We start from the raw sequence: 144,179 nt of genomic DNA on the forward strand, positions 1-144,179 counted from the left end.
AACAATCCAACAACAGTTTGGTGAAGAACAATGCATTTTCCAGCACGATGGAGCACCGTGCCATAAGGCAAAAGTGATAACTAAGTGGCTCGGGGACCAGAATGTTGAAATTTTGGGTCCATGGCCTGGAAACTCCCCAGATCTTAATCCCATTGAGAACTTGTGGTCAATCCTCAAGAGGCAGGTGGACAAACAAAAACCCACTAATTCTGACAAACTCCAAGAAGTCATTATGAAAGAATGGGTTGCTATCAGTCAGGATTTGGCCCAGAAGTTGATTGAGAGCATGCCCAGTCGAATTGCAGAGGTCCTGAAAAAGAAGGGCCAACACTGCAAATACTGACTCTTTGCATAAATGTCATTTAATTGTCGATAAAAGCCTTTGAAACGTATGAAGTGCTTGTAATTATATTTCAGTACATCACAGAAACAACTGAAACAAAGATCTAAAAGCAGTTTAGCAGCAAACTTTTTGAAAACTAATACTTAATGTAATTCTCAAAACTTTTGGCCACGACTGTATATATATATATATATATATATATATATATATATATTATACACACAGGTGCTGGTCATATAATTTGAATATCATCAAAAAGTTGATTTCAATAATTCCATTCAAAAAGTGAAACTTGTATATTATATTTATTCATTCATTACACACAGACTGATATATTTCAAATGTTTATTTCTTTTAATTTTGATGATTATAACAACTTAAGGAAAATCCCAAATTCAGTGTCTCAGAAAATTAGAATATTGTGAAAAGGTTCAATATTGAAGACACCTGGTGCCACACTCTAATCAGCTAATTAACTCAAAACACCTGCAAAGCCTTTAAATGGTCTCTCAGTCTAGTTCTGTAGGCTACACAATCATGGGAAAGACTGATGACCAAGCACATTAACAGAGAGGCGAAGGGAAGGAAAAGATGTGGTAGAAAAAAAGTGTACAAGCAATAGAGATAACCGCACCCTGGCGAGGATTTTGAAACAAAACCCATGCAAAAATGTGGGGGAGATTCACAAAGAGTGGACTGCAGCTAGAATAAGTGCTTCAAGAACCACTACGCACAGATGTATGCAAGACATGGGTTTCAGCTGTCGCATTTCTTGTGTCAAGCCACTCTTGAACAACAGACAGCGTCAGAAGCATCTTGCTTCTAAAAGGACTGAAGTGCTGCTGAGTGGTCCACAGTTATGTTCTCTGATGAAAGTGAATTTTGCATTTCATTTGGAAATCAGGGTCCCAGAGTCTGGAGGAAGAGAGGAGAGTCCATGTTGCTTGAGGTGTAAAGTTTCCACAGTCAGTGATGGTTTGGGGAGCCATGTCATCTGCTGGTGTTGGTCCACTGTGTTTTCTGAGGTCCAAGGTCACACAGCCGTATACCAGGAAGTTTTAAAGCACTTCATGCTTCATGCTGCTGACCAACTTTATGGAGATGCAGATTTCATTTTCCAACAGGACTTGGCCCCTGCACACAGTGCCAAAGCTACTAGTACCTGGTTTAAGGACCATGGTATCCCTGTTCTTAATTGGCCAGCAAACTCGCCTGACCTTAACCCCGTAGAAAATCTGTGGGGTATTGTGAAGAGGAAGATGTGATATGCCAGACCCAACAATGCAGAAGAGCTGAAGGCCACTATCAGAGCAACCTGGGCTCTCATAACAACTGAGCAGTGCCACAGACTGATCGACTCCATGCCACGCCGCATTGATGGAGTAATTCAGGCAAAAGGAGCCCCAACTAAGTATTGAGTGCTGTACATGCTCATACTTTTCATTTTTATACTTTTTAGTTGGCCAAGATTTCTAAAAATCCTTTCTTTGTATTGGTCTTAAGTAATATTCTAATTTTCTGAGATACTGAATTTGGGATTTTCCTTAGTTGTCATTTATAATCATCAAAATTAAAAGAAATAAACATTTGAAATATATCAGTCAGTGTGTAATGAATAAAGTTTCACTTTTTGAATGGAATTAGTGAAATGAATTCACTTTTTGATGATATTCTAATTATATGACCAGCACCTGTATATATATATATATATATATATATATATATATATATATATATACACACACACACACAGATATATGTCACAGATAGTTATTTTATTACATCCAGTTGTTTGTCTTGATTGTTAAAGTTTGTGATCAGATCTCAAAATGCATGGTCTCATGAACTGCTGCTCTGTTGCTTGTGTATTTTACTCCCTGATCCTCTGTCTTTGTCTTCAGGGAGCTCTTCGCCAGCAGCCGTTTGATTCTTCAGCAGAGAAGCCGCAGTTTCCCGGGGCCTCGGCGGAGTTTGTTGATCACCTGGAATTTATCCAGCCAAATGTGATCTCAGGAATCCCTGTGTATAGGGTGATGGACAGACAAGGCCAGATCATCAATCCGTCTGAAGATCCTAAGGTGTGGAGTCTTTTGTTTGTACCACATGTTAAAATTAATGTGTGGAAAATACTAGTAGCAGGTTACTAAATAGCATTCACAAAAAACATGACAATAATGATTTCTTAATCTGTTTGCATGTAACACAACATTACTTGTCTGTTGCAGCTTTCAAAAGAGATGGTTTTAAATTTCTATCAGAAGATGACATTACTCAACACAATGGATCGTATTCTTTATGAGTCTCAGAGGCAGGTGAGGGATGCAGTGCATTTTAGTGTAGTGCTTATTCCATCTAAAATGACGTCTGGGCATTTATAATGCTTCAATTTGGGGTGCTTTTATGTTCAAGGGCCGTATCTCTTTCTACATGACCAATTATGGCGAGGAGGGCACACACATTGGAAGCGCTGCGGCTCTTGAACCTACTGATTTGGTCTTTGGCCAATACCGAGAAGCTGGTGAGAATGCTTACAAGCTGGAGATACAATAGTGGCTCTACCTGTTTTGTTATTATACGTACATACACTCACTAGACACGTTAGCCTTGTAACTTGCTCAAGCGCAATCACCCCTCCTCCCCCACTCTCATTGCACTTTAAAATTCTGGGCCTGAACACGCTTACAGCATTACGATGAAATTGGTTTGAAGAAAACTGGAAGAAAAGATCTCTTACTTAGCACAATGGATTCATTTTGGGTGCAGGACACATGGTCCTCTCATGTGTGTAATATGCTGCCTAACATAGAACAGTTGCATTATCAGTGCCATGGGTTTCAAGTTCTGTGCCCCAGGCATGGTTGGCGCTCATACTATATGTGTTCCACACCTGTGCCCAAGCTCACCTCTTCAAATGGGCCTGGGTGCACTACAGAGCGTTCACACTAGTCAAACGAAATGGACTTTGGGGGTCAGATGTGTTCAGTTATGGTTCAGAACATTTACATTTAAATTTATGCATTTAGCACACGCTTTTGTCCAAAGCGACTTGCATTGCATTCAGGCTAACAATTTTCTCCTAACATGTGTTCCCTGAGAACACCTGGTGTGAGTTAATGCTGAGTCTAGCAATTGAGGTTTTCCCTATTCTTCTTCTACTTTGGTTGCAATGAAAATTTCTATTCATTATTTTCTTCAAAATGTTTGTTAAATAAATTTTGTATGATAGATAAAGATCTATGCTTTTATATTTGATTTAAAAGTGTTTTTATTGATTAATATTTGATCAGTTATAATTTAATTTTTTCTGAATTTCCTTAGGTGTATTGATGTACAGAGGCTTCCCTCTGGATCTGTTTATGGCACAGTGCTATGCAAACGCTGATGACCTTGGCAAGGGCAGACAAATGCCAGTGCACTATGGCTGCAAAGATCTCAATTTTGTAACAATCTCCTCACCACTTGCCACTCAGCTCCCCCAAGGTGAGAAGTGAACATGTCTGTTACACAGAACAGTCATCACAAATATTATACACTCTATTGTGCAAAAGTTTGGGTGCTGTTTTTTAGTTGTTGTTTTGGAAACTTCTTAAAGGGATAGTTAATCCAAAAATGAAAATGTTATGTTTATCTGCTTACCCCCAGGGTTTCCAAGATGTAGGCGACTTTCTTTCTTCAGTAGAACACAAACTGAGAATTTTAACTCAAATCATTGCAGTCTGTCAGTCTTATAATGTAAGTGGATGCGAATCACGGCTAAAACATTTAATAAAACCAAAAAAAAAACACATACACAAACAAAACCAAATTAAACCCTGAGGCTCGTGACGATGCATTGATGTGTAAAGACACAAAACGATCTGTCTTAAGAAACTGAACAGTATCTATATTGTTGTTGTTTTTTTTACCTCTGATTCATTTAATGTGCAAACTGTTCGCACTCTCTTTAGCACGTCCTCTTGAGTGCGTTCTCAAGCAGACGTGTGAGGAGGCTTCTTCTTTACAGAGGATGCATTGCCACCACCTATCTCTCAGGTGGACCATTGACACTCCTAATTGAGATTGTAGATAGAGTGTCAATGGTCCACTTGAGAGATAAGTGGCAGTAATGCACTTATAAGTCTGCGATCTCCTGTAAAGCAAGAAGAACCCGCTCAGGAGAGTTCTTACAGTTTGCACATTGCGTGAATCAGAGGTAAAAAACTATATAAATACTGTTCAGTTTCTTGCACAGTCCGATCGTTTTGTGTCTTTACACATCAATGTATCGCCACGAGCTGCAGGGTTTAATTTGGTTTTGTTTGTGTATGTTTTTTTTTATTTTTATTAAATGTTTTAGCTGTCATTCCCATGCACTTACATTCTAAGACTGACAGACGGCAATGGTTTGGGTTAAAAATATCAGTTTGTTTTCTACTGAAGAAACAAAGTCATCTACATCTTGGATGCCCTGGGGGTAAGCAGATAAACATAACATTTTCATTTTCGGTGTACTATATCTTTAATGCTCACCAAGACTGCCTTTGTTTAATCTAAAACCCAGTAATATGGTGAAATATTATTAGAATTAAAGTAACGGTTTTCTGTTGATTAGAATTTTCCGCAGCCATTGCGTCAGTCTTGAGTGTCACATCCTTCACAACAGATCCTTCAGAAATCATGATAATGACAATTTGGTGCTCTGGAAACATTTCTTTTTATTATTATCAATTGTGAACAGTTGTGCTGCTTAATCATTTTTATAAACCATGATGCATATTTACAGGATTCTCAGATGAATAGAAAGTAAAAGAACAGCATTTGTTTTAGATGGAAATTTGTCATTTTTGATGAATAAAAGTTTTAATTTCTTTGAAAAAAAAAAAAATCTTCTTTGATCTGTTCCACCTGCTGTAGCGGCCGGAGCGGCGTACGCAGTGAAGAGGGAGAACTCAAACCGTGTGGTGGTCTGTTACTTTGGAGAGGGGGCCGCCAGTGAGGGAGACGCACATGCTGGATTTAATTTTTCCGCCACACTTGAGTGTCCTGTCATATTCTTCTGCCGCAACAATGGTTACGCTATCTCCACACCGACCAATGAGCAGTACAGAGGAGATGGTATTGGTAAGTATATATGTAACAGACTCTAATGTGAATTGCTGCGTTTCATTTGTCTGATGTGTTTTTTTTCTCCCTTTTTCGGCGATAGCTGCTCGAGGTCCAGGATATGGACTAATGTCGATACGTGTAGATGGAAATGATGTTTTTGCAGTGTACAATGCCACGAAGGAGGCACGACGTAGAGCGGTGGCTGAAAACCAGCCCTTCCTCATTGAAGCCATGACCTACAGGTAGTTTATCATCGCATAAACCAAATGAATTAAACTAGCTGAATTTTAGGAAGTTCAACTTCCACTGCATTCTATTAAATATAAGCAGCCCATTTGGCACAGTGTAGACTTTGAGGAGGCCACAAGGGTGCCGTTTGGGGTAGAGCCTGGTATTACTGTGTGTAGGGTGGCAAACTCAGCAGAAAACACTATTGAGATGCACTGTAAACCTATTTATCAACACAATGTTTTGCAGTGTAGGCTTTTATGAAACAGCATATAATGTTTGTGGGAGATCTACTTGGCTATTGCTTGAAAAAAAAAAAACGTGTGTTAGGTTTGATGCAAGTTTTATCACACAGAAACCGCATTTTCCATGCAGTGAATTTGGTTGAATCCAGGCAGTTTAAGCAGATTATAGTTTTCCCCTTGGGGTTTGGATTCTGTTTGTCCATTCATTAACAGTTGAATGTAAATTTGATCTTCCTCTTTATGTAGATTTGATTTCTTAAGTTCCTGAGAGGCCCACTTCTGATAACTGCTTTATAATTTATGGAATAGAGTAACCTAGAAATAATTTCAACAGTCCTTCAGAAATCATTCTGATATGCTGATTTGGTGGTTAAGAACGATTGTAATAATTATTATACATTTTGAAAACAGTTGTGGTGTTTAATGGTTTTCTGGAAATCATGTTACATTTTTTCTGAATTCTTTGATGAATCAAAAGAACAGTATTTATTTGTAAATAGAAATGTTTTGGAGCAATATAAAAGTCTTCACTGTCACTTTTGATCAATTCTGCAGCCTTGCTGAATGAAAGTATTAATTAATTTTTCTTTAATTAAAACAGTTCCTAACAAACAGTGTTGAGCCAAGAGGAACAAGACAAAAATGTAACGGATAATGCAGTCATACTGCTTAATACACAGTTTTTCACCAAATATATTGCTCACTGTGACTCTGATTGGAGGATACAGTTTTCACAATGAGTTCAGCTGTTTTAAAAATAAGTTTAAATGGTTTGAACAGATCGATTTAGCAAAAGCGTATACCATCAGTTAACAATCTCTAAGCTCACAGTAGACCTTTCTTTAAAGGTTTATGAGTTATCATTAAAAATCTGTTTCCCCATGTAGAAAATGATTGGACTTTTTATTGTCAGAGCCCACTGTAGCACTCTGTATTCACAGACCTTGGAATATTGTGACTGGCCAATCAAAATCAAGAATTTTGTAGAGCTGTGTAAAATATGTGAATATTTATAGATATTATTTTACTTCAGACTGAAGGGTCCATATCAAAGGACATACAAATAAATACACAATAAAGGCTGTAATTTAAAAGTATACAGTTCTTTGTTCTAATGTATTCCACAAAAAGAGGAATACCATTAGACCATGGATGCACAAACCTCTACACGTAGGTCTTCCCGGCTCTCTTTTGGCATGGGTGCAGACTCGGGCTGTTCTTTCACACACAATCGTTGATTCATATCTGCCATCACCACATGAAGATCTTAACAAATATTTGTCTATATGGACATAGCCCATTTCATAGAAGCAATATCTGTACTTAATTGCACAATTTTCCCAACCAGGCAGAAACCCAGGCGGTAGTTCATTTTAGTTCCACATAATGAGATACAAAGCAGGGGATGGTTCCACCAATTTCATTTAATAATTTAAAGCAACTTTGTGTTCTTTAACATTGTGTTTTTTTGCAATCCCTTATGTGCTACAAAGCATTGGAAAGAACTAGGGCAGAGATCAAAGGCAAATTCCTTAGAGTTCTCAATCCACTTTGACCCAAAGTCATTCAACAGTGTCATTCTGTCAGCCAGAGTAGCCTTTTCTGCTTTTTTTTTTTTTAATAAAATTTTATTGCACCCCTAGTGTTGTGAAATAAGCAAAGCCTTTATTTCCTCTTCCCCCTCCAGAATCGGTCATCACAGCACCAGTGACGACAGCTCTGCATACCGCTCAGTCGACGAGGTGAACTACTGGGACAAGCAGGACCACCCCATCTCTCGCCTGCGACACTACATGACCGCCCGAGACTGGTGGGGCGAGGACGAGGAGAAGGCCTGGAGGAAACAGTCCCGAAAACTCGTCATGGAGGCCTTCGAAAGAGCCGAGAGGCGTCTGAAACCCAATCCCGAGCTGCTGTTCACGGACGTCTATGATGAGATGATTCCTCCAATAGCCAAGCAGAGAGATGCCATGTGGCAGCATATCCAGCAGTATAAAGAGCATTACCCACTTGATCTCTATGAAAAATAATCCATGAGCCATGAGTGGACACAACTGGGAACCATCTTGCACGTGTCAGTTTGTCTGAATAGGTTTTTTTCTGCGTTTCTATGGTTTTGTTGCATTAAAAACACAAATAGTGAAAGATGTATTGTTATCCTCAACATTTGCCACTAGAGGCCTCTGTACTGTCATTTTGTGCCTTGGAAAACCAGGTAAAAAAAGGAATTTTCAGAAAAGAACAGCCCATGAATACAGTATCAGTACATTGGCATAATATAATCAATCCACTCAATAGGCTTTCTTCATTTAAAGCATGAAAATATTGAGTGATTACCATGATTTTTCTTATCTTATCAACATCAAGTGTTGTTCATTAAGTATCTTTAGAATATGGGTTTTCAAATCACTGTAAATGTTCAGCATTGGTTTCTTATTTCTTCACAAACCACACTAATATTTATTGATGGTGATGTTAGTGACACATGCTTTGTGAAACGGTCATTTTTTAAATATACAACATACAGTTACTGTAATGATCTGGTTTGTGTCCTGTTCATTTCTCCCCACAGATGATGATGATGCTGTTGCTAATGACATTGAGCTGCGATTCTTTTGTTAATAATGAACCGAACAAACTTACTGTGTGAGACTGACTCAACTGTTACATGACATGATGATTGTTGTGTTGTGCGAGATGTATTCCGATTGGCTTTAGAGGTTTGTAAATTGTATTTTAAACGATAAAAATCCTCACAAAAATGGAATCACTGATATAGTGAAGTGCTTACTGTACGTAGCCTATAACAGAATGTTTTATAGTCTTGAGGTTTTATGGAGAGCACGGTGGGTTTAAGTGGTGATTGAAGTTTTTTACACGGACTAATAATGTTCATTGTGTTGTGAAGAGTTCATTATGAATGAGGGCTGAACAAACTGGTAACTTTAGTGCAGAGGAATGATTTAAATGCAAAGGAAACTGGAGGTCAGTGAAAGCTTTTTTTTTTTTTTTTTGAAGACTTATTCTTTAAGTATTAAGCACCACTACTGTTTTCAACAATGATAAGAATTATTATTTTTTGAGCACCAAATCGGCATGTTAGTATGATTCCTGAAGGATCATGTGACACTGAAGACTTGAGTAATGAATACATTTTACCATCCCAGGATGATATAATAAATTATAACTTGATTTGAATCCTAATGTTTAAATTGCTATTTCACAAGATGCACCCATGTACACTTACCGGTCAAAGGTTTAGGATCAGTAAGACCTGTAATGTTTCTAAAGGAGGTCTCTTATGCTCATCAAGGCTGCATTTATTTGATCAAAAATAAATCTTGCAAAATGTTATTAAAATATAGTTTTATTTCTGTGATGTAAAGCTTCATTTCCTTCAGCCATTATTCCAGTGTATGTGTCACATGATCCTTCAGAAATCATTCTAATATGCTGATTTATTATTAGAATTATCAATGTTGGCAACAGTTGTGCTGCCAAATATTCTTTTGGAAAGTGCAATACTTTTTTTCAGGATTCTTTGATGAATAAATAGTTAAAAAGAACAGCATTTATTCAAAATATAAATCTTTTCTAACCATATAAATCTTTGCTATCACTTCTTATCAATTGAACACATCCTTGCTGATTAAAAGTTTAAATTTCTTTAAAAACAATAATTCTATCAAAATATAATTAAATTGTTAAGTGTTACTTCCCTAACATATCTACCAGTACATACACAAACGTTGATCACACTACAAACAATACAAAGCTATAATGCTATAAGAAACAGAAAATATGAATTCATTGTTTACCTGGATCTTCAGTCTATGATTAGCTCACCTCACCTCTTATCTGACAAATCTTCGGGTTTGAGTCATTCCTTCATCACGTGACAGCCCCATAAGATTTAACCACAAACTGTATAAAAGGCTTATTATAGAATATATAGATCCGTGGCTTTAACTTATCGTTCGTTCTTTTGTCAAGTGACTTGACGCATTGAATAGAAATTAATTTAAAAGCTAGTTGTTGATTGTGACATGTATATTAAAGTTTAGAATTAGACAGCCTTTGAAGAGTATAGGCACACAGGCTTGTGTTGGTAACTCATCAGTGGACTTTCCTTGTCAAAATAGGCTATATTTTTTATTATTTTTATATTAATTTTTTATTAATGCATCTTTGAAGGGAACCGACTGTCTTCAGAAAATTTTTGAGGCCATTTTCAATTTTTCGAATTAAAGTAGCGTTTATGAGCACAGAGCTACTTTGTTTACAGCCGTTACCAGGGAAACCGCTATATTTCTGAAGTTCCAAAAGCGCCTCCTGCTGGTTGAGAATGAGCATTTTCAATAATCCAGTCTGCAGTTTTTGATCAGACCAATGCAAAGAGCCACCCAAATAACCCTGTTTTAAATTAATACGATACTTTATACTTCTGATTCATACCCCTTCATTTAAAACATGGTTTAACAGCTCAGTTCTGAGGTTTATCATTTTATACATATATATTGTGTGAAAACCTGTATCTTAAATGTAAATCAATTGCTATTGTGTGGTATACAACATGAAAGAAAGTCATCATAACATGTACATGACAAAATGCAGAAACATTGGACACAACTCTGGGGCACCATTATGCAGCAGTAGCAGCAAGCATCACAACAAAAAAAATCATCCTCAAGCTTGATCTAGGTAAATGTGAGCAAAATTCGCCCCTGAATTTATCCCTAGATTTTTATATAAAAGATAACAACATATAATCTCAATCTAGTGTATATATTTGAAAATTGAGCTGAATTGACACCATGTCTTCACATAGTATCACCAGTTCACCACTAAATGAAATGTAGATTGTGCAGTATTTACATTTTATACCAGAAGTATTCCTGGCTGTCCTTAAGATTGCTTTTTGTTAACAAGTCCCTATAGTTTGAAGCTGTGAGTCTCTGATGCTCACATACTGGACCTTGTATAACCAACAGATACAACATATTAGATATAGTATTTCTATCATACTTGTTACTAACTTATACTTTCTTCTTAAAAATCATTCCTTCTTTTCCCAAATGAGGTATTCATCTTTTAAATTTACTTGGTTGGAGTAAATCCCTCTCATTCAAACTTAAACTACAATGTTGAATGAAATGTCATAGAATTTGGAATACAGATTAAATGGTCCAAGCACATAGAGACACCAATATAAGATCAGTATGTGCCATATCAATGGGTCTGATCAGCATAAATGATGAGTACAAACAGGAACATTATACCGGATTTGATGAGATCTGTCACAACAACAGCTTGGGTCTGACTGTTAAAAGACTGTGAGATGCCTGGTGTTGTGTGATGCAACAGATCTTGTAAATATTTTTGTGGGTTTCACATTTTCTGCGGTGTTCAGAAGCATGAGGTTTCACTGGCTCATTCATATAGACTGGTTTTCTTCAGCAATAACATACATTTAAATGTCTCTCACGTCACATGTTCCCCACTTACAATGATTGCCATGCCCCTGGTTCTATTTAATATGGAGCCCCTAAAGGGACATAGTGATGGTAAAAAAAAAATAGAAGGGAGAAAAAATATATATTTCAATGCTTTTTCATTTATTGTTGGAACACCAGTTTTCTTGAGGAAACAAAAATAGATGACCAAACAGCCTGGCATGATTCTGGATAATTATACAACAGGGCTAATGTGGCTCGGAATCAGATTGGAAATCAGGAGACATGTCCTTGATTACTGAAGGATTGTGCCGCAGGTCATAACCTACGTCGGTTTCATCAACAGCTTTTTAATGAGTAGCCTGTTTTGTTAGTCCATCAATCAAGTCCCAGTTCAGTAGCAATATGAGAAAACAACAATGGGTCTGTGCTGTTTGTGAGCTCAGCCAGTGTTTCATGAAATAAAGTTCAGCTTCATAAGAAAAGACGTTGTAATTAAATAAATATATCAATATAGAATAAATACATAAACCTCATACAACAGTTCTTTTTCTTCAACAATACATTAAGTGGGGAGTTTGTGGCAGCATCTGACAGAAAACCGATGCAGCTGCGAAAATGAAACAGGCTAGAAGGCAAGTTCTTGACGAATGAATTCACATGTTCATATGTCATCTTTATGGTTTGCTTGGCTTTGCCTCAGCTATCATGTTCTGGTTCTAAAGAAAACAATTTTATCTCAGCATCATCGTTTAAGCAACTAACAGGTGCCATGGTTATGGTCTTGCATTTAGTATACATGCACTCATGTGCACTTGAGGTGAATGTGGAAAGAAAGGATGGATGTGTTTTTAAGAACATGAAAGGAAAACAAACCTGGCAGAGAAGTCAACCCCTTTTGAACCACAGACTAATGAAATACTGGAAACACAGATGTTTATCAAATTAAAGCTACTGCAAGTATCTCCATAAAGATGGCTGCATTTCAGACAATGTCCTCGTTTTTCTACGGTTTTCATCTTTTAATGGACTGAGCTTGCTAATTGCCGAATAAAAGAGAATGTGAGTTGAAGGAGGAAAAAAAATCCGTCTTTCAGTTTAATGACAGTCCCCTGTCCTTCATTAGTCTGCATGTGTATTGTCTGGCCGTTTTGAAGGCCAGAAGAGGCTTTTGAAACTCAGTAGGATTGTGGTACTTTGTTAGCCACAGATAAGAGCGCAGAGCTGTGTGTTATTATGTGTGTGCTCACTGAAGACTTTGATTCGCACAAACTTCTGAAATAAGTCGCTTTTTTTTTTAAACGTCCTACAGCCATAATTCATCACATCCCAGAAGGAGTAGGTTTATGTCCTCAAAGTTTGAAGAGTTTTATCCCATTAAACATGTGCTGTGCACCCCAAGCCTCAAAACGGATTGATGAGCTCGTTATGGGTTGTTAAAGTGACAGTACAAGAATTACTAACCCTTTCAAATCTTTCACTGACACCCAAACTGAGAATGAACTGACAGAGGAAAACTTATGTTCCTTAATTAATGTTCTATGGTCAGACATATGAACTATTTGTGCTTTGTTTTTTTTTGTTTTTTTTAAAACACTGCTTACATGTAGCTACGAGTAACGCATCAAAACCCGACATCTACCCGTAAATGTGTTTTCCAGATGAAACAGCTGGAGGGCTCGCTTTCTTTCCTTTTTACTTTTGTGCTCAGGGTTAAGAAGTATATGTATTTTTCATGATACAAGTGTTTACAGTGAGTTGATTATAGGTGCTGCAGAGGGCTGCAATGTACTGCTGCTTCTTTTAAGCCAATTTAAAGCCCAAAGTATACTTTATTTTTGATGCAAACACTTTCAAAATATACTCCAAACATGCACACTAGAATGTTTCAATCCTTGTCTAGTGTCTGTGCCATTTCTTTCCAGAAGTTATGACTGACAAACACGTCTTTTCACACATTTAAACAAGAGTGCCGGGTATGTATTAATTAAAGTGCTTGTTAATTGTTTCTGTCTCTGGACTTATGCCCAAAGTATACTTTGGGTTTTGGCGCAAACACTTAGCGATGTTGATGATGATATTTACATCAAGCGCAGTGTACGCATATCCTAGCATAAGCATAAAAACCTGGAGCATACTTTGGGCTTAAAGCCACCTTTTCACTTGTCCCCTATTGGCAGTTGAAAATGCATTTGTTTGTGAAGCTACCATGTTTCTGTTCATGTCTCCAGTAAAGGAGCATCACAGCACAAGCATTCATCCTACGGTTAATGAATAGCTGAAAAAATGCAGTAAAAAGACTAATTTTGGAGAATAGAAACACAGTAAATAATTATGTTTATTTATTATTAACGCCTATTCTACAGAATCGATAGTTTACATTCATTCAACTTACGCAATTTTCAACCAGCTTGTTGTTAGTATATGTAAATGAACATGATTTGTACTACTTCTACATGTTACCCGCACTGAGATATCCCCAATTATTTGTCTGGAAATGTCTGTCAAATGGTGAAAAATATGTAATTTGATGATTAACCATTCCTATACTACTTCATTATAACATTGTAATAATGCAAACTTGGTTGAAAATTAGCAAAGTCATTTAATAAAAGGATAAAATTAATCTGTTTGCTATGCTTTATGTAGGCTATCTAAAACAGACTTCAAATTACATATAACATGATTTAGTAGTAATTGTAATCCGGTGCTAAAGAGAGTACCCATTAAAAGTTCTTTAAGCCAATGGTATCACTTAAGGTCCCAATGGAGAATCTAATTTTTCACAACGCTATTGTCCACAGAGGATCTGACCATTGCGAACAAATTTGGGTTTACAATCTGACGTAAGCAGTGAAAAGGCAGCTTAAAGAGATCCACAAATTTAGTCTAATGCTAATCACGCCAGATTTATGGTAATATTAGTAGTACAGGTTAAGATTTTTTGCACGTGCAATTTCATTGATGTGCCTTTAATATTCACATGCTCACAGTTTTATGCAAAGACATTCTGTTCACTCGAGATTCCCAGGTGTCTCAGTATTAGCTTCATTAGTACAGCAACATGTCTTCATGACAGATCCCCACTACAAAGCCCAAAGCTTCGGTTTGACATATAAATACATCTGAATATTTACTAAGGTGAGCTCTGTGCTGCTCTCGGAGGCTAGCCCAATTAATATTGAATACTAACAATGTGAAACCCGTTTTATCTCCAGTTTTATCTCCTTAGGTTTAAATACTGTGAACGTGTGAAGTTTTATGGAAGTTGTAATAGTAAACTATGGATTCTTACTTTAAACTGATACAGTAACAAATTCAGTAGTTACATTGTTTGTTCTGTTGAATGCTAGACCACTTTATTTTAAAGTCTCTGATTGTTCATCTTTAAATTATATTTACAACGCATGTCCTAACAGGAACAATGGACGCACAGGAACAAGTTTGACTGCTATTCATATTCATGAGATCCGTGTTACAACTTCGTAATCACTAAATCCAGTATAGCAGCTAGCCCTGGTATATGATAGAACTGGTTTAATACTGCAAAGTGACGCTGAGTTTGAACTAAGGCAAAATATCAGTAGTGCTGTGCTAGCAAGACAGTAATGTAAACAACAAAAACAAACTTAAAATACACATTATGTAAAAAGAAGACATTCCCTTCATGTTTAAGTATCAATCCGTTAGACATGAAGGAACATCAACGTTTAATAATGGATAACAGTTCGCTCTTGGTCAGTCTTTGAGACTGTTGTGACCATTTTTTGTGTCTCCTCTTCAGCCAGAGTTTATAAATCCATTGAAGTGAGGAGTTTTAGCAGTTCTCATGTTCCCTCATCAATATACATAACTTCCTTTCTGTCTAGTGCCCTCTGGTTTTGTTCTTGCAAAATACTGATGATATTGCCTTAAAAAAAGAGACTAATCTGTGCTTTAGAATAATAGGTCCATATTGTTGAGCTTGTTTAGGTGTGGTTTATAGGAATAAGCATCCAAACTGTTCAAAAATGTGGTATTGGGTAATATTTCCCTGCCATCCCCTTTTGGGTCCTTCTGGGGGCATCCCTGCAACACAAAGTAAGAAGAATGTTCAGCGTACAAAGCCACACTTCTGTCACTTAGAAGGGCAGATGCATTTTAAACACACGGTTCATGTCCTACAATGACCCCATATTTGCTCAGTGACACCCGAGATGATTAAGTCTGAACAGATAGCTTTTTTTTATTTATTTTATTATTACCGACACTGAAGCAGATGTCAGATCTCCACGTTTGGGTCTGTAAAGCCTTTCTTTCCTTCGTTCACCAGGACAGGTTTTTCTGTTCGTGTGTGCCACACAAGAATCTGTAATTTAAAAAACCACAAACATTATGTTTTTTATTAGTGGAGAGTGGAGATTTTGATTTTGTGATGATGGACAGTTTCTCTTAGCTGGGTAAATGACGTCTCGTAAATAAAAATAAAAATTAGTCTGGATCTATTTATGTTTATTTATTTTAAAATACATTAAAATTGCAATCCATACACCATCTATGATAAGCATGTTTTTCATTTCTGTATTAATTAAAACACAGTATACACTCACCGGCCTCTTAATTAAGTACACGTGGTCAACTGTTTGTTAATGCAATTATCTAATCAGCCAATCATATGACAAGAATTTATTGCATTTATGCATGTAGACATGGTCAAGACAATATGCTGTCAAAAGCATGGATTTAATACTCTTTGAATGTGGCATGGTTGTTGGGAGTATTTCACAAACTGCTGATCTACTGGGATTTTCACACACAACCATCTCTAGGGTTTACAGAGAATTGTAAAAAATTGTAAAAAAAGGAAAAATAAAATATCCAATGAGCGGCAGTTCTGGGAGCAAAAATGCCTGGTTGATTCCAGAAGCCAGAGGAAAATGGCCAGACTAGTTTGAGCTGATAGATAATGAACAGTAACTCAAATAATTACTTGTTACAATCAAGGTATGCAGAAGAGCATTGCTGAATGCACAACATGTCGAACCATGAAGCAGATGGGCTACAGAAGCAGATCACCACACTGGGTGCCATTTCTGTCAGCTAAGAACAGGAAACCGAGGCCACCATTTGTAAGGGGATCACCAAAATCGAACAATATAAAGGTTTTCTGGTCTGATGAGCCTCAATTTCTGCTGCGACATTCAGATGGTAGGGTCAGAATTTGGTGTAAACAACATGAAAGCACGGATCCATCCTGCCTTGTCTCAACGATTCAGGCTGGTGGAGGTGGTGTTATGGTGTGGGGGATTATTCTCTTGGCAAACTTTGGGCCCCTTAGTACCAACTGAGCATTGTTTAAATGCCGCAATATGGACCAACACCTTGTTAAATCTATGCTACAAAGAATTAAGGCAGTTCTGAAGACAAAAGGGGGTCCAGCCCAGTACTAGCAAGGTGTATCTAATACAGTGGCTAGAGTATACATGTATAATAATTCAAAACCATACTAAATATAAAAAAACTAAACATATAAAACTAAACTAAACATATAAAACCAACATAAATATTTTTAAGTAGTGCCAGTCTTTGTGCCTTCGTTTTATGTTCGGACATTTATGTTGCTTAGTTTCCTGTTCCCTGTGCTTGTTTTGTTGTTCTGTTCTTGAACACTTTTCTTTGTTATTGACTCAACTTTAAAGTTGTTCTTTTAGTTGAGTCTTGTTTTTAAAATAGTTTTTTTGCACAGTTTGTTCTATATATCTGTAAGCTCACTCCCTGTTCTATCATCTGCTGTTAGCCGCCTCCTACACGGTAGTGCTCACAAACACTCACAGATATAAAGTTTCTCCTCCGCAGCAGTGTACCATCCACAGTACATGCCAAATTTAGCATGGTGATCCATATGGAGTGTAGAACATCTCCATTACATCATTTCTATTGTGTGTGTGTTTGTTTAAATGTGTTTCTTGGTATGGCAGTGAGATAAAAGAGACAGTGTGCAATACATTTAACTCTACCTATTTATGCCATTAAGTAATCATCACAAAAAATGATCTGCCTCAGTACACATCCTGGAAATTGTTGTTAATGTCCAGATGTAGAAACCCTGTCTGATTCATCTTTTCTCTTTCATCTCCCTTGTTGCTGTTTTTCAGAAACCACTGTCATTCTGCTCATTGGCTAGTGAATAATTTCTAATAGTGTTGAGATGGGTCTGGAGTCCCTACTTTCACTTGGGCTGCTATTGGAGGTTAACAGTCACTTGAAATAATGATGCATCTGTTGGGTTGTTCCGGTGGAATGCAGTTCATGGAATCTCTTGTGCACATGTTCTATTCTTTGGGGTAAACAGACAGCGAGAAAAGGAATTGGTTCTCTCTAAATGGTTAAATCCTGATTTAGTCTTGTCTTAATGCATCCCTGAGCTCAGTAACATCAATTAAACCATCAATTAGCCAGTCCTTTCACAAATCACCAATTAAAACATCAAACAGCCAGTTCCTTTTTCTATGTGCATATACACACAGGTCTCATATGGACATACAAACTTGTGTGTCATTATATCGTGCATTTAAATTTTCTTTTCTTTTTTTATTCAAAATGATGAATGATGAATGCCACAACAGAAGTGATTCATCCTGGTGTGTCAGTAACATGAGAAGTGTTGCAGCAAATTATTCCAGAATAGCACAGAAAATATGAGCTAGTACAGAGAGAATGAGACTCTGTGATACAATTTTTTTTTTTTTTTTTTTTTTACAGTTTGGTGTTTTTTAGGAGGTGGGGAGAGACTTGGCTTCATGAATTAAATGAGTAGTTTAACTATACATTAAAAAAAAAAAAAAAAAACTATACATATTGTTCCAAAAGACTATTAGAAAAACATTTGGTCTCATTCAATAAAAAACAACTTTGTGTGTGTGTGTGTGTGTGCGCAAGATGGATAACTTCTCATGAAAACGTTCCAGCTACATTACAACTCATGCATTTGTTCTTAACCTTACTGTAATGGTAATGAATTTGGAATATTCTAAATGAGTCGACTGCATGCTCGAGGTAAGGCATTTGCATAAAACATGCCCAAGCCACCTTAATATAAGGGCTTTCCACAACCATTCCTGTACAGCCTTTCTTTACAAAGACAGGTTTTCTTACTCTTTCGTTGTATATGATAAAACATATTTAAGGTGAAATATCATATATAAAATTTATATCAGGTTTATGTTTTGTTTTGCTTTTATGAGTTCCCAGTTCCATTCTTACATCAGATTCAAGTGGTTGTTCTGTTCCTGTGTCTTGATCTCTCTATTGAGTGATTACTAATTTGAGTTATTGTTAATTACATTTTTTACTGCTGCAACTAGATTCTTCTCAGACTTATCCTTGGTGCAACCACTGTGACAACTGAATCTTAAAATCGGCATTAAACAGAAGTTGTGATGCTCTTTATTATTGTGACATATGTGACCTTGCCTGTGAATACCAAGCTAAAGTTGCATAATTTATAAGATAAAGTAGTCATAGACATAAAACTGTCAAAAAATAGGACATTTTTATTAATTGCTGTTAATATACAACATTCGAGGATTCAATAGGCAGTACTCAAATTTTCTTTTATAACATGATAAACACTGAAATTATAATATAATATACAGTACTAATATATATATATATATATATATATATATATATATATATATATATATATATATATATTATTGATAATACGTTTTATTAATTATTACATTTTATTAATGGCTGGGTTTGGATTTCTGTAGGGATTTTTTTCATGGCATCACCGAAATTTCAAGAATAACTATTTATTTTGTAACTCAACATCTGCCAAGCTTATTTTGAGGTTTGGGGAGATTTTATGTCCGTTATTTGTCCAAATAATTTGGTTTTGGATAGTGATCTTGATGCTGATGCTTACGGTTGATGAATTTCTATCTGTCATGAAGTGCAATGCTGTGAATAAGGCTGCTTCGATGCAAAAAACAAAACAAAAAACAAACAAACAAAAGAATAGGCAAGATGTTAAAAAAAAAGTGAAATAAACATATAATACATATTATTGCAATGTTTTATTGTAGGCTAAATAACTCTTATATACAGTATAAAAAAAGAAAAAGTGTTGTATGTCCTTCGGAAGCAAAGCACTTGCATCTGATGTTTCTTTTTTTATGAAAAGAACATGCATGAATGAGTAAATAAAGTGCAGGATGTGCTTGATGTTAAAAGTAGTAATAATTGTAATAAGCCATAAAAGAGATCTCAATGCGTTACTCGCACTGACTGACACACCAGAAGTACAGTGAAAGACTCACACAGTATTTTGAAATATCTGTCTTGGCGTGTATTCATGCAAACTTGAGTAAGACATGAGTTATGTCTTAAATGAAGGTTTGGGGAGCAGTTGGGGAAAAACATCTGATGTGTAACAATTAAGGGATGCGATGATTCCCCGATCCACTCGGTGCATCGGCATAAAAAGTTAAAGATGCGATGCACTCTTTTTAAACCGATGCATCGGCTACAAGTTGCCATTTATATTGCGATGCATTGCTTCTAACTTATTTGCATCTGTAAAAAATTATTCATTTTCATATAAAAACTAGTGTATGCACTATACTTTTGTTGTTTAGAAAGTGACCAATAATCTGTGGCGAATATTTTATATGTAGATTGATTTCTCCTCTCTTAACTGTTTTACAAGCACGTTCTCTCATCACTGCTGCTGTGTGATTGCATCACAAAACCACGAGACCCGAGGAAAAGTGGGGATTAAAGTCCAAAACCTGGCTTGAAATAACCTAACAAATCAATCGGGGTTAAAGCAGTTCCATAAATGACAAATTAAGTTCACACAATCTCACTAATTTGTGCTAGCTTATTCTTAAGCAGCCCTTAAATGTTGATCATGATCATCCACCATCGCAAACAGTAAATATATCTGTGCGGTTTAATGCATTTGAGACGTTGTGTTTTCTTCAGTGCAGTCACAGGTATATTTTTTCAGTTGTAAATGTCAAAAAGTCACGCAAACATATCCATTTTACTGGCAGGAGTGGGCAAGGCTGACACGAGTGAACGAGCGCTGCTGGGCGCATGCACACTAAACAGACAGAGCGCAATAGAATAGGAGCAAAATATACATTTTGCTTAAATATTTGTGGTTGGACATTAAATACATCTTTTGTACAATTTTAATCCTACATACATACATATACATACATATATATACACAAAAAAAAACATATATATATATGTGTATGTATGTGTCACGGCTTACGCTGCTGGAAGGAACACGGAGCCGAAGGATAAACGAAACAAGGCTTTATTAAATCAAACATAGGCAAGGTAAGTAGCAGATAACTGGTGGCAAGTGGCAAGTGGCAAGTTGCAAGTAACAAGTAACAAGTGACAAGTGACAAGTGACAAGTGACAAGTAACAAATGGACAAGTGGACAAGTAACTAGTAACGAGTAGACCCGACAAAACAGAACTGAAAGGACAAGGCTTTTATACAAAGGGATAATGGGGAAACACAGGTGGATGGCATGACTAAATTAACAGGGACATGGAACACATGCGGAAATGACTAGACACACCTGGGAACTAATCAAACCACACACGGAAGACAGAAACTGGGTCACAGGGGCAAAAACACACAAAATGAGTCCAGGTGTGTGACAGTACTCCCCCCTCCCGGTAGGTGCGTCCTCGCACCGTAGAAACAAAAAAGGGAGGCGTGGGTGGGAACTTGGGAGGAGGTTCCGGTGGAGGACAGCCTCCCAGGAGGGGGCCAGCAGACAGGGACCACAGAGGAAGGAGCCAGGGAGGAGATGACGGAGGGAGGAGCCAGGGAGGAGACAGGAAGGATCTGAAGCAGGAGGTACCCAGCAGGACCCAGGCCACAGCCATAACGGCCCAAGGTGGGGCCGACGGTGGAAGGAGCCATGGAGGAGGAATGGTCACCGACTCCAGGGACTCGACCCACGGCAACAGAGCAAGTGGAGGAGGAGCCCGAGGTGGAGACGGAGAGCCGAAGAGCCAGGGTGACGGGGAGGAGCCGGAGGTCCTAGGCGGAACTGATGGCTCTGGTGACTGACGCGGCGATGTGGATCCGGAAGGCCGCAGTGAGGCCAGAGTGACCGAGGACTGAGGTGTAGCCGAGGGGATGAAGGAGCCTGACGGAGCCGGAGGGATGAGGCGAAGCCGGAGGAGTGGAGTCCCGAGGCATAGGATGGACGACGCCAGACCAAGGCGGAGCCGGAGGGACGAGGGAGCCAGGCAGAGCATGTGGACTGCCGGGCCACGGCGGAGAGGAAGGAGCTAGGAGCCATGGTGGAGCCGACGGGTCAACGGGCCGAGGCGGAGTCCAGGCCTCAGAGGCTGGAGGCGGAGGTGAGGGAGACGCCGACCAAGGCGTCGCTGGAGGATGGCGGTCCCGCTGAGCTCGCACCACAATGATGGTAGGCTGAGGGCGAGCAGAGGGGCTGCCAGACGACAGCGGAGGAGGAGGCAGGAGTGGGTGGGAGGGTGGGAATTTCGGAGGAGCAAGCACTGGAGTGAGCTCTGGGGCTGGAGCCCGTCCTGGGCTTAACTGGGGTTCAGGAGCCCGTCCTGGGCTTAACGGAAGATCAGGAGCCCGTCCTGGGCTTAACGGAGAATCAGGAGCCCGTCCTGGGCTTAACGGGGAATCAGGAGCCCGTCCTGGGCTTAACGGAGGATCAGGAGCCCGTCCTGGGCTTAACGGAGGATCAGGAGCCCGTCCTGGGCTTAACGGAAGATCAGGAGCCCTTCCTGGGCTTAACAGAGGATCAGGAGCCCGTCCTGGGCTTACAGGAGGATCAGGAGCCCGTCCTGGGCTTAACGGGGGAACAGGGGCCCGTCCTGGGCTTAACGGAGGATCAGGAGCCCGTCCTGGGCTTAACGGAGGATCAGGAGCCCGTCCTGGGCTTAACGGAGGATCAGGAGCCCGTCCTGGGCTTAACGGAAGATCAGGAGCCCTTCCTGGGCTTAACAGAGGATCAGGAGCCCGTCCTGGGCTTACAGGAGGATCAGGAGCCCGTCCTGGGCTTAACGGGGGAACAGGAGCCCGTCCTGGGCTTAACGGAAGATCAGGAGCCCGTCCTGGGCTTAACGGAGGATCAGGAGCCCGTCCTGGGCTTAACTGAGAAACTGGCATAGGTGAATTGGATACCCCCTCATTTTGACCCATTTGGCGCTCCACATTTTGCTCCCTCGTGGTGGGCAGTGTCGCTGGCTCTCGCACCTGGTCTGACGGGTTGCTCTCTGGCTCTCGGTCATCGGTGGGCTCGGGCTTATGCCTCGTACCGTGGGGAGATTGTAGGCTGGGCTCTGGGTCCAGAGTGGACCTGGCGAGATCCTCCATTGGGCCGACCGTGAGAGGTGACCCATTTCTGACCAGATTCCACTCTATACAGGCGGCGAAATCCTCCCGAGGACCATCTTCGGGCGACAACGCTCTGCACCTGGAGTTCAGGCTGGCGTGATAAAAGGTGCAGAGCGCGTGGTCCGGGTAGCTGGTGGCATTAGCTAGCACGAGAAACCGTCTAGTATGGTCCTCGAGAGAAAGTCCCTCCTGCTCCAGCAGGAGGAGGAGGTATTCGGGGCGATAGAGGGGATCCATGACACACTACGGAAAGAAAAAGACTGAAAAAACGGAAAACAAAACGGAGAGAAAACACGCAGTTTTTAACTTTTCGGTCGGGTCTTCTGTCACGGCTTACGCTGCTGGAAGGAACACGGAGCCGAAGGATAAACGAAACAAGGCTTTATTAAATCAAACATAGGCAAGGTAAGTAGCAAATAACTGGTGGCAAGTGGCAAGTTGCAAGTAACAAGTAACAAGTGACAAGTGACAAGTGACAAGTGACAAGTGACAAGTGACAAGTGACAAATGGACAAGTGGACAAGTGGACAAGTAACTAGTAACGAGTAGACCCGACAAAACAGAACTGAAAGGACAAGGCTTTTATACAAAGGGATAATGGGGAAACACAGGTGGATGGCATGACTAAATTAACAGGGACATGGAACACATGCGGAAATGACTAGACACACCTGGGAACTAATCAAACCACACACGGAAGACAGAAACTGGGTCACAGGGGCAAAAACACACAAAATGAGTCCAGGTGTGTGACAGTATGTATGTATATATATATATATTAGTGGTGGGCATAAATTAATTTTTTTAATCTTGATTAATCTCACTGTGATCTTGAAATTAATCTAGATTAATCTAGATTAAAATGGCTCATTCGAATTCTGCCGAAGGCATTCAGAATATGTGTGTTACCCAAATAAAAAATGGAGTATGTGTGAAACAGGTGTGAGCAGGGCCGTAGCTGGGGTCAGCGGGGCCCCGGTGAAGGTTGTACCAGTGGGCCCTGTTTGAAATTGTTTAATTTGTATGTTCGTTTATTTTTATTTATTTGTAATATTTACACAATGTTTAAGTTTTTTTTCAAGTTTGTAGGTGTCAAGGTACAGAAACCAAATAATTAAATGTAAAATAGCACTGGATAGTCTTCAATGTAAAAATGAAATATACAATCAAACCTACATTTCATCAGACACCTTCAATATTTCTCACATTATTACAGTTTTGCTATATATATCAAAAATTATATCTGGTGTCTGAATAATTTTTGGTTTGACTGTTAAAACTACAAAGTAATTCAGTCAAGAGCAGTGAGTGACTTTCATTTTCATTTTCTTGGATTAACATTACAGCAGCCAGTAGCTAAATTAGGCGCGGTCACTTTAAGAGATGATGAACGCATCCAATAGGCTATAATACACATCCCATTTTTTTTCCTCAACTGTTTACTTTCACTTAAGAAATAACTGACAGTTTTTGTTCGAGCATAATTTCCAAGGTGGATATTTTGACATATTTTGTATCTATTTGTCGGCACAAGAGCAAAAAGAAGCAAATTCGATGTTCAAGCGTTTTGAGACGCCTTTCTCTGCGTGAGCCCAGAACACCGCGAGTACTGAATTGGGCTCTTTCACATCTTTTTGTTTGTTCAAACTGCGATTTGTATTTGTTCGTTCAGGTGCAGGAGGGACTTCTAGGAAAACTTCGCAGAAGAGAGCTTGGTTCAGTGTCGCTGTCCGTGATACGCGGCTCTCTCTCTCGTGCGCCCCGAACACAGCGCCCTAGTAACCAGCTACTCTGTTCAGCTTTTCTGCGTCTTGTGTTTGGATGCTTTAATGTATAAATCGACAAGCGGTAAGGCTTACAACACGTGAAAAAGATAAGCTTTCGTGACGATATGTAGCAGTGGCCCGTCAACTGTCCTGAGCATCTTTTTAAGCTGGCCTCAGCCAGTCGGTTATATAAAATATCAAGTTGAAAGTCATCATAGCTTGCTTAGTATAGACCCAGCTTCCAACCCAACTTTGAGAATAGATTAACGGCGATATTTTGTTTATCGCCCGATAAGAGTCTTGCCGATAACGGCCCACCACTAATATATATATATATATATATATATATATATATATATATATATATATATATATGATTGTATTTTTTAGATAGCAGTAACTGTAAATGGACTATTGTAACTGATAAATCAAATTTAAGCTAGTACAGTTCATATTACTAAGCTCAAATAAGTTAGTGTGATTTTCTTAGATTTTTTTCTTAGAAACATTTTCTTAGAGCAATTAAAATATAGCAATTTTCTTCATTATTTATTTTCATTTTTAATTAATTGATTTTAACTTTTAATATAGTTATTTTAAATGCTTTAAAGAGCAAATATATTTTTATATGTTCTAATGATCTGTTCCACAAACTAGGCCTATAAAAGGCACAGTTGTCATAAAACCAGAGAGAAAGGCTGTATTACAATGAAACAAATTTATTTAAATAGGCAGTATGTATATGTATATAGTGGTAATATCATCATTGGGTTCCTATTGGTCAGTGTTAGAGGAACTCCACTTTGTCTGATAGTTAACCTGGTTTTAGAGGTTAGTTTTCCAACATAAGTTGCCACAGTGACTTAGCTTGATCTAGGCCCATGTTAAATTTGCTTTATGGAACCAAATAATTTAACAACAATTTAACATGAGTCAAACTAACTGAAACAAGCCTGGCTTATTTGGTAAACTTTTTTTTATGAAACAGGCCTTAAAAGTGGTCATACTTTCTCCATTGCAACGTTTTACATCAAATCACATTGTGTTGAATCGAAATCAGATCACACTGCATCGTAACAGAAGAGAATCGTATCGCATCAGTAGCTGCTTAATATGTATCTTTAATGTATCATTGGCTATGCATCGAGATGCATATCTTACCGGCCTGAGTCATGAGATGCACATCCCTAGTAACAATATATTAGATCCGTGCATTATAAATCTGCTGTCTCTGTGCCATTAATATTAATCAAACAACTGCTCTTGACTGAATAATTTGTGTAGCTTTAACAATAATCAATTCATTTTATAATAAATATCTTTATATTTGATTATTAAATTATTTTTTTCACTTGATTTTTTTTGTCACCCTGAATTTAGCCTACTCCAGATGTTGCACAATAGCCCAGAAAGGCATGAATGAGATTTTATGTATTCATTTATATATTAATGACATCTTCTACTGATATTTCATTTTACTAATAAAGTTATACAAATCATTTCAATTTGATTGACAGGTGATCTGACTAATCATAATTCTGAATCTGCCATTTTGTCCAACAAATAATGCTCTTCAATCAAGCTCTTTTGGTTCCCCCGATTCGTTTCAATGCTTTTTGGACATGCATATCATAATAAATAGACCTGTTCTACAAAATTGTAAGCATTTTCCCATAAATGTGTTATATATCACTGAAATGGGAGAATTTCATCTTTGGCATGTAGTCAGGGTAATTATGGTTCAAATGTGTTGCGGACAGTATTGAAAATAAGCTTAATATTAAAGCTTATTTAATATAAGTCAATATTAATGATATCAAGGTTGACAATGGTGACAATGACATGATTATAAGGCCACCTGGAATATTTGATTTTTTCTGCGTGTGTGGTTTCAGTTTTTCCTACTTTTTTCATAAAATGTGGAAAAATTTCAAAATAAAAGTATAAAAATTATTCATAAAAGATGATTTGTGAAAAACTTTGTACACAAATCTCTTGCCTACAAATACCTAGTAAATGAGATCAATTGTGAAAAACTGCACATGGGTCGAAGGACATAAGGAGGAGTTATTAATGGCATAGTCAGAGCAATGTTTCCTCACCTTAGTGCAGTTGGCCGCTTTGGGTTCCAGGTCACTGAGAGTGACCAGCTCTCTGAGAAGGCTGCTCTCCTGATAGCCTCCCTTCACCCCTCGTAACTTGAAGTAGGCCTGAGGCTTAAACAGAATGAGTCGCAGGTTGATAGCAAACCCTGCCATGTCAATGGCAAAGGGCCGGTGAGGGTCGAATACTGTTTTCCACCCGTACACTTTTCCTGCTGCGTTGACCTTTGGAGACTCGTATCGTAAACCTCCAACAAATGCTACAGGCCACACTGATACTTTACGAGTTGATCGCATCTGCAGAAAAGAAAGAAGAGTATTTTTTAAGACCCAGATAAAATAGTAATTCTGCTACAGTAGGTGACACTAGTAGCACAGAAAAGTCATACCATACTTTAAAAAGGTGTTAAATGTGTTACCTGTCCTGGTAAAAAGTTTTTTTAAGGGTAATGAACCCCCTCCCATTTCATCCCTGGTTAGTGCTCACCACAGTTTTAAAAAATGTCTTAAAAGTGGTTGTGGTGTGCAGCAGAGCAGAGGAGGGGGAAGAGGGGAGACAGACAACACGCACGGCTTCGGTTTCATTTTGCATTACAAACTCAAATAAATGCACGGCCATTTGCACTCTGCATCAAAACATATATATTAACACGCTGTTGCACCTCTGAGAACTTTTAAAGCTTATTCTGTGGCATTTATATTTTGATGGGTTGTGTGACAGAGCTGTAAAAACGGTAATGCTCACCAAGTGAATGAATTGCATTTGTGCCGAACTCTTATTACAAAGCAAAAACAAACACTCTACTTCGATCCATGAACATCATCTCACAGTCTGAAACACATGCTGTTATGAATAATTAAGCAAGATGTCTTCTCATAGGATAAGAACATGCAGTTTCATGAATAATTTATTAAACACTGACACGTCATCAATGTACTATAGTCCATTGCCATGTCACAAATTGTGACTTCAACACAATGTAGATTTTAAACCCGTTAGATGAAAATAGCGCAAAAAAGCTTCAAATTAACCAGTTTTCTCCAAAAGTTAAAATTATCGAATGTTAACATTGTCTTCTATGATGTGCAACACAAACACCTCTGCTAAAACCTCACAAAGAAATGTAGTCTGGGGTTTCATGATCCTTTAAATTAATTAATTGATGTCATTAATCAAAAAATGCCACCATATTTAGGGACATAAGCACAGTTGTTCAGGAAAGTTGCTGTGGTGCATTTTGTTTCTTTTTTGTGTCTTGGAATGAAATAAAATCAAAAGGGCCTTGGCTTGGACCCAGAGGGTTTTAGCCCTGCTGTACAAACATGTCACAAATCTTCAATCATGCCATCATCATGTCCATATCAGTTCACCTTCTGTTTATAGTGTGCTTCCTCAAAGAGACAGCACAGGCCTGATTAGACACCTTAGGATCATGTTTTGGACAGTGTGGTGACTCAGACCTACAAACAAATAGATCTTAACTGGAGGATTCATCCTGAGCAGGTCACGGGAGGTGAATAGAAATCCGAAGCAAGACAGTGAAAGACAGAGAACATGTGAGAAAGAGAAAGAGAGACATATTCTCCTTTAATCTTCCTGCTTCAAACGCTCCCTACACTCCTCCAAATGCTTTGTGTGTGCCACCCAGCGCAAGTGGTCCACATCATAAAAGGAAACTGCCTAATGAATAGTGAAGGCTAGAGCGGGCGAGTGAAGCAGTTGTCTTTATACCCATAATGCATCGCCGACTGTATCCAAGGGAAGGTTTTACAAACAACACAAAAGGACTGTAAATGGAAAGGAACACTGTGCTTCTTTCTCATTTACAAAAACCACTCGCTCACTATGTGTTTGTAAAGATAAATAAATAAACTGATAAGCTGTTCAGCTTGTCCACACTGGTTGTCCACACTGATCCAAATCTAGCTCAAGTAATTGACTGTGAACCTTTCCCACCATATCAGGAATTAAGAGAACAGTCCTGGCCAAAATGTCACCCTCAATCTGATTATTTCCGCAGCGACTAATATTATATTGTGCCACTGCCATTTTTCATTAATGAAAGAGATAGACATTTTCTGTAACTGTTGGTGGAAACAAAACAAGAGGAATGGGAAAGTGTTAAAAACGATGCATGCTTGTTGCAGATTCAGGATGACATTAATCTTTTCACAACTAGCTGTCATTTGGGAGGGCTCCTGAAGCTAGGCTGCCCTAGTTTAGCATAATGAGCGGATGTTTTCTGCTTTTTGCCTCTCAATTAAAGTGCTTCACGCTGAATTCTGAATGGAAGAAAAGGATAGAACCTATTGATGGTGCTGTGAAGTGGACTTAACTTGAGAAGCAGTTCATTTAAAATTGTTTTTTTTTCTATCTGACATTTATGCAGTCCCCGGGTTATGGAACAACATTTACATTTTACTTTCAACAAGCAAACTAGATTATAATATTATGTTTATATTAGCACAGGTGTTTTCAAGTGTTAGGGACAAGGGGGTGCTACATTATCTGAAGAGTACATTTTGTTTATGGCTGTCAGCAGCATTAACTTAATGTAAATTCAAAGCATTTTTTATATTATATATTAATATTTTATATTGTAAAAAGCACTATACCAGTAAATATACATTTATTGATTGAAAATATTTATCTTTAGGTGTATACATCTAACATTACTTTTTATTCTATTTTTTTTCTAAAAATGCCACTGTTAACAGATAAAATGTTTAAATGATCTATATCGACATCAATACAGTAACAGCATAGAAGCCAATTATTTATGTGTCAAAATAAAATCGGCGTTTATAATATTTTACTTTGTCGCGCACTAGAAATGAGTCTTTATAAAATTATATTCTAGCAAAGAGTCCAATGCATGGGCAATTCATTCAAATTAATGTCATTTAGATTAGGGTTTGCATTGTGTGCCCAAGAGTGACTGATGTCCGAGTGGTCACTTGGTTAGTTTGTAATTAATTCAGTCTTTCCAACAGTTTGACCGACTCAGGTGATTTGTGAACCATTTGGAAGCATCACAGCGATGTAGTGGCATTGTCTTTTATAATGTAACATTTAGCTGGGTTTTAATCAGTCACCCATCACTATGCTTTTTATTACTGCATTGTATGTTCTGCTTTATTTTTGTACAGTTGATTTTTTCTCATCCACATTTTTGGGAGGAGGCCTGACCTAGACGTACATACAGATGACTGATTATTTAGAATAGACGTTGAAGTGATTCTGTCAAGCCGAAGTAGTCACAGAGAAGAGGGGAAAGTGGCCTGTGTCCCTTGAGGTCAGAGCACTTACTGCAGAGTCAATAATGGAAAAGTAAGCCAGGAGAAAAACATATATACAGCATCTGTAAATAAACCCTGTCATTCAGAGTGCCTGTCTAAGCATTTTTAATAAGAGCTTAATAATTAATTCACCCTGGCAGGCATGGTTTTTTTAAACAAAGACAAATGCATAATTCAGGAACTGTTCTATATCTTCATTTCAAGAAGTAAAAGGTATTATGATATCTTCTGTGTGAGGTTTTCTCATTGTGGGTCACTGATTTTAGCCAACACACCGCTATGGCTCTTCTAAGTTAGAAGGGAAAATGAAAGCCCAGAGTTGGGTTGAAACTAGTTTATCTTGGGAAGATTGCTACTATATATACATAAAATAAAAACTTTTTTCCATTCAAAAGAATTTCTATTAAAATATTTCATATTTATAGAATGTTTTATCAACAAAGTTCACAGACCATAGGTGATCTGCGTTGGTACTGTGAGGGTCTGCTAATTATAGCTTGATCACAAACTAATTTGTTTAAAAATATAAATATGCAATAAAAAAAAAGATACAATAACTTCAATGAAAGCTTGAGTTAGGAAGCTAGAGTTTCATAGTGTTTACCACATTAAAATCAATAAGATAATTAAAATGTAATGAAACATATGACTCCATAGATCAACAGTGATAAATCTAAACAAATGTTATACATTAACATTGTACTATATGCATATTATTTGAACAAAAAATGTAGGGGATTTGAAAGTTGTTTCAAGTGATGAAAGTCCTGACAGGTATTTATGTACCTGTAGCATTATAAGATCCAAGTAATAGTTACAAAAATGTAAAAACTATGTTATTATTTACAAACTTGTTTGACTTTCTTGTTTTATTATGTTGTTCCAAACCTGTATGACTTTCTAAGCCTGGTCAAACCTGCATGATTTTCTTTCTTCTGTGAAACATACAATATTTTGAAGAATGCTTCAGCTTTTTGTCTATATGAGGAATGTCAGCGCATTGATCAATGTTTTGATTTAATTAAATATCAATCTGTAAATAGAACTGCACATTTTGCTTCAAAAGACTAGGAATACCAGTAGAGTCGTTTGGATTATTTTCATGCTACATTTAATGTCTTTTTTGGGGCTTGAAAGTTTGAGTCCCATTGATACTGTATTTATCATATGGACAAAAACTGCTGACACATTCTTCATGAAATCTTCTTGTATTCTCCACAGAAAAACAGAGTGAGTAAACGGTGACTAAATAGTGACTGAAGTCACATGATCATGCAGTTGAAGCGCTCAAACATAGCTTATTACTTCATCAATGAAGTTAAACTCTTTACAAGTGCAGTCACTTACCATCACCCATTAATTAATGTTACAGTACACAATTTATGTATCATTTCAGATGGAGATGATTGTTATGCCTCAAGTCTTAACTCACCTCCTCAAACAGCTCCAAGCTGTATGTATTATCGTCATCAGCAAAGTAGACGATTCCTGCCTGGCTGCTGTTGGATTTGAAGGTCTCCCGTAGCCATCTCAGAGCCAGGTTTCTTTGCATGGTGCCACGTGGAATCCTGGGATCTCTCGTGTCCCCTCGCAGCTTGTAGTTCCGTGGGGTCTCCACATTGAGGTGTGTGTAATTCAGCCCCGTTTCCCTCAGAAGCCTCGTGACCAGAGGAGTTCTCCTCTGAGAGTCCTCGACCAGAATCCAGTGCAGGTTGGGCACATGGAGGAAGGTGTTAGCCAATCGTGTTAGCTCGGCCTTCTGCACGGGGCGGCTGTATGTCGGAGTGATGACATGGATGGTGGGCAATACATCGGACCAGGGAGGAGGTCTTGTGTACACGTATTCTGTACGGACCACCTCCACTATGTCCTTGTCCTGTGAGCAATATTCCTTTGAGTCTGTGGCTGGTCCAGTGTCGTGCCTAGTCTCTGTCCCGTCATCTGCCAGACAGAAAAAGAGAATTAAGACATTAGCGGACCCCTGGGCTGCTCTCTTTATGTCTGACACATGCCACAAACCTTAGATGAGTACCTGCTAGCCGTTGCCGGTGGATGGTTAGACGCTCTGGTATGATTAAGATCTCTTTTACTAGATGGTGACAGACTGGAGAGGGTGAGAGCAGGAACCGTGAGATCATAATACGGTTACTCCACAAGGGTAAAAGGCACGGATTTAAACCGATAAAGCACATGTTCTGCATGATCTGCTCTTGAATTCTTAATGGGATAGTTCAGACAAAAAGAAACATTCTCATGGATTTCTAAAACTGTATGACTTTCTTACTTGAGGCAGAAAAGGAGACATTTTGGAGAATATTCTGGCATATTTATAAAAAAAGTATCAAAACACACCAAACAAGTTAATAATGCTAATAATAGCACCAGTAATGTCAATATGACTCACAGTATTCTTGGAAATAGTACTTAGCATCTAAGCTGCAGTAATGTTTCATGACTGTTCTTGTGATTTGAGCATTTTGTTGGGTGGGAATACTGATCAGATTTATCACAAATAAGGCATTCACTTGGCCTTGGAAGACTTGAAATGAGGCCCGATTGGTTTGATATACTTACAATAATGCTTTTTCAATAATAATAATAATAATAAATATATATATATTGGCCTTGTATGTCTTTATTGGACAAGACAGAAAAGAGGAGAGCCTATTATCTGAGCCAGGACATCTTTTCTCTGTGTATTGCCTACAAAGCTATATATGACTGCCACATATATTGCTTTTTAAAATAAATTATCAAGATTGTACTTAAATATGCTAGTTAAAATGTTTATATTCATACCTGAAAACTCTACACCGAAAGAAAAAAGTGACCAGGGGATGGGTGTGGGAAAGTGGGACATCAACTATAATAATACTCATTAATACTCGTTAAATGAATCTAATAAAAAAACAAAAAACAAATGTAATCAGTTGAAACTGTTTCAGAAAAATCTGATTTTAGAACAGAGCTAAGGTTTAGGCAGCAATGTGCCTTTGAAACAATTATAATGTCTATGGCAGAGGTCTCCAATGAGGTCCAAAGACCTGCAGAATTTAATTCCAGTATTAAACATCAGCTAATCAAGGTCTTTGCAACTTCTTGAAACACCCAGGCAGGTGTACTGGAGAAATCTGGTGCTAAACTGCAGGTCTGTGAACCTCCATTTACATGGATTAAAGAGCCGTGGTCTATGGCAACATACTGAACTTTGATTTTTTATAAAATGAAACATATGGTGTTATGGATAAAGAGACATACAGAGGTTACCTCAGTCATCCCATACATGAAGCAGTGCTGCAATTATAAACACTAATTATAGGCATTATACAGAGGTAAGATGAAAATTAAAATGCAATTAAACTTTTCTAAAGACAGTCAGTCAGTTCTCTTCAAAGATATAGCAAATTCATTAAAAGACACCCCCACACACAAAATTTGCAGGAATAGATATTATTGAGAAGTGGTTAAATGTAGGCCGTTGTGTAAAAACCTACTCCTGGAGGGCCAACATCCTGCAGAGTTTAGCTCCAATCTGCTCTAACACATCTGCCTCAAAGTTTCTAGTAATTCATTCAAAGATTTTCAATTACTGGTTGAGGTGTGTTTAATTGGGGTTGGAGCTAATTCCCATACCTTTCATGTCAGTTTATTGACTGCAATTGTTTCTCAGTGAAAGTAATGAGCTTTTATGGAAGAGTGAAAGCGCACAGCTGGAAAGGGGTGGAATGGTTGCAAAATAATCATTTTATCTTGATTATTATTTTTTCATAATCGGTGGAAGCTGAAATTGAAACTTTTTATTTTGATTAATCACATAGCTCTAGTGTTACCAAATGTATTATTTTTTTCCCCAGAATATTTTCACAAAATGATGGTGTGGGCAATTCAAGCATATTCCTGCTGATAGGAATCATGGTGGCACCTCACATATCAGATCTTTATCACTGTTCAATTAGTGCCCTGCTCTCACTTCAGACATATTAGCACAATTAGAATATCACACTCCATTTAAAGTCCAGATGTTCACTGCCTCCTAGGCATCATACAAACTCACATTAATTGCTTCATGATAACTTCTATGAATACATTCTCCATAAGCTGACGGTATCGACATGTACATATGGATGTATAGATCTTCGAATGCTGGGGATTGTATTTCCCTGTAGTTTGATCTAGAGGTGGTCAGTGACTAATGGATTGTCATGAAGCCATTAGATTGACCCCAAAAATAACAGTTTACAGCTTGTGTACAGTATGTGATTCATCCATTTACATACATTTTTTTAATGTAAGTGCTAAAATAGCTGATAGCTGAAAACAAGTAATTTTAAGTTAAACCCAACAGAAATGCTCCTCAGAGTGTGATTTTATTGGAGAAATCATCTGCAGCTGAATAAACGAGAAGCTGTTGGGTAATTTCATTGGAGTCAGAGGACTCTTAAAGTGAGGCACATTAACTGAAACTTATCTGATGTGTTACAAACTGGGATTTGTGTTAATCTACATGTCTATATCTATAGTTATTAAATCTATTGTTATTTTTTATGTCACATGAAATGAAAGCACACTGTGCTGAAAGACGAAGTATATTTAGTTAATTCACTGTTTTGTGGTTGCTTAGAAAGGAAACAAGTGGTAAGAAGATACATCTTGTTTAGCCCCACACTTTTAAAGATCATTTTGCAGTGAGAATAATATTATGCTATATATTCTTTTTCTAACGTGACTATGAGCTCAAATTAATAGACTTGCTGAGTTTATCAGAGTGTATTAGGCTTTGTGCAGAAATTTTTAATTTTGATTGATAACAGAATTGGCACTGAAAACATGTTAAATGTGTAAGAGAGACTGGTACCCTTTCGGATGGCAAACAGGGGGGCAATTGCACTTTGGTGCCACACAGTGATGAGGAGGGTCCATGGTAACACAATCAACACGATGGCAAGAATATCTCTTCTCTTCGGCATCTCCAGGATTGGTTCTATGTCTGGTCATTACCTAAGAGAGGGAAATGAAGAATCAGACACTAGAGACTATATAAATGGAAAGATATGTGGGAACCTCATAAGTGTCAGGGAATTCAAATCTGATCAAAATTACTATCATCACTTTTTTATTTCAGATCCATGTGGTCAAGTAAAATGATAAACCACTATACTGTCAGTCTCAGATCTCTGGTTACATTGTTTAGTGACCAAAGAAGGACATTAGGTCTCTTTTTCATGGTTTCCTCAAAATATAACCACACCAAACATTACAGAAACATCATAGATAAAGTAATTCAAAGCCCTGACATAAAACAAATTATAGGTGAAAAGATTCTGTATGATGGGCATCTTGTACAAAAGACAGAATTAAAGGAATTAAACTGGAATTTATTGTAAAGTAAATGTCTTTTTGTTTAGGACATTTCACATTTGAATGACAGCAACAAGTTTTACCTCGTCCTGGTTTAGGTCTGATGATAACAACTTCTTGTTTATGAATCATTTTCTAAGACAAATTAACTGAAAGACCACCAGGAAAGCAAGTTGATTAATTCACAATATGCACACATTCAAGTTTATTGTAATGCATGGTTACTACAGAGCCCCGCAGATGACATACAGACAAAAAATTATATATTTCTTGTTGCTACAAATTAAGAATTTATTCCTTCATTCTATTAATCAGTTGTCTTGTTTTAGTAAATGTGGTCACATTATAAAAATTAGTTTCCTCGTCAGGTTGCCCATGCTGACCCCTGTCCACCACCGAAAGTGCCAACAGTGGGCAAGTGAGCATCAGAACTGGACCACTGAGCAATGGAACGTGGAGCCTGGTCTGATGAATCACATTTTCCTTTACATCACATAGATGGCTAGATGCGTGTTTGTCCATTAGCTGGGAAACACATGGCACCAGGATGCACTATTGGAAGAAGGCAAGCGGGCGAAGGCAGTGTGATGCTTTGGGCAATGTTCTGCTGGGAAACCTAGGGTCCTGCCATCCATGTGGCTGTTACTTTGACACGTACCACCTACCTAAACATTGTTGCAGACCATGCACACCGTTTCATGGAAATGGTATTCTCAGGTGTCTGTGGCCTCTTTCAGCAGGATAATGTGCCCTGCCATAAAGCAAAAATGGCTCAGGAATAGTTTAAGAACCACAATGTGTTTAAGGTGTTAACTTGGCCTCCAAATTCCCCAGATCTCTATCCAATTGTGCATCTGTGATGTGCTGAACAAAGCAAGTCAGATCCGTGGAGGCCCCACCTCACAACTTACAGGACTGAAAGGATCTGCTGTTAACATCTTGGTGCCAGATACCACAGCACACCTATCTGTGCCTCATCAACTTAGGGCTGTTTTTGCAGCAAATGGGGGACCAACACAATATTACGAACTTGGAATATTAGGAAGGTGGTTATACTGTTATGCATGATCATTGTGTATGTGTGCATATATATATATATATATATATATATATATATATATATATATATATATATTATTAAAATAAAATATATTTTAAATCATTCAAATCTACTTACCACTAGATAATTTTGCCTAGTCTTCTGCGAAAATAGAGATTTTTGCTTTTTGAATGCATATGATGCCTGACATCCAAAATAATTTCTTTAAGGGTGGGACGTCACGTGAAAACTATAATAATAGGTTTGCAATCACGTGATTCTGATGACGCGCAAAATTCAGATGGCGGGCAGGAATTGAAACGCAGAATGGATGAGATGGAGGAAAGTCCGTGCTCTACTAGTTTAAGCACTATTACAAGAGGAAGGTACAACAGAAAATCACAACATATGTTGGACGTGATTCTAATGTTATGAAGAGGAGCGATATTTCAACTAAATGTAAATACTTGCCTGCCATCGAGGCGGATATAGGCTAAGCAACTAATTTAACTGATTGTAAACAAACCATTTTGAAATTGAAATAATATGAGGGATGCGGGATATGTCACTCCTGAAATTTTGCTGCATGTACAGGGCATGTGGCCGTTGGTCCTGTTAGCAGCAAATAAAACAAAACTTTTATTCAAATTCTTAATTGACTGATTATAGCCTAGAAAGTGAACTAATAACATGTCCATATAATCACTAAAAAGCATTCATTCACTTCAATTCATCGCAATCTTACAATGTAACGAACATAATCAATAAAGCACTAAACTGCACATAAAATATCTTATTTACAAGGTCTAACGTTACGTGCAGCGTTTGGCATTGCATGCATTCTGACTGTCTCGTGCTGAATGCGTGAGAGTTGGCAGCCCTGTATCTTTTTTATATATTTCTTTATTAATACCTTAATATATTATAATCTTGTATTAACCATTTACACGCATGAGCATTATCCGACTTGGCTCCTCCCGAAAGCAGACGCAGTTTACGAGCAACTTTTCCTGTCAAATTCTTGCCTTCTTTACCCCCCTTTTCCGTACACGAGAAAAGCTCCTAGTGGTTTCTAGGTTTGACTGATTTCAGCACCAATAAACAACGCAAAACATTAGCATTTTGAGTGTCTGCAAGCGATTCATACATACATACACACATACACACACACATATATATACACACACACACACACACACATATATATATATATATTTATATATAATTAACCTCCAGCTGTATTTGCGCCACAACAATGACGTCATGTGCAAACCAGTCTCCACTCCAATCCACGATGAAGACGAGGGAACGAATTCTTTTCAAAGCCATGATTAAATGAAAACTAGAGAACAAAATGAGTCGTGGGAAGAAATTATTAATTTGAGGCCAGATATATACTTTCTGTCATGTCTCGTAAATTATAGTACATATTTTGGAATGTTAAAAACCACAGAAAAAATTATAAAAGTGTAGGAGTTTGCTCCACTGATTGTTGCTGTCAGTCATTTAAAATTTATATCGTTAAACGTTTAGCTACGGAACCTACATCTTACCTTCACCGTGGCAAACGGAGCGTGACAGGAATTCAAACAGTAAAGCCCGCCTTTCTTTGATTTGATTGGCCACCTCAATCACTCAATGAGCGCTCAAAATGTCATAAAGAGCTGTGCGTAATGGACCACAGGACAGCATTAAGAAAATCAAATTAGTCCCTATTTGGCCATATTTTATTATTGCTCGGCTAGGAAACCACATCTCCCAAATAACTGTCAAGACACAGGAGGACCAAACGGAAAATATCCAACAAGAGCATAAAACACGCTCGAATAAGGCTGACCAGAGAATCGCTAGACCAGCAGTTTTGATGGATGGCGATTGTAATCAAGGTAAAGACAATTGTTTTTACCGTTAAACTTTTTATAAAACATAAATGTAAAAAAAAATAAAATATATTTAAATTCGAAGAGACAATAGTCACATCGTTTGGGATGCTTTTTAATCAGACCCAAAACTATGTGAACATAGAGAACTGAACACTCATGCCGTCTGTTTCACTCGTCGTTAGTAGAGGCCGGAGGGCGCGCTCGCGCAGAAAGTCATAGTAATAACTTTTGACGTGTCAGGAAAGCGTCCAGCTATCGCTTAGCTGAATAAAAAGCAGAAACGTTCTGACGTTTCAGTGATAATAGTGAGTTAGTGCAAGCTAGTAGTAAAGAAAACACATTGAAAACGATATTGACAATTGTATGTGTGTTTTTTAAGTCATCCCCAGGTAATAAATAAAGTATATAAATGATAACATCCTAATTGACATATCATTTATTACAGTACAAAAACTATAAAATATATTTTCTTCATTATTCTGTTATAAAAAAACAAAGTTAAAATCATTAAATTGTCATTAGTTTTATGTCATTCAAAATATCTAGAATATAATTTATTGGTTAATGTCCAGCAGTGAATTTGATTTTGATTTGATTGCCAATTAAAAGAGAGAATACATTTTTAATAGTTGTTGTTGTTGTTATTATCATGTTCAATTAGATAAAAAAGAAGTATTATTACATTTGTCACCTCTGTCCACTTCACATCTGAAATGATGGCTACACCTCTGGATGTAGAAAAGTTGAACATGTTTGTTTATAATGTAGTTTTTGTTGTTTTATTTGGCATGTGAAGCATATTATTATTATTATTATTATTATTATTATTATTATTATTATTATTATTACTCATACGTTTAATATTATATTTAAAGCTTCACATACAGATTTTTTTATCATAAATAAAGTTATTATTATTCATTATTATTATTGTTAACATTATTATTGTTAACTTCTCACCCTTAGTTACAAAAGACGGATAGCCACGAGCGTGAGGTCCAGCTGTGACGGCCGCATGCTGGAGGTCATCCACCATGCTGCTGGCTCCCAGAGCATCTCATGCTGGGGTCCAAAGTTCCTGAAACACACAAAAGACAGACATCTTTGATGCACAAACTGCAGCTTCTGTCTGTTAATTTCAGGGAAGACAACCACAAGGTATAGTTGATGAGACCATTATTTGTCTGTCTTCCACCTCCTGTCCAACTGTTACAGTGATGAATGTTTCTTGGTCCCAAAGCACAATATAATACCTAGTAGAGCAATCCAATGCTGATAAATGAATCCATTTGCATTTGGAGTGGCATTTGTTTGCTCTCACTCTCCTTTAATCTCAGTGGTAATATTTGCAATACAGGAACAGATGAATTAGCTGTCTGGTGCCCTTTGTGCCAAACCTCTTCCTAAGAGAATAATAATTCTGTTATGAAACTATTATCACTGAAACCCCTCCAGACACATATGAAAGCTGGGTATGATGATGCTGTGCCTTGAATCAAGCCTGTCTGTGTGTGTGTGTAGGCTGTAGCACAAATGCTGGTTGACTGCAGTATAGCGACAGTGTATTTTTAGCTTCTCTGGAGGCAGAAAAATTGAAGAGAAGAGAGAGAGTTAATTTTTTTTTGAGAGCAGCATGGCCCCTGTGTGTGTGTGTGTGTGTGTGTGTGTGTGTGTGTGTGTGTGGGGTTTCTGATATTAAGCAGAAATACATGGTTAGAAATGCATGTGGTTGAATAACAACAGTATATCTACAAAAATGAAAGGCTGACTGTACATAATCCCACTTATTACATGACTACTTGGCAAATAATTAAATAAATGGACATTTGTGAGAAGGAGACTATGGAGTGATATGAGATATTATAAGAGGGTAGCTGCCAAGGAAGACAATCTGTTTAGCATCATTATGCAAAAATAATGATTAGGGCTGCACGATTAATCGCATGCGATTGTCATGCGTGTCTCTTTAGTAAAGCTGGTTCTGTGATCAGTAGGGAAATGCCGGTATCAAATTTTCCTGTTGCGGTTAATTGATAATGCTTTTATCACGGTACACTGTATTATCACGGTATTGATATTTTGTTTTAAAAAGTGGTCATAATACAGGATAACAGGTTAAATAACTTTTTTTCTTATAACAAAAATAACTAAACATTTAAAACAATAAAGCAATACAGAAAAATATATAAAAGTTAAATGTTTTACACATTAAAGTGCAAAAGAACTATAAAAACCAATAGGTATCACTTTACAATAAGACCTCATTAGTTAACCTTAGTTAATGCATTAACATTCAAGGCAAGGCAAGTTTATTTATATAGCACATTTCGTACACAATGGTAATTCAAAAAGAAAGTAAAAAAAAAAAGTAATGAAGAAAAATAATCACAAAAATAAAACAAGCAATTTAAGAACTTGAAAATGATTTAAAAATTGACTTAAAATGAATTTAAGACAGTTTAAAAATAGAAAATGATTTTACATAAAATACAGTGCAATACATAAAATATAGTGTAATCAGTTCGGACATCGCATAGTGCTCATTCAATAAATGCATAGCTAAAAAATGAGCAATAGCTACATTTGATATAGATGTTATTAATCTTTGTTAAAAAATCTTAAAAGTCTTAGTTCATGTTAGCCCATTAAATAACACAGTTGCAACTTCCAATTTTAACAATGTGTTATTAAATATTGAAATACCTAAGATTAATGAATGTTCAGAATAATTTTTTCATTGGCAGTTTGTTAACTAATGAAGCCATAATGTAAAGTGTGAATGAACAATTAAAGATCAAAACACTTTCAAACAATATCTAGGGCATTTGTAGTCCAGATTAAAAAAAAATGAATGTTTGAAGATAAATAGCTATTAAGTCTAAATATTTCAGTAGTTGGCACTGTAATAAACACCATAGGGAAAACACGAATCTGAATTGTTAATTCAGATTATTTTTGTTTACAGGGTAAGGGCTGCATTTAGCGCCATGTGCTATCAGAGTGTGAATGTGCTCTCGCGTGTTCCTCCATGTGCTTCTCATGCGCAAGAGCGCATGCACTCTTTCAAGCAGCATACAGCATGTTGTGCATTTTAAGCAGCTGATGGGAATAATATTCTTAAAATACATTCCAAATTCTGAATAATTTGTAATGTATATTTATTCACGGTATTTAGAAGTGCCCACGATAACAATATCGTGCATATTAATCACCGCAATATATCGCATTACCGAATACCGGCACAAGTCTAGTGATTAGTACTAAATATCCATCACCTGCTTTCAAGTGGGGCGGCACTTACTACATAGAGCCGTAGTTGCTGACAAGCAACGCAATATCGCATTCATAATCACAGATGAATCGCAGGTTTGAAAAAGCAGGTGATGGATATTTAGTACTAATCACAGAACCAGGTTTACTAAAGAGACACGCATATGACAATAGCATGCGATTAATCGTGCAGCCCTAATAATGATAGAAGAATACCACTGTTGACCAATTAGACAAACAGACATCATTTGTCTGTTATTATGTAGTTCTTCGCTGTGACTGTCAGGCAATATATGTTTAATGAGTTGATCTTTGCTTATTATCGTACTAACGGCACATCTGCCAGTTCACCTCACTGTGGTCCACCCTTTGCTGACAGATAGAATCATCAAGTCTAGATATTCAATATTAAACTCTCAAAATGCAAGATGCTTCATCTCTCAGGCGGCTGTGCGGCACAAGAGCCTTAAATGAAGTAATAAGCCTATTTTACCAAAATAATGCAGCTCCCTGGAAATCACAGTCAGTCTCTACACGCACAGACCAGGCACACTCTGTGTGTATATGCTGAATTTTTAATTCAGGGTTAGTGACCCAAGAAGACACAAGGACAAGGACAAGCGGACACGCCATCCACTGAATGGCTATGTACTGATCAAAGGAAGTTAAGCAAAAGGCACCATGAATAGGGAACCAATTAGGGTATATAAAAAAAGAAGTTTTTAGTTAAAGAGGTGCTTAAAAAGAAAGTCTACAAATGAAAATTTCAAATAACAGGTTACAAAATAAAATAGTTTTGTTATCATTTACTCGCCATGATGAAATATTTTGACATCTCTCTCTCTCTCTCTCAGTTCAATTCAATTCAATATGTGCTTTATTGTCATGACAATTGTTACAATGTATTGCCAAAGCATAATAATAATAATATTAATAATAATTTATTACATTTAAATAGCGCTTTTCTAGGCACTCAAAGCGCTTACATTGTCAGGGGTATGTCCTCATCCACCACCAGTGTGCAGCATTCACCTGGATGATGCAACGGCAGCCATAGTGCGCCAGAACGCCCACCACACACCAGCTTACTGGTGGAGAGGAGACAGAGTGATGAAGGCAATCAGCAGATATGGGGATTGTTAGGAGGCCATGATGGTCAGAGGCCAATGGGCGAATTTAGCCAGGATGCCGAGGTCACACCTCCACTCTTTTCGAAAGACTTCCATGACTTAATGACCACAGAGAGTCAGGACCTCGGTTTAACGTCTCATCCGAAGGACGGTGCTTGTTGACAGTATAGTGTCCCCAGCACTACACTGGGGCGCTAGGACCCACACAGACCACAGGGTGAGCACCCCATACTGGCCTCACTAGCACCTCTTAGTGTGTGTTTACATATATATGCAACAAAACATGCATGTATATACATTTAAAAAGTAGAACAAATAACATTTTAAAATTCTACAATTTATAAATCATTGTGGTGTGTGTGTGTTTGTGAATTTGTGTGTGTGTGTGTGTAGGCGCATCACTGATTTGTTGACTCCTCCCTATTTTTGTGACAGGAATCAATGTATCTTACTGCTAGTCTTTTTTTTACCTAATAAATATTGAAGTTATGTTTTCTTGTTTAACATTTTGAAGTCAGGGTATAAGTATTTAAAATTTGGGATAACATTTCTTTCTAATTTCTTCATAGTTAGAGCAGCTGGTGAGGAAGTGTTGCTCTGTCTCCACTTCCCCATGATCAGAGTATGGGCAGATAACGGCTCTCTTTGGGCAGCCAGTGCTGTTAATATCTACCTGTCTCCATAGTCAGAGTATGATTGCTCAGTCTGTACCTCGTCATCTGTCTTCTCTTTACAGTCTTTTACTGTACTCCGATATTCTGCAGTTGTGTAGTCTCTATTTAGGGACAAATAACATTCAAGTTTAATTTGTTTTTCTGTTGTTTCAGTCCAATAAGTTAGATAATTTTCTTTCTGTGCTTTTATAATTTGGTAGGGCCAAATTTTGTGGATGGATATTTCAGTGTCCTGATGCTGGCTGTTGTTAGTCGTGTTAGTTTGTTTTTGGAGCTTCAGGACCATCTGAATCGGGGGACTTTTTTCATGGTTCACTTCATTGTTTTTAAGGGCTTTAAAATGGTAAGAGTTGGAGTCGCTCGTTTTTAGGGGTTTCCAAAATTTGAGGGCTCGTTTCTCAATGCGCATTAGAAGAGGGTATCGGCCTAATTCTGCCCTGAATGTGTTGTTCGTAGTGTCCCTTTGGACTCTGATGATACTCTTACAGAACTCCACATGCAGGGCTTCCATCAGATTTTTGTCCCATTTTTCAAATTTGTGATTCGGGAGAGGACCCCACACTTCCCTGCCATATAATGCAATAGGTTCTATGACTGATTGGAATATTTTGAGCCAGAGTCGAATTGGTATTTCAATTTGGATAGATTTTTTGATGGCATAAAAGGCCCTTGTCGCCTTCAGTTCATTCACAGCCAAATTTAGTTAGCAAATACCAGTTGCATTTATTTTCAGCCCGAGTTATGTGTAAGTTTGTTGCATTTTCAATTTTGGTCATACCAAGGGTGAAGTTGTCTCTTTCCCTGAACTCTGGGTCTTTTTTGGAATGTTAGTACTTTAGTTTTGTTAGGAATAATGGTCAGGGCCCAGTTCTGACAGAACATGTGCACAGAGGTGGAAAGTAACGAATTACATTTACTCGCGTTACTGTAATTGAGTAGCTTTTTTGTGTACTAATACTTTTTAAAGTAATTTTTTAAATCTGTAATTTTACTTTTACTTAAGTATATTTTGTTTGAAGTATTGTACTTCGCTACATTTTAAAACACATTAATTACTGAGTAAAAAAAAAAAAAAAAAATCGCTCCCTGGAAACTACGGCAGTAAATAATGGGCAGGAGGGCAAACTGGCGCTAAAATCACAAGAAAGATGCAGACGGACAAAACAGGCGTTAGTGGTGCAGACACCGCTGAAAACGAAACCCCGTCATATTCTGAAGTTGAACTCGAAGGAAATGAAGTGAACCCCTGGCCATATGTATGCTCTATTATGCAGTGTAAGCTGTACTTGCCTAGGAAGACCAAACTAGCATCTTATAAAATCTCGACAAGACATCAACCCTTCGCAAGAATGTAGAGGTAAGCTAAATAATTGCATCGTTGCATTGGTGGTTAAAATGAAGCTTTGACATTTTAGCAAGAGGTTTTGCACAAATTAGCCAAAAAGACAGTGGTGAGGAGTGTGCTATTTTTGTTTTAATGATGTGCGCGCGCATTTATAGTGCGTTCTTTCACTGTGTGATTCAGTCTCCTAAAATCCATTTAGAATGATCACAAAATTGAAGATATAGGGGCAGAAAATTCACACATTTATATAATTTCATATATTATATCAAAATCACACAAAGAATGCTGTCTTTTCCACCAAAAATCATCATGAATATATACATACATATATATAACAGTTCAGTAAACAAGTTAACTAAGAGACTTGCGTTTTAGACACCATATTGCCTTTTTTAGCTCTATTTCTACAACAGAAAATAATTCCAAACACAGCCACCAAAGCACAGTTTTGCGTCTCTGAGCAACGTGACATGTTTCGTTCCTGAATGAATCAACCGTTTAAATGAGTCGGTTCAGTCGCAATGACTCACTTATTAACAGTGACTTGCTGACACATACTGGCCATTTTGATTTCACATTTAAAGTATCTTTTGATTTTTTTAAATAATTAATTTCTTATCATTTCAAATGAGTATTCAACATTTTATGTCTTGTATATCAAAACATTATTCATGCATTTGTAACTGCAGGTTAAATGCATTCTTGTCCTGCACTAAACAGTGTAATACATCTAAATGCCAGTTCCAATGAATCTTCTGCATTTCCTCTGCATTAAAAGATGAGTTTGTTGATACTGATTTGCCTGGTAACAGCCCAAATGTTTTATTATTCTAAATAACTGATTCCTTTAATTAAAAACAACTAGTTTGAGATTAATAGACCTATCCCAAGGGTGTCAAACTCAGTTCCTGGAGGGCCGTAGCCCTGCAGAGTTTAGTTCTAACCCTGCTCCAGTACATATATCATTTAGTTTTCAAATAAACGTAAATGATTCGATTAGCTGGATCAGGTGTGTTTAATTAGGGTTATATCTTAACTGTGCAGGACTGTGGCCCTCCAGGAACTGAGTTTGACACCCTTGGCCTGTCCCATTTTGACTCCCTCCCACTGTTAAATTGTAACTAAGTAATTTTTACTCTGAGTAAATTTTAAATGAGCTACTTTTTACTTTTACTTGAGTAGATTTTTAGACTGGTACTTTTACTTGTACTTAAGTAAAATTTCATTAATGTAATGGTACTTTTACTTGAGTAGAATATTTTTGTACTCTTTCCACCTCTGCATGTGTAGGATATCTAGATTCTGCTGTAGACCCTCTTCTGTTGGAGACAGCACAACCAGATCATCTGCAAACAGCAAGAGCTTTATGTTGGAGTCATGTAGTGTAAGGCCAGGTGCTGCTGATTGTTCTAGGAATTTCGCTAATTCATTAATGGAGATATTGAAGAGGGTCGGTGATAGTGGACAGCCCTGCCTCACAACCAGCCCTTGAGTGAAGAATTCTGTTCGTTTATTTCCATTGATTCTATTTCTATTTCGCATTGATTCTTTGAATACATTGTTTTGATAATATTGTATGTTTTACCCCTAATATCTGATTCTAGAAGTTTTGACAGCAGACCTTCATGCTAAATTGAATCAAAGGCCTTCTGGAAATCTACAAAGCAAGCAAATATTTTGGTTTTGGTTTGGTTAATTTATTTGTTGATCAGGGTGTGTAGGGTGAAGATGTGTTCTGATGTTCTATAATTTGGTAAGAATCCAATCTGACTTTTGCTAAGGGGCATTGTGCTCGGTGAAGAAGTGTACAAGTCTTGTATTGATGATATTGCAGAACACCTTCCCCAGATTACACTCACAAAGATGCCTCTGTAATTCTTTGGGACTGATTTGTCTCCACTCTTGAATATGGGCGTTATGAGTCCTTGATTCTAGACTTCAGGGAAATGACCAACACTCAGAACCAAGTTAAACAGAGCAAAAATTAAGATTTGCCCTACTAAACCTGTGTTCTTGATCATTTCATTGAGGATGCCATCTGGTCCACTTGCTTTTTTGTTTTTTAGGACGTGGATTTGATCAATCAGTTTGTTTTCTGTAATGGGGTAGTCTAATGGGTTTTGATATTTACCAATTGTATGTTCCATTTGAATAATTTTTTCACATTTTTGGGTTTGTTCTGGGTTCATTGTAATTTCACTATAAAGTTGTTCAACGTGATTTTTCCAGGTGTCTCCGTTTTGTATGGCTGCTTGTTCATGATGTTTTTTATGCAAGTTATTCCAGTTGTTCCAGAAATTGAACTCACACTCACTCACTCACTCACTCACTCACTCGATCTGTACAATGGTACAAAAGTGAAGTACCCCTTTGACCAGTAAAATATGGAGTGCCACAAGGATCTGTCCTATGTCCTCTGCTATTTGCAATATACATGTTGCCCCTTGGTAATATTAATAAATATAATGGGATTAGGTAATATAATGTTTTGCTGATGCTACTCAACTGTGTGTTGAGTGTGTTAAAAACGTAAAAGATTGTAAGACCAATAATTTTCTCCTGTTAAATTCGGATAAGACAGAGACATTACTTATTGGAGCAAAAAACAGTAAACAGAATCTCATAGATTACAGTTTGCAACTAGACGGATGTACTGTTACTTTCTCTACAGTCAAAAATCTGGGTGCTATATTAGACAGCAACTTGTCTTTTGAAAACCATATTTCCCAAACAGCATTCTTCCATCTTAGAAACATTGCCAAGCTATGAAACATGTTACCTGTTTCTGATGCAGAAAAGCTAGTTCATGCATACCTGACCTCTGCAGATGCTAGAGTCCTTACCAGGTCAAGAAAATATGATCACATTACCCCAATTCTACAGTCTCTGCACTGGCTACCTATTAGGGCTGTCACTTTTGTGAAAAAATCATTTTAGATTTTTAAGACATAAGTGCTCATTGAATCGATTGCAAAATCGATTTTCCATGTCTAAAAAAAAAAAAAAGACGTTTCCATTTTCAACACCAAATAACAGATTAATGTATAAAGAGCGTATTTATTGGCATGAAGTTTCGTCCAGAATAACAAACAGCAACAGGAGTGCAACATTCTCAAAACAAATATATGCAGAGTAGACTGCTGCCATAACATAAATGAAAAACATTAGTGCAGGCTTCAACCTGGCTGCATTTATGATTTAGGCAATTCAAAAATCTCCACATTTATTTTAAATAATGATTCAAACCATTTCAAACAGCTGTTCAAAAATGAAGACGCGCTCCGACCGCACTCAGGTACTTCATTGCCAGCTGCGCAAAGTGCCGTTGTCCTTCATTTTCTTTAAAAACAATAGATGCAGCGATTGAAACCGTGAAACTATGGGCGCGTATTGCTGGGTATTTTCTGTCTAGCTTTCGCAACGCCTACTGCACTTTCGGAATTTTTTATTTAATTTTTCTGCTTGTTTGTGAGTTTTATTACATCTATAATTTGTTTAATTCTTTTAAAATTAATAGTGTACATATTTGGTTAAAGTCGATTCCCTATTTTCGTTTTCAAAACTTTTTTGGTTGGTCCGATCGATTATGCAATCGATTTTCGAACGAAAAGTGACAGCCCTACTACCTATCAATTTAATTTTAATTTATGCATTTAGCAGACACTTTTATCCAAAGCGACTTACAGTGCATTAAGGCTATAAATTTTTACCTATCATGTGATCCCGGGGAATCGAACCCCCAACCTTGTGCATAAGGCAATGCTCTACCAATTGAGCTACAGGAACACTATTAGGAACCTATTAAGTTCTGTATCAGTAACAAAATATTATTACCTATAAGGCCGTAAATGGTTTAGCTCCTGCGTACCTAACTAGCCTTCTACCACACTACAATCCATCACAAAACGCTGGATTTTTGGTAGTATCTAGGATAGCAAAGTCCACTAAAGGAGGTAGAGCTTTATCGCATTTGGCTCCCAAATTCTGGAATAGCCTTTCTGATAATGTTCGGGGTTCAGACACACTCTCTCTGTTTAAATCTAGATTAAAGTTAGATTGCATCATATAATAATTGCTGTGAATAGTGTTCATCGTCTGTTTGACTACATCTATAATAAATTTTTCTGAAAATTTCAGCCATATGTACATAAACCGACAGTCACCACGGATAAGCTACTACTTAATATTGTAGAAACTTAAAGTTGCTTTGCAATGATTTGTATTGTAAAAAGCGCTATACAAATAAACTTGAATTTAATTGACCTTATAAAGCCATTTTCTAAAAGTGTGGATCATCTTTTGAGTCAAATTCTTACATTTAATCAGTCGGTTAGGCAAATCAGTATCATCAAAATGTATCTTTACAATGCAGAGGATACACAGAAGCTGCATCTGAAGTGGCATTTAGATTTATTTACACACATACATATGTATGCATTGTTGTTGGGCATAAAAATTCCCCATAAAATAAAAATCCTGGAATCCTTGGAGATACATTTGGCATTTCAGAAAGTTAAGAAAAAAAAAACTGTTCACTAAATCTTTGCAGTACCCTATTTAAAACATATTCAATTGTAACAATTCAGTGCTTGCCGAGCACAAGTTATTTCCTTTTTTTTACTTTTAATGAAAAAAACCGATGCCTTTATGGTATTTGCCAACTCTGTTATGGACAAATTAGACAATGTTTAGAAATAACAAGAAGTTATAACAAGAAAAATCCTTATCGTTTCAGTAGACAAACGGTCCTTTTATTCCAACACTTGAAAGTGAGATACATTTCAGCTATGCATTCCTTAAAAATAAAAGTAAAAATACTTCTGGCTTCACAGAACTGTCCACTTGGAGCAAATATTTTTCCTCTGAAAATGTAATATCCAGTAAAAAAAATAAAAAATAATAGTAATATTGAAATATTATAAGGGTGCAAAAATATCTCAATAATGTTTGAGATTTTTAAACAACAATTTTATTGTTTTTATGTGGAAATAGTTCACAAACCAAGTTGAACCTTTAAGTAACAGAACTGAAAAGTAACAGAATTGACAGAATTATCAGGTGAATTGTAAATTATGTTACAAAATTGTCAGCATTGTTACTCTACCTTGGTAACAGAGTTTGACGGTAACAGAATGTACAATTTTATTGTATTTTTGACAAAAACTACAACTTACTAGCAGAAATGTTAAGAGCACGGCACTCATGAAATCATGATTAAAAGACCTTTAAATAACCTAGTGTGTGATCAGTAATAAAGTATATTTTCCTCTCTATATTGTGGTAAAAGTGTTGACGTTCTACGAACTAACTGTTGGTCAAAGAACTTTTTAGATTCAAATATTTTCTCAAAGAGAGCACACATACTTTTCAGTTTTTCAGATCTTATCAGTGAGTAAAAGTGACATTATTTCCTGTATCATATATAGTTGTGGGAGATAATACCACCAATTTAAAGGCGAAGTATGGTACGGTAACAGAGTTGACGCAAAATTTATGGACACACAGTTATAAGAAAAAAGTGCATTCCACGCACTGTAAACAGTAACAACCAATCACAGCACACCATTCCACACACTCTACAGTCATGGCCAGAAGTGTTGAGAATTACATAAATATTAGTTTTCAAAACGTTTGCAGCAAAGTATTTGCAGTGTTGGCCCTTCTTTTTCAGGACCTCTGCAATTCGACTGGGCATGCTTTCAATCAACTTCTGGGCCAAAACATGACTGATAGCAACCCATTCTTTCATAATCACTTTTTGGAGTTTGTCAGAATTAGTGGGTTTTTGTTTGTCCACCCGCCTCTTGAAGATTGACCACAAGTTCTCAATGGGATTAAGATCTGGGGAGTTTCCAGGCCATGGACCCAAAATTTCAACATTCTGGTCCCCGAGCCACTTAGTTATCCCTTTTGCCTTATGGCACGGTGCTCCATCGTGCTGGAAAATGCATTGTTCTTCACCAAACTGTTGTTGGATTGTTGGAAGAAGTTGCTGTTGGAGGGTGTTTTGGTACCATTCTTTATTCATGGCTGTGTTTTTGGGCAGAATTGTGAGTGAGCCCACTCCCTTGGATGAGAAGCAACCCCACACATGAATGGTGTCAGGATACTTTACTGTTGTCATGACACAGGACTGATGGTAGCGCTCACCTTTTCTTCTCCGGACAAGCCTTTTTCCAGATGCCCCAAACAATCAGAAAGGGGCTTCATCGGAGAATATGACTTTGCCCCAGCCCTCAGCAGTCCATTCACTATACTTTCTGCAGAAGATCAATCTGTCCCTGATGTTTTTTTTTTGGAGAGATGTGGCTTCTTTGCTGGCCTTCTTGATACCAGGCCATCTTCCAAAAGTCTTGGCCTCACTGTGCGTGCAGATGCGCTCACACCTGCCTGCTGCCATTCCTGAGCAAGCTCTGCACTGGTGGCACTCCGATCCCGCAGCTGAATCCTCTTTAGGAGACGATCCTGGTGCTTGCTGGACTTTCTTGGACGCCCTGAAGCCTTCTTTACAAGAATTGAACCTCTTTCCTTGAAGTTCTTGATGATCCTATAAATTGTTGATTTAGGTGCAATCTTAGTACCCACAATATCCTTGCCTGTGAAGCCATTTTTATGCAATGCAATGATGGCTGCACGTGTTTCTTTGCAGGTCACCATGGTTAACAATGGAAAAAAAATGAGTTCAAGCATCACCCTCCTTTTAACATGTCAAGTCTGCCATTCTAACCCAATCAGCCTGACATAATGATCTCCAGCCTTGTGCTCGTCAACATTCTCACCTGAGTTAACAAGACGATTACTGAAATGATCTCAGCAGGTCCTTTAATGACGGCAATGAAATGCAGTGGAAAGGTTTTTTTGTGATTAAGTTAATTTTCATGGCAAAGGAGGACTATGCAATTCATCTGATCACTCTTCATAACATTCTGGAGTATATGCAAATTGCTATTATAAAAACTTAAGCAGCAACTTTTCCAATTTCCATTATTTATGTAATTCTCAAAACTTTTGGCCACGACTGTACAGTAATGGCAGGGCTTTGAATACACCTGGCATCCTAGTTTTTCTCATCTACTTTGTACTTTGTGATCAACAAACAAGGGCTGCATCTTGTCCGTAAAGCCGGTTCTGTGATTAATAGTACCGGTAAATCTCCATCACGTGCTTTCAGATGGAAATTATTCAGATGCATTTAATACATGAGGCATAGATCAGTGACAAGCTGTGCTATATCGCGTTCATCAGATGAATCGCATTCGATTATGAAAGCAATATTTCGTAGCTGGTCAGTGTTAGTGTTTTTATTAATGCCATTTATATTTTTGTTAATACAGCACATAGCCCTAGTCAACTAAATGAATATAACATGGCAAAGAATGCACTTTTGGAAGTTGAATGTAGGGGAAATGTCATTTTAGAATTTCTGTGGTCTAATGTGTTATTGTTCATTATGAAATGTAATTTTATAGCTGTAGTTAATTTATAGTATTAACAAGATGACCCGTTGAATTCACGTTGGAAGCGATGACTGATGAATGTATTTTTAGTCCAGAGCCTGTATATAAGATTAGTATTGACCAAGTTCACAGGCTTTCACATGTGGATCAACTTACTATGTTGTGTATTTTCTTCAGTTTAAATATGAAAAATAACTTTGGCTCACATTTAACAAAAACCCACCAATTCACTCATCTCAACAAATTAGAATACTTCATAAGACCAATAAAAAAAAATAGCTGGAAGGAAAAAAAATGTTGGAAGGAATGTTCATTTACTGTACATGTACTCAATACTTGGTAGGGGCTCCTTTTGCTTTAATTACTGGCATGGCATGGAGGTGATCAGTTTGTGGCACTGCTGAGGTGGTATGGAAGCCCAGGTTTCTTTGACAGTGTCCTTCAGCTCATCTGCATTTATTGGTCTCTTGTTTTTCATTTTCCTCTTGACAATAGCCCATAGATTCTCCCTATGGGGTTCAGGTCTGGTGAGATTGCTGGCCAGTCAAGCACACCAACACCATGGTCAATTAAAACCAACTTTTGGTGCTTTTGGCAGTGTGGGCAGGTGCTAAATCCTTCTGGAAAATGAAATCAGCATCTTCAAAAAGCTGGCCAGCAGAAGGAAGCATGAAGTGCTCCAATATTTCTTGGTAAATGGGTGCAGTGACTTTGGTTTTCAAAAAACACAATGGACCAACACCAGCAGATGCCATTGCACCCCAAATCATCACAGACTGTGAAAACTTCTCCATCCTTTCTCCAGACTCTGGGACCTTGGTTTCCAAATGAATTACAAAATTGTTCTCATCTGAAAAGAGGACTTCGGACCACTGGGCAACAGTCCAGTTCTTCTTCTTCTTAGCTCAGGTAAGACGCCTCTGAAATTTTTTTTTGTGGTTCAGGAGTGGCTTAACAAGAGGAATATGACAACTGCAGCCAAATTCCTTGGTGGCTTTTGATGCCTTGACCCCAGCCTCAGTTCATTCCTTTTGAAGTTCACTCAAATTCTTGAATCGATTTTGCTTGACAATCCTCATTAGTCTGCGGTTCTCTCGTTGGTTGTGCATCTTTTTCTTCTACTCAGCCTTCAGTTAACATGCTTGGATACAGCACTCTGTGAACAGCCAGCTTATTTGGCAATGAATGTTTGTGGCTTTCCCTTCTTGTGAAGGGTGTCAATGATTGTCTTCTGGACAACTGTCAGTTCAGAAGTCTTCCCCATGATTGTGTAGCCTAGTAAACCGAACTAAAAGACCATTTTGAAGGCTCAGGAACCCTTTGCAGGTATTTTGAGTTGATTAGCTGATTGGCATGTCACCATATTCTAGTTTAAGATTTTTGTTAAATGTGAGCCAAAATCATCACAATTAGAAGAACCAAATACTTAAATTATATCAGTCTGTGTGCATTGAATTTATTTAATACACAAGTTTCACAATTTTGAGTTGAATTACTGAAATAAATGAACTTTTCCATAACATTCTAATTTATTGAGATGCGTGTGTATGTGTAATATATATGAAGAGTTTGGTTCCAAATCTTATTAAAGAAACCAAATTTTTACTCAAATTAATCAATATGGATTTATTCTTTAAGTTTCACAATTTGAGTTGAATTACTGAAATAAATGAACTTTTCCACATTCTAATTTGAGATGCACCTGTACATTTTCTGCCCCATATCTTGAATTTTGTGTTCATTCAAAAATAATTTTAATAGACTGAATCACGCAGTAAAAGAATCCAGTCTAAATGTGCACCTAAACTAGTCTAACCTACCAGACTTCATGTCACGTATGCATGCACTCTATAGGTGTTTTGTTAGTTTTTTGTAATATACTAGATAATGTCAAATTTGCACATTGTTAAAACAACAATTACGATATTATCGCAGACAATATACATTGCACACCCCTAAATGTAATTATACGCAAAATGTATATAATTTAAAAAATAACAACAAAATGTATAACAGGACTGAAAGAAAGAGGGGTGCCCATTTAGTTTGAATTGAGCTGTGACTAGAGAAAGGCTAGCAAATGTTTGCAAAAAAAGGAAATGTAATGTTTTATTATTATTATTATTATTATCATTATATTTTTTACATGTCATGCTGCAAATAATGTCCATATAATGTCAATTCTTGGGTGTTACAATCTTTAGGAATCAAAATATTATGCATTCGGTCATTAAACGTAATTAATCATTCTTTTTTTTTTCTTTTTTTTTTTACATTATAATATTAGTTAAAAGGAGTATGATATAACAAAAACATGTATGATTTTAACTGTTAGATACAGCTAAAGGTTGAAGACCTCTGAGGTTGGACCAGAAAAAATGGGAGGAGGGTAGGAGAAATGCTACAGAAATAGCTACATTTTATGTCAGGTAATAGTTGTCTGTGTGGTATTAGCACCTATAAAATGCTTTAAAAAGTTGTATTTGTAGAAAGTGCCTGAAGAACAAGGTTAGAATGCCCAATAACTTAGTCTGAACCACACACTTCATAATCAATCCCTGTATGACAGGGTGGCCTTGACAATGTTATGCATCAACCCACACTTAACCAGCTGTAAACGGAACGCCTGCAGGTCGATAACTACCATCCAATTGAGATGAGAACCTGCAAAAATATTTGTCGTCTCTCTGAGATGCTAGACTCCCTTATCTCAGTCAACCTCCCACTAAGTTTGTAAGCAGAAAAGCTGGTGCAGTGTCCATCACTAACAAGAAAATTTGGAGTTACATGGCCCGGGGATTTTTAATCTCAGTAAAGAAATCTGGAGTTGATAAAGCATATTTTCATGAATGCTGATATTTCTGCTGCGACTACTCTGAACAAGCTAATTGTAATGCACTCCTAGACCTGGGAGCATGGAATAAAGCACAACGTATTAAAGCCCCGTCCAGCTCATTTTCTGTCCCTGCTTATATATTCACTCATTTCCTGACTGCTGCCCCCCGCTTTGTACGTGTCCCAATAATGACTTAGAACGCTGCTCAGAAAGGTGGCCTGACAGGTCATTATTGATATTCACGAAGCCCATTTACCTGATGATCTCAGCAAAGATGAAGACTAAAAAGTGCAAGCTTGACACCAGTAGTAAGTCCTCCAAATTAACCGATGAATGTCTGTCTCCAGTGTTTTTGTGATTTTCTATCTATTTATCTATCTGTCTATCTATCTGTCTGTCTGTCTGTCGTGGTCTATAGTCTGGCAGTCTCTCTGTCTATTTAATCAGATCTATCTAATCAGTCACTGCCATTGAGAGGTTTGAGTATATAGTTATGTCTATATGTTTTCTACAAGTTGTCGATGAAGTTCTTAAACATTTAATCATAATTCTTGAACAAAGTGAACAGCTCCATCATGGCCCCATGGTGCTTTGTATACAGATTAACATCTCTGCATTTGTATGCATCAGCTCTATACTTTGCTCCTCTCAGTGTTGTTAAATAAACTAATCAGCCAGAAGGAGATGGAGGAAATGCCATTCCCACTTTGATTTAGAGGGGAGTATTTTTTTTCAGTAAGGGTAAGTGAAGTCTGTCTAAGTATTTGCACTGAGATAGATGTGATTGATGGTGAGAGTCCTGTCTTCAGCGTACTAGCTCAGCACTGACTAGAGATTGAAAGGCTAGCCTCAGGCTGGCCATGTCAAACTGAAAACCAGCACCAAGACCTGTCCTCCTTCTGCCATTCCATTTATTTTCAGTTTGCAGATCGTAATCTGAAGGGCCAGCCACAAAATTGAGGCTGAGGCCAGAGATCAGCAACTGGAATTAGTGCCCAGACTGATGTGGATTAGTTACGATGGCTCTTGTGTTGATCTGTGTTGATTGTGAGATAGTTCTGAAGACTCTGAGCCATATTAATCAACATTGTGCTTATTAAACCCTTTGAAATATATTTAAAAAAAAAAACAAAAAAACAAACAAAAAAATTCTGACAGAACAAGAAACTGTCTTCACATACAACATTGCTTAAAACCAAGAAAAAAACAAATAGATTCATTTGAGAAAAACTGATTTTTTTTTCCATATAGCAGAATTTCTTTCATGTCTCTCCTAATTAGACTTCAATAACATAAAACCCAGTGTAAATCTGTTTGCTTTTCACATGAGACTTTTGGAAAGCTTGTGTGGTCCAAAATGCAGATCAAAGTCTAATGCGCAACTTGTCTCGTTCCCAATTTTATTTTAATTTTTTTACTGAATTTCAGAAATCTTTGTTGCATTTTTTTTTTTTTGAGGCTTTGATAAAGCGCAGTCATTTAGAAATAATGAAATATCCATTGACCATTCATTTACCACTGTTAAAGTGAAAGTAATAAAGCATGTGCAGAAATATCCCATTATGCATGCTTTTTAATATAGTGGACACTGGCCCTGATGCTGTAAATAGGCACAATATCAATACACATCTATCTTAACTGTTGAAGTCTACAGACTCAGACAAACAAGAACCCTGTTATGCTTTCGATGCAAATACAGCTATATGATGCCTACAATACATACTTCATGCGGTGGGCTGTCTATGATCATGTTAATATACTAATGACCAAAGTATTTCATTCATCACATGGTCAAAGGTCATTGAAGCACAGCCCCGATCTTTCTCCCTAATAAGAGACTTTCAGCTGAACGGAGCTGTTGTGTGGATGCTGATAATAGCCTTCCAGCATTGATCGTCAGTTCACTGATCACAGCATTATTAGTTGCTTACTCAAAAGTTAATCAAACTGGGAGAAAGCAAAGAGTGGAGGCTGTCTAATGATGTTGAGGAATTCTCACTCTTGGGACTTTTGAGTCACAGCTTCCAATAATATACATGGACATTATGCAAAAAAATTCAAAATTAGGAATTATATCTTTGCTAATTAAACCATAGGGAAATCACCTGGGGTTGAAAAGTTTTTACCCCCCAGATGGCGACTAATTGGTGTGGGTTTTAATAAGGAGTGAGCTGACAGCTGTGCGTTCCTATCTAAAATTAGGCCAGGTGTAACATTATTTCTGTTAGTCCCATTCTGTAGTACAAGACCCATAGAACAAATTAAGTCATACAGATTTTTAACAACATGAGTACATTTGTTTACATTTTTGGTTGTACTATTCCTTTTACATTCCTGTTCCTTTCTGAAGCTGCATGTTTAAGAATTCTTAATTCTTTATTCATAGATTAACCTGAACACAAGTGTGTGTTATACAAGGATAGCTGTTCTGTTTTTGTTAATGGTGAAAGTCATATAAGAACTGTACATTTTTTTTTTCTTCCTAGAACAGCATTATGAATCTCTTATCCAAGATAAGCTGCATGACCTTTGAAATCTGGACATGAGGTTCACACTCTCTGAAGGTCAATTACATGTTTAAGGTCTATTCTCTGCTAGTCTCCTTCAAGTTGTCATGTGGCATAAAGCATGTTACGCATTGCAACATATACTTGCCAAGACCTGTTTTTATAGTTACATATAGTGTTACAGCACATTGAGTGACCAACCACAGTTTTTGTTTTAGTCTAAGGTGGAGTTATCTGACACATACTATTCATAACTCTATTTGCATTTATTTGATTAAAAAAAAAAACAGTAAAATAGCAATATTGTGATTTGTTGTTGTTGTGTTATGCCAGTCTTCAGTGTCCCATGATACTTTACAAGTCATTCTTATCCTCAATGAGTGCTCAAGAAACAATTCTTATATCTATGTTAAAAACAGCTTAATATTTTTGTGGAAACTGTGATTCTTTTTATGAATAGAAAACATCATTTATTTCAAATAGGAATATTTTTAACGTCTTTACCATCACTTTTGATAAATTAAATGCTTCCTTGCTAAATAAACATAGTACATTCCTACAGATCCCAGCCTTTTGAAAGGTAGATTATGTTGTGGCACAATAATAAACTTATGTTTATCACACATGGGTAAATAACAAAGTCATTTACCATGATAAGGAGAGGTAAGAACATGTTTCCTGATGTTCTCCATTTGTCAATATCAACCACAGGAACTGCGAGACCTTACCACACCAATTAAAATAATTTACACTGCATCACACGAAATGGTGCCTATGCAATTTTCAATCCAAACATCAATAGAGCTCTGTTGCCCTCTTAATTGCATAATTACTCCGACTGGTGATGTGCGTGATTCTGTCCTCTGTCACATGCTCTGAACCATAGGTATGCCACTGCAAGCCACAATAATATGTTGGTTTACACTAATTACCCTTATGGTCAAGAGAGGCATCAAAGTATACAGCTGTTAGCACCATCCCTGTGGAACTCATGTTTTAATGGATGACAATATGAACTTGAGAAAATGGATTTATATGAACACATGACAAATGTATGACAAAATATGCTTATGAATGGAGATATTCTCTGAATGGATATACATAGACTATGATGCCATTCCTTTCTGTTGCCAGGAATGCCGGAAATCACAACCACTGCTTAAAGGATCTGTGAGATTAATAGAAAGAAATCTTGTTTACTGGCTTATGGCTTTAGAATGGCCCTTTCTAAGTGAAGCATCAAGCCATAAAAAAACCCTCCTTTATACTGTTGGACATTATTTTGCACTGCTGCATATACACTATAAGAGCAAAGACAGTCTCTGATGGAGGCATGCCAGCATTGCCCCCACCAGGGACTGCGGATCCATTTGACTAGAACTCAGTGCATTAATTTCCACATCATTACATCCCATAAAAACTGTCCATCACATCCTAGAAGTAAATATGGGAGTAAAACTGTCATTGTGTTACTTACAGCATGATTTCTTTGAAATATGTCAGTTGGAAAGCATTGCGGACAGCAAAAGGAGAATATGCAGTTATAAAACAAACGTAATGTTACACCAGTCAGACGGTTGTTCCTGAATGAGTGAGTGATATGATGACTTGTTTCGTTTCTGAATGAATCTGTTTTTGAACAAATCGGTGTGAATGATTCAATGACTCCTTTATAAAGACAGTCACTTATGTTAGTAAGCAAATTAACTTTTAAACAAATTGATGTATTGAATGATTCAAAGACTGTTTTATAAAGACAGGCTGCAGTTGAATATGCATGCTTCTCTATACCATCTAGTAGGCGAAAAACAGTGTGAGAAAAGTCTACATGTCAAAATTCACAATATTCAACAGTATGCAAAACCCTAGTGATCGACTGCTCCTGCCAATGCACACTTTACTATAATGATTTTTTTTAAACGCAGTGAAGTGACACAACCGGCGCTAGTCTTGTGGCAATGACAACATGACAAATGTAATAGGTCTGGATTGCATTCATGCTGCACACATTCATACTATGTATTTCGAACATGCATTCTAATGGTTGTGAAGTAAGTATACAAAAAGTACCTACTCGGAGTATGTGATTTTGGATGAAGATATAGTCCCTTTTGTTATTTCGTGAATCAGTGGCTTAGTTAATAAAGGATGTGCTGTATGTTCTCAGGTTGTTCAATGTGGCTCTACGCAAGAGGTTATGACCTTGAATAAGGAAATGTAATACAGCAGACATTCCTTCTGACCTTATAGGATTTCTCATCCAACATTTTCTGGCATTTTACAAACAGCGATACACAGAGTGCTTATTTCAAAGTCACATTTTAATGCACTCCGTGGTAGATTAATATGACAGAAGGAAAGAACTGCTGACACGTGGGGATGTTTTGTATCGGCAGCGGCCAAGGTGCAGTGTCAGTGATTCAGAGCACAATGAGTGACTTTGCAGAGAAACCTGACACCTGACTGGCTTCTTAACCAATTGTAGCAGCACTACCAGTGTCGTCATGACATTTGAACAAGCAGAGAGTGATGATAAGAGACTGCATACTAAGCCGGAGTGAGACAGAAACGGGTGCAGAGAAGAAACAGCAGTGCGATATAAATATATAAATGGACACAGGTCTGTTCTGATAGGGTTAAGTAAACGTAGTGCTAATAAACAGTTCAACTAAAATAATCAAAGAGACTTTGTTATTAAGCTTATTCAGCAGGTTCTATTTCTCATTAATAATTTTGCTTTGTGTCTAGCTGAGTTAATTTTCCCCAACTGATTGTTATTTTAATGATTATAACAGGTATTCTTATTATAAGATTGTACTGTGAGTGCTTATTTGTGCAGCGCTTCTTGTCATCCATGTCACTTCATTCTGTCGAAAGAATAGTTTGAATAGTTTGGGTTTAAACAATGTTAGAATGTTCCCTGTATCTGTGTGTCCTGCACCATTTTTCAGCACTCACCACTGATGAATCTTCAGCGACAGCAAAATGGATTATATATTTCCTGAGGTATGAATGTGAATTTACCATCTGTATTGAATGTGATTCTGTAAGAAGCATTGTGTCTACCACATACAATTGTAATGTCTTTCTGTTGAATGGTCTTCATGGGCTGCAGGCAAAAAGTGTGACCTAGAGCTGAAGATCTTTGCCCGAACCTGATGGGACCCGACGGGTTCGGTCTTAATTTATATCATTTTACGCTGGCTCGGGCCTGTCTCGGGCTTGCGCTCCGGTTCGCGAGGTAAACGAGAGGTCATGTGATGTGTTTCGATTAGTGCGAGAAAGATGCGAAAATGGATGCTGAGTAGGTGTAACGGAGGCTTGCCTCTGGCGATTACGTTTTGGTTGCACCAGCAACTAAAGCAAAGTCTGAGGTGTGGAAAAGTTTTGACCATGTTTATAATGAGAATAATGAGTGAATAATGACGCACCACCAGTGAGCGCAGGAACGCGCTGAAGACATCTAACGTAAAGTGGATTCAATAATTCTCCTCAAAAACATGTAGGCTAGCCTAATCTCTATGAGTAAAGGTTTTTCGAATGATAACTAAATATTCATTGAGTCTTAAATGCATAATGTGGACAGAGTATTTACGCTAATGTTGGCATTATTCTTTTATTAAATGTTAGCTGCTAGTGCGAAGCAAATCCGGCGGAGCCTTTATCTTAATTTCGTTATTGCCAAATACCCATCTTAATTTAAAATTGATCTTAATTTAATTTGTTATAAATGACTCATTTTTATTGGTGCGTTGGTCTATTTATAGGTTAAATGAGCCTATGTCTAGAATGCTGAGATGTTACGATGTCACAGAGGACTTATTTTATTTCTTTATTCCAACTTCCAAGTGGTCTAGTCTACGTTAGTTATGAATAAATTATGTTAAAACATGTATAAATGACTCATTATTGACAAAAGGAAAAAGAGCTGTGTGTGTGCGCACATTTAAATAATGTCGGGCTGTAAACGGGTTCGGGCTTTAAAAAAGCTGTCAATCAAAATGTACTTGTCGGGCCTAACTTTTAAGGCCCGATTACAGCTCTAGTGTGACCAGTGTAGTCTGATTTAAGAACAATGACACTTTTAAGTGAAGAAAAATCATACGAGATCATTGTAGCCTGATTTACAAAGCAATTACTCTTGTGAAATGGTTATTTTAGTGAATCAAGAACCAATAAAAATTTAAATCGAAATCTTACGAATCGTAATCAGGAAATGTGTTGATTCCCAGCCCATGTTGAGTCTATGCATGGCTTACCTTCCTGTTTGTTGCTGCCGTGTGTCTTGAGTTTGAGCTCCATCAAGTTGATTCTTTATCAAATGTTTTATTATCTTAAATATCTATTTTATACACCATAATTTTCATATCTATAATGTGTGAATATATCCTCTATCATATTCTACAACAAAAACAATCAGAGTGCCTTGTTATCACTAGTTTTATTTTGATTTCCAGAGTCCGCTATTTATTCCAGCACTAAAAATCTCTTGCAGTAGCTCTGCTAATAAATTCATTTAAAAATGGCTATCATTGTACTGCTATGATCAGCTGTTTCTCCATCTTGGCTTAGCTTTCAATTTTGTTACGGGAAAGGATGTGCTTGACCAGCGGTGCACTTGCTGCGTTCTTAAAAGTTTAGATGTTTCTAACTTATTTTTCTACCTGTTAGATTGTGTTTTATTTATGTCTACACCTAGATAGCCTTAAACTTACCCTTTACAATAATGAAATGCTAATTAATGTTGTACAGTATAGGGGTTGCAAGACTACTGATTTCTACTAGTCAAGTTTTTTTATTAAAAAAATACTTGAGTTACTCGACTACTCGTGGTTCATGCTATTGTAAACGAAAACACATTAAATCGTTTTTTTATCAATAAACTTATTAAAGTATAGCCTTATGCAACAATTACATATATAAATTTTTAAAACTTTATAATTATGACATTACATTTACATTTTCAGTGCCTTCACGTGACTTTATATTTCTCAACAACAAGTGGGCAAAATCCCTTCATTGTTTGTAGAGAGAGACAGACGTAGACAATTTACACATCTCTCTCCCTCTCTCTCTCTCTCTCTCTCTCTCTCTCAAAATGGCCACATTTCAGAAAATTTTTCATCACTGGATATAGCTGTCGTCATTTAACATTTCTATCATAAAATGTATTATTAAAAGTTGACTAATATGAAATGATTTGCAGCTTCTTCTTACCTCTCTTTAACGTTAAACTGATGGTTCGCCCTCTGCTTCTGTGAACAGTTAACCCCGCCTACTTTGATTTGATTGGCCATCTCAGTCATTTTGACATTAACGAGCGCTCTTAGACCTGAGGGTTTGATCTGAAGGGCCTAGTATGTGCAGCATTTGTGCGCATCCGTAGACTAGCGCAAGTTAATTCTCACACTTTAATAGTATTTATAGCTCCTAACAGGATGTATGACTATGAGAAATTATTACCTCAAAATGTATGTCATTATGCAGTTTTCCCTATTGCTCGCGTGCCAGCGATTATCCCTCTGCGTGCCACTGTTGGTGTTTGCCGACCCCTGCCATAGATCATGACATACTCATAGATCGATTACAAAACTATACAGGTATTAAAAGACAATCTTAAAGATGGGTTAGATCCTACCTATCCTACCTATCCGATCGCTACAACTGGTTCTCATTTATCACCAGTAGATATGGAGTGCCTTTCCTAGGTCCTCTGCTATTTTCAATATACATGTTGCCCCTTGGTAATATTATTCGAAAATACGGTATTAGTTATGCTGATGATACTCTATATCGTATATGATACTATATATCTCGACGAGACCAGATGAAACTTCAAAATTATCTAAGCTAACAGACTGTGTTAAAAAATTTAAAAGATTGGATCATCAATAATTTTCTCCTATTAAATTCATATAAGACAGAGATATTACTTATTGGACCAAAAAAAACAGTACACAGTATATCTTAGATTACAGTTTGCAACTAGACAGCTGTACTATTACTTCCTCTACAGTCAAAAACCTAGGTATTATATTAGACAGTAACTTGTCTTTTGAAAACCATATTTTGTGACCTTGGCGCCGGTACAGGATGGCTGCCTCCGTGACGTGCTCTGCATATGTTTTTGTAAACAGGCTAAATACACACTGGAAAAGGAGATCAGAGTGGCAAAGAGGAATTATTCTGAAAAAATAAGGACTCAGTTCACTTCGAACGATTCAGCATCAGTGTGGAAAAGTCTAAAGAACATCACCAATTACAAGACACCACCCCCCAGCACTGTGGAAAATCAACGACTGGCAGACGATCTGAACGAGTTTTAGTGCAGGTTTGAAAGAACACCCATCACCTGCCCTGAACACCTCTCCACACAACCGTTCACACCAATAACAACTCCTGCAACCCATCCTGAACACCTCTCCAATCAAGCACTCTCACCATTCACACCTCCTGCATCCCCCCTCTCCCCCACACCTGCAATACAGATCAGCGAGGATGCGCTGCGCCAGGTCTTCCGGAAGCAGAAAAGGAAAAAAGCACCAGGCCAAGATTGTGTTACACCAGCCTGTCTGAAATCCTGTGCTGACCAGCTGGCCCCCATCTTCACAAAGATCTTCAACAGATCGCTGGAGCTGTGCGAAGTTCCTTCATGCTTCAAACGCTCCACCATCATCCCCATCCCAAAGAAACCCAAAATTACAGGACTAAATGACTACAGGCCTGTGGCTTTAACATCCGTAGTCATGAAGTCATTTGAAAAACTGGTGCTGGCCCACCTGAAGGACATCACTGGACCCTTGCTAGATCCTCTTCAGTTTGCCTACAGAGCAAACAGGTCTGTGGACGATGCAGTAAACATTGGACTGCATTATGTTCTGCAACACCTAGACAGACCGGGGACCTATGTGAGGATCCTGTTTGTGGACTTCAGCTCGGCTTTTAACACGATCATGCCAAACCTCCTCCTGCCCAAACTAACTCAGCTCTCCGTGCCCACCCCCGTCTGTCAGTGGATCAACAGCTTCCTGACAGACAGGCAGCAGCTAGTGAGGCTGGGAAAATACACATCCAGCACCCGTACAATCAGCACCGGAGCTCCCCAGGGCTGCGTTCTCTCCCCACTGCTCTTCTCCCTGTACACTAATGATTGCACATCTAAGGACCCCTCTGTCAAGCTCCTGAAGTTTGCAGATGACACCACACTCATCGGCCTCATTCAGGACAGTGACGAGTCTGCTTACAGGCAGGAGGTTAAAGAGCTGGCTGTCTGGTGCACTCTCAACAACCTGGAGCTTAACACGCTCAAAACAGTGGAGATGACTGTGGACTTCAGGAGAAACCCCCCTGCACTCCCCCCACTCACCATCATGAACAGCACTGTGACTGCAGTGGAGTCATTCAGGTTCCTGGGCACCACTATCTCTCAGGACCTGAAGTGGGACATTCACATTGACTCCATTGTGAAAAAGGCCCAGCAGAGGTTGTAATTCCTTCGCCAGCTGAGGAAGTTTAACCTGCCACAGGATCTGCTGAAACAGTTCTACTCCACCATCATCGAATCCATCCTCTGCACTTCAGTAACTGTCTGGTTCAGCTCCGCTTCTAAATCTGACCTCAGAAGACTACAGAGGGTAGTCCGGACTGCTGAGCGAATCATCGGTTCAACTCTCCCATCTATTCAAGAACTGTACTTATCCAGAGTGAGCAAAAGGGCTGTTAAAATCACTCTGGACCCCTCACATCCAGCACACTCCCTCTTTGAACTGTTGCCATCTGGTCGACGCTACAGAGCACTGAGCACCAGAACGACCAGACACAGGAATAGTTTCTTCCCTCAGGCAATCCATCTTATGAACAGCTGATACACACTGAACACACTGAACACACTACGCTTTATATTTATATACACATACACTTAATTTATCTAACACACATACTTAGTATACACTTACATTTTGCACATAATATACATGTACATACATAATTGCATTTTTGTAATATACCTGCCTACAATTGTCAATTTGTATATTGTTATTCCTTATCTAGTTATTTGTATTTTTTGTATTTTTATATTCTTTTATTATGTGTTTTATGTTCTGTCGCTGTCATTCTGTTCTACTGCGGGGCTTCTGTCACGAAAACAAATTCCTCGTATGTGTAAACATACCTGGCAATAAAGCTCATTCTGATTCTGATTCTGATATTTCCCATATTACAAAAAACAGCATTCTTCTATCTTAGAAACATTGCCAAGCTACAAAGCATGTTACCTGTTACTGATGCAGAAAAGCTAGTTCATGCATTCATGACCTCTAGACTGGACTATTGTAATGCATTGCTAGGTGGTTGTCCTGCATCTTTAATAAACAAGCTACAGGTAGTCCAAAATGCAGTGGCTAGAGTCCTTAATAGAACAAGAAAATATGATCATATTACCCCAATTCTACAGTCGCTGCATGGCTACCTATTAAGTTCTGTCTCAGTAACAAATATTATTACTTACCTATAAGGCCCTAAATGGTTTAGCTCCTGCATACCTAACTAGCCTTCTACCACGCTATAATTCATCACGCTTCCTAAGGTCACAAAACGCTGGACTTTTGGTAGTTCCTAGGATAGCAAAGTCCACTAAAGGAGGTAGAGTTTTTCACATTCCCAAACTCTGGAATAGCCTTTCTGATAAGGTTTGAGGTTCAGACACACTCTCTCTGTTTAAAATTAAGATTAAAGACACATCTTTTTGGCCAAAAAATCAAATAATGCATCTCATAATTTTGGACTGCAGTTATATCTGATCAACTGCGCATTATTATTCTTTAGCTTGGGTTAAACTAGCTTGGATTTACACAAGTTTCAGTCTGGATCCAGAACACCTGAGAAGAGATGATGTCACCCCCTAGGATGTCTTCAGATGATGCTAACCCTAAACCAACATACAGAACTACCAAATTTTGCTACACGTGTGATTGTATCATATTATAATTGCTGTTAATAGTGTTCATCGTCTGTTTGACTACGACTTAAATTTTTCAGAAAATTTCTGTCATATGCGCTAGTGCTGGGCGGTTTGACCAAAAATTCATATCATGTTTTTTTTTTTTTTTTTTTCAAAATTATGCCGGTTTTCTGGTTTATGCCGGGGGGGGGGGGGTTTCATGCATAATCAGGTGTTCAATGCATTTTCTACTGGTTGAGAGAGGAATTACTGCTGTAAATTGACTTAGGATGGTCTATTTTACTGTCATTAATAAGTATTGTAGAATAATTTCACACTAGTAATACGGGTTTGCATAAGCCTTCTTTTTTGACTGTATTTAGCGGGACCATGTCTTTGACTATGTGGTTAGTGATCGAGTTCGAGATCGATCCACCGTTTGCTTTTTCTGTCCCTCTAGTAAATGCGTCTTTAAGTGACATTTGGCTTGACTTTTCTTTTGCTTTCCCGTGTTACCTGCTGATGTGGAGGGCGCTGAGTCCGCTGACGCTAATTTCATACATTCTTGATATTCCAAGACGTGCTTGCGGCTAACGCCTGTTTCACAAATACTCAGTCTGAAGTGCATATGTGTTGCATATTTTTTTATGCACCCATGTTAGTGGGTGTTTTAATTTTAAATAATTTGCGATATCCTAACAAGAAAAGTGGGCTACAATGTTATGTTTAAATGTTTTGCCGCTTGCTTGAGCAACTTATTATACAAACCTAGACATCAAATGCATGAATAATATGTTGTTTATATTTATTGAGTTTAAACTCTATGATTATGGAAGACTGTTACTGTTCTGTGATAAAAGAGTCAGTTTTTTTCATATGCAATTCTGAATTGATTTAATTTAATTACAGATAATGTCTTTTTTATATTTGTTTTAATACTTGGAAAAGAAGAACAAACATCATTGCTGGGGATTTTATTATTAAAAGGGGAAACGTGTAACATCTGACCAAACCATTGAACTATAAAAGTAGTGGAAAACACAAGCTCAAACAAATATCTATAGCAATACTGCAGATTGAGTGGAAGTGAGTGGGAATTCAGCTACTGAGTAAAGCAATGTATTAACTTAAGCAGAATTTTATCGAATTGTGGAGGTCAAAGATGCCATGAAGTTGGCTGTAATGAGCTTTATATTCACTCAGAGATCATAAATTAGTGTCTGGTGTATTTCTGAGGGCTGTAAGAGGATGCTTTGACTGCCCACATCAAAAACTTGTATACACAAATGATTTAGATAGTTCTTTGTTTATCTATACATGGTGTCAAATTGCATAATTTTGCTCCAGAAATAAATCTCTGCTATTTCGAATCTTCTTTTTAGTCTGTTCATGTTTATTCTTAAGGATACAGTGTCTCCTTTGCTATGTAAAGCTATGATGACCTCTAGTATCTGTCTGGGCTGAGATGAGATGGACGCTTGCATGAACAGATGAATAGCGTGTAAATCTGCCTTGAGGGTCTTGTAGAACAGAACAGCTTAAGTCCAGCAAAGCACACTCATTATGGCAAATAATGGCCTACACTTCAAACTTCAATCTAGTCTGCCATTCATAAGACTGTAGTTCTTATACTGACAATCTACACAGCCACCCACAAAGGCAAAGAGGTTAATGCTTCACTCACTTGTAATGCTGTCGTTTCAGACTGTTTGATTTGGGAACTGGATAAAATACATGAAACTGAATTCATTCCCAAGAGTCGAGGGACAGACTGAATTGAAAAGATTGATTGCTCTTGCGCTGCATGAGATTAAAATTCATCCCTGATTTAGCTGTGTTCCATTTTTTTGAAGTTCCAATAAAAATTCCTCAAGCTCACTTGTGAATTAACATGTTAATGCTTCCGATTTTGTGCACATCTATAGGGATATTATACAACATTAAAATAAAACATTTAGTGAAAGGATAGGTTGCCAAAACTGAATGCCATCATTTGAAAGTGAGTAATTTTCATTTTGGCAAAACTATCACTTTAACCGAAGGCTATTTTACACATTCATTAATCTTGCTTGCTATATATACTGTGTAGATTGTGGGCATTATACAACTTGCATTACAGCACCAAGGTTTTTTTTTTTCTTCTTCTTACTGGAAAACAGAACTTCCATATCACATTAGGGAGGACCACTATCGTGTACTGCCTCAGGACTTGCAACTGCTAAAAAGTTGAGCATCTTGAAAATCCCCACAGATGATTGTATTTGGATTTATATTTTTCAGCAGTGAAGGTTCTTGTCTTCCCCAATATTGTTATTTTCTTCCTGTGCAGTTATTTATTAATGATGTACTCTAGTATTCTAAAGTGTTACCCATTTTAATATGTACTAGGCAATGTCTTCCATGTTTATGTCCTCACCTTCTCTTTCCCAAACTGCCCATCTCACTTCACACACATTTATCATGCATTAAGACGTGTTGAGTTTGTGTTGCTGTTTGCATAGCTTAGCAGCTGTGTGCAAACAGGCTAGGAGCATGTAAATGGCATATGGAAGTACTCGCGATAAACCCTCCACACAGGGAATGCTCTACAATGATGGGATTACTCCAAAGATCAAAAAGAAGCACACAGAAAAGAAAAAAATATTTAGAGTGGATTTACTACACGCGCTTTGGCTCATGTACTTGTATTACTCGCAGCCAAACTAATTCTAAAATCATGTCACATAAACAAGCCACAATGCCATGGGTTTGTCTCAGTCACTGTGCGAGACATTCATAGATTTATTTGTGAGTTCGACTCAATTGCAAACATATCAGTCGCGCTCCCACACAGCTGTAAGTAGACTCTTTTGAGTATCACAGCAGCTATAATTTAACATGCAAGATTTGAGGATTTTCTGATGATATCAGATCAGTCTCAGACGCAAAGGTCACATCCTGTTTCAAATGTGGACGTATCCTATTGATTTCTTAATGAGCAGATAAAAAATAGCCTATTAATAAAGCTCGTTCTGGGTCCATAATGGAATGTTTTGTGGATGTGTGCCACTCCTCGTCGCAGCTGAGAGAGAGGAGCAGAAATTGTTATTCTTTATAAAATTTTAAGGCTCCACAGAAAGCGTTAAGAAATGAATTACTGTTCCAAATTGGGAGAGAATTTTAACACGCAAGGCTGCTGAGGCGCATGGATGTCAAATCAAATGCTTAGCCTTCTGGAAAACAAGCTAGTTTCTTCTTTTAACATACTGCTCTGAGCATGGAAATGAATGGGCTTAAGTGTTTTTCCTTAGAAATATAAATTGTCCATGTGCTGGAGTTGCTAGGCTTTCTAGGCCTGCTCACATCTGCCTAAAAGTGATAAAACCATTGGGGTGATAAACCTTTTTACTTTCAAGAAGACAGATGGACAGATAGATATCAAATAACTAAAATATTTTTTCCACTTATTTTATTTTATTTTATTTTTTTGCACTCAAGTGGATAGATGCCTTTCATGAATCCACAGTCCTTCAGATCTTCAAGCTCTTGTATAATGTGAGATGTCATTATCCCTGTGGGTGGGATGTATAGACACATGTCCCTCCATTTGTGCTATGCTGATGGAGTCAAACGCACAGCAAATCTATGTGTTACAGTTTTAATGTACTGTCAGTTAATGGGCACATGAGTAAAAAGCATTACAGTCCGTCTCAGTTTGATTATGGACACAAACACACACATAAAAGATATTGTTATGTGACATTATAAATTATAATGCATACAATAGAGCAATACTAGTACAGGGAAATTATAATAAAAGTATATGTACATTTAAAATTAATCTGTCCGTCCGTTCTATGCTTTACCAGTAAATTACTATAAAAATTGTTCCCTGCACTTTCATACCTCAGATATTCTTATTGCACAAATAGATCTGTCTGTCTGTCTGTATCTGTCTACTGCATATATTGGATCATTTCTAACTGATCTTAGTTAGTTTGTAATAGAATTGTAATGGCAATCATAAAAGGGCAGAGTACAAAGGTAGGGTGAGGAACAACAGCTGCTAGACCTCTGGTGTTAATTAACTCCAAGAACTGCTTATCAGCCCAGGTCTCTCTTAAGCCACACTCTGCAGGAGCAGGATGTGCCACTGAAACACTGCTGTGCTGGAAAGGACAGTCTTTCCATTCAGTTCCTCACATTTAGCCTCCTGGTGCTTTCAGACCATGTTTGTGCACCTTTTAAGTTGCAGTGTGTTTGTGACAGCCATTGTGCTGCTATCTAAAGCTGCAAGACTCCAATGACACTTATTTAGAAGAGTCTGAGTAGATGTTCACTATAGCAGACGGGAGATGCATGACAGCTGGACTCCCGGATTGATCTGAGACTGCTGATTAGCCATTCGTCTCTTTAGTAAATGGTACTAATTTAGGTTGAGTTCAGGATTGTTGCCGTTTCTGCTTTTCAATCATATATATCGGAACAGTGTTATGTCATTCTGTCTTGCGTCACCAAATACATGAAACATTTTCACTTCATTTTGGAGGCTTCCATTATAGCCTTGGAACTCCTTGCTTCTTATACAGAGAACATAAGTAAATCATTATTAAATGATGGAATTTTCATTAGTTATTTAATTAACATTTTAAAGTTTAGCCCAGAGCAAGTGATGAAATCTTCATAAATGAGTTAAATGCAACATCAGAGTGACATTTTATATATTTAAAAAAAAGTTACATTTGAAGGTTATTATTTGAAATAAAATTATCCTATGAGCTGTACACAATATAACAAGGAACATCCATTAAGACTGGAAATATGGTCCTTTTTGAATTTATCTTTCTAACGAAAAAAAAAAATGAAAAAAAGACACTAGAAAGAACAGCTTGTCTCTTTCAAAGCTGGACCTGTGCATTTAGTGTTTTGTGTTTTTCTTCATCCATTCAGACATGTGTACTGGTTTCATCACTACAATCGATTTCTGATTCAAGCAGCCCTTATACACATACAAAAAAATCCATCCATGTAGCCTCTCTGGCTCTCCCTGTTCCTCATCTCAGATTGCATTAATTCATTCTGGATTCCAAATCATTTGTGGATTTCACCTTTTATTTGCCCGTAGACCCAGGCAAACACTGTCAGGTAATAGCAGACCTAAGATATTCTGCACCAGCAGCATGAAGCCCAGTCCTCACAGATTGTTGAAATCAAATAATGTGTGGCCTCTCCCTGAATATATTGAGTTTCTAAAATCATTCTCACACTGAAACTGGAAATCTTCAGAGAGCTGGCAACCTTAGCAAATGCTGAACCTACACACAACCATTTCGTACATTTGTTTGTCATTTATTGTGGTAGTTTGACAAACTATGCACCCACTCACCTAGACACTAACCGAATCCCTAACATGCTGGAGTCTCGCTCTAGGCATTTTGTGGCCAAAACAGCAGAATGACATCGCTGGCAATGTCCCAGTTCCTTCACGTCATGTATAGCGGGTTTCAATTTAGTCTTGAGCCATGTCAGATTTGAGAACTCAAGGCAAGAAAGATCTGTTTTCGTTCATTTCATTCTGTTATGCTGATAATTAAAGTAATGGCCAATAATGTTTGATGAAGCATTTCATTTGCTCTAAAGTCTTCCCTGCATTTTCTTTTTCACCAAGTAAGCACAAAAGCCCATAATGACTGTAATTGCACAGGCAGCTGAGGATACTCACAAGTAATAGTGTGCCCTTTCTCCCACGGCTAAACCGGACACTTCAGTAATCCGGAGACTCAATAATCCTCGCGGACCGGGAGGTCAAGAGTGTGTAAACGGAGGATGAGGATGTCTTTCTCAGATTGCCAGGGGACGTCAGGGGCTCTGAGAGGGAGCTGCTGGCATCCAGACCACGTGGGCAGTCACGTCCTCAGCGGGCGGCTGTGGACACAAGAGGGGTCATCTGTGAGAGAGAGAGAGAGAATGGATCATTCTCATCTTCAGACAAAGGCAGGCATTGAGAACCAGGGGATGAGGAGAGCACAGGGTTGGAGTAGGCGTAATTCATTACTAGAGCTAATTTATGGTGGGAAATATGAATACAAATAAACGTGGACTGTAAGTTGTGCGTTCACACTGCACTCAAACCGATTTGTAATTCAAATCTGATGTTTTTCAGGTGATTTAAATCAGTTCTGTTTATTCAGAAAGTGTAATCAGTTTTAGGAAGTACTCACAAAGGCACATAAGAGGTTAATTGTATAAATGTTAAGATTCTTAATAAAGCACATTTTCAAAAATGTTATTTTAATTGGATATCAATCCACTTGCAAATTTAGTTTGGATTAGTGTTGCTTTTCAACATACAAATCAATTTGAGTCGGATATGCCCAAAATCTGATTTTAGCTGATTTTAGTTCATTGAGTTGTACAGAACATGATACTGTATATCACAGTTTTTGTAGAAGCTGCCAGTGCAATGCTCACATGCAATTGATAATCACTGCTATAGGATTCCTACACTGTAAAAAATAAAAATAAAAATCTGTTAACCCTAAAACTCAAAGCAATGAAGTAAAAAAACAAAATACAGTTAATAATAATTTAATAAATAAATAAATACAGTTGGTTATTTATTATTCTTTTTTTACATACAGGATATGTTTAAGACAAGTTTGTACACATACGCCTTCAAATTTCATGCATTTTTCTCTGCAAAGAGAGCTAATTTGTGTTACATTTACAACATATTGACAATTTCATGTGTAGAAAATGCATCTATTTTTTAACTTCATCGTTAATAAAGAAAATGTTACTTAAATCATGTTGTAGTTACGTTTTTGAGTTGACTAGTAAAAAAATATATATATATATTGAAATCAAAATCTTGAATCGTCAAGACTTGAAGGTTCTGAAAAAGAGAGCTTAACAAGTACTGCATTCTTAGCAACTCACCCCTGAAGACTGTTAAAGCAGTGTCCTGAGAGTCACTTCTTGTGTGCTCATGTGCTGACAGTGAGAGATATACAACTGGATGTGACCTCTGACAGATGAAGGGATTAGTATTGATCAAGTGTGCAAGCCCACAGACGGGATGAATCAACAGTCTATTGCTTTCTGTTGCGATGTATTCATACAGCCCCCACCTTACCGTGCAGTCAACGCTACTTACCACATCAACCGCACCATAAATCCAGTGGGAAAGGAGCTTGACATTGTGTTTGTCTGTAAGAAATGTCAGCCTTAATATCTCAATGATGCTCTATTGGTCTCGGACTGCTGCACACATCTGCATGTCAGAAATGTACAGGCCTTATACAATCAGTGTCTGTCTCCATGGGAACTAGTCAGTACCTATGGCTAGCAGAGAGGGAATATGTGGAGGATGTCTGGGGGAGGTAAGAAAAGTATACTTTTGGGGACACAATCAAATTGATTCTACCCTTATATATACAGTACAGTCGTGGCCAAAAGTTTTGAGAATTACATAAATATTAGTTTTCAAAAAGTTTGCTGCTAAACTGCTTTTAGGTCTTTGTTTCAGTTGTTTCTGTGATGTACTGAAATATAATTACAAGCACTTCATACATTTCAAAGGCTTTTATAGACAATTACATGACATTAATGCAAAGAGTCACTATTTGCAGTGTTGGCCCTTCTTTTTCAGGACCTCTGCAATTCAACTTTGCATGCTCTCAATCAACTTCTGGGCCAAATCCTGACTGATAGCAACCCATTCTTTCATAATCACTTCTTGGAGTTTGTCAGAATTAGTGGGTTTTTGTTTGTCCACCCGCCTCTTGAGGATTGACCACAAGTTCTCAATGGGATCTGGGGAGTTTCCAGGCCATGGACCCAAAATTTCAACATTCTGGTCCCCGAGCCACTTAGTTATCACTTTTGCCTTATGGCACGGTGCTCCATCGTGCTGGAAAATGCATTGTTCTTCACCAAACTGTTGTTGGATTGTTGGAAGAAGTTGCTGTTGGAGGGTGTTTTGGTACCATTCTTTATTCATGGCTGTGTTTTTGGGCAGAATTGTGAGTGAGCCCACTCCCTTGGATGAGAAGCAACCCCACACATGAATGGTGTCAGGATACTTTACTGTTGGCATGACTCAGGACTGATGGTAGTGCTCACCTTTTCTTCTCCGGACAAGCCTTTTTCCAGATGCCCCAAACAATCGGAAAGGGGCTTCATCCGAGAATATGACTTTGCCCCAGTCCTCAACAGTCCATTCACTATACTTTCTGCAGAAGATCAATCTGTCCCTGATGTTTTTTTTGGAGAGAAGTGGCTTCTTTGCTACCCTTCTTGACACCAGGCCATCTTCCAAAAGTCTTCGCCTTACTGTACGTGCAGATGCGCTCACACCTGCCTGCTGCCATTCCTGAGCAAGCTCTGCACTGGTGGCACTCCGATCCCGCAGCTGAATCCTCTTTAGGAGACGATCCTGGCGCTTGCTGGACTTTCTTGGACGCCCTGAAGCCTTCTTTACAAGAATTGAACCTCTTTCTTTGAAGTTCTTGATGATCCTATAAATTGTTGATTTAGGTGCAATCTTAGTAGCCACAATATCCTTGCCTGTGAAGCCATTTTTATGCAACACCATGATGGCTGCACGCGTTTCTTTGCAGGTCACCATGGTTAACAATGGAAGAACAATGATTTCAAGCATCACCCTCCTTTTAACATGTCAAGTCTGCCATTCTAACCCAATCAGCCTGACATAATGATCTCCAGCCTTGTGCTTGTCAACATTCTCACCTGAGTTAACAAGACGATTACTGAAATGATCTCAGCAGGTCCTTTAATGACAGCAATGAAATGCAGTGGAAAGGTTTTTTTGGGATTAAGTTAATTTTCATGGCAAAGAAGGACTATGCAATTCATCTGATCACTTTTCATAACATTCTGTAGTATATGCAAATTGCTATTATAAAAACTTAAGCAGCAACTTTTCCAATTTCCAATATTTATGTAATTCTCAAAACTTTTGGCCACGACTGTACAGACCAAAAGTTTGGACACACCTTCTCATTCAAAGAGTTTTCTTTATTTTCATGACTATGAAAATTGTAGAGTCACACTGAAGGCATTTGGGCTATTTGACCAAGAAGGAGAGTGATGGGGTGCTGCGCCAGATGACCTTGCCTCCACAGTCACCAGACCTGAACCCAATCGAGATGGTTTAGGGGTGAGCTGGACCGCAGACAGAAGGCAAAAGGGCCAACAAGTGCTAAGCATCTCTCGGGGAACTCCTTCAAGACTGTTGGAAGACCATTTCAGGTGACTACCTCTTGAAGCTCATCAAGAGAAGGCCAAGAGTGTGCAAAGCAGTAATCAAAGCAAAAGGTGGCTACTTTGAAGAACCTTGAACATGACATATTTTCAGCTCATCAAGAGAAGGCCAAGAGTGTGCAAAGCAGTAATCAAAGCAAAAGGTGGCTACTTTGAAGAACCTTGAATATGACATATTTTCAGTTGTTTCACACTTTTTTTGTTATGTGTATATAATTCCATATATAATTCATAGTTTTGATGTCTTCAGTGTGAATCTACAATTTGCATAGTCATGAAAATAAAGAAAACTCTTTGAACGAGAAGGTGTGTCCAAACTTTTGGTCTGTACTGTACTGTGTATATATATATGTATTTGAATGTATGTCAGTGTATACTTCATAGTGTAAATCTAAATAAATATTTGAAATATTGCAGTTGCAGTAATCCAGTCTGGCATCAAGTTCTGTTACATCAAATCATGAGTCAGTTATCTCTAGCGATGGTTCCCTCAAACATTTCTGTCAACAGACACATACGGCATGCTAATTTCAAAATTGCATGTTGCGTGCTTTTACACTGTAGAAAAAAAAAATGCAAGAACGCACTACAGACAATAGAATGTCTGCTAAATGATTGATGTGTCAGGGCTCCAAACTGCGACTAAAATGGTCGCATTTGCGACCATAAATATTAAAATGCGAGTGAAGTTTTTGCTGAGGTCGCCACTGGCGACTTGGCCTATGTATTTACATGTTATCTCTTAAAAAATTGCATGTAATGCCTTTTTTCCTGATTGTTTTGGATTCACATCTTTTGTTATGTACGCGCATTGAGAGAATGCGCATCGAAGTTTTAGTGGGAAAAAGAGTTTTAAACAGTCCTCATCTGCCGTGCAGCAGCGCTGACACACACCTGATAAACGCGCGCGAGAGAGAGAAATGATGGAGACTTGAAGAGAAAGTGCAGAAAAACAGCGTCTATTTCGTTCATAACTTGAACAAACTACAACAGGTAAAGCTGTCATCTGTGTGGATATTGGCAATATCGTTAACAGTTCTTGTTTATAATCATAAGGCTTCTTCTTAACAAGATCTTAGTCCATGCTGTGTTCTTTTAATGCATGAACTTCATTATTTGAAGTGCACTTGCCGTCCAGTAATCGCAAAAAGCTTTGTGCTTTGTTACTTTTTAATTTACAAAGTATCAGCTTTAAAATTATTCCAAATTCATAAAATTCAAACAATAAATAAAGTTTTGGTGCTCTTAAATGGATTTGCAGCACTAAAAATCACTTGCAGTAGCTCTGTTACTAAATTTATTTAAAAATGGCTATCATATACAGCTATGATCAGCTGTTCCTTCATCTTGGCTGAGCTTTCAACGTTGGTACTGGAAAGGATGAAGCTGATTGGTTGGTTCTTGTCACATGACCTGCGGTGCGCTTGCGGGATTCTGAAAAGTTGAGATGTTTTTAACTCGATGCGGTGCAGGCGCGCCTGGAAAAAAACGAGCGCGTCGCTTCCATTATGAGCATGCACGCGTGCCTACATTTGAAATAACGAACTTGAGCGTGCAAAAGACGCGACATGTGAACGGCCCCTAATGCGGCAGGCGTGATCGCGAGTAGTGCATTAGTTCAAGCAGCACGTGAACCTATCATACCTTGCTCTTTACTACTAGAGTACATAATGAACATGAATTAACATCAAAAGGTAGGCTATTTTATTAGAGATTCTACAGTACAACACTTTCAAACTGCGGAAAACATGTAAAGCTTGTAAACATTGCAACGTAATATTAACCTCAGTAACCTTTCGGTGTCCATAAGCTCATCAGTCAGCTAGAAAAATAACTATAAAGAGGAGCATTTTGCTATATTTATGAGCTATTGAATTTTAATATTTTTACTTGACCGGTTGTCTACATGATTCAACTCCTCCTATAAAATTTAATTTTACTAATTAAGAAAAACAGACTGAAAGTGTGAAAGACATGCACTCTTAAAAATAACGGAGCTTAAAAGGTTCTTCACAGAACAATTTTGGTTCCACAAAGAACCATTCAGTCAAAGGCTCTTTGAAGAACAATCTCTTTCTGACCTTTTCATAATCTGTTATTGTCTTCAAATGTTAAAGGTTCTTTATGAAACCATTTAGACAGGAAAAAAAGGTTCTTCTATGGTATCATGAAGCACCTTTATTTTTAAGAGAGTATGACAACATTTACAGGATGCATTGAGGAGGACCCCAAACTATACTCAGGGGCCAAGTGATGCTTATGGTCCATGATATTGGTACAGATTTTGTGTAATAAACAACGCATGACTGTATATTTCAAGTTGGAAAAGACATTTAGCTCCCACTTTAAGTGAACCTTCATTCCCAGGTCATCTACAAGATGGATTAAAATGCTGATAAAGTTAAGAAAAGATGAGACATAAACACATCAGTATGATTAAAAAGTTAAAATGTAAAATAAATATTTTAAATAAAACGCATAAAACATGTTTATTCTGTGGCACCTAAAAAAATCATTTGGCACCTAAGTTTTTTTCTTATTGGAGCCAATGGCTCCTTACTCGATTTTTTTGTTTGGAGCTCTGTGTGTGCGGTAAAGTGATGCTGTTGATAATGGCTGGGTCTACGTGTACAAGAAGACATCTGTAATTTACAGGAAAACTAGTAGGTTTTGTACTGAAAGAGAATTCATCACCCATCTTAGTCTCATGTTATGATTAATTCAGGCAAACGCACACAAAGTAAATGCCTTTTTTCTGTAGTCAGTAGCCTACATCAATAATTTACTAATGGCCAAGTTTTCGAATAGGTTTGATTTTAAAATGCATTCAAATAGAAAACACTTATTTGAAACTAATAAAATTTCACAATATTACTTTACTATATTTGTGATGCAGCTTTGTTGAGCATAAAATAATAATAATAATAATAATAATAATAATAATCAAAACATACCAATCCCAAACTTTTGAATGGCATGTAAAATTATATAATATAACTGCAAACGCTAAGGATGAAGATCCAAGACTAAAAAATGTGGCATGCTGTCAGTTGATTACAAGCAATAATGAAGTAAAGCATATACATGTTTAAGAAACATTACATGTTTTTATTGTGTAGTTAAATAAATGGAAATGATGACAACTGACACTCATTCATTTTGAAAGTAACAAGCACAGTCAATTTAGCGTGGACTCATTCAGTTAATACAGGAGAACAGGACTGGTTTAAATTAGTTTCAGCATGTCGCTATACTTTGTTCCATCTTTGCATCCTCCAGTTGGTGGGATCGACTGGCTACATCACTAAATCTAAACCAGTCGTCACGTTACTATTTTCTATTCTTCACAAAGCTATTGAACAGTGGAATGAAATGGACAATTACCCAAGAGGACTATTTTGTTTAGAGATGGCATTTGATTGCTCAGAGGTTGAGGAACTTTCCCCTTATGCACTGTATGAAATTGAAACATCTTAGACATGTGATTGAATACATGTTGTTGAGTACCACCTGAGGAGTGTCAGACTCTGTCCTGTGTTTTGGTTGTGTTCCTGTCCCAATTTTGTTTTTTCCAGGTGTCCCCTGTTTCCATTAATTTGATCCCAGGTGTGTCTTGTCTTCCCATTGTTTTTGTCCTGCATAAAAAGTGTTCCAGTTTTGAGTTTGCTGTTGGCTTTTAATTGTATTTTGTGAGTTCCTGTTTTTTTCATGTCTTTGAATTAAAAGAAATCTCCAGCATTTCCTGCATCTCCTTGCTCCTCAGTGGCGAGACACGACCCGGTTATGTATGTTAGAGCATTTGTGCCACTCTCCCTCGCCAGCTACCTTCAGGGGGAAACCCTGATGACACTGTTCCAGATCGGGATGACTTGCCTTTACCCTGCGGAGCTCCTAGACACCACCAACCTCGCATGGCAACAACATCATGGCTGCGTAGAAGAAGGATCTGGGTACTGAAATGGCCAGCCTGCAGTCCAGATCTTTCACCCATAGAAAACATTTGGCGCATCATAAAGACGAAGATGCGACAACGAAGACCTAAGAGAATTGAGCAACTAGAAGCCTGTGTTAGACAAGAATGGGACATTCCAATTCCTAAACTTAAGCAACTTGTCTCCTCAGTCCCCAGACGTTTGCAGACTGTTATAAAAAGAAGAGGGAATGCCACACAGTAGTAAACATGGCCTTGTCCCAACGTTTTTGAGATGTGTTGATGCCATAAAATTTTAAATAATTTTTTCCCCTTTTTCTCAGTTTAAACATTTGATATGTCATCTATGTTGTATTCAGAATAAAATGTTGAAATTTGAAACTTCCACATCATTGCATTCTGTTTTTATTCACAATTTGTACAGTGTCCCAACTTTTTTGGAATCAGGTTTGTAGGTATTATGGGGTGGCGGGGGTAGGGTAGGACGGCTCCAGCTGTAGAGGCTGGGGCCACAGCCTCGGAGGCTGCTCCGCCATTCCCTCCCAAGTCTCCCGTTCCTCCATGGCCTCGCGAGTCCCTTTATCCGCCATGGTGCCCCGACCAGGTTCCGCTCTCCCACCCTCCCTCGCCTTTGGATGTTATGTGGTGTGAGTTCCTGTGTTTTCCATGTCTTTGAATTAAAATTCCATGTTGAAGAAATCCCCAGCGTCTCCCGTGTCTCCTTACTCCTCGATCCCTATGTAGCATGACAAGGAGATGTTCAATACTTGGAGTTACAGTGGAAATACAAAGGACACAGGTTTCCAAACTGTGCAAGAATCCGTAGATACTTCACTGCTAGATTCAAGAAGTCTGACTGGTAATACAAATGTTAATGTCACACAGTCTTGTGTTCTTAACCCCTACATATAACCTATCCCACAGCCAGGGAACCTGTTTAGGGTTAAATCTCTCAGCCCAAAGCTGAAACTTTCCCTTTGCTTCCCCACTTCAAATCAAATCAAAACCCACTTTGAAACGTCCTGCAGAGAAAAATAGAGGTCCGCCAAAGCCTGCCAGCTGCAAGCATGCTGATAACAGCCAGATCTGGATTTATGCAGTATCATTGGTCAGTCTATGACTTCTGGCACACCTGTGAACTGCACTCACTCGTCTGATGCAAGGGTTTCCAAGGGAATGGCTAGTTTTAAGCCAGTGGAATAGAATGGTTGCATCAGTCCTATGTAAACAGATATGCTGATCCATGCAGGATGTTAGCCAGGTAATAAAGGTGGACATGAAAAGCAGGTTATCACCAAAACCTTCTCAAGGACTTTTAGAAGGACCGTCTGATCTAAGCTTATAGAGTATGTAGAATTTACTGCAAAGCCTCATGACTGAAATATAATTTTTTTATGCACCATTTACCATCCATTATTTATCCCAAAAATAATAATAATAATAAAATAAAAACTTCTCAAAAAGAGTTTGTTTGTGTGTGTGTGTGTTCCGCAGAAAAAAAAAAAAAAAAAAGGTGAGTTATTGATGCCAGAATTTTCCATTTTTGGTGAACTGTCCTTTTAGGTATGAAGTTGGTTTCAGATGCTTCTCCTAAAATGCCTTTTGACACTGTATAAAAGCATAGGTCTATAAAATTGTAGACACCTTAGCATAATGAGAATGAGATGCAGTGTTAATTTAGAATCATTGATATTCAATCCAGTTAAATTTTACACACTTTATTTGTCCTGGAGGGGCAATTTGCAAGTTTATGTAGAGTAACATATTATAATATATATGTAAGAAAAAAACAATATACACGATGTACATAAATACAAGCAGATACCTGTAAACAGTCCAGAAGCAAGACATAAAAAATACTATTATAATATACACAGCTATACTTTTTGAATTAGTTTTATTTTTAGATTTTGTTTTCATTTTAATTAAAGGTTTAGTAATTTTGTTGTGTCATTTGTCTTTTTTTATGGTTTTAGTTTAAGTTTTAGTTAATGATAATAGCTCTGATCTTTTCCTAGGAGAAACATCTGGGAAGGCTCCATTTGATCTTCAGCACTGGTCAGGAGAAACAGTTGAGACAAATAAGACATATATCAAGTGTGACCCCCCACTTCCCCCATTCATTCTTGTGGTTTTGTATTTTTGGAAGGCTAATAGTGTTTAGCAGCTTTTAAGGAGCTATTTAAAGTAACAGCCTTGACAGTCAACTGCTGCATTTCTTCACTAAGAAGCGCACATCAAAGAGCAATATCGTCACAGTCAGCGTATCGTACAGAAAAAGTCCAGCCATTTTTATCACATGCCTTTTTCATCAGCATTAGCTGTCACTCAGCTCTCCCAGTCCCTTTAGTGGCAGCAAGAATTCAGTTAATCCCAGGAAAAGGGGAGCACGGGTTCATTTTCAGCCCAGGCTGAAGTTGTTTACAGCAGCTCTGTGTACAATGCCTCTCTCCTTGTGTTCTGTCCTGGGCACTACACTGCTTGAATATCGAATGCACCGGCCTGATCTTAGAAGTACCCAAAGAAATTATGTGCCAGTGCCCTTCCCAGATACAATTTTTTTTAATTTATTTATTCATTTATTTTTTTATGGGGGCAATTGCGAAGAAACTGGTGAGAAAATACCTTCACACAGTTAGGGGAACAAATATATATATATATCTTGCCTGAGTTGCATTTGCTGCGTCTTTCACTTATAAAGTACTTCATACTTAAATAGCCTGGAATCTCACGTAAAAACAAACTCAGTGCAGAAAAATGTATAAGGGCAGTAATTCCACCTACCTATGAACACCTACACTCCCCTTTTTCCTATTGAACATGGTGTAGATATTCCAGAAATGGAATTAAAGTTGTAATTTGACACACTCTATATTGTTACACAGCTGAATATTGTCAAGTATATTCAAGGTAGGCTTCGTCTATTAGAGCAGGCCTTCAGCATTATTCAGAGCAGGCAAAGGACCCTCTAGTGGCTATAGAGATGGAACAGTTACACTGTGTTGCATATTGTGTAAAATTGAGGTTGTTTGTCTGTGATAACCTATAATAACATTTATATAGTACCAAATTAATGTATTTAAGTGTTATATTTTCATACATAAAATGTACAGTATATAACTTTATATAAATATATTAAATTTTTACGCAAACATGTTATAGATAAGTATTAATACTTTTGTATGATTTTTCAGTTAATGTAAAGAAATTATACCTAGATTTTAAGACCACTAATGAACTAAATAATTCCATATGCTATATGTCAGTTGTGAATTAAATACGCATAATACTGAAAATGTGACCACTTCAGGTAATGTCACATGACCTTATGCATTTACATATTACACACTGTGGTTACAAGGTTACATCCTGCAAATAAGAACTGCAACTGAAGCAGTCAAGCAAACAATGAGAAATCCCATTAGCATGCTCCAGCAATTGAATTGAATGAGGATGGAAATTGCATGTGGCTCCCTGAGCGACCTGAGTAGAAGGTTATAGAGGTAGTGATCATTCTGCAGGGAGTAAAAATCACTTTGCTTGCCACTGTCTACATGTCAGTGTAATTACAACCACATGGGGACGAGAGGAGGACCGTGATACCCAGTTGATTATTGCCTTAATAATATGCTGGAAATGAGAAGCATTTCACTGGGTCTCTTGTGTCTGAACCAGGGCAGTAATGTATGTATGTTTTTTTTTATTTGTCTTGTGAGATGGAATACAAGCTGTACATACTGATTTCCAAAAGAATGTCCACAAAACCCAAGAAACAAATCATCCATTTGGCTAATTCACAACACTAATTTTGGCATAATATGCACCCAAAGGCTCCAAATTTGATCCAACTCCAAAATCGCACCTGTAGAAATGTAGTTTCTTTCCAAGCTCACTCATTCCTTCTCCCTCTCTCTAAATTTCAGTGCATTTTTCAAGCTGCCTGTCCTACCATCTTCCAAAAGAGGCATCAGGGGGCCAATCGCATTCAGCCACAGTCCTCCTCTGGGCTGCCAAACTTTCACTGAAATTACCGCCGAGGGTTTTGTCACTCTGTAGTGGATGAGTGGCAGCTCTCTACAGCTCGTGCAAAGCCCACATAATCAGACACCACCGAGTTTGCATGTGTGAGACAGATAAAGAGAGAGGGAATGAGAGTGAGAGAGGAGGAGGCGTGTCTCGTCTCATCTCATGTTTAACTCTAAATGAGATTGCCTGCATCTGCTCCCTGAAGAACCCTAGGAAATATGACCGTACCCATCACTTTGTTCTTTTCCATTTTTGTCTCCGTGATGTTCCACTTCTGCAGTGTGTTGAGAGGAGTTCTAACAGCTGAGAAGGTTTCAGTTTTGTGCCATTATGGGCACTTGCTTAATTGTATACGTTTGAAATGAGCAACGCTACATTGTGTGTCACTGCTTTGTGCGTTATACTCTCCATCCTAAGAAAGTATGGCTCTGATCTTTACAAGAGACACCCATCTTTCAGGGCACTTCATGTTCTGAAGATTTTCTCTCCTGAGAGATGTTACTGAGTCCTTCAGATTAAGTGTCTCAGTCATGCTAACTAGGTTGTATTACTCTGCTAAAGCCGATCATTCTTTCCCTTTCTATGATTATGCATGCATGCGTTTTCTCCCACATGTTTATTTTACAGATGTACTCTCATCTACTGACTGACTTTTCATTATTCACATTTCACTTCAGATTTTCATTATGCTGTTTCACTGTGTGAAAATGCTAAGATTAGCCTGTGGGACAGCAAAGATTTTTCCAACAAAAAACAGGACATAAATTCTACACCACCTCAAAGAAGTACACAAATATGAATGAAGCAATTTTAGACCAGGAAGTCAAGGTTTGGATCGTTAATGCACTGAGGTAAACTTGTAGACGGTCCCTAAAGCAGCCTAAGCAAATATGCAGAGAATATCAAACCTTAAACTAACTTTACCATGCTATCAGATCTTTATTAACAAAATTTATGATAAATGCTTACAAATTACACTCCTGTGCTGTGATATAGCATTTTATTTTGTTGAAATTTAGTAATTAAAACAAAAAGTCTTAATTGAATTTTGCAAGCAAAAGGTTTAGACCCAGTGTTTAAATTACACAAAGAAAAATAAAGATTTTCTAATCTTACATTCACTGCAAATAATTTTATAAATTTATTTATATCTCTTTATTTATATTTATAACTTTTTTGCAATATATATATATATATATATATATATATATATATATATATATATATATATATACACACACACTGTGCTAAGCCATTTTTACTAATGCTAACACATTTTTAGAACATTTTTGCTTAGAGTATTTGTTTCAATCAAATTCTCATTATCAGCTCAGACAAGGCTCTCATCCCTCTCAGGGACTCTTGCACACATCTTGCCTTCATCAGATGAATATTCCATCCATGTCAACAATCAACATATAAAACCATTGCCTATTTACAGCGAGGGCCAAATATCTGCCTAAAAATGCTTCTATTCAGCATTCTTTTCTAACTGATCACATACATTTTATAATAATAAAAATAGAAAGATTTCATAACACTTTCGTAATCAAAAGTTAGAATAATAATAATAAATATCTGTTTTCAAATCTTATTTTGTCTAATTTACTATATACCATTTTATTATAATAATAAAATGAAAAAAGTTGTAATCATAATAATAAATAATACATTTTTATTATTAATTACTATTTAAGGATTTCTTAGTAGTTTTGTGGTAATTACAGCATCAATTTATATTTCAAATATCTGTTTACAAATCTTATTCTGTGTGAAATTGATTGTGCACATTTCATAATAATAAAATATAAAAATGTTCTAATAATAAAAAATGTATTACAAATTATATTATCAAGATGCGTTTAGTTTCCTTAAACCACTAAACTAAAAATCTGTACTTAGAGTGATCTCAAACTCTTTGACCCCACTGTGTATCTCTCTATACCAATCTTAAAACATTAAATTACAATATAATTTTAATAGTTAATGTAATATAACAACATATTTACATTGACTAACACACCTAGCAAAGTTGGATGGCAATAGTTAATCTCATCCTACAGTGCAAGACAGAAATACACATGCAAGTATGGAAGATCTGCTGACATTTTTCTGCAGAGTCTTGTTAGATTTGAGAGAACATTGTGAAGATGCAGTAGCTCAGCTGTGGATGCAGGGAGGCAGCGTCTTATATTTTATCTGCATTGACATGGATTCATGGGTGTGTGGGGGTGGTGGTGAGGGCCTGACAGATTTTCCCAGAATGTGAATTCATGTTTACTTTTTCACAAGCAACTGAAACAGGCCTTTCACACTGTGCATGCCTCAAAGATCCTGTAATCCTACAGCAGTCTTGCTGGCTTTGGTGAATTCAAGCTACAATTAACACAGTGTGATTAAAAGAGCACACCAGGGAGCCTCCGCAAACAAAGCAGAACTTGCCATGGAGGCAATAATTTTGCACAGATTATTTATTCTTTTCAGCACCCTGAGTGCTTAGGAGAAAATCAATAACATATGCAAAACACCCGACCGAACACCAATCACAAATCACTGGCTGTAAAATATACACAGCGTGAAGACAAACAGAGAAATGAGTTTTGGTCACAGATGGAGCTATAACAGCAGCCTGTAGGTGCATTTCACATAGACCTGCCCTTCAGCTCACAAAAATCAAGCAGCCATGTGAACAAGCGAAAAAGAATCCGAATATTGACTGTTCAAGGTGCCCCAGGTTGCTTAAAGATATCTTTTGCTTTGTTTACATCTTTTTCTTTCATATTGATGTTTTAGAATAGGCTTACAGCAGCATTATGGAAATCACTGTTATTTACAGGCAATTTTTGAAAGCTTTTTTTGAAATGTTGCACTATACTTGCGAGTTTGTATTCTGCAATAATGACTGACTGTATTATTCTTAAAAGTTCATTAGTATTCATAAAAGGCACCTTACCAAATAATTAAATAGCTGTTTATTTAAATTAAATAAACCCCACAAGGGCGATCAGGATCAATATATGCTGATTTGGATATCATCAATGTTGAGAAGTGTGCCGCTTGATATTTTTGCGAAAATATTTTTCAGGATTATTTGAATCCAAAAGAACATGTAATTTTGTTTTTGTTTTGTTTTTTTGTATCAATGTAAAATTCTTACTTTTGATCATTTTAAAGCATCCTTGCTGTATAAAAATATAAAAATATTAGTAAAAAAACAAATTACTAAAAACGAATGCCAAAATTTGAACGGTATCAGGATAAAGTATGACTTTGTTATCCCACAGTTAGTCTTAGCATTTTCACACAGTCAAACAGCATGGTAAAGACCTGAAGTGAAGTAATTTAATGGACACATTTTTAACGCTGTTGTATGTTGTTAAAAAAAAAAAACCCGTTCCGGCATCCAGGTCTTCATGCCAGTTGGCATAGCATTAAGAAATACTGCTGCTGTGAGATTTTAAATAAACCCAACAAAGCTTGCTGATCTCTCACTGGAATTGAGCATCTGAACCTTTGTGATGATGGACAGTATCTTGAAACATAATCCTCCATGAAGATCTTTCTGCTAGTAGTTAAATGTAGCTCATGGCTGGACACTTGTTTTGTCTCCTGACTTAAAAACATAAGAAATGGAGACAGCCGAGGATATTTTCAGTTATATCTTTCTAACAGCTGGCATCTACTGACAGTGAGAGAGACAGAGAGCACCCTCGATTTAATAAAGGCATCTGCTGAAAACTATTTTATTCACAGCTGTCTGCAAAATTAGCTCCATCACTGCGTTTACCTACTTGAAATGTGAGACCCAAATTGCTTTGACACAAGGATGCACTGTCTGTCTCAACCTCATCTGCCATACTCTCAGCAAAATCATGTAAGTGGCAATTTAGGCCTTATTGAACTGAGCTAAAAGCAGAGTAAGCTATTTGTCATGCCGTATGCAGCCCCAGACAGCATTGCAGGGCTTAGGGTGGCAGTTTTATGAACTAGTAAGGAGGGCATAAATGCATCAGGCTCTGTGGTTGCAGAAAGTGCAGTAGAAGATTCTCATTCCATGTCACCCAACGACACGGTCAGTTTAAACTTGATTTAGTCTCATAGGTTCTCTGTATATTAACTAGCATTAGCTTGCAGTTTCATTAGGTTAAACCGCAGCTTTCTAGAGGTTAAGGCAAACTGTAAATTAGAGAAAATAAGCAGGCGTGAGGAATAATGCAATACTTGCAATAGCAATTAAATCTATCCGTCTATCTATTTATCTGTCTTTCAGATTGTCTATCTGTCTGTCTGTCTGTCTACTTCATATATTAGAACATTGATAAATTATCTTAGTTTCTAATAGACCGAATAAAAACAACAACAACAAAAAAACTACAAACATTTGAATAATAATATTTATATACTGGCATGTTGTCAGCAGCATTACATGCAAATCTCTTAGAAACAAAATGTGGTCAAGCAACTAATGAATGAATGAATAAATAAATAAATCAGATTTTGTTAGTTTCCTATGGTATTTGAATTAGGTTAAAGATTAAATTTTTATATCGTATATTATAAATTATCACATTTTAGACTATTAATGTGAGTTGTTTTTTTTGTTTTTTGTTTTTATTAGAATTTATATAATTTTGGTAGATATATTCAGTGTGAAAGAACCAAACTGAAGAGTCATGGCTCAACTTTTCTTGCTCTTCACCATCAGCAAATATTCTTTTATATGGGATAAAAATATATTGAAGAAAATACTGTAGTGGAATTACAGATTAAATTTTAGTGAGAATGTTTTTTTTTTCTTCTGTAGTCTGTTATTCTATTTTCCAGCGGAAAAAAAAAATCTTTAAGAGACAGAATCATAAGCTATATCTCAAATGTTGTTTTTAATAAATTAGAATGTCGTGGAAAATTTATTTCAGGTGTTGGTGGGCATTATAATGGGTGTTTTTGTTAAATGTGAGTCACAATTAAAAGAACCAAAGACTTAAACTACTTCAGTCTGTGTGCATTGAATTTATTTAATACTTGAGTTTCAGAATCTGAGTTGAATTACTTATAGAAATGAACTTTTCCATGACATTTTAATTTACTGAGATAAACCTGTATTAGATGACCTAAAGCATTACTCAAGACACATCTCTGTTCTTTGCAGAAATGGGGTTATGCTGTCATCTGTGTCTATATCCACAGGCTTGACATTGCACTGCAATCTAAGCCATTACCCAATGATCCCTCCTCCACAGGCTGAGGTGCTCTATATAGACTCTTCATCTACATTACTGGGCCTCGTTCGAGCCAAAAAAACAACACATCATAGAAAGCAATGTCTCCCTTTGCTTTTCAATTCACCGTCACAGCTTCCCTTTTTCATTGTCTTAGCTAATAGCCTGAACACCAACCCTGATGCATTTTACTTCAAGGTAATTTCCATTTTATCATTTTGTTTCTCAGTGAATTTTCTTTCTGCAAGGTGAAAATAAATGACCTGTAATAGCACAAAGGAAAACCGTTCTTTGTTACACATCACTGGTAAGTGGTATAACTGGATACAAGGCAAGAATGGTCAGATTTACTATATATGATGTCAATTTCAAAGGCATACAATGACATCTGCCAATTCACATACCAGAAATCATAAAAAAAAATTCTGAGAAAATAAATAAATAAAACAAAATAAAATAAATCCAATATGTCATATGGGTCATGATTCACCCAATCTGAAGTCCAGAGCTGATGAATTTTCCTATACCTAAAAACTCCTATTTACTCTTACTCTTACTGTCTTTTTTTTCATATACACTCTTACTGTATATTTGCTCAGTTTCATTTTTTTTCATTTTCTTTTTTTTTTTTGAGTGAAATGCCATCGTTTTCACTTTCATCAAATTAAATTATTTATAAAAAAGCCTTTTCAAAATCAACTTTTTGTTTACAATTTGTCACAAAGTTAAGCGCTCACATGTTTACCAAGCATATGTTTAATGTGTCTCAGTCTAACATGTTTGTGATTGAAGAAATTTAGGGTGTTACAATTGCTGCCAGTCTCTTCTACAAGAACACGGTGCGATTTTAAATGACTATTGCACGGGTACAGCCCTTTGTCTGATAGATGCTTATGGCAAACAAATTGCTCATGGCTGTGCTAATGATAATCCCAAACAGGAAGTCTTATCAGATTTGTTATTTTCCTGTCACTCTTGTTAGGATCATCTCTACTTATTCATTTCAAAAGCTTTTATGCCTCTTAACTCTCTGCTCAGCCTGTTACTATCTGGGTAACACACACTGCTAACCTCTTTCTGAGCTCCTCCTGCTCTAGGACACCCAGACATAGACAGAAAACCCTGTAAAACTCTCTCTAGCAGTTATATTTAGCAGGTCTCTCTGGCTGTACATCCACAGCTTGTCTGTTATAATGCCTGAATCTGCTTACATGGTAAATGAGGATTAAGCCTGAATGCCAGAACTGACAGGATGGTTTGTCCAAGAATACAGACAGAAGGTGGTAAATGGACTTTCACAGGCTTATCCACACGAGAAATATCAGACTAATGGTGATGTTTTTCATAAGTTAGGTCGGTTTGGATGACTAGATGAAACTATTGGATTTATATTGGCTATTATATGATCCAAAAATCAAAAAAGTTCTTTGCCACAAACGTGATACGTCAGCATATCTACAACTAGAAAATAAATTAAAGTGGCACAAGTGTTCAATCCTGAACTTTCTAAAGCTGCACAGTTAATTTCTGCATTGGTACGACCAACAATATCTGATTTAAAATGTTATTTAATACAGTTTTTCATCGTCTTGGTGTGATTTGACTTGGAAAGTGATTGAGCAATAAGGAAGAGGGAGGTGTTATTGATCGTGTTTGACACCATGAGAAAGAGCAATAAGACAGGAGTAAAAATTAGCCATACATTCATATGGAATAACTGGGGATTTTATTGGTTGATTACCATTTCAGCTTCTCAATGCATAACCATATTTTCCATTTTGTTAGGAAAATTTAATTGGCCTTTTGCTTCTTTGTTGGATGTAGTGCCCTACAGTATATACAGCATGGTGGAAACGTTTAAGACCATTAGCTAAATTGTTTTTTTTTTTTTTTTTTTTTTTTTTTTTATATTGCTATTTTTGCAATTGAATACAAAAATAACGGTTTAAGACCATTAGTTAATTAGTTGCTTCTTTTCTGCATCGCTTTCTCATTTAAAGCATTTTCACAAATATACAATTTTTGTTTTTTAATCCCATATTTGCATTATGCTATTAGAAATTTAGAACACTTGTATCCAAAGGATTTATTTTATTTATTTATTTTGTGAAATGGGATCATTATAACAGCTGGCTTTGAGACTTTTCATGTCTGAGACTCCAATAAATGTATGTCTAGATAGTGTCTAATGAAAATCAGGTCCACATGTTGATGAAGAGGAAGATCTGTTTCCTCTGCTCTCAGTGACATTCAGGTGTTTGATTAAAAACTCTGCTGTATACTCGCAATCTCAGGAGATGCAGTAATATACTGCAAAGCATCTGGCTTGGCTGCCTCAGTTCGCACCAGAACCCACACAGCAGGAATCTTGAGGAGCAATTTAGACACATTTTACATTGAGAATAAAGAGATTTTGACAAAGTAATGAGCAAATAATTCCTGTGTGCTGAACAAAAAAAACACCACCGAATGACAGCTGTAAAAATATATATATATATATATAAAAAAATAAATAAAGTGGTTTCCTTTGTTTTACCAAAGCACAACAGAACTGATTTCATGACTGGTTTCCATTTGATCACAATAAGGACATCGTTATGTTTAACTCATGCTGTGTAGCTGCACAACATGGAGGTGAACTGGTACAAATACAGTATGATGTCTGTTTCCTCCCATCCTGTGTGTGTTCAGCACGACATACCAGGCATGGCCGTTGCTGTGGAAACAGTAGGAACAAATCAGTATTGCCAGTCAGCAGCGCTGAGCCAAGGTCTTAACTCGGCCCAGTGTGTCCTGCTCGCCCTCGCCTGTGATCTTGTCAGAGCCGGCATTGGCAGGCAGAGTACTCCCTGATCAAAATCTCACAGGACCCCGTGCTCCAGAAGGATTGCAGGGAATAGGCTTGAGTTTCTTTTTACACAGAGCATTTATTGCACTTGCTACATGCTGTCTTCAGACTGATTGACCTTTTCAATAAAATTTCTGATGTCATTGTTCAGTTTGCATGTTTAAAGTCATCAGGCCAGAAAAGCAAGTGAGCTAATTAACTTGAAGCAAAGAACTGACCCTTCGCTAAACTCCAGCCCCCTTGGTTACTGTTGCTCTGATGAGCTTTATATAACATCCCACAGGAAAGATACCAACAATTTATAGTGGATTAAAATGGGCTTATAAAGTGGTAGAAACTGAATGGATATGATTCTTATGTGGGCTGGAATAAAGTGTGCATTGTAAAACATTTTTGGCAGTAACTTGATTAAAAACTGCATAAACTGCTGACTTTGTTTGAAACCATCCAAACACATAAGACTGTTTGGTAATTATTTCTAATTGTATTGGAGAAGCAACGATTGAGGATAAACTTGCCAGCTTTCTGTGGAAAAGATACAGGTTTTTTTTCACAAGCAAAAATAAAAAAAAACAAAAATTGAAAGGTAAATGCTCAACTCACCATGTACACGTTTAAACAGACTATTTTTTTCCTCTGAACTTTTAACTATTTTAGGTATGCAAAATAATAGTTTTAAAAATGAATAACGTGAAATAAAGTGATAAAAAGTAAGTTTATGAATTACTTTTTAATTCATTCATTTTAATTAGTTAATTTTTGCAGACTTGTTAGACACAATAATGCTTTGTAAATGATAAATAAGTACGGAGCCCCGCACATGACATGCAGGAAAAAATATTAGACTAAATCGTGTGTACGATTTACTAATTCGTTCCTTCACTGTACTAAAACGTGCACACGATTACTATTGCGTTCCCTCGATTTACTATTTTGTTCACTCGATTTACTGGTATAAATTGTGCGCACAATTTCCTAATTCGTTCGCAATAGTAATCGCAATAGTAATCGTGTGCACGTTTTAGTACATTGAGGGAACGAATTAGTAAATCGTGCGCACAATTTATTTATTTTTTCTTGCATGTCATGTGCGGGGCTCTGTTAATAAGTAAGTAGAAAAATAAATAAATAATACGTCATTTATTACATACTATTTTAGATAGATTTTGGCCGGATGTAGGGGTGTGGAAGTAACACAAAGTCAAGCAATGTTTGCCACCATATTTTAGGAATAATTCAGCTGTGGTTTGTAAATCACATATGTCTTCACTGTGAAACATGAGAATTAATGTGTTTTTTTTTTTACAATCTGCAATTGGTTTTTTACCAACTGGTTCAACCATGTGCTAAATTACAGAAAGCCAGGGGGAAAATCATAAGTGCATATTTTTATCTTACAAAGCGTGATATTTGTACTAATCCGCAGGATACAAATTAAGTCTGTGTTCATCTGGACTAAAGCTGCACATGCACTGAACGCGACAGTCAGTATTAAGATTACATTATGACCTCCTGGAAGCCATGTTACACTTTCTCAAACGAATTGCCTGTATAGCACAGATGGAGCCCTTTAATTGGCCGTTGTTTTGACAGTCTCTCTCACTGAGTTAGGCTGATAAGGACAACTCTGTGTGCAAATGCCTCCTCTGGAGGGCTGTCGTCCACAGGGACACAATTTACAGACTGAAGCAATTTGAAAAATGCACCCTCTCATTGCATGATGCTGAATAACTATTAGTAGCAAAAAAGATTACTTTTGCATCTTGCATTGACTTTCTCACTTGTTTAAAATTCTACCAAAAATCTTTTCTTTAGCTCAGTAGTAGGCTATTGGTGCCAATGATTGTAAATGAGAATGTATCCCTTGCACCATTAGTCTTTTTTCTCACATCTCTGTCTAGCAGTCACCTAAGTGGTGATGATTCACCCCTGGTGCACTGTGCGGGTGACAGAGAACCGATCAATTACACACTGCCTAATGGCTGCCTGTTCCACACAATCCACGGCAGTAATGTCCATTGCACAGATGCTTATCTAAAGGATAAAACGGCTCTGTCTGATAAGGTGAAGGTCAGTTATAAAATAGCCATGGTTTTCAAGATTTAATGCAACTCCAAAATATCACAAGGCCAGCTTTTAAGGGTAGAGTCATAAGAACTACTTTTATGTGACAGTGCTTTTTTTTTTCTACTGAACCAGACAAATAATTAAAAAAAAATATCTAAATTTAATTGAGTTTGACCACATTGGAAATTGGAACCTATTTGGACAGACAGGACATATGGATGTTTTTTTATAGGCACTTTAAAGTCTCTTAACACATGCTTTTCACACTCTAGCTAGTTTATGTAAATTGGTCTCTAGAAGTGATTATATAAATATGTATATATTAGTGGTGGGCATAGATTCATTTTTTTAATCTAGATTAATCTCACTGTAATCTTGGAATTAATCTAGATTAATCTAGATTAAAATGGCTCATTTGAATTCTGCCGAAGGCATTCAGAATATGTGTGCTTCCCAAATAAAATAATGACTAAAAGTAACATTAAGTCTTTGAGAATGGGTTTCTCAAGACAGTTGGTGCTGTAGATCAGGGGCTCATCTCCTGTTTCCAAAGTGCATCACAAACTGCTTGAGAAAGCTGTAAACTAATTCACATTGCACAAGGTGCAAACAACCTTACATCTGTTTCACAGATAATCCATCTGCAGTGCGTATGCGTTGCATATTTTTTTTTACGCACCCATGTTAACGGTTTCCAGCGTTCACACGGTTGCGGTCCGTCAGTGCGTTCCAGGAGCGTTGCGTCTGTAGCAGTGCAGCGATCGTTTACATACCGAGTAGCGGACTGCAAACGCGTCCTGTGTGAAAGCACAATAAGTATGAGTCCTTGCTGCTTCTACACCACATACGTAACGCACACGGACTGCATACGCACTGCAGACGGATTATGTGTGAAACAGGAGTGCGTCTTGTCGAGGTTTCCATTGGGAAGCTTCTTTAAAAAAAATACAAATTCCCTGAAGCAAACCCGGCGGCATCTTAGCTGCATCCATTTTAGCACATCACGTTTGATATGGTAATTTCACAGTAGGCATACACACAGGTTTAAAGACTCATTCTCGCCCCCTACAGATTCGGCTAGGTATACATCCGCGCTAAAATATCAAGGTGAAAGTCATCATAGTCGCGTAGTATAGACCCAGCTCCCAAACCAACTTTGAGAATAGATTAACGACGATATTTTTTTTTGCACCCAATAAGAGTCTCACGTTAACGCAGCACGGCCCATCACTGGTATATATATATATATATATATATATATATATATATATATATATATATATACATACTAGGGCTGGGCGATATACAAAAAAAATTATATCTCGATATTGTCACATTTTTTACGATATTCGATATATATCTCGATATGTTTGCATTTAAATAATAAAAAATAAAACATGATTTTCTTTTGCCCATAAAAAAAAAACAAAAAAACATTTAGATTAAACAGCTAATTTAAGCAGTTAAAAAATCTAGACCAAGAGATCACTTACTGCTTTTTATTAATGAATACATGTAGGCCTATATGTAACTGAAGCAGTGCAAATTAAGTAACAGTTACAGAAAGTGCATTCTGTCAACTTTTTAGTGCATGCAATTCACAATTTAAATTATGCAACTGGGATAAGTATTTTATTTTAATTTTTTAACAAGTTTTTAAGCTAAGAACACAAGTCTGTCAACTGTCTGTGGTTTTAAGAGAAGCTCTGTGGCATACTGACACTAAAAACCCTCTTAGATGGGGAGCTAGTTGCTGAAGCACATAGCTATTTCTTATATATAAATATATATATAAATGAATACCAAAGACTTTTGCATTTTCTCTGTCTATATTATGGAAACTGGTAAACATATCAGTGAAATTCCCCAATAGTAATTCCAAATGACCATAGCCTATGTTTCTCTATTCAAACATCAGCGGTCGAGTAAGTGCATTTATTTTGCGATCACAAATGCAAACAATACAGTTGAGATCTCACGACAGAACACAGACCGGCTGAACGACGCTTTCATTAGATCGCTCAATTCCAGCTTGTTAGTGTTTTCAGATTATCGTCGGCGGCTCTTCCGCAAAGAGGAGTGAGCACGTGCGCATGGTTGCCAGATTGCTTAAAATAAGCAAACACCGGGAAGAAAATGTATCCTTGTAACAGTGGAGCTCTTATTGGGAGATTTAAACTTTTGTTATCTGGCAACCGCTATCATTACAGCTCTCGTAGTAGAGTGGCGTAGAGCAGTCAGCAGTTACAGGTTCCTTTTTTGGACATTCGGCGCGTTGTTTTGGGAAAGTATGCTTGAATTTGAAATATTCGATATTCCCGATATATTCAAATTGTACATCGTCGTCAAAATTATTCCGATAGTATCGCTAATATTCGATATATCGCCCAGCCCTAATACATACATCTCACACAGAAATTCTGTCTAAAAATAAAAAAATTCCTAGCACTGTCTTTCCCTCGCTTCTCAAATCATGTTTTTTTTTTTGGTTAAATTCATTATGGAAATAACTGGTGGTAATTACATTGCTGACATTTTTGGAATACAATGGCTGATTCCTTTGACTTGCTAAAGTTAATTTCACAGCTAGCACTCAATGTATCCTAAAAATGCACAAAATAATAGATTTTATTTTATATCTTAAATAACATCTTAAAGATGTTCTAGTTCATATTATGGTGTTTTTTTCTTGTAAAATCTGGAAAGCGTTAAACAATAAAATATAAAATTGTTTTATTTAGTAATTTAGTATAAATACACTTTCTAGGTTAGAATATATTATGATATTTTATGGTTGTAAAGTATGTTGTGCTAAACAAGTCCACATTTATTTGATGAGAAATGCAGTAACAACAGTAATATCAACCCGTCTTCATTTGTCTGTCATGTGTCTACAGTTTTTCTTCCCCACGTGCTCCATGTTCTGTTTATGCCCTTATTTGGTCTTCCTGTTCCTGCCCTGATTGTGTTCATTTGTTTCTAGCTGTGTTTTCCCTCATGTCATTATGTTCATTGTTTCCAAGTGTTCCCTCATTAGTTTCCATGTGTATTTAAGCCCTGTGTTTTGATTGTCAATCCCCATGTCACACCTGTGCTTTACTTAGATGTCAGTAATAAAGTCTGTTAATCCTGATTCTCCTGCGTTCTCCTCATTCCTTGTTCCTCGCTCCTCACCATAAGCAGACTGTGACAGAAGGCAGCACCTAACAAAAAGTAGGGATGCAAGATAAATCTCACCCGATATTTAATGTGCATTTTGTCAGTAATGCCGGTTCTGTAATCAGCGGTAAATCTCTACACGTGGTGATTTCACGTGGAGCTGCACAGGGCAGCATATATATATATATTATTATTATTATTATTATATATATATATTTTTTTTTTTTGGAATAAACAGCCTTATATATCATCAGAACATACAACTGAGAAAATAAATCCGTTTACCTTTCATGAATATGCATCTACGGAAGCGCAGATTAAAGGCAGCAAATGACATATGGTAAAGTCAGTAAAGTCAATGTTGTAAAGCTTAGTTAACAGGTCAATGCATGTTCCATATATAGGGCACATCACTTTGAGGACTAAGAACCCTCCAGAGTGAAATCGCTCTTATAAAATTTGCTGATGCAGCAATGGGTCAAATGACCAACATCACTTGTAATGACTGTAATAACCTGAATAATCTAACATGATATGAAGCCATTTGTACGTTTATTGATTCTACAATGAATGAGTTCCGCAACCTTGTGCTACATACTGTCTGGCGTGTTGAATAAGAACTAATTTTGGTCACATTATTTGGATGATTGGAAACCTTCTGATTGCTCTTAATCTGATTATGTACAATTGTTTAGATGATTCTGACACTGACTTTTGAATGCTAAAATGTCCTTGCATCCTTTGATTTATTTAAAAAAAGAAAATATTTTTATAGTTCAGACCCCCACCCCCAACTCTCTCTGGTAACAGCGAAAAAACACTGCTAATATTTTAATCCAAAACCCAAGCTACTGTTTGACTCTCAATCACCCAATAGTCTAAAATGAGTCATGCTTCTGTCTCAGCCTACCATCCAGCCCTGATTATCCTCTTAAAGTGCCCCTATTGAAGGCAGAGAGGTTTAATTAGCTATGCAAATAGTTGGCACACCAGACTCATTACCTACGAGGATCGCGGTAGGCTCACGATGGGAGGATGACTAAGAAACAAATTGGCATTTTCAAGCCTCACAAGCTTTTTCTCCCTAAATACAAAGAATCAAGATAGACTGTGGTGGGAGAAAAATAAAATCAGCCATTCTCTTTGTTGCTAGAAGAAGTGCTGGGCCCTTGTTTTGTAATTCCCTCTAGTCAGAGTCAGGTATTGTAGCTCATTTCGAATGACTGCAGTGGTGTAAAAAGCTTTGGATCAGCACGGGGAGCACAGGGAATCCCCATGCAAACTCAAATGATTGCTGTCTTTAACAGAGAACATTAGCATGTCAATAACAGCACAGTATGCTATTGAAGACATAGAGGGATTAGTTTACTACAGCACAAGGTTGTCGATAAACCAGGCACTTTAACCCTGGAATTCCCACTGACATGTTTTCACTGCAGACTAATCGATTCGTTTTCTGTTTATCTCATTTAGCATTTATGGAACAACTGAACAGCGTCAGAGCCTGTGCACCCCTCGTCATTAAACCACATAAATCTTTCAGTCAACAAATTCTGTCAAATAATTTTGTAAGACTATCCAGTGGTCTTGGTAAACTTTTTCCTAACAGAGTGGAATTTTCTCAGGTGGTCAAAAGTTTATTTTATGCATAAAAAAATGTTTGTTCAATTGCTGGATGTGGTTTTCAAATCCCTTCATTCTTGCGCCAATGGTGGCTCACTTCTCGAGAGAGAAAAAAAAATCACCACCAGCTGCTCAATCCTCCTTTGTAAACATAATTTGTGCAACTGATGGACCTTAATGGAGTTTCTCTGACATTCATTAAGCTGCCATAGCCATTTCAAAAGTACATGCGCTCTACATCTCAGCATTGGGTGACTCAACACTAGACACCAGTAAAAATCAAATGAAGGTGGACAAGTGTAGTTGGACAAATTAAAAATGAAAATTAGTATTAGGAAGTCTTGAAATCACATCTCACTTTGTGGGTATAAAATCATTAGCCAGCTGTGGAGATTAAGTTGTTCTGAAGCTTTAGTTCTGTTTTAATGTGTTAACTTAACCTGTGCAATAATGGAAAACAGATGAAAAATACCAGCATATTTTGTTGTAGAATAGATAGATGGTCTACATTGTATAAAGATTTTATGCACCTTCTGCCACCCAGTGTCCTCATCATCTTTTGCTGACATTACAAAGCAAAGAAGCATAGTGACTGTTAGTATGCTTTCCAGATCAGTGAACATTTTGGTGGTGGCACCTTTTACAAAGCTTGGTGATAGAATGCACATAAAAAAAAAAGTATGTGCTCAACTGAAATGGATACATTTTTTATCCAATAAGAAAACATGCACATACACAAAGATGGAAACACATTTACCAAATAAACTACATGATGCGAATCAAAAAGGACATGTGACTGCGCAATGGGACAACATAACTGGACTAAACAGCAAACCGATCTGAAATGTTGTTTTGATCACTCTGAAATGCCTGATATTTTCATTAAAGTGGTTTGGTATAATTATTTCCCAGAACTGTCTTTTACGACTACAGTCCCAAACAGCAGGCATCCGCCGACCAAACGCAAGATGAGCAACACGATCACGTATATTTTATTTCGGCTGCACGTTCTGAGGCTCAAGTAGTTTACCGTATATGAAAAAAGAAGTGGCTTCTTCTACTGAGGCACTGAACACACTTTAAAAGTTAAAAAACAATTAAAAAAAAAAGCTATTTACTAGCCTTGATTGTTTAAGGAATGACATGCCTGCTCTCTACTGGCCACATCTTTTCTGCATCGCAGAATCCGTTTTCTAATCAGCCGCATTTTTACAGCTCACCATAATCATACAAAAATATCTGACTACAGAATGTCTCTACTGACCAAACAGGATGAAATATTCCAGAGAGCCATGCAATAAACACACATACTCTCTCAGGGCAGAAACACCAAGCCAAGACAGAACATAGTACTCTGTGAATAAATCTTAGTAGCATATTAAATTGCCATTTGAAAGGTAAATGAAAGTGGCCAGTGGCATGTCTCCCAGTTTCAGACATTCACTGCACTTTCAGAGTCAAATGATGGTTTAAAGTGTATGTGTAAGCTGCTGTGAGCCCTCTGGCTCACAAGGATGTCTGTACACATTAATGTTGTAAATTTCACCATGATCACTGTGATGCATAACCCATTTGGGTCTGCACAATATCTACTTTTCTATATTTGAACTAGCTCACTCAAGCAGTGCCATTGTTCATACTGATTTAAATTCAGTTTCACTTTCATGCTGATATTTCAACGTTTCATAGTTTACATCTTTATCCACAAGTTAAGTGAGTGGTGCTAAAACACAATCAGTTTTAACCAAACCAGATTAAAATTAATCTGGAAATGTTTTGTTAGTGTGGGTGTTAAATCTATCGCCACAATTTGTAAATGAAATCCAGACCAATAAGAGGGGCTAAAAGGTTAACGTTTTGCATTTGAAAATCACCACCTACCCAAAATTGACAAAAGCAAACATGAGATAAAAACACATTTGCTGAAACAAGCATGCCATTTTAGCTTGCTAAAAATGTTCAGGTGTTGGACCTCTTTTATCGCGATTTGTGTTTCGTGGGATTCGTACCGGAAGAGCTTCACATCGCAAGTACCTGGTGAGAATAATTGTTAAAGATTTACTCTGTGTAGTGTTCATTTCAGTTGGATACTGCAGTGTCTTCCAGACATATACATACGTTTTGTAGTTTTATAAAAATGTAGGAAGAGGCATGTATTTTTTATGAGCCTATAGGTTGAAAATTACAATGCAGCCCCAACTGGATAATTTTTTTGCAAGCAGCTAAAGTATAACATTTGAATTAACCTGCATTAAAAAGCAGTTTGCCCATGAGTTATTAATGCATGAAGTATCCTTTTTTTTTTTAAAGCAATTTTCACATACGAGTAGCTCATATGGTAATTGAGTACCTATATCAACGTGAAAGAGCACGGTTTAATTCAAAGCTAAAGAGGCTGAGGCTGACTAAATCCATTTTTAAACTGATTATTAAAGCCCACGACAAGACTGTAGTGTTGTCTTATTGTTGAGGCAGTGTTTAAACTCTTGTTAAATATCTTGTTAAATCGTTAACATACAAAATACTATCTAGTTTCATCTAGATGATTTGATCTGTCAGACACATGCAAGGTCTGTTACAGGTCACGAATCCTGCTCAGCGAAAACAAAACCCAGAGGCAGCTGAAAGCAGCATAGTGTCGCATCAGACATTACACAGCCTGCCAGTTGACACTGATGTGATCTGCAATGTTCTGGCCAGATTCTAACTCAAAAGAGGAGCAATAATTCCGAACAGCATGCTTGACAGCAAACAAGAGCTTAAAAGAAGCTATCTGTAACTACTTTAACTAGCAGGTCATTAGAGAAACTACCCGATGACAAACACAAAACCACTTTCTGAAGTTCAAGTGGTTCTACTTCACAATTATGAATACTGTTTTAAAAGGCAGGATTGTTGCATTGTTATTCAGTTTCACAAAAATAAGATTATATAATATAATAAATGTTGATTAGCAAGCATTAATGTAGCTCAAGACACAGATTAATCAAATCAATGCAACATTTTTGATTAATATTATTTACAATTTTTAAGACAATTATATCTCACAATTAAATGTTTGTTGATCAGTTGAAATCTCAAATAACTATAAAATCATTACTATTATTAAACATAACTGTACACGTTGTACAAGACATATAATGCAAGAGGATCCAACCAACTGAATGTGACAAACAACAACTTGATATCAATTCTGCATTCAGCAGAACTGAATTTCCCAAACATCAGCTAAATCATTAGGGCCATGTGCCTCACTGTGTCTTTCCAGTTTCATGCTGTAATTGGGACATGACTGAAGATTCAAATTAAATATGAATGCACTTGGTATCCAGAGATGAATAGTCATGGTCACTATATAGTGAATCTACAGGATTAGAAAATCTGATTGGTCTCAGATATTTAGCAGCTGCTGTTGAGGGACTGGGGGTTTTGCCAGACAGAATAGCACATGTGGGGAATGGGCTCTATATATTACTGCTTTTCCAGAGGACAGACACAGAGGACAGATACTTAGCAGAATTAGATTTACTTAAGGAAGACTTTATTGTTTTTAAAGGTCATTTGCTTATTATCCTCTCATGGCTCTTGGTGCTCCTTATGCATTCTTATCAAGAACACTGTAAAATACACAGTGCCTTCATAGACATTTATGTGGTACACTCCAGACTTTTCAACAGTAAGTGAATAAGAATAGACAGGATTTGTGCTCTGAACATTCTCCCCACTTTGTGAAATCACCCATTTTAAAGACAGTTCACGTGGGGAACATTCACAGATTACGTATTCTGTCTTTCTCTCTCTCTCTCTCTCTCTCTCTCTTTGTTGTTGTTGCATTACCTGTTTCATCAGTGTTCTAACTGAACTACTTTTCAGGTTGAACGCATTTCAGTAATATGCCTGTTTCATTCCATTCTGCCTAGGGTTTTTTTTTTTTCCTTCTTCTTTTTTTCAAGAACATGAACTTTATGAATCACTCTTGACAAATTTGACCTATTCTTTATAAACATGGTTTAGAGAAATGTTTTCCTGAAGGTTATGCACAAACTTAGCTGACTTCAGAATTAGCAGAAGTCATGTACTTGTCATAGGGTAGAGTTGGTAATACCTTTGCATTAAAGTGCAATTTTTATTGGATTTTTCATGCGAATGCTGTCAAAAAGTAATGAAACATTGCCAACAAACAATATATAAAGAGAAATATAAGATGGATTAATTGGGGGGAAAAACACTTTTAAAAACCTACATTTTTTTCCATTATATTTTTTCCATTATATCCATTATATTTTTATTATATATTTCCAAATCTATATGACTTTCTTTTTTCTGCAGAACATATAAGAAGATGTTTTTAAAAATGTATGTCATTGTACGGACAAAAACATTCTCGTATTCCACAGAAGAAAAAATCAAACAGCTTTGGTATGGCAATAAATGATGAATATTCATTGTCAGAATGATATTTTTTTGGAGAGTGATCCCTTCAACATCAAGCAATGGTTGACTATCAAAGAACAAATAAAAATACTCATGTTTGTTTTTTAAGTCTCTTGCCTCCAAAATGGAATAACCCATTTACTTTCGTCTAACACATGTGAGGTGTGTATGAACAATACACTCCTGGACCCCTGCCACCCATGTGCTTCAGAAAGGAGCCAAGAATGCATGTCAGTCGTCACACAATCACACAATCATTACCTTCTCTTAACAAGAAAATAAGGACTCAGCATAATAGGATTGTGCCATTATTATACAGCTGTCAGACATAATTAAGAGAAAGGTGAGCCTTATACAGCATGAATAGATGAAGTTGTAGGCACATAGAGGGTGGGCGGCCACATGAGACCCCGCTGAGGAAATATGGCCTGGCATTCTCACTTTAGCTTCATATCGCTTCTGCAACTATAGGCCTAGCTCTTCCGGGGGTAACAGCTGCTGTCCCTGGGGGTGTTATAGTTCAGTAATGGGAGTGTGTGCGTGTGTGTGTGTGTGTGTGTGTGTGTGTTTATGACTGCACAACTAAAGTGGGCCGGAGATGGCAGCCAAACACAAGCTCAAAGCCCCGCAGTGCTGAATTCAAGAAGGCAGAGTAACAGCCCAGCCTGAGGCCTGGCAATCTGTTTTCCTGCCTTTTTCCTCTCTTCCTTCTTCCTTATTCTGTTTCTCAGCTGTTCATTAGCTGTCCATTGAGAGAGAGCTATGGGTGTTAGCGCTCCACGTCGGGCACCACAAGCTATTACAAAGCAGATCTGGCCATAGCATAGTGTAACTTTTTGTGGCAGCGTCGGGATGAATGAATAATGCATCCATGGTAGCGTCACTCAGGGAACAATTGTGCTGGTTAATATTCATGACATGGAGATTCAGATGGTGTTGTGAATCGCTTTACAGTCTTTCAAGAGCTTGGAGTCCCTAAGCAAACTAGCCTTGCCTTTGTGACACATGTGAAAACAGGTTTTTATGTGGGTTTTTCTGTGAAAAAAGTGTGAAATGGGACATAACACTTGCAGCATGAATCAGAGTGTTTGTCTACTACGTGAACAAATTGTTCACATGCGAGCACGAGAGGTTGAGTGTGTAAACTTGTGTGAGAGTGCACACGAGTGTGTGTGAGGGAAGGCAAGAGTGCCTGCAGCAAGTAGCTCTGGCCTAGTGTGCTTTCAAATGCCAACGTCAGAGCTGTTTTCAACAGAAACACTATGACTTTCACCCACAGGACTTCAAAATATTTTTGAACTCTGCTTAATCCAGAATTCCTTGCAACTACACCGATTTATCTGAGGAGTAGAATGATATTGTTGGCTTGTAATCTTTGTCTCTGTCTCTTTGGTACTCGAGCGCTTTGTGATCGCACAAGTTATGGCTGATCATTCAGGGGTTTTATAGATACTGTGCTGAATATTTAGTATGAATTTTTGTTTTTGTTGTTGAGTCTTTAATATTGCTGAAGGTGAAATTCAACCCAACAGTGCCATGTATTGACACCACAAAGCTGAGTGCAGGCTAAAAATGTTTGAGTGGTTTGAGAGCTCCCATGAGAGAGACAACTTAACATTGAAGTTCACCTTGTAGCATAATTTCTGAAATACAGTGTAATATACTATAATTATATAATAATATTTTTTAACATCTGTTTTCTCTTGCAAATAAGCTTAGCAGTTAGCTTTTGTCTTTTTTCTTATATTATATTATATTATATTATATTATATTATATTATATTATATTATATTATATTATATTATATTATATTATATTATATTATATTATATTATATTATATATTAATATTATTATAATATAAACCCTAACAGTTTACATAGACTATTTTAGGCTACTTGTAATGTAGACTGACTACAAAAACGGACATAGAAATCTTGCCAGTAGTAATTCAATGCTGTTTAGTATTAATGTAATAAAGAATGTGCAAATAATATATAATCGCTATAGATAAAAAATTAAAACAAAAAAATATTTTGTGCTTGTTGCAAAATTAGGATGCAACAAGATCTAAGATTCATTCAGAAGTAGGAACCAGTGGATAGAAGAAGTCCTCAGTAATCTCTGCAATCTAACATTCAGGTCTGTATCCAATCTGGTGTAGAACAGAGCACCTGGTTTCTATTATCCAATCAATTCCCAGTTCAATAAAATTAAGTTGTGCCCCATTTCTCCCATTAAAAAAATCCTGTTTCATAGGCAATACATCTTTATTAGGCAAATAAAACGGGTTGCAAATGCTGTTTCATGTTAACTGTGATGTTGATAATGATGAAGGACAGGACTTCACCTTCTGAGTATTTTGCTAAAAACTTTTGCGATTCTTCACTTCAGGATGAGACAACCAAGATATGTGGCAAATTATCTCATAAATCTCTGAAGGCACAATGGGCTCATCTGAGCTAAACTTTCCACTAAGACTTGCCCAATCTGTTCCTTAATCTGGAACCCCATCCCAGACTCATCCTTAAAGAGATTTTCTTTCTGTTGATATTGCTATACATCTTTACTAATGACTTCATATCCCTGCCCTGGAGCGGCACAGTTCCTGCTCTTATGTAATGATTTACATATTTAGCTACGGTTGTTATTACTTCACCAGCTGGCAGAGTTGAGTTTTTCACAATAAAAGAGAGCATTGATGGCACCGATATTTGTTAATGCTTTCTCTATCTAATTACCATCACGCTTTTACTAATCACCGGCCGTGCATTGTTCCCGGGGTTGTTTTTCGGCATACAGGGTTGTTTTGACACTGGGTCAGGTGGGGGGAGGGGCCCTAAACTAAGCCGTTAATGACTGAACACTAATACCCAGGTATTGATCAGAACTAGCAGTGCTGCACCTCCTTAGCAGTGAAGCATTAGTGTCGACACTTCTTTCATTATACATGTGTGGTTATCATTGCAGCGCAGATATGACATGCATATTAAACTGATGCTTATTTTGTCCAGCTGCAACTAAATATAAAATTAACCACAGATGACCTGGACTAAATAACCTAAAAGTGGTGAGTTGGAAATTATGTTAAAATTCCTACGTCTATGCTACATACGTTATTGTCAAGTGATCCAACAGAAGCAAAACGGATGCATACTGAGCAATGACTCACGAATATATACACGAACACAACTGTTTCCCAAGGTTCCCAGCTGGTGACTGAGTCTTTCTAGCCGACACCACGGTGCTCTTTGAGCTCTGTACGGATTACGAGTGATTCTTTTCTTCAGGCTTGCCTCAGGTCTCTATCACAAGCTCATCAGCGTGTACATCTTAACATATGCGTGGCTTATTCTCCAGGGCTCATCCACGCAGCAGTCTCTCTCAATCGTGAGGGAGAAACGTCAGTCTCAGCCTCTGTTGCTCGTCAGCACAGAATTTGTGTGCCTTTTTGTGTTGTGCTCTATCACAGATTAGACAAAGAAGGTTTGTCTTACCTTACGTAAATGCAGTTATTTCCACTACATGATGCTGCATGCTCCATTCATTGAAAATCCCTCCTTCTCTCACTCTTTGTCTTCGTGAGTCTCTCTTGATTTCTTATTCTCCTCTTCTTTTCTTTGTTTTTGGTCAGAGCATCCCTGTATTTGTTTGTGCTGTGGCTTCTAAGTTCAAAGTGGAAACACGGGTTGTAATTGGGAGCCTAGGGGACGAATCTGCCGGTAGATCTCCCCTGTTTTCCTCTCTTCCCTGTCAGACGTGCTCTCACAATCCGAGAGAGAGGGAAATGGGCAAGACCCTGCAGAAATGGTGTGGTAGTTTGCTTGGTGGTTGTTTTTCGTCTCTCCCCCTGATTTCTCGGTCTTCATTCAGTGTGGCAGTCGTGGCTCAGTCGGGCTGTCAGAATGCATAGAGACACATCTGTGAATGTGTTTATGTGGCTCTAACGTAGCCTCCTCGGCGAGGCAGAGACCCCCTCCTTGCTCAAGATGTGCTCACTAATGGTATGTACCACCATGGCTCAGTGCAGGGTGGGCTGTGAGGGAAGGAGCAGTGGGGGTGGTGGGGGTGTCAAGAAGGGGAAGAATAGGTTTGTTGGGTAAATTAAGTGTATAGTGGTTCTGTGCATGAATGCATGTACAGTTATTGTTTGACATATCCTCCTGTCATTGTACATTAGTCAAACATGAAACATTTTGCTGTACTGTAATTTTTACATGAAGATTTTGCTTGTCACCACTGTTCTTTGATTTAATAGTGAAGTACACACATTTGAAATATGCACCATTTAAATAGAGTTCTGATGGCAGATGGACTATTCTGACAATGTCTTTCATACTTTTCTGGACCTGACAGTCACAAGCCTCCAGGTTTTCTTTCAAAATATGTTAAATTGTGTTCTAAAGATGAACAAAGCTTTTACAGGTTTGGAATGACATGGGGGTAAGTGATTAATGACAACATTTTCATTTTGGGGTGGAGTAATCCTTTAATACATCAAAGAATGTGTATCAATTTAATTTACAGATAAATATAGCTTTACTATTAATAACATTGAATGTTTAATGAACCATTAACAACACCTACTACTATGGTTTAAAATCAGTCTGATCTCATTGTTTGTGTATATAGATATTTTTGCGTAACATTCAAAGTCAGTAGGGTCCAGTGTTGTTCTGAATCCCATTAACTTTCATTATATGAACAAAAACATGGACATTTCTTCAAAAATCGTATTTTGTGCCTTTAAATCATGATGTAGTCATCTCTGTTCTCTCAACATCTTTGCATATTACCGGTAATATGAATAGGAATCCAGAAATTATACGGAAGTATGTATAATATAGCAATGGCAAGGTCATGGGTTTGATTGCTAGGGAATTCATAAATCATACTGGAAAAAAAATATCTGCTTAATCCATGAATGGTACATGTCAAAGTGTGCATCTTGAATTTTCTAGATCATCATAGTGTTTTTAAGTGATCATCTGCCTGCCTGCTAAAAAAAAAAAAATTTATAAAAAAAATTGTCATAATAAAAAGAGTAAGTAAGAAGCATCATATCTTGAGAAGAGAGTATTAGAGAGACTTTTGTTCTTTTGACCCCAGCCATTAACACAATAGCAACTGCCTAGAAACACCCTAGCAACCATACAGAACACCTTAGCAACCATGTAACAGCACACTCCAACCATATCTCAGTACCAGAATATCACAGAGACACAAGGGTAGGCTACATTTAATTTGAGACAAAATAGCACCCATCACATTTTCTTCAAATGTACTCAGTTCCTATATATTTGATCACAGTCTTACTGTATATTACTCTTTTAAATGTCATTTCTGTATAGCCTCTCTTTCCATCATCCCTTGGGAGCCAATTCTTAGTGGGAATTTTATATCTGGGCTCGTTTCCAAAACCAGGCAACATTTTGGAATTGTGTGGGAATATTAAACATTTGGACATGTGGCCAATGGCATCAGCACATGTGCAGTCTGTGCAGTCTGGAGTGCATGATCAAATATGCATCTGTGTCACCTCTAACTCTGGCCTGGCAAAGTCCTTTCTATTGTGTTGGAAACAACTGATTTATAAACTGATGAATAATGGATAGGCAAAGTCATTCAAGTTCAAAGTAATTAATCATTTAGAGGGGAGATCAACCATTCTGTTTGACATCTAATGGTATGAAAGCACAAGGGAATTTATGTCAGAAATGCATTGGATTTTATGTCAATACATTCATGGCAGTTAATTGTAATAAGGGGATGATTTAACAAACTCACTTTTCGATCAGACATAAACATTAATTATATACTTCCTGACGCATTTTATATGCAAAAATGATCTGTTGGCTGTGCCGTGGGATACAAAAGCCCAGTCCTTGCAGGGTTGATGCTGTCTTGATAAATATATACAGACAGAGTGTACGAGCCCCTCTTAAAGTGATGGGTCAGCCTAGTGGTGAGAGAACATTCAGAGCTCTTGGAGTAAAATGATGGTGAGACAATTTAAATAAACATTAGTTTGTGGTGTACCACCCGTTGACAGCATGAGAGCATAAGACAAGTCAGTGTTTGTGTAGCCTCAACCAGAAGGAGAGAAATTATTCAAGTTTGACACAGAGGATGATTGTCAACAAGCACTGAGGTCAGTCAGCTGTAGAGAGGGAACCAGTAAGCACTTCGAATACAGACAAAATGTACAAATAAGATGAATTTGAATTGATTTGGCCACGTCCCACAGGATAATGAATAGGAATTGGAATGACAAAAAAAGAGATTCAAACAATTATAAATAATATGAATTTTATGTGAATAATTATGTTATTTTATTTTTGTTCATTCATTTGTTTGATTACATCAGTATATTTATCTAACAATTTACTAAATTAGTAACTTAACCTTCATTTTAAAATTTTTAAGGGCTCATATGATGCAACAAATGTAAAAATTTTCCTTTCTCTTTGGAGTGTTACAAGCTCTTGGTGCATAAAGAAGATCTGTAAAGTTGCAAAGACCCCCCCCCCCCCCCCAAAGACTCGTTCTATCACCCCCCCCCCCCACATGTCTACGTCACCGTGTGGGAAGATTTGCATAATGCAGCTCAAATGTTAACGCAAACAAAAAAGGTGTTACTTTTATTCTCTACTGTTGCCGCCGTTGTCATGTTGTGGAAAAGCTGTGTGTCTTGTTGTGAAAGCGAAACTACTTTGTTTGGCCTTCCAAAAGAGGACAATATCTGCCTGGTCATGCCTAGAGCTGATCTGTTCTGGTCACTGAGGAAATACATAAACTTTGTGCCGTGGATTGCCGGACTGGCTTTCACCGTGGACGAAGCGGAGTCCAGCCCACTGCCACTCACTCAAGCCTGCCGTGTTTGACGCTGTGTTTCGTTGTGAAAGTGAAACTACTTTATATTTGGCCTAAATGTTGTTGAACCGAATGTAAAAAGAAAACTTTTAAAATAACCACAGCATTAACAACAACCTTGAAATAAGAGCGTGAGGTTTATCTGATTGATAATCAGATGCATGAAAGTAGCGTTCGTTGCTTTAGCAAGCAGACATCGGACACATTCTCTTTTTTAAGAATCATCATTCGCTGATGGAGAGTAAAAGTTAAATACTATAGCATTTTATTTTATGAAAATGAGACAAAGAAGTTTTTGCATTGAAAGTGATCTCGTGCTCATAGATGTGCAGGCTATATCTACAGCTAAGCTGAATAAAAAGCAGAGTGAACTGAAATGTTAAGACAATAAACACAATAAATAAATAAAATATATGAACGATGCAGTGCTAATTTAAATATCATTTATCACAGAACAGAAAGTATATTTTCTACCTTATTCTGTGCATAAAATTGTAATAATTTTTTGTAGAATATAAAACAATCCTAAAAAAAATTATGTATTTGATTTCATATAGCAAATTCAAAGTAATAGATAAGAAAATAATTATTTGTAAAAAATATTATAATAATACATGCATACATAAAATTATTGTATTTGACACTTCTGAAATTATGGCTACGCCCTGATGTGCATAATACTTTTTAAAGCTCTTGTAAAAAAAATTCTTATTTATAAATATCTTATTTTTTTTTTACATATGCCATGTCATGCCATAGCATCATTAAACTAGCATTTAACAAGGGACAAAAGGATTTTTGTTAACACTTTCTACGAAGCCTGTATTTATAATACATTATAAGTATTTTCTTAAGGCATTATAATGAATGCATAATACCTGCATTATAAAAAAAACCTTATAATATGCTGTATCATCTCAAGAATATTCATAAGAACAGTTTTAATATATTATAATATTTACTTATTTGTGGTCATAGCTTTTAAAAGCATGATGATTTATAACACAATGAACATGTTGCATCAACTTTTACAATGGATTATTATTCTCATAGTTATAATGTATTATAAGTCTCATATCTTGCAATTTTTCTGCTGCTACTTAAAGCAGTCAAAGACCACTTATAAGTAGTAGTAATAATAATAATAATAATAACAGCAACATTTTATTTCTCTAAAACAACCATAAGATCAGATCAGATGAATGTGGACACATTTGAACTATTTTAACTGTGATACTGTATCAGTTTGATTATTCTGATGGTACACTTTAGACAGCTGTTGGTAAGTAACTCTGCAACTACATATTAACTAGCATTCATTGGAGTATTAGTATGTCTGCTACTGTAAATATATGCGAACACTTTATTTTGATGGTCAACCATCTGATAAACTGACTATACTTCAGCTTATTCTACCATACTAGATTCTACCATTCTTGAGCATACTAATACTTCAGTGAGTGTTAGTTGGCACGTAGTTGCAGAGTTTCTTATAGTCGATTGATTAAGGGGACCATCAAAATAAAATGTAACCATATAAAACAATGCATTTTTTTTTTCAGTTGGGAGTATTAAGCTATCATCAATTAATTAACATTAGCTCCACAGGAAACACTCAAATAACACTCAACATCTGACCACTCACAAGCTGTAGTAAGATACTGTGCAGATCTTAAATAAACAATGTCAAGATTTACAGACCATTATACTGTAAATGAAGTAGATTTAAAATGGTGTTCATTGTGTGTTATAAATAATCATAATCTTAAACTTATAACCACAAATACATAAGTATTATGATGTATTATAATTGTTGTTATGATTATTCATGACTTGATATAACATATTATACGATTTTTTTAATATAGATAAAGCATTATGCATTAATGATAATGCCTTAAGAATACCCTCATAATTTATTATAATTACAGGCTTCATAGAAAGTGTTACCTTGTTTTGTTTTTGTTTTTTTTCTAACCTATGGTTCTGTAACCATAAAGGCTGCTGTGTAATTTGTCCCCTAACTAAGCATTTAAATAATTTAGGTGAAGCATTTAAATAATCCTGTGGATGCACTTAAAGAATGGAGAATCGAACAGTTAAAATTTAATCAAATCAAATTTAATTGTGAATCGAATCATTCTAAATTAGCAAAAATCATTCTTGAATCAAATCGAAAATCTATGAATCGTGAATCGAATCGATTCGCTGTCTACCCAAAGATTCACAGCCCTAGTGCATATGTCTCTCCTGATTCAGATGAGATAATTTTTTCACTGGAGAAAGCAATTTTATATATTACTTCTGAGTTGTGCACAACCCGGATATGCATGGTCAGTTCTCTTAAGAGAACTCTAAGTTAACTGGATGACCTTTAATATAATAATTTTGCATTTGATTGTTAAATGCTCTATTAAGCTTAGCCCTTTCTTGGTTTTCTTTTTCTTTTCTTTTTTTTGTGGCTTAAAAATGTCCATAAAGTAGTAACATTTCTCAGTACTCTATTGTGAACTTTCTTTATGCTATTTTGGAGTTTCTGATGGAGAACCAACAGTGCTTGGAATCAAGAGGCAGAATATGATGTTAATGGAAAAGATGACAAGATGCTGAAGCATGAGTTTGGATCCAGCGGTTGCATGTTACATTCAGCTGAAGGACATTATGCAGTATTTTGAGGGTGACACAATTGTGGCTTTCAGACCTTCCCAGTGTGAGTCATAATCTGTGGGTATTTAGTTGAGCTACAGCCATAAATGTCACTGTAAATCACTTGTGACAAATAAAAGTGAAACTTGGACAAAGTGAAAATAAAAAAGGTTTGTTATTTGAACATCAAATATGAAATGCTCTAAACATTACGCTGAGTAATTAAGTATAAGTGTTGAATCATGTTTGTATATGTAAATGCAAGTGGCCATGACTCATCTGGCAACTTTTTAAATACACATCAAAACTGTTTGTCAGCAGACTGTGGCATAGGGTTCTATCCTTTTTTGTGATTTAATTGTAATGGAAAGTGTTTAGATGTGCCATCCAACCATGGGAAGCTATCTGTGACAGCTGGGGCATTACTCCGTGCCAAACACTGGTGCCCTGAGTCAAGTATGAACGAATCTTCCACAGATTAGAGGGAAGAATAATACTCAGTGTAACGTTTTTAAACAAAGTGTAACAATGAGTCGGAAAACAAAGAATTATAAATTGTTAAAGGTATATTTAAGTAAAATATTGGACATTTGCTAAAGAAATATACTCACCCTCAGGCCATCCAGATGAAAAAAATGTGAAAACTTTTTTTTTCACTGAAGAAAGAAATGTTATGGATAGAAGAATCAATCCAGAATTTATCCAGAAGCAACAGTTTGAAGTAAAAATGTCTTAATGATGGGTTTGTTTATAACAAAGTCTTACTTGTGTATTACAGTATTGTGATGTTTATAACAGCTCTTTGAACTCTCTTGTGATGGCTTGTCAGTGTCTTTGGCCTTGGGCTTTGGGCTTCTCATTACTGAAGGGACAATGTATTTTTCATAGACCTTCATTGTCTAACACAACTCAAGGAGATGAGTGATTGTCAATAGGATGTGAAAGAACTTGTGGAGAGAAAGTACATAAGAGATTTGTGAAAGTACTTTTGTGTTTTTGTAGCAAGTGTGCTGTATAAATTATATATACAAGAGGAGATGCAGTCACATTCACAGTTGCACATTTACCGTGTTACAATTTTTAGCTAATTGCAAAATCAATATCCATTTTTCATACCGTACATTTCATAAACTACAATTTTGGGATGCCTCAACTAGTTGATTTTAGTTTTTAGTATTTTAAATAATATATCATTTTATCCCATTTATCACATATTGGCCATAGCATGAAAATAAACTATGGAGTTATCTGTATCAAGATGAAAAGAATCATTAAATGAACCATTAGCTAGAATTAGGATCACAACCAGAATCATTAAATTCCTTCTGATTCCCATCGTTAAAGTTGCAATGTAACAGAATTAGCAACAGTTTCTTCCATACTGTGATGTGAAACAGGTTAACGAATGGACTTAACTTTTTTAACAATACGGAGGCCAATCTGAATGTGATCTTGCAGTCAATTGTAAAGAGCAGGGTTTAAGCTGACTAAATGATTGGAGACGTCTTGCATACTGTACATCACCAGAGAGAAGTTGTAATTTCACTGGAAATTGAAAAGTAATTTTACTGGAAAATTAAGTTTTGAAATTTTGATTAAAAACTACAAGACCATACATACATGCATACAAACATGAATGAATGAATAAAACACATGCACAGATCAATTGTTCATTAGAAGAATGCGAATAACATGCGTTTAAAAAAAAATCCATTTCATTCCGTCTTTAGGACAAACAGCATCAATTATTATTCTAAAGACAGAATAATATAACAGAATAAACAAATACACAAATCCTCAGCTTTAGATGTTTGGCTATAGATTTAAAGCTTCAAAACATATGAGTCCTCTGGAGGAAGAATGTCAGCAGTCAGGTATAAAGGACCAAAGATGAATAACAACTCTATACTGTTAAAAAAATGTTGCAGGTTACGCATGTAAATATCCCTCAGAAGTGGAATGAGATGCTGTATCCCCTAGAGAGCACTACGGGAAATGCCTCCGGCATGACCGGTGTCTGAAGCATAACCCTGCGTCTCAATGTTGATAGTATCCATCCTAAATAGTATGTGAGATTAGAATTAGTGTGTCCCAAAGCATAGAATGTTGAAAAGAGTATGCCAAAAGTCCCAAGATGGTCTACTATTTCAGGTTAATTTTTGAAGTGTGGATCCGTGTAAAGTCTAATAGCTAATAATACCCACTAATCCAATGCGCTTTGATGAATGATTCTGTTGACAAATACAAACACGAATAAAAAGCGTAAAAAAACTACAGACATTTAAATTCAGACAATTCAGATGAAAGAAAACAAAAATCTGACACCTCTGATTTAGAAAGTCAGAAATATAAAGCGAACCATTATACTCTATTTCTCTTTGCCTTCCTATGTTTCATGATGTCAGGTTACTATAGTTTCCTACAAAGGCAAAAGACCTTAACTCGCTAGGCTAGAGTGTGAAACTGAAAAAATGACTTTAAAGTTTTTTACTTGTCCAGCCAAATTATTTATAGGTAGGACACTGGAAATTTAACAATTAGATGTTTTAGTAATGAAAATTATCTACATTAAAAAAAATTGTGAGCTCAAATTTGATTTTTACCCCTATTTTGAAATTAATGTACACTGCACTTGTCTGCAAAACGTGAGAAGACACACCAAGGCAAAAGGCAGTAACTCCCACTTTATCAATATTTGGTTGCTGATCACCATTTACAAAATAGTTATAGTAACACCTGTATAGTATCTAGTGATCATGGGTTGTCTCCAGAGGTGGAAAGAGTACAAAAATATTCTACTCAAGTAAAAGTACCATTACATTAATGAAATTTTACTTAAGTACAAGTAAAAGTACCAGTCTAAAAATCTACTCAAGTAAAAGTAAAAAGTAGCTCATTTAAAATTTACTCAGAGTAAAAATTACTTAGTTACATTTTAACAGTGGGAGGGAGTCAAAATGGGACAGGCCAAGGGTGTCAAACTCAGTTCCTGGAGGGCCACTGTCCTGCACAGTTTAGATATAACCCTAATTAAACACACCTGATCCAGCTAATCTAATCATTTAGGTTTATTTGAAAACTACATGATATGTGTGCTGGAGCAGGGTTAGAACTAAACTCTGCAGGGCTATGGCCCTCCAGGAACTGAGTTTGACACCCCTGGGATAGGTCTATTAATCTCAAACTAGTTGTTTTTAATTAAAGGAATCAGTTATTTAGAATAATAAAACATTTGGGCTATTACCAGGCAAATCAGTATCAACAAACTCATCTTTTAATGCAGAGGAAATGCAGAAGATTCATTGGAAGTGGCATTTAGATGTATTACACTGTTTAGTGCAGGACAAGAATGCATTTAACCTGCAGTTACAAATGCATGAATAATGTTTTGATATACAAGACATAAAATGTTTAATACTCATTTGAAATGATAAGAAATTAATTATTAAAAAAAATCAAAAGATACTTTAAATGTGAAATTAAAATGGCCAGTATGTGTCAGCAAGTCACTGTTAATAAGTGAGTCATTGAGATTGAACCGAATCATTTAAACGATTGATTCCTTATACAGTATATGGTTGATTCATTCAGGAACGAAACACTGTCATGTTGCTCAGAGACGCAAAACTGTGCTTTGGTGGCTGTGTTTGGAATTATTTTCTGTTGTAGAAATAGAGCTAAAAAAGGCAGTATGGTGTCTAAAACGCAAGTCTCTTAATTAACTTGTTTACTGAACTGTTATATATATGTATGTATATATTCATGATGATTTTTGGAGGAAAAGATGGCATTCTTTGTGTGATTTTGATTTAATATATGAAATTATATAAATATGTGAATTTTCACTCCTCACCACTGTCTTTTTGGCTAATTTGTGCAAAACCTCTTGCTAAAATGTCAAAGCTTCATTTTAACCACCAATGCAACGATGCAATTATTTAGCTTACCTCTACATTCTTGCGCAGGGTTGATGTTTTGTCGAGATTTTATAAGCTGCTAGTTTGGTCTTCCTAGGCAAGTACAGCTTACACTGCATAATAGAGCATACATATGGCCAGGGGTTCACTTCATTTCCTTCGAGTTCAACTTCAGAATATGACGGGGTTTCGTTTTCAGTGGTGTCTGCACCACTAACGCCTGTTTTGTCCGTCTGCATCTTTCTTGTGATTTTAGCGCCAGTTTGCCCTCCTGCCCATTATTTACTGCCGTAGTTTCCAGGGAACTATTTATTTTTTTTATTTTTATTTTTTTACTTAGTAATTAATGTGTTTTAAAATGTAGCGGAGTACAATACTTCAAACAAAATATACTTAAGTAAAAGTAAAATTACAGATTTAAAAAATTACTTTAAAAAGTATTAGTACACAAAAAAGCTACTCAATTACAGTAATGCGAGTAAATGTAATTCGTTACTTTCCACCTCTGGTTGTCTCATATAGTCTATTGCATATAGTATTGTGACTGTATTAATGTTTTTTTTTTTTGACCAAAACAAGCAGACTAAAGTTAAACATTAGAGTGGATACCAATTTATTTGCTTTGCTCCGTAATGTAAAACAATGCTAGACATAGCATAATTGCTTTTTATATTGACTTCTATGAAATAGCCTAAACTAAAAGAATGAGACTTGTGGACTGATGTGAACGCCAGCAAGCAGGATCGAATAATGCTCAGAATATACAAGGCTTTAACATCTCTGATAACGTTCATAGTCATTTATTAATTTTATCGGGTTACAAGAAAAGGTAAGATATGGATTTAATTGTGAACTGTTAGTTCAGACAGGACCACTTTGGCAAGTTTACTTGAGTTTATTGAACACAATTTATATTTGGCGGTATGGTTCCTTATGGGGGTTCTTGCTCCCAAAATAATTGAACATACAAGAGCTTTAAACATTAACCCCCCAAACATAATGAGAGGTATTACTGCCTGAAGACGAACCCCCCAAAACAATCCTTGTTCCATTCCTGCAAAAGAGAAAAGACATTGTTATTGTTATGTTATGGAGATATTCTTAATATAGCCTACTGGCTAGCAAAGGGGTATTCTCCCCTCTAATGAGGCAGAGAATAGCAGGCCTCTCTTTAATTAAATTAGCGAGTTATAGCAGCGAAGGGTATTCTCTCCAGCGGGAGAACCACAAGATGAGCAGCATGTCCCTGAGCTTGGTATGAGGGGTAGGAGAGTAGAGTGAAGACCCCCCGAAATTGTCCTTGTTCCATTCCTGCAAAAGAGAAAGATAATGTAATTGAGATGTTTTCTTTAAAGCAGCCTATTGTCTAGGAGAGGGGTATTCTCCACTCTAAACAGGAGGGAGAGAATAGCAGGCCCCTCTTTAATTTTAAGGTCCCTTTTTCTTTTTTGAGGGGTGTTCGCCCCACGCTGAGGGATAGAACAGCAGTCCCCTGTAGTTAAAGCAGCAAGGGTGTTTATATATATATAAATATGTATGTATGTGTGTATATATTTATTTATTTATTTTATTTTTTTGACGGACTGCGGTTGGCCCCAAATATGCGGCAGTGATGTTCTCTCCACGAGACAAAGCAGCATGTCACTGGGATTGGCATGAGGGGTAAGAGAGCAGTGCCCCTATGGTATCGTGAACTAGATTGCAGATTTTATTTTTATTTTTAAAGAAGAGTTGCTCAAGGCTTTTTGCGCTGATATGACGTCCTTTGCTGCAGGCCTAATGAAGAAGACCACCGACCCATGGATTTGAGCATACACTCTAAAAAACACTGGGTTAAAAACAACCCAAATTGGGTTGTTTTTAACACAACTGCTGGGTAAATATAGGACAGAACCCATATGGGGTTAAACTAACCCAAGAAGTTGGGTTATTCATTTTAACCCAGCAAATGGGTTGTTTTTTCTACCCAAAAATTTGTTATTTTTACAAAAATAATGGGTTAATTTGATTTCATAAATGGGTTATATTAGGTAATTTTTATTCCTTTTACAATTAAATATACCACACAATAAACAAACAGGTCATTGTATTACAAAACATTGTATTAGCTTTATTTCTCTTTCAGCATATTACAGTTTGTAATTACACTTTACCTCAACCAAAAATTCAAGAGATCATACAAAACTAAAACAATAAAATTCCATTTATAAACAGCATTCAAAACAATTTCTTTCATTTTTATGGTTTGCCTCTGTAGTTGAAAAACTGTAAATGTTTAAAAAAAATCATAAACTACAAAGAACCACAAGGTTTAGTAATACATTTTTTTTTTTTTACAAATAATTAAGATTTTTTGTTTTAATCCATATGCTCATGAAATTCATGAACTCCAAAAAACCTCAAGGTTTACTAAAACACGTTTTTTTTTTTTATACAAATAAATTTCATTATTTTTAATCCATATAAAATACTTTACCTCAAGAACAACTGTTTGTTACAAAGCATATTTGTTTTAAGTCTACATTATGGACCTGTTGTTTTTAGTCTACAAAATGAACACAAAAATAAATCTATGAAATACAACGCATTGGCAGTAACCTCTTTTAATCTACTTGCAAGAATGTATGTGAATGTATGCAAGAATGTAGTGCCCAGTGCAAAAATTTCACTGTTGGGGATTCACTTCCCTCCAACTAAAAAATATTATGAATATAGAAACACTGTTTCGGGTAGTTTACATCAAAAACATAAAACGATTTGAAACATACATTTACTGCCCCAATGAGAGTGCTTTGCTCCAAAGCTTTTCCTGCGAGGATGACAAATGCCTGCGAATCAATGTGTCCATTTTCAAGTGACAGGACATGAGGGTAAGGTCTTGATGCTTCAGCCTGCTGGAGGTCCTCCACCATATTTGTTCCAACCTAAAGGACAAATAATGCAAATGAATAAAGGTGAAACAGAATGGGAGTGTCAGGGGTGTGGGTATGGGTGGTGGGTTGGGGAGTCATTCGAAACTGTTTATTCAATCAAGCTGTCTTTAGAAACAATAGGTCTTGTATAGCCAGAGCTTTGGATGAGGCAAAATACCTGAAAATTATTACAGCTTGATCTGGACCACTTTGACAGAGCCACTGACAGGGATGCAAAGCAAGTCAAAAGAGTTTTGGTAAAACTTGAAATACTTTAATTTTACTTTAATTTAAAACTTTTAGTTTCTACATTTAATATTCTGCCCTACAAAAGCAAAATACCTTAACTTGCTAGAGTGTGAAACTGAAAAAGTTCTTATTTGTCTAGTCAAATTAATTATAGCTAGGACACTAGAAATTTGTCAATAAGATGTTTTAGTAATGAAAATTATCTACAGAAAAAAAAAATTGAGCTCAGACTTATTTATCCAAGATACATTATAAATTAAATTACAAAGTTCTTATGGAGCATATCTCGTTAACATGTTACTATATATAAAACTGGAATAACGATGTTGGAAATTCAGCTTTGATCACAAACCAATTTTTTTTTTAATATATTCAAATAGCAAATATTAATTTATTGTAACAATATTTCACAACATTACTCTTTTTGCTGTATTTGGATCAAATAAATGCCTTTGTAAGCAGAAGAGACTTAATTTAAAAACATAAAAAAATCATACCGATCCCAAACTTTTGAATGGTAGTGTATTCAACCTGGTGAAGTCATTAAATGATTGAAATTTCTTGAGTCGTACTTACAGGCTAAATGTCAATGAAAGCTTTTTTGATTTCATCAATGCTGGGCCCGGAGTGTTTTTCTGCCAATTTTGTAGGGTGGAGGTGGAAGCAAAACAGGTAACAGCCTTAGTGCAAGATATCCCTTTGCATCTGTAGGAAAATAATATTACATTCATCAACACTACTAAAAACAGTAGCGAGTTGTCATTGAAAATATAGGGCCAGATTTACTAAACAGGTCAAATTAGCATGAGTCCAAAATCCCATAAAAGTGTAGACTGAAGTGTAAAGTTCTGCTGTTGATCCACTGAAAATGTGCAAATTTAAACACACAGACTCATAATGACCAACATATCCCCATATAAGAGCAGCAGAAATTAAAAGCAATGTTATAAAATCTTTGTCTGGCATTCTAAATAAATAAGATGAGAGGAGAAAATGCAGCATTTTCTAGCAGCAATTATTGCCAAGCACAAAAATGAGTTAAAATATATAAACTACCACAAATATGCAGTAATGTTAGTTGCAAAAATTTTTTCCCAATTTTTCATCACTGCATTTCTTTAGTAATCCTGACAGTACTATGGTGCAAGCTGTTAGTAAATCTGGCCCATAATATCAAAATATTGTAAAAACATTTTAACCTTCTGTCATTTCTTCAGATGTACATGGAAGCTTTGCTTCTCGCTTCGCAAAAAGCAAGATCCTGTCAGTATACCAGCCATTTTTCAAACAGTTTTGGGGCTGCATCTTGAAGTAAAATGTGAAAGTCCTGTGCAATCTAAAAGCAAAAATAACAACTTAACAGACTTAATATAACTCATGTTACCATTTGATAAAGACAATATGTTAACATACCATGCCTGGGGTAGTTAGCCGAGGAAACTCATGGAGGACCTCAAACATATTTTTCGCATGTACTGTTCCACCTGGCTGATGGGCTGTGTGTTGTTTCTCAGTCATTGTTTAATTTCCTCAGCTCTCTCTTCAGATACGGTTGATTCTACTGGACAAAGAAATAACAATGCTGTTAATCAAATAGAGGCTTATGAACATTTTTTACATGTAAAAGGTATAGTTTCCATGAAAACAGAAATACTCTTCAGAGCTTTTCAACACTTTAGCTAGTAAATCCTGGATGTTTCTAAACTCCATGCAAACTGATTCCTGAATTATACTGATTAACATTTCACTTTGCTCATAATTTATTCAGGGTCGTTCCAAACCTGTAAGACCTCCGTTCATCTTCAGAACACAGTTTAAGATATTTTAGATTTAGTCCGAGAGCTCTCAGTCCCTCCATTGAATCTGTGTGTACAGTCTACTGTCCATGTCCAGAAAGGTAAGAAAAACATCATCAAAGTAGTCCATGTGACATCAGAGGGTCAGTTAGAATATTTTGAAGCATCGAAAATACATTTTGGTCCAAAAATAGCAAAAACTACGACTTTATTCATCATTGTCTTCTCTTCCGTGTCTGTTGTGAGAGAGTTCAAAATTCAGTTTGCTTGAAAATAATTTCTCCTGTAAAGATCAAAAATGCCCGCGACAGATGACCCAAAAATTGGGTTGTTTTGACTTAGCACTGCATGCAGTAGGATGGGGGATGAGCAGCTTTATGTACAAAAGGTGGTTTTCTAAAATGTATTACCAGAGATTTGCTTAAAGGCTGTAATGGACAAAAATCTAATTTTTATAATCTAAAAAGGCAAGGAATGCGCTTGCAATTGAAATTGACTGACTTAATGGACTTTGAAGTAAATTATGTCATATAACAGTTAAGAAGAAACTTAAGACTTTGACAAAAGTGTCGTTTAAAACATAAAAACAGTAGAAAACGTATTTACTATCCAGCAGGCATTACAAACAGGCAAACCAAAACGAGCGAAGCTGGCGGTGCATTTAATGTCATGTAAACGTGACTGTTGTCGCACATTTCTTTGCCTTTTTATCCCTCATTCGCTCAGTATTATGTTATGTGTATAAATATGTTTAAAAATGCATGTCAAATGTATAAATATATTGATACGAACCTTATTTCTCCAAATATTACAGCGTGTGTATGGCATCCACCTCCACCTCGAATTCAGTCAGCCCGCGCTGCGCTGATCCATCCTGCGCCGAGTTGATTTGACCCAATGAGCTGGGTTATTGCGTCCGAGTGGGGGAGGGGGTGCATTGATTCAGCTCTCAGTGAAAACGACCCAGAAAATAACCCAACGATTGGGTAACATAGAACTACCCAAAAACTACCCAAGACTGAGAAAATAACCCAAAAAATTTACCCAAATGGCTCAACCCAGCACTTGGGTAGAAAAAATAACCCAGGATTTTTTAGTGTGTAGGTATAGAGACTGTTGAAGCTGTGGGGCAACCACCACAGCTTCAACAGTCTCTATACCTATGCTCAAATACGCATATGCGAAAAGAAGGGCTGGTATAATGTGCGGGGTTCATGCCACAATGGAGGCATGCGGTTCGGAGACGTGATGCAAACCAATGCTTTGCCATAGCTTCTCCTTTCTCTGTGATGAAAAGTGGATCTGGATCAGGATTGGATTTACTGCGTGAGCTTACCAGCCAGTTCATGGCTGTGAGGGGACAATATCCATCGTTGGTTCTAGAAATGTTAATTGTACTCTCATTACTATCTCTGTCTGTTTTGGAATGTTTCAGATAGATGGAAAAGTAATCGGTGTGGAATGATATGTCATTCATTGTGAGATTGTGAGAAGGGTAGAAATTTTTGGTGTTAATTGTGAATTCCCCTCTTCTGAGAAATCCATCAAAGAACGCTGTTTCTTCGTTTGTCTGGAATTGCAGGCCTTTTTAAATCCGTTGAGAAGATAGCATATAGAGGGATTTTGTAACAGGCTTTGAGAGGAGGGATCTAAACATCTAATGTGGAGTTGAATGCCTAATATTTATATCTTGATGGTGGAAGGCTTAAGCTTCATGGATTCGAAGCAGTGTGTAATGAAAGCACATATGATAGGTACAGTATGTTAGCTGGGAGTTTAGGCACAGAGAAAGCGTTGCAGAAATCTGAAAAAGATGACCACGCCGAGTCGTAAGTTTTAAGTGTCTTTTTTGCTAGCATCTCATGTAGTGTGTGGCTGAATTAAGGTATTTTTGCAATGTTGCATTCATTCTAGGACTGTTTGACTGAAGTTCGGGCAGCCCAGTCGTGATGAAGCAGCTCCCGGACACAGGCGTCTCAATTCCCGGAAATTAAACTGATACAGAGTCAGCTATTTTATTATCAAGTCCAGATATATGTGCAGCTTTAATAGTAAAATTGTTCATGATTAAGATCCAGGTTAAATGCCTAGTAAAACTGAAAGGCATGGAGGAGCGACCCTTTTTAATGATGTTCACTGCGGCTTTGTTATCACAAAACACAAGGATGTTTTTCTAGTCAATTGATCTGCCCATAATAAGCAAGCATTCACTATAGGATATAGTTACATTAGTGCTGTCAATTGAATAGATGGAGCCAGTTCCTTAAGTTCTTTTGTACATCTTTCTGCAAACCATTGTTTGTTAAAAATCCCCCCGAACCCGACGGAAGGAGCTGCGTCAGTGAAGAACTGTAGTTTAACTGAGGTTTCTATGTCTTCTTCGTAGAAGAAGGAAATGCGGTTCCAGTTGTTGCATAATTTTGTCCAGAACTTTAAATCGGACCTTCAGCCTTCATTTAACGTGACCGTGTCATGCATCCTCTCGAACGTTTTAGACAGATCTAAAAGTCTGGAAATGAAGGAACGACCTTGGGGAATAATCGCGTTTTTGTTAGTGTAGGTAATCGGGAAAAAGTTCTGATGAAACCTTTAATCCTTTCTAGTTAGTCTAGCAGAAGAGATGCTTGCATTTTCAATTAATCTAGCATGATCCCCAGAAAATCGAGGACACGAAATGGGCCTTTAGTTTTTTCTTCTGCGGGAGGAATGCTGGAATTATTGAATGCTTTAATCAGGGAATTGATGCTGCGCGATGGGTTGGCATCTGGAAGGTCAATGAGCAGGAAGTCATCCAACAGGTGAAGAACGAATGGAAATTTAAAATTATTTAGTAAGACCCAGCAGAGTGCTTCCAACAGTGTATCAAAATCTTTGGGCTGCTTTTACACCCGAAGGTGAGTCTGACTGAAAAATAAATTTTCTCTTGCCAACTGACCCCGAAAAGGTGCCATTGAGAGGGGTGTAGGGGCATGATTTTGAAGGCGTTGGTAATATCTGCTTTACTGAGCAACACTCCTCTGCCGGCTAATTTAATGAGTTTAATTGCGTTGTCCACTGTAGAAAAAGCCAGGGAAAATAGTTCTGAGGGAATTAAACTGTTAATGCTAGGAACCCCTACTGTGGAGTGGGGAGCGGATAAATCAATAATTAGAAGTTTTTTCCCCAAGTATTTCCTAACTGCTACTCCTAAAGGGTTAATGCAGAACAATTTGAAAGGAGGTTGATCAAAAGGTCTGATCATGTACCCCTTCTTTATTTCTTTCTCCATCAGATCATCTATGGCCTGTGGATCTTTGATAGCCGACTGGAGATTTTGACAGGTGAATGAGAAAGTGGGCAGATAGGAAAGACCAACTAGAAACCCATGCATGAGCCCTAAAATGAGGTAAGACACAAAACAGCGATTTGGATGCCTTTCCAGAGCTTTGGATAACTCCTTAGTGTTCACCGGAGTGTTTATTTCTTTTTTGGAAATTTTGTGTGACGTGGACAAGAAAACTTTGGGTGACTGTTCCCGCAATAGCTGAAAGCATGAAAAAATTTGCAATTATAATGAGTAAAAACATTCTCATTTAAATTATAACAAAGAGGGGTTTGTCTTCCAGGCTTCACCTGTTCTGGCACCGAATCGCTATTGTCGTAAGTTGACACGGTCTTAGGGCAGAGAGATGCGGTGTGGGAAAACAAACTGCAGAGAGAGCGGTGTATGTACATAGCGGCTTTAGATGAAAATTATTTGTGATATTCGTAGAATAGTGTGCCTCCGTAAGACATAGCGAGATCCGAAATGATGACTAGATAAGTATCTTATTCTTTCCTCCTGTCTGGATACTCCTCACAGATAATGTCTCTGAACACGCCAAAAGCAACGTTAAATTCTGCCATGGTTAAACTTTTGGTGAGTCTTGGATGGTTATTTTTAAGAATGACGGATATATCCCCACAATCCACAATCCTTCTTCCGTTAGTTTCTGCACATAGAAATATTTTAACCAAGTTTATTTCGTTACCTGACAGGATTTGAGCGCGCAGATTGGGAGAAATGGCAGATGCTGGGGGGAAGAAGGGCAGCCCAGTGGAAGTGGCAGGTAAAGCTGATCCGAGAGATCTACTAGGAAGAGCCAAGTCGGTAGTAATGGCGCAGTTTGATTTTGAGCTGGAAGTCTGTCTGTCAACCACTGCCCGAGGTGCGGGAGATGAGTGCTGTTATTCCAGTGCCGGGATCCTGTTATCCATAATGGAGAGGGTTCCTTGAATTGACAGTAGTGCTGAGAGAATCCTGTCTTCTCCTTGTGCTGGAGCTTAAGAGGCACATGCTGTTTTTACCTTCTTGGAGTTGGATACACTTGATCAGTGGAGATATTTTTTTCTTTTCTCAGAGGCTTTACGGCCGGTAGATCTGGGAATAGAAGATACTGTGTTGGTAGATGGGGGCTGCGGGTCTTGATTGACTTCTTGTAAAAGAGTCAAGAGCTGATCATGATCCAGATTCGGAGGCACTTGTACGTTAAGAGAGTACAAGGTGGACAGGATCCTTTCTCTGGGCCATTCGTGATGGAAAAAGGATTCCTCGCTGCTATCCTAGAGCTGCGTCTCACTAGCTGGGTTGGATAGAGGTCTTCGGTGTGATGATCCAGGATCTCGTCCGGAGACTCTTCGGATAGGATTTGTACTAGGATGTCCGAAGTATCCATGACCAGGAAGCAGCAGGTAAGATGTGAAAGAAATAATATAAACGTAATTTTCATGCTGTTTGTAGCTGTATCGCAATGCTTGCAAGCCGTTTGAGCATGCTTACTGAGCAGTGGTGCCACGTATATATGTCCCGTGTCTAATAGGAGAGTGGTAGTGATTGGAGCGATTTGACAGCTGACCGCATCAGCTGGTCGCAGCCTATGCCTTCGTGGCCTGACTGAACTAAAGCTGCGCTCGATTAGGCTACTGATTTTATGATTGATCATGCTAGCTACGGCATTCGAGCCCACAAACGCGTCCAAGTAGAAGAGACAGCCTGGTGAATAATCTGCATTACAAAAAGAAAATAAAATCTTTAAAGGTTCTCCATGGTTATGTATTGCTGCCAAGGTATCTAGTCTTTACAGTGCTTTGTTATATGGAGCTGTTTGGTAGATCGCGATCTGTCTAATTCATTTGTCTACACCGTAATTAAAATGTGGCCGATTTTAATGGACAGTAAAACAAACTTTTACATTAAAACTTAAAACTTCATTTTGATGCACAGTTAAACAAAGACAGAATGGCATAACTCAATTTGTGCATTCCAAACAAAGTGAAAGAGCCGTAACTTATGTGGTGCTCTGCCTCGGCTTCTCTGGGGCTTTTCGAAGTTACAGTTGAGACGACCCGTTATTTCCTGGAAAAAACACGAAATTTACTCAAGATACTTATACACATAATAAAGGATGTCTTGAATGTCCCAAAAATACCAATAAATAATTTTCGACAAAATCAGAGTTACTTTTGCCTTTGGACTGCAGTATAGAAACAACTGAGCGAAAGCACACATTACCAACTGCCCAATTGTAAACATACATTTAAACATTATATTAGGCTCGAAAACACCATTTTCAGTCAGAAGCATTATGTGAGTAAAGCAACTGAAAAGTCACAGTATTAAGAGACTGGGCAAAGCCTAGTGCAGTGCAAAAAAATTTGTATTTCTTTGAGTATACACACTGAATGTACCAGTCTCAGCATACATTACAAGATTCAACAAATAGACTAATTAAAGGAGAACAAAGAAGCATTTTGAATTTTAATGATTAAAATATGCAGAAATACATAAGGATCAGACATGCAGGGACCCCAGAGATAATGTTTAAAATGGTCTTTAATGTGATTGTCCGTGTGTGTGTGTGTGTGTGTGTGTGTGTGTATTATTTAATTGTAGACAAATAGAGGCACATCTCATCCGTCTGCTATGTAATCTTGCTTTTCTCATTTAAGGAATGTGAAAAAGGCAAAGGAAGAGATAAAGAGAGAAAAATTTAAAGTGAAATGGAGAGAGAGGATTAAATCTAACAAAAAATAATTTGAATTGCCTAATCCACTAATGATGATCACCCTCGACACTCTAAAGTGCTAATTATCATTAGGTTGTCAGAACAGAGACATTAAAATGACCATCCAGAAGTATAAAATGAATGGCAAGGACAAAATTAGTGACAGTTTGTGGGAAACAAACAATAACAACAGCTTAATCCAGAGAAGGGAAGCAATATTTCAAGTCAAGTCAAGTCTTGCTTTATTGTCTATTCTTCCACATGTACAGTACATACATACAGATAATTGAAATTGAATTACTCTCAGACCCTTGGTGCATACAGATAACATTAACAGTAGAACATTAAATATAGATAATAAAATATGAAGTACAACTATACAAATATGTAAAAGAAAGACAAGTAAAGCAGCGCAAGGCACATGGCAGACAGAGTGAAAACCAGTGAAGTAAACAGTGCCGATATAGTGATTGTAGTGCAAAAGAGCTTATTCAGTCTAATTAAAGTGTCAAAAATCTCAGAGAGTCAGTTAAATGCTAAATGAGGTAGTGAGCAGACCAATGCTGTACAAAGTGTCTGGTGCAGGTCCCAGTGTGTTAGTGGGAGATGGGAGATGGAGCTGGAACTGAGGTTCAGAGTTCAGAGGTGCATGGGGAAAAGGGGGGGGGGTGTTGGGTAGAGAGTTCAGCTTCCTGACAGCCTGATGAATGAAGCTGTCCTCCGGTCTGCTGGTCCTGGCCTGGAGACTCCTCAATCTCCCCCCTGATGGCAGCAGACTGAAGAAGCTGTGTGACGGATGGGTGGGATCACCTGCAAAGCAGAGGGCTTCACGGGTGAGAAGGGTTCCATAAATTTCCTGGAGGGAGGGGAGAGAGACACAAACAATGTTCTCAGCTGCTCTCACTATGCGTTGAAGAGTCTTCCGGCAGGACGTGTTGCTAGTCGGGATGCTCTTGATGGTGCCTCTGTTGAAGATGCACATGATGGGGGCCGGGGCTCTGGCTCTTCTCAGTTTGTGGAGGAAGTAGAGATGCTGCTGTGCTTTCTTGGCCAGTGCTGTGGTGTTGTCGGTCCAGGAGAGGTCCTCTGTGATGTGCACACACAACTATGGTGGTGCGTCCACACACAGTGGCTTCTCTCACTCCCCTCAGTGTTTTCGTGTTTTTGACTTGTGAGTTGCAGTGTTTTTGTACGTCTTCATTGCTTCTACCTGCCTTTAAGCTCACAGTCGTGAGTTTCTGCTCGATGTCGGCAGAACCACTTTTTTTTTTAAGAGTTAAACTCTGCGCATGTCGAGGAGCTGTGGGATCTCGATCTGCTCCAGAGGTCTTCACCATCAATGACCCCCACTGCTGCATCTCACCCACAAGCGGCGTGAGAGGAAGCAGAAGATGGGTAAGCGTGGAGGTGTGACTGTAGAATGTACACTCTTTGGACAATAAACTGGATTACATCTGATTACTGCGCTCAACTCTGAGGACTGTAAGAGACTGTTGTGTTTTTTTGTTCACGGAAACATGACATAGCAACAATGTTCCAGAGCTATTCAGCTCGACCAGCTGACGTGCTATCGAGTGGACAGAGCTCTCGTCGCGGGAGGAAAAACCCGCAGTAGAAGGCTTTGTGTTTACATCAATGATGCATGGTGCCGCGATGCTGTTGTGATCTGTAACCACTGCTCACCCCTGGTGGAGTTTATGATTATTAAGTGCCGCCATTCTATCTGCCGAGGGAATATACAGCCATACTGCTTATTTCGGTTGACATTCCCCCGAACGACAACAGCAGCAACAGGAATGATTCACTAAATGAACTGTACCAGCACATCAGTGAGCAGCAGACAGCACACTCTGATGCTTTTCTCATCGTAGCTGGGGATTTCAACCATGCTGACTTAAAGAGTGTGTTTCCAAAAATACACCAACACATTAACTTCCAACACGGGGTAATAACATTTTAGACTTTGTTTACACCACACAGAGAAGCACTTACAAAGCCCTCCCTCTCCCCCACCTCGGAGCCTCAAACCACATCACTTTCATGCTAATGCCTGCATACAGACTGCTAATTAAAGTCACCAAACCAGTTCAAAAACAGATTCAAGTGTGGCCGGGAAGGATCGTCAGAGGCTCTTCAAGACTGCTTTGACACAACTGACTGGAATATGTTAAAGCAGGCTCCCACATACAATAACACCACAGACCTCCAAGAGTACTTAGAGGCTGTCACTACCTACATCAACAAGTGTATTGACGATGTAACAGTCACACAGACCATCACTGTCCGGGCCAACCAGAAGCCGTGGATGACAGGGGAAGTTCTACAGACTCCTGAAGATGCGGAATGCTGCCTTCATAGCTGGAGATGAGGTGGGCCTGAGAACAGCTAGGGTCAAACTGTCCTGCGGCATGACAGAGGCTAAGAGACAGTACTCCAGGAGGTTAGCCCATCAATTCAGTGACAGCAGAGACACTCGGACCCTGTGGCAGGGGATACAGACCATTACAGACTACAAGCCCCCACCACGGACCTGTGAATGCAACATCTCTCTGCTGAACGAACGGAACACCTTTGCTCACTTTGAGAAACAAAATAGCAACACTGCAGAGAAGACTCCACCTCCTCCCGGTGACCAGGTGATGACGCTGACCCAAGACAGCATGAGGAGATCCTTCAGCAGTTTCAATGCATGCAAAGCTCCGGGTCCTGACAACATCCCTGGGTGTGTACTGAGAGACTGTGCAGCATAACTCACTGATGTCTTCACAGACATTTTCAACATCTCACTTCAGTCAGGCTGTTGTTCCCACATGTTTCAAAGCTACCACGATCATTCCAGTCCCTAAGAAGCCATCTCCATCCTTCTTCAATGACTACCGTCCTGTTGCACTTACTCCCATCCTCATGAAGTGCTTTAAACAACTCAAGTCTGCCCTTCCCCCCTCCCTGGACCCCTTTCAGTGTGCATACCGGTCCAACCGCTCGACTGATGATGCCATCGCAACTCCCCTCCACTCAGCACTCACACATCTAGACAAAAAGGACTCGTATGTCAGAACACAATCATACCTCAACAGCTCATTTTCAAACTGGTCCAGCTGGGACTTTAGTGTGCAACTGGCTGTTGGACTTTCTGATGGACTTTTCCACCCCCCCATCATGTACACCTTCTACAGAGGCACCATCAAGAGCATCCTGACGAGCTGCATCACTGTGTGGTATGGCATCTGCAACGTGTCCTGCCGGAAGACTCTGCCATGCATAGTGAGAGCAGCTGAGAAGATCATTGGTGTTTCTCTCCCCTCCCTCCAAGACATTTATGGAACCTGTCTCACCCGTAAAGACCTGCATTGTGTCACACACGCGTCACACAGCTTCTTCAGGCTGCTGCCATTAGGGAGGAGACTGCGGAGTCTCCAGGCCAGGACCAGCAGACTGAAGGACAGCTTCATCCATCAGGCTGTCAGCAATTTGAACTCGCTCCCGAACTTGGTTTGAGTTTAGTATAAGTTTTGAATTAATTTAGTATTGGAATTTCACAAGTACTGGAAGACTGTAATTAGAAAAATGTTTGTGGAATGCTAATATGGAAGAGCTGACATATGATTTCACTTCCTGACATTCATTTATATTTGCATTTAGAGACCTGGATCAATAGAGGCAGAGATTAAACTTATTGCTTATTGCTTATTCAAGAGTTTGTGGTTTTAAATACTGTCCTGACAGCCGTACGTTTCTTCTTTGTACTGGTGTAGTAGGTGAGCATTTGAAAATTGAATGATATAAAATAGATTAGCGGTGGTAGTGTATTCATTCACTCTTATCCAATCATAATGAAGCCTTTGTTTTAAAGATCATTTGTTGTTTCCATGTGCCAGTGTTTGGCCACACCACTGCCTCCAATTTGCTGATCGTGTGTAGGCTCCTCACCCCTGTTGTATTCTTCCGACGAAATCTGACATTTGAGCAAAAATCTGTCAAGCCCAAATATAAACACTAAATAAGCACATTTTTGGAGCAGAAATCTCTGTGGTGGACAGGTAGTCAGTGCTGAAAACAGCTGAGAAGAATTTTCTCAGGTTTCTATGATGGATAGAAAAAGTTCAGAAGAACAGAATTTATCTGAAATATATATATATTTTTTGTAACATTATAAATGTGTTTATCATAACTTCCATCAGGACCACTTACGTCAAGTACATTTATGACGATTATAATTGCATACAGTTAGTGTTGGCGGTATGGTTATGTTCTGGGCAACACTCCACACGCCTGTCCATGCAGCCATGCTTGGACAGAGTGGGGAGAGCAGCAAGACAAACCCCCCTGGGGTACAGAACAGAACCATAAGCATATATATAATTATAATTCACAAATACGTGAGTTGTAAACAAAATGTGAGCGACTGCTTCCAATGAATAGACTGTAAAGAAAAAACAAAGTTAGATCGGATTACTGGTTCAGTTGGTGGAGTTGGGGTTGGAGGAGGGAGTTAATTGCAAGCAGCAATGCGATGGAAGAGACGCTGGAGAATGGGAATTTAAATAGACCGCAGGTGATAGGTGTCAAGACTGGATTGGTACACGTCAGGAACAGCTGACTTTCCGCTGATGCAAGCGTGACCACCGTGACCTGACTGAACTAACGCAATGCTCGATTTCAATCAGGACAACTTCCGACAAGTACATTTATGACGATTATAATTGCATAAAGTTAGTGTTAGTGGGTATGGTTATGTTCTGGGCAACACTCCACATGCCTCTCCATGCAGCCATGTTTGGACAGAGCGGGGAGAACAGCAAGACAAACCCCCAAAACAACCATATGCCAAAACTCCCCAACACAACTATTGCAATTTGAATGGCCAGCAATGAGAAATGTTGCTTGATACTATATTTATGGGGGAAGCATCACCCAAACTCGGAGAGAAGCATACAACAAGCATGTTGCTTAGCTGCTTATGCAAAATATTTGAGAGAACTGTATGGGGGAAGCATACACCCCTAGTGGCAGCAGCAGCCTAATATGATGGCAGTTTGTATATCATTCAATTTAAGTGTCTAACATGCTGAAAAATCACATTAAGGGGGAAGCTTACACCCCTAGCAGCAGCAGCCTAATACGATGGCAGTTTGTATATCATTCAATTTAAGTGTCTAATATGCTGAAAAATCACATTAAGGGGGAAGCTTACACCCCTAGCAGCAGCAGCCTAATACGATAGCAGTTTGTATATCATTCAATTTAAGTCTAACCTGCTGAAAAATCACATTAAGGTGGGGGAAAATCACAAAGGGGGAAGCGTCTCCCCAAGTTAAGCAACTGAGGATGTGCAACAAGCATGTTTCTTAAAATGCTTAAATCTCATGCCAATCCCGAGTACCCACAGAGCAGTACGAATCACCATCTCCAAAAGCCCCCAGCCTGGTCATATCTGCAAAACAAAAATACAGCTTCTATTTCTCTCTGGAAAAACCAAGCTCCTGGAGGCATGCTGTAGGCGGAGCTATAATACTGATTTGTGTTGTTTCTATAACATATATTCACTTATGTGCTGATTTCCAACAAAAGACAGAAATCTGATGCAGTTGTACTTTCCTGACTGGGGTCTTCTACCATGTTTCAATAGCAAAACGATGTGCAAATCCTGCATCAACCTGGTCCTGTCTATAAAACATTCATCATTGAAATGACGAGAACAACACTTGCTACACTCCATTGCTGCCCCGGAAAAGCAACCGCATCCACGGTCCATATAACGCTAGGTTCTTTGTGAAGCTGAACGTGGTAAACCCTCCCCTCACATTCGAAACACACCTTTCTGGAGACAGTCTCAAACAAATCCTATGTTGCGCAGCCAACGATTTCCTGATGAAGCGTGTTAATGGGCGAGGTCTTGCTCTCCTCCGGTCGAGATGTGCATGGGCGTGCCCTCCCAAGAGATATGCTCATAAGGAGTTCCACCATCGTCCACGTCATAGATCCATCATCGAAAAAACTACCGAAACTTGTACCACCCAGAAATAAGATTTCTCCACTCATCCAAATTGGCCATGTTTAGCATGAAAATCCATCTCTTTAACACTGAACAACTCTGAATCCATGACACACCATTGTAGCCCCACTTTAAGCACACGTGTGATGCATACGACCCCTTGCTGTGGCATGAGGAACATGTAATATGCATTAATGCTGTAGGTTGCATAATGGAGGGTGGTAGTCCAGCAGGGGAAGCATGCACCCTTCGGAAACTTAGAATGGCGTCCAGTATGAATGAAAATGCTCCATAGAAACACCTCCATCAGAATAAAAATGCCTAAACCGAAATGGTAATCTGTTGAGAGGTAGGATAACCTTCTATAACCGAACTAAATTAAAATCCTGCCATGTAAACATGTTAAACTGATTACTTGTACCCATGTAATCAGATCAATAGTCGGTCATCAGAATGGGAACGTGATGTCGGCAACGCTGTGCATTCAGTGATTAGTAGACACTAACATTACAGTAGAGACTGGGAAATAGTGGACAAAGATGGTAAAATTCCATTTATACAATAACACACATTAGAATGGAATCTGGAATATCATGACCAGAGCAGAAAGCTGATGTAATAAGTGAAGCGCAATTAACTGCTTTTCAGCTTAGAAACAACACTATGGCTGCATCTGAAAACTTAGGCAGGTGACTTGCTGCCTTGCTGTCTAATCAGTCAATGACTTTGTAGGAAGCGTTTTTTCCGTAGGCACCTCATGAAATGGATTTCGGACAGGCTTCTGAGGCGGAGTAATGGTTTAATGATCTACAGCAAAATATAGAGAGCTTTGGTTATAACTAAGTGGATATTTCATTACTGCAATATTAATTTCTCGCTAGAAATTACATAAGTGGAAAACGTTGTTCAGAAACATACATTTACACACAAACTGACCACCGACCGCAACTTTCAGACGCCATCTTTATTTTTTGGCTTAACTGTCACAAAATGGAACGCACGGGATTGTGGGATATCAAAGGCAGCGAAGGATACATCTATGCTGCCTTCAAAAACCGGCCAGATGAAGTCATCTCAGGAGACAGGAAATGAAGCTGACATTGATTTCGGATGTGCCTTGAAGCCTTCCTACCTTGTAATGCGACCTCCGAAGGCAGCATTTTTCAGTTTTTGGATTCAGCCTATGATAGTGAATAGCTCAATAAAAAACGCTTGACCAAAATTTGCCTGTCATTGTATGAATTATTACAGAGTCATAAACCCATTTGTAAATGCTGTAAGATAGCTCATTGCAAGCACTGCTTTCATAAGCTGCCCCTTTGTGATTCATGTTTTAACAAAACTTGGTGAGAATCATGTATTTTACCATTTAAATTGACCCTTTTTTTCAACGTGAACTCATGAGAATACGTGTGTATTTTTACGTTAAATGTGGTTCTACCATACGTACATTTCCTTACGTTTTCATGAACATAAAAACGTACAATAGTGACGTATTTATAGCATTAAACGTACAAATACTTAGCTAAAAAACGTAAATAATCTAACGTAAAGTGTGAATGTATATGAATTCCCATGTAACGTTATTAATATTAAAATCGTGGCTTTAATGATTTAAATCTGTTGTATTTAATGGTCATATCAATACATGTTTTTATTGAATTTATTGAAAGCAGTTTACTCATCTACTTAATGCTGCAAACTCCTTTCGGGGGATTACATAATGTTTTCTCCTATCCAATGACTGACAATACAACCTTGCACAGCATAAAACATTACATCCATTTTATTTGTTTGCTGTACTCCATATCTTTAGAATCCAGATGTTTGCAAGGAACATATCCAAATTCAGCTCTTTATCAATCGATCTTCATCTTCATTCTCAGCAACAGCGACCGTCACAGTCAAAGCCCACGCTCGTTATTCGAATTTGAAAATAGTGCCAGTGCGCCACCCTCGAGAAACGTTACGACATGGTTTACGGCACTGATATCGAAATCTCATTGGTTCTAACCTAATTCGTCACAGATTGCGACATGCCGTGTTTCAGTTGATAGACATTTGAAAGCCAGCGCGCCTTCACGGAGAGAAGACAGATACATATTTTCACGGATTAATAAATTAAATTCTGCTCTGTACCCTATAAAAACTTACCTCCAGAAAGGACTGCGACTGGAACTCATTATCATTTGAACTACTTTTGGTACCACTTTTGATATTTTCGCAAAAAATAAAAGATTAACGTTACATTTGCTTGTCTGTTATTTGTTTATTTATAACAGTAACGTTATGTAGTTTTAAGAAATGGTTATGGGTAGGTTTAGGTGTAGGATTAACGTTAGTGGCTCAAAATAACGTTTTGTTATATTTTTGCTAAAATTGTGTTTTATTATGTTTTATTCTTTTAACATTCTTTATAAAATGGGTAGGTTAAGGTTCGGATGGGGTTTAGGGATCTTACATTTATAAAAATAATTATAAAAAGGGAAAATATACATACATATAAAAAAAAAATAATCAGATACGCATTGAAAAGCAGCTTCATGAACAAATTTCTATGGATAACTGACTGGTCAGAGAACACGTTCTATATGTACGTATTTGAGGTTGTTTTTACGTAAATTTAGATACGTATCGAACCTGTAATTACGTCCAGATAATACATAAACGACACTGTAAATACGTAAAGGCACATACGTATTGGACAGTTTTAATTGACGTCTAAATATGTACGTTTTGATTGTGAGATCAGGCTGTTTTTTTATATCATAATAAAATTCATTTCAGAACTGCATTAAAGATAAAGGTCTTAGGCTACAGTTATTTCCCCTTGCTGAATTGACATGCCTTGGTGTTTTCCAGTTTCCTCTTCATGCCATTAACATTATTATGGATGTTTTCAGCCAGCAACATTACAGAACCTTTAATGTTCTCATGTGTCACACGACACGACAGTATCAATAATTCTGTGTTACATCTGAATGGATGAAGCGGTTTATCACTTTACATTGTTGGGCGAACGCAGCGCTGTGTGGGAGACTCTGCTCTTGCATGCAGCTGGCGGATGCAGTGCGTAGCGCCGCCTCAAACTTTTTTGCAATTTGGTGTAATTTAGAAACGGTGCCTAAAGTGGGGGAGAATTCCCTCGATTCGGCGATCAGCTCTCACTCAACCGGACCAGAAATGTCCCGGTGCTCCCGATGGCATTTGAGCGGAGTTCTCTCGCTGCAGCAGACACGCGCACTCAGTAGATGATGGGCGGGGAAATGTGAGATGACCGAACTGATAATGCACAAATTACAACAAAGAATCACTAGTTTCACAACTGTATGGTACACCATTAAAGGGAACGATTCATGATAATAGATTACAGATTTTGCGAAGCAACAAAACAAGTGGGTATACTTAATGGCCCCGACCACACCAGTGGTACGATAGAAGACGGCCTTAGTGTGTATGTGATCGTGTTCAGGCCACATGACTGAGCACACGAATGAACACTAGAGGTTCAATATTAGTCTGTTAATTCCAAGCAAGTGCGAGCAGCTATTAAAAATATTAATGCAACCCCGTTTTTTTTTTTCTCTCTCTCTCTGGTAATTTGCATGTCATCGTAGCCACTTATGTCCCAAAATCGGAGCACATGTAAACACCACATTGGATTAAATAACGTCTCATGTGGTCCACCGAATCTTTAAATCTGGATGAAGAAATAAAATACATGTAAACGTGGCTATTTTTGTCACGTTCTTATAACCCTGTGTATAGAAGCCATAGAGCGATAAATTCCTGCTTTTGAAGCTGCGTGCATCTGAAACACTCACACAATTAATGTGACATCAACCTTAGAAATAAACACCAATGACATTGATATTTCGCCGCTAAATACAGCGAACCCCCGTTGAAACGCTTACACAAGAATGCTGGTCTCGTTTAACCCTGTTCTCATGGCCTTATCGGCGTGTCCTTAGAGCGATTGCATGCTCTAGCTGTGTATTGCTCCAGGTGTATGAACACAGATGTATAAATGCTGCTGCAAATATGCTTAATATTCGTTCCTGCAACCGATGCAAAACCATGTTAACCACCAGGCAACATACACAGCGATATGGATTAAAAAGCATTCACTTATCTTAGATGCGGATTTCAGATGTTCTGAAACAAACTGCAACAGTTTGATTTACAAGAACCGATGCAACAGTTTGATTTGCAAGCAGCGATGCGATCAGTTAATTGCAAGCAGCAATGCAATGGAAGAGACGCTGGAGAATGGGAATTTAAATAGACTGCAGGTGATAGGTGTCAAGACTGGATTGGTACACGTCAGGAACAGCTGACTGTCAGCTGATGCAAGCGTGACTAACGTGACCTGACTGAACTAACGCGATGCTCGATTTCTGATCAGTTTAAAGCATCTGTAGTTTTAATTTTACATAATGATTACAAAAGTTGTCTAATTTCTAAAAAGGTTTTTATTTAATGAATAATTAGCCTTATTAAACGAACTATTATTTAGAAGCTTTTTTTTTGAGCCTGAAATGGAGGAATTCTGGTCAATATTGATAATTAATCAATATTTTGCTAAATGTGCTTTTGTGCAAGTTTAAGCCTCTCATGGATAAATAATGATCACAATAAAACTACCAGAAGTTGGCAGCAAGCCCCTGTTTTTATAAATGATTTATTGAATTGTTCAAATCAAACGATTCGTTGAAAACAGCTGATTCAATCAGAAACAAAACAAGCTTGCGTCCCAATTTGCATAATATCAATCCTAAATTTTATGTGATATTAGTCATTTTCAATACCATTTAGGGCAGACAGGCAGTATGCAAAGTGGAACGCAGGGAAAGTGTCCATCTAAATGGGTGATTGGACGATTCAAATCACTGGCTCACTTGATTCATTTAAAAACTGATTCATTTAAGGAAGGAAACACTGTTTCTACGCACTGTTGTATAAAAATAATAACACATTTGTGCTCTCGTAATAGGCCTACTGATATACAGAAAAATGACTCGATAATGTCACCTATACAGTACTATCATCTCTCAATCCCTCAAAGTAACACAAACAGCACAATAACATTATGTCAGGGGGATGTTTTAAAATTCTAATGAAGGAAATATCATACCTTTTCTGTTGTCTTCTTTTTAAAGAAATTCAAAAGTTGCGCCTGAACCATTATGCTTTCGCTTGTGCACAGCTTGTTACAGATATGATTGGCCAATCGCCGTATACATGAATTATCTTTAGTAGATAATTTTTACATTTCATTTACATGAGAAGTTTTACATAATACACATTATTTATTATTTTAAGGGGATGGTAAGAGGGGATGCTTGTTGTCATTTTTTCAACCTGGGGGATGCCATCCCCCCTCAGTTCAGAACCTAGTTCTTGATAAAGCTGCTGTGAAAACATTGGAAAGATCAACAAGGAAGAAGTTCGGGTGATGCTGTCTTTACATAGGCAGAGCAAAATGCTTAGATACAAAAATATCAGGGCTTGAAAATGAAAAAGAAAATTCAATCGGTTCACTCCGAGCAGAATCGATATTTTAACGTTTCTGTTCCTGCGTTCCTCTGAATTATAACCGTTCCGAAACCGGTTCGGGTGGAAAAAATACGGGTTAATAGTCATTTTTTTAAAACAATATTATGTGTCTATAAGTTGCCTAATAATAATGTAACGTGCGTCGTTTCTATATGCAGGCTTTACAGTTCTTACCGTGCGCTAGCTTGTTGGCTTTGTTGGAAGGAGGACACCGACAGGGAGCTCGGCAGATCATAACACTTGATTTATTAAACATGAAGAGGTGAACATCAGGAATTAGTCACATCTGATTACACAGTGTGTGTCATCTCTCTCTCTCTCTACCTCTCACAACTGCGTGCAGACTTTTCTCTCCCGCAATATAAATCGCGGGTCTCTGTTCTTGCGATATTACCTTTATATCTTATTTAAAGTTATAGAACATTAATTTTAACCTTAAATTTCACTCCTTACAATAACAGTAATGTAATAATAATAAAGTACAGCGTTTTATTTACTCAAAAAGAAAAAGAAAAAATAGAGATCTAACGTCATCTTTTCTAGATTTTGGCCAAATTTAGGCTACTAATAAAAATAAATGAAGACATCAGAGTTTTTTAAAGATGTTTAAAAAATATTTGCTTCATTGTTAAAAAAAAAACAAACAAAAAAACACAATTGTAATATCTTGGGGGTTAGATCAAGACACTTAGATCAAGGTAGTCGGTGGGTTGGATAACTCAATAATTTTTACTGAAAACAGCTGAAAACAACAGCAGATACACACACTGCTCTACAGCTCACTTCCTTACTTTCTGATCCCCCCTCCCCCCGAAGCACAAGATCCCAAAAACCAATCACATAACAGCATTTCACAACACGAGAAACCCAGTCTACTACATTCCTCCCCTTTAAGTGTAATACCCGTTTACTAGAATTAACAACCTTAACTCACTAGGTCTTCTTGAACCAGGAACAGTCCCTCAACTATGTTTTTTTTTTTTCTACATTTAACACTTTACAAGTCCCAGTCTCTTGGGAGCATTCCTGAGTCTCTCTGGATTTCTCCTTGGCTGAACTCCTGGAGGTACAGTGGCAGTGCTGTTATGCCTGCCCAGAGGGGACGTAACATTGCCTGACCCTGCTGGACCCAGGCCGACACCCTCCTTTGAGGTGTCGGAGTCAGGCAGGTTGACTCTACTGGCCAATACCGAGTCAATCTCTAGTGAAACCTCAGATGTTATGTTTTGGCCCTCAAAAGGTGTGCATGGCTCCAGTTCCTTGAGTTCTTTTTTTCTCTACAGCATGTGGTCAACATGAACGGACTGCTGTCTGTTTCCTTCCCAGACACAGTAAGTCACAGGACCTAAGCGCTTTATGACAGTAGCGGCAGTCCATTTCTCTTCTCCTCCCCTGAATTTTTTTACTCTGACTTGATCATTTTCCTGAAACTCTCTCAATTTCAGTCTCTCTGTCATGATACAGCTTTTGTTTCATCTGCTGGTGCTCTATAGTGCTCAACATATCTGGTCTCAAAAGACTGAAACGGGTGCGAAGCTCTCTCTTTAAAAATAGCTCAGCTGGAGAGCGACCTGTGACTGAGTGTGACGTAGCCCTATACATGAGCAGAAAGTTTGACAGCCTGTGCTGCAGCGAGATGCTGGGCTGTCCACTTGCGTCTAGAACCTGCTTCACAAGAGCACGCTTCAGTATTTGCACTGACCTATCATCCGCTCCATTCGATGCTGGATGATATGGTGGAACCAGAGTTTGTTTTACTCCATTTTTGTCATGGAACTGCTTGAATTCTGCGGAGACAAACTGGGGTCCATTATCCGACACGACCTCTTCCAGAAGACCATATGCAGCAAATAGGTTGTGCAACACCTCTATGGTTCGGCTTGCTGTTGTGGAGGTCATGTGGAAAACCTCCAGCCATTTAGAATGACTATCCACTATCACTAGGTAGTACTGTCTATCCTTCTCCGCAAAGTCCAGATGAATCCTCTGCCACACTGTGACAGGCCACCGCCAGGGATGGAGTGGTGTCACCGCAGGTACTTTCTGCACTTTTTGGCACACAGCACAGTTTTGGACCCTGTTCTCAATCTCGCCATCCAAACCTGGCCACCACACATAACTGCGAGCTATTCCTTCTCTTACAGATGCCCGGGTGTTCATGGTGCAGGTCTTTGAGAATCTTCGGCTGGTGCATTTGAGGAATAATGACTCTGAGACCCCACAAAACACAACCTTGATCTGCTGACAGCTCATGCCTCCTGACAAAGTACAGTTTCAGGCTTTCATCGTTCAGGTAATTAGGCCATCCATTCATAGTATAGCTCCAAACCTTGCTCAACAACGGATCTCTGCTGGTGCCTACTTTTATGTCCAACACAGTCACGGGCAGCCTGGACATAGCATCAGCATTAAGGTGGTCTGACGATTTCTTGTATTCTAGCTCATAACTGTAAGCCATGAGAATCAACACCCAGCGCTGCATGCGCAAAGCTGCCAATGTAGGCACCGCTGATTTTGGACCCAAAATAGTCAGCAAGGGTTTGTGATCAGTGATAAGAGTAAATTTGCGTCCATATAAATACTTGTGAAATTTCCTCACTCCATAAATGATCGCCAGCACCTCTTTTTCTATTTGGGCATACTTTTGTTCGGCCTCAGTAAGAGTGCGCGAGGCAAACACAACTGGTCTCTCATCCCCATTGTCCATCACATGAGAAATGACTGCACCCACCCCGTATGGGGATGCATCACATGCCAATCTCAACGGCTTCTCTGTGTCATAATGTACCAGAACCGTGCTGCTCAGTAACATCTCTTTACCTTTCATGAAGGCTTCCTCACATCCAGGTGTCCAGTTCCATTTTTCCTCTTTTTTAACAGAGTGTGCAATGGCTGAAGCACACTAGACAAGTTTCTCAGAAAGCAGCCATAATAGTTCAACAGCCCAAATAAGCACTCAACTCAGAGACATTTGTGGGCTTTGGGGCATTTACAATAGCCTCCACTTTGTGCTGAGGGGGGTGCAGGCCTTCTTGGTCTATGCGATGGCCCAAATACTTTACACTTGACTGTAAAAATCTGCACTTGGCCAACTTTGCTCTCAAACCATAGCGTGCAAGCGAGCTCAACACTGCATCCAGCCTTTTTAAGTGCAGGGCTTTTGTGTCGGCTGTGATCAAGATGTCATCCAGGAAACAAGTCACCCCTTCTTGCCCTTGCAGAATCTGGTCCATCACTGATTGAAAAATTGATGGTGCGCTGGCAACCCCGTAGCTGAGACGGTGGTAGTGGTACAGTCCTCTGTGAGTATTAATGGTTAAATACTCTTCAGAGTCTTTGTCCAATCTCAACTGCTGGTAAGCATGAGAGAGATCTAACTTTGAAAACCACTTCCCTCCTGCTAGGGTTGCAAATAAAAATCCTCAATGTTGGGCAGAGGGTAAGTCTCTACTTCCAGCTGGTTATTTATTGTGGCCTTGTCATCCCCACAGATGCGAATGGATTTATCGGCCTTCGGTATAACTACTATCGGGGCCCCCCATTTGCTACGATCCACTTTGTAAACTATTCCCTCTTTTTCTAACCTGTCCAGTTCTTTTTCCACAGCCTCTTTCGCGCATCCGGCTGCATTCTTATTGTTGCTCTAAACTCCTCTATGGCACTGACCTTCTCCGAAAACACCACAGCGTGGCGCTGCAGCACTGCTTGTAATTCCGGGTCACCATGTTTAGTTACTTTTTCGACTGTGAAAATATTCCTCCAGTCCAGCTTCAGCTTCTCCAGCCAATTTCGGCCGAACAAAGCAGGCGTGCCTGAAAATAGCCAAGAAGGGGAATTATTTCTCCTGAGTACGCTTTTAATCTGATTTTGGACTTTTCAATGAGTAAATGCGAAAACTTATTTTGGTGCAACACTTCAGATGCAAGGGACACTGCCGCACCAGTATCCAACTGAATGCTAATGTCCTCATCACACACTTTCACATTCACTTTAATGCCTCCATCCCCACTGGATGCCATGTAAACTGTAAAGACCCCTTATGGGTCATCTTCACTGTCTACATTGTGATCCTCCGTTTCCACGTACTGGGCCCTGGCGGTCTGTCTTTTATTTCGACATGCTCTGGAAATATGCCCTGTCTTGGAGCACGCATGACATTTCTCATTTTTGAATCGGCATTCCTGAGGTGTCCCCCTCGGCATTCCTGAGTGTCCCCCTCCCCCACAACGGTAGCGTCTCTGTTCGCTGTCCCCTTCCTGATAATTTTTCAGTTTTGCATTCTTATTTCCATGTCTAAACTGGCGTTATCCCTTGCTTCCAAGATACGATTTAGAGACTTGATTTACAGCTTGCAACCTGTACTTTTCCCAAGATTTCAAGAGAATTCTTCAACGCCATCTCCATTGTCAACGCTATCTCACATGCTCGGGCAAACGTTAGATCTCTTTCCACCAGTAATTTCCTTTCAATCGACTCAGCGGACAGTCCACTCACCAGACGATCTCTCAATGCGTCATCTAAGTGAGTTCCATATTCACAATCCTTTGACAATTGTCTTATTGTCACTATGTAATCCGTCACTGACTCTCCTTCTTTTTGATCACATTTTTGAAAACGGAATCTCTCCGCTACGACCAAAGGCTTTGGCTGATAATGTGATTTCAATGCATCAGTCAACTCTTTATACATCATTTTTGCGGGCCTCTTTGGTATGACCAAGTTCTTCAGCAGTCCATAAGTTTCTGGTCCAATGGTCAATAACTTTTACTGAAAACAGCCGAAAACAACAGCAGATACACACACTGCTCTGCAGCTCACTTCCTTACTTTCTGATGCCCCCCACCCCGAAGCACCTGATCCCAAAAACCACATAAGAGAGATCTAACTTTGAAAACCACTTCCCTCCTGCTAGGGTTGCAAATAAATCCTCAGTGTTGGGCAGAGGGTAAGTCTCTACTTCCAGCTAGTTATTTATTGTGGCCTTGTAATCCCCACAGATGCGAATGGATTTATCGGCCTTCGGTATAACTACTATCGGGGCCCCCCATTTGCTACGATCCACTTTGGAAACTATTCCCTCTTTTTCTAACCTGTCCAGTTCTTTTTCCACAGCCTCTTTCAATGAATATGGCACAGGGAGGGCTTTGCAAAAGACTGATCGCGATCCGGCTGCATTCTTATTGTTGCTCTAAACTCCTCTATGGCACTGACCTTCTCCGAAAACACCACAGCGTGGCGCTGCAGCACTGCTTGTAATTCCGGGTCGCCATGTTTAGTTACTTTTT

The 144,179-nt window shown here is 37.8% G+C and overlaps 2 protein-coding genes and 1 long non-coding RNA gene across 10 annotated transcripts in view; 1 reads left to right on the forward strand and 2 right to left on the reverse strand.

Annotated features, from left to right (window-relative positions):
• Nucleotides 1-8,440, forward strand: part of LOC132156028 (2-oxoisovalerate dehydrogenase subunit alpha, mitochondrial-like) — a 12,245-nt gene extending 3,805 nt beyond the window's left edge. Inside the window, exons 2-8 of the mRNA XM_059564839.1 lie at nt 2,245-2,421; nt 2,569-2,655; nt 2,753-2,861; nt 3,662-3,823; nt 5,237-5,443; nt 5,529-5,670; nt 7,589-8,440. Coding sequence (XP_059420822.1) covers nt 2,245-2,421; nt 2,569-2,655; nt 2,753-2,861; nt 3,662-3,823; nt 5,237-5,443; nt 5,529-5,670; nt 7,589-7,931 — 1,227 coding nt within the window. The 3' untranslated portion in view covers nt 7,932-8,440. The remainder of the gene's footprint in view (nt 1-2,244; nt 2,422-2,568; nt 2,656-2,752; nt 2,862-3,661; nt 3,824-5,236; nt 5,444-5,528; nt 5,671-7,588) is intronic.
• A 6,239-nt stretch (nt 8,441-14,679) lies between these two features.
• Nucleotides 14,680-106,902, reverse strand: LOC132156029 (galactosylgalactosylxylosylprotein 3-beta-glucuronosyltransferase 1-like). Of its 6 annotated transcripts, none has more exons than XM_059564841.1 (9): nt 106,425-106,902; nt 72,059-72,261; nt 39,161-39,278; nt 34,776-34,918; nt 31,953-32,024; nt 31,353-31,861; nt 26,621-26,917; nt 15,599-15,702; nt 14,680-15,422 (listed from the first exon to the last, which is right to left on the reverse strand). In XM_059564841.1, exons 4-8 carry the CDS (start codon nt 34,885-34,887, stop codon nt 15,616-15,618), a joined length of 1,077 nt encoding a protein of 358 aa, XP_059420824.1. In that variant the 5' UTR covers nt 34,888-34,918; nt 39,161-39,278; nt 72,059-72,261; nt 106,425-106,902; the 3' UTR covers nt 14,680-15,422; nt 15,599-15,615. The 6 variants fall into 6 exon arrangements, with proteins under 6 accessions (XP_059420824.1, XP_059420823.1, XP_059420825.1 ...); XM_059564840.1 differs by having other exon boundaries at nt 72,059-72,283; XM_059564842.1 differs by lacking the exon at nt 106,425-106,902 and adding an exon at nt 106,100-106,117.
• A 12,246-nt stretch (nt 106,903-119,148) lies between these two features.
• Nucleotides 119,149-121,271, reverse strand: LOC132155647 (uncharacterized). 3 transcript variants are annotated; one of them, XR_009437318.1, is made up of 3 exons: nt 120,938-121,270; nt 120,724-120,860; nt 119,149-119,287 (listed from the first exon to the last, which is right to left on the reverse strand). It is a non-coding gene; the product is annotated as an uncharacterized LOC132155647 (long non-coding RNA). The 3 variants fall into 3 exon arrangements; XR_009437320.1 differs by lacking the exon at nt 119,149-119,287 and adding an exon at nt 120,219-120,229; XR_009437319.1 differs by lacking the exon at nt 119,149-119,287 and adding an exon at nt 120,237-120,386 and having other exon boundaries at nt 120,938-121,271.
• Between the last annotated feature and the right edge of the window lie 22,908 nt (nt 121,272-144,179).

Source organism: Carassius carassius, chromosome 13 (assembly GCF_963082965.1).
Source record: "Carassius carassius chromosome 13, fCarCar2.1, whole genome shotgun sequence".
Classification (NCBI taxonomy): Eukaryota; Metazoa; Chordata; class Actinopteri; order Cypriniformes; family Cyprinidae; genus Carassius; species Carassius carassius.

Excerpts from the sequence above, each read along its gene's own strand:
- LOC132156029 (XM_059564841.1), bottom strand. The coding sequence starts at position 34,887 with ATGCCGAAGAGAAGAGATATTCTTGCCATCGTGTTGATTGTGTTACCA. Across the intron at positions 26,918-31,352 it reads GCTTGGAGCTGTTTGAGGAG|ATGCGATCAACTCGTAAAGT; the intron begins GTGAGTTAAGAC and ends TCTTTTCTGCAG. Across the intron at positions 15,703-26,620 it reads AAGCGGCCAACTGCACTAAG|ATTCTTGTGTGGCACACACG; the intron begins GTGAGGAAACAT and ends TTTAAATTACAG.